The sequence below is a fragment of the Sceloporus occidentalis genome, unplaced genomic scaffold, assembly GCF_023333645.1.
Source record: "Sceloporus occidentalis isolate IW3139 unplaced genomic scaffold, rSceOcc1.0.p SCAF_15, whole genome shotgun sequence".
Lineage (NCBI taxonomy): Eukaryota > Metazoa > Chordata > Lepidosauria > Squamata > Phrynosomatidae > Sceloporus > Sceloporus occidentalis.
This window is the reverse complement of record NW_028316995.1, coordinates 4,282,544-4,426,722: the sequence shown is the minus strand read 5'-3', so window position 1 is coordinate 4,426,722 and position 144,179 is coordinate 4,282,544. Positions and strand designations below refer to the sequence as shown.

Genomic DNA, 144,179 nt, shown 5'->3' with positions numbered 1-144,179 from the left:
CCAGCCTTGTAGTGGATAACCACATGCTTTATATTCCATAAAAAGATGGACTGCCAGAGGATGGAGACTTTGAGAACAGGTGAGAAAATCACACGTGCACCAACATACATGATTAGAGAGTGCCCCAAATCAATAGACGATTGTGATGGCAAAACATTTACCGCAACCAGATGGCCCTTGGTTCACCACTGGGGTGCACTGCCACTTGTATGGTTTTGAACTGGATAAGTTGGTTTTACATGGCAGTACCCACTGCTCAGTGCAAACGTCCATGTACAGGTGAGCATGGGTGCAAGGGTCCCTTAGAAGAAATGATTAACCCCTTAATGACAAAGCCCGTACATGTCCAGGCTCAAAATGCCTTGTTTTCAATGGGTTTTGGGACCTCCCATTGTCCTTAAGAGGTTAATGAAATATTTTCTAGCCATCTAAACTGTAAAGAAATAAATAAGAAGGTGGTGGTGCCCGAGAATATTATTGCCTGGGTTGACAAATAGTCTAGGCTCTACCCAGATAAGGCGATCATTTTCAACTTAACCAGCCAATATCCCCACTACGTCAATTCCTACCTTAATCTCATCTTCTTTGAACTTTCCTTCATTTGTTCTTTTCACTAAAGCTCAGTCCACTTACTTTTCTAATTATACTATCGCAATCTCCCCAGGCATCTAATTATATGTCTGCACCTCCTATTTTCTTTCATTATTTTTGTATTTTCTGGTTTTAAATAACAATTGTTTAGACCTGCCAACCAGATTTGAATATAAATTCAGATTTTTCTTCAGGTAACTACATAAACGTCAATTGAAAGAAGCACGGAATTTGATGGCAGATAAAAACCATTCAGTATCCCTATTTTTCCTGCTGTAAATCTTATCCCACAATACCGCCAGCAAACATATGGGTAACAATTTAGTTTCCCTTGCAGATTTCTTCTTCTTTGAAAATCTAATGTCACCTAGCCATCTGCCAACATCTGCATATCTTGTAGTTTCATCCTCTGCACCATTATTATATTTTATCCAATATATATTTTATTGTTATCTTGTGCATTGCAGCCACCATTACATCGTGTTGGTGAAATTATGGTACTTTTTGCATTTACTAAAATTGTCATGGACAGTTTAGTAAACAATGAAGGTAAAAAATGCAGTATGTTACAAGTACAGATTATGTGTTCAACATTTGCCCAAGCTTTCAGACACCATCATTTTGCTAATACTAATATTACAAAGAATTGTGGTTGGTAATATTAATTTAATATTTCTTAAGACATAACACATAACAAAATAATTTTTGACAAAAATCTCCACCTTTGTATGCATGTCCCATACAGTTCCACCACAAAAAAAAAATATTTTGTAGGTACCTTTAAAAAAATGAATCACTTAACTTTAGGAGAAGCTGCAGTGCCACATCCCCTTCCTATTTTTCATGCCACTGTTGGCTGCTTGTAGTAAAGAACTCGCGTTGGACACCCTGGAGCTCTCACGAGGGCCAGCTGGAGTAGGTTGGTCGGTGAGTATAGTGAACATGCACTTTAGCAAGCAGGAGATGTGCTTGGCTGGACACATCTCCTGCAGTCTTCAGGGCTTGGTGGCTGGGATTTTGCACAAAACTTCCAAGCGTTTGGAAACGAGGCCAAACAGAAATGTATAGATGCCACTCAGCTATCATATGCATAGCAGCCCATATGATTGTAGGAGTCTCCCTTGAAATATTTCTTTAAGAGAGCTTCAGGGAAGTACAGTTGCAACAATCTTTTCAACCTACCAAGTCATTAGAAACAGAAAGTGGCTCATTGAGCGGAAACTAATTGGGTTCATTGCATTGTCACCAAGGACAAAGGTCACTCTAATGTCAGTTACGGAAAAATATCAATTAACTGCAGCACCTTTAACCAATATATCACCTTATCCAAAACAAATCACCCTTGAACCTGCACCAGATTCTGATTTATCACAGGTGAACGAGCATTAACCTTCTGACTTCCAAGGTACGTGTAGTGCATTGACCAGCAATGTTGCCAGAAATATGATTAAACATGAGTGCTTGTTGCACTAATATTTAATTTTAAAGCACTCCCTGTTTAAAGGTATCATACTGGGTTAAATATGGGTATTTTTTAGTGTAATCTACAGTATGCAGATCTTAGAAACATTAGAATAGCTTAACCCCTTAAGGACAATGGGCAGTCCCAAAACCCATTGAAAACAATGCATTTTGAGCCCGTACATGTACGGGCCTTGTCATTAAGGGGTTAAATTGAATTAATCAAAGTTTCAGGAGCAATCTGTGTTTTTGTTGAGACTACGTACAACCGCTATTACATTTTATGCTGGTTTGGATTTCCAAGTAATGGAGAAAAATTACTAGCACTCAGCCTATAAATGTGTTAAATAATTATGAGAGCTTAGTTCTGCATTTTGGCCAAGGCACGTTATATGAGAAAATAAAAAGAACTCTGCCCCTAGTTACAAAGACTATGGGTGTTCTACAAAAATACAAATGTGAAAAAAGGCTTTGGGAAAAGTACATAGGAAAAAACTGGTTAAACATTTAAAAATTCAACGGAATCATAAGCAAATATTCAAATAATGGATTGCGTATATAGAGGGTAGGAGCTGGAGGATCTTCCACTTCTCTTACTGGTATAAGCCATACAAATTCACTTGAAATCATCTTGCCCTTAAATGAAATGCACTCTCCATGCTGTTCAAATTTTGAAAGTTGTATTTCACAGTAGTAGGAATTTATCTATTCAGTAGTTTAGGATATTCTCATTTAAACAAGTAACGGTTAAGTCACCTTCTAGAGAATTATGTCAGAGCTTCTTGCATCTTTAAGGCATCTTTATTTTAGCTTTTATATTAGTTCAATTATGACAACTATACAGCCTGGAAAACAATATCTGTTGGAAAATTGGTCAATAATAATTGGTCAATAATCTGTAGTCTTTCTTTATGAAGATAAGTAGTTTTTCACCTTCAGTTCTGTTTGATAGATAGACAGTTAGCAGCATTTTCACCCTATCAACAGATATTGCTAATGGCCATTGTCCAGCTTTCTGATGACTCAAGGCTGACCTTACGAATAATTATGAAAAATACTGCAAAACCTTTTCATTTAACTGCCATCGAAGAACATGGTGCCCCGTGATACAGAAAAATGAAGACACCCATACTATAGGTCAATATATTCTATATGTTTATTTATATACCTGATTCTACAACAGCCTTTTTTTCACGTGCATTGCAAGAGCGGCAACCATGTGATAATTTCTGTCCTTGACTTTCATATACAAAATCCGCGAGGACACTGGAATAATGTACAAATTACACCACAGAGCAGGATTAGGATTCCACAGAGACACTGGCAGGATTCTAAATCAGTCCTTTCATGCTTGCATATTTAAAGCTAATTAACAGTTTAGATATGGTTTGTATACAGCGGGATCTAGGAAAGCCTCTCCCACTTTACCCCGAGTTTTCCTTTCTATTAACTCCATGTGGATAACTGTATAATTGCACTTGGGGGTATATCTGTAAGCATGTTGTCTACTTATGCAGAATTTCATTAAAGGCCAGCCTTGTATTTTCAAGCTGAGCCCTTAGTATACTTTTATGGTATTACAATGTATTAAGGTTGCCCTGGGACCACTGGCTATATCATTTAAAATGAACAATTGGAGTGTGTGATTTGTTCTGTTCTTTACCCATCCCTTACCAAATCCTACTATCTTCATCTGCAAAATATCTCTTGAATTGGAAACATTTCTTGCACACTACTAAAATAATAATTAAGTCCCTTGCGATCTCACATTTGGATTACTGCAATTCCTTACTAACTGGGCCCCCCTCTCCTTTTACCTTTCACCACTCCAATCCATTCTGATCACCTTTGCCAGACTAGTCTTCTTATCCAATCACTCTTCAACTTTTGGCCCACTCTCCCAATCCCCAAACTGTCTGCCCATGCCCTCCAGGATTAAATGTAAAAACTTCTGACACTGATCTACCAAGTCCTTAACATCACTATACTCCCTATATCTCTGAACTTATCCACAAGTACTCTGCTAAATGCCCACTTTGCTTTGCACACAACCTCTATCTCTATAGAATGCCATATCACTTCTTCCAATTTACGTCTTACGGAATTCACAAGTGCAGCAAGTATTCTTTGGAATTCCCTAACTGGTTATGTCTCCTCTACTTCTACTAACCTTAAACACTTACTGAAAACACCTCTATTTGGAGGAGCATAAAATCTGTCATTACCTTCATTGTGAAACAATAGCCTCTGACTCCCCATGTGACCAAATCCTTGCCAAGCAGTCCCGAACACTAAGTCTATCTTCGCATGCTGTCTTGTGTCTGTCCAGGCCTGTACTGTCCATCTGGCACACTGTGGAAATGCGGAGTAGACTGCTGCCCAACATTGCACCCGATCTATTTCTCTACAGGCAGATCAAGTTCTGCATTGTAGCGACACAAGTTGGATAAGCCCAGCTGCACTCTTTACGTCCTGTATTTTTTAGTTGTCTGCCATGCTCACGTCATTAAGGGACTGCTGTCTTTAAAGCACCAGCGTCTTCCGCTTGTCCCCATGTCTCCAGTCTTGACTCCTGGTACACTTCCGCCAAAGGGCACAACTGCTTCCCCTGATTGAGAGGGGCTGTCCCTGTGGCCCTGCTCTTTTATGGAAGTACCCTAAGAAGTTTCAGTATTGTAGACAGATTCACAGAGTCACGGGCTATCTGCAATATTCTGGGTTCTAAGGGTACTTCGCAAAAAAGCAGAGTCACGGGGACAGCCTCTCCCCCGGTCCTCCAATCGGGGCAACAAGTGTGCCCGGAAGCTCCACCATTTTGCATAAGTGTCAAGACTAAACACACTGGGACAAGTGGAAGACTATGGATAAGGTAAGGAGCCACTAGGAGTGAGAGAGAGGATGGGAGAGTGAATGATCGTGTGAGAGAGCCTAAATGAGTAAGAGAATGAGAAAATACTGTTTTAGCTTTCTAGTAATGTGTTAAAACCTTTTTCGTTAAATTAACATCAAATTTTAGGGGTCTGGTCTATAATGTGAGACGTGGTCTATATACGGTATATGGACAATACGGTATTATTAAATGCAATTTGTATATTGCTAATAGTAATTTCTCATGTTAATTTTGCATTCTTACCTCAATGTCATAATGCTACAGAATCTGGTGGTGCTCTGTACAATGTAATAATATTAATGATTTATTTCTAGATTGGTTTATGTTTCAAAGTAATGATAACATTTTAAGTTGAAAAAATAAAAAGAAAACAAGTTCCGCAGTTAAAAATATTATTTAACAAAATAATTCCCACCATCTCATGGGTTCCAGAGAGGTCAACTAAACGCCCCTTGTTTATGAGCCCAGTAATTAGACTCAAATTCACAAAAAATGTTGAAGGCGTGTAAACCTACAAACAAGATGTCGGTTCTGGAAAAGAGGGATGTTAAGCATGATTCTTTTGTTTCTATGGAAACAATACATAAAGCATTTATAATATGAAAAAAATGAAGCAAAACATCCCATTTAGTTTACAAGAACCATTGAATTTCTTGAATTATGGGTCACACTCCACTTTTGTCATATTTTTCCTTTAGTCATGTGTTATCTCCTCACCTTTGTACATAAAGGAAATATGTATTTAAGAACAGCAGTACAAAGGCTGGCCATGTACCTTTTAAACATGAGAAAAGTATAGAACGTATACCACATTGAAACTATTTCTGATTTCAGTGGCATTGATCTGGCCCCTCTGTGCACTTCCCCAAAAGGGTAGATCCACAGGGGAAGAGGATGTGCCCAAAGGCTCCATCTCTTTGCAGAAGTTCGCAGGGAGGCCATGTTCATAGTGAAGAGGATGAAGAAAGAAGACACAAGGAGTGGCGGACAAAGAAAGAAGGCAGAAAAACAAGAAGATGCAAGAGGAGAAGAGGGGCTGCTCGGTAAGGAGACAGGCACATGGAAATGATCCTTACTATGCCCTTAAAGGTGATTGCCGACTGACTCCCAGACTCGTGTCTAATCGGCCGAGACCTTAGTATGCTGCTGCTAATGGTCAGTATTGTTTCCTATGGGCTCTGGTGTCTCAACCTGTTCTTTGCAATATTTCTGTGGAAACCATTGCTGGAGCATTCTTATAAGATTCACAGAATAAAGTTGCTTGATCATTGGTGCTTGGTTGGGAAAGCACATATGTAGCAAAAGAACAATAGCCAGGTAGCACCTAAGCCATTTCATTGCCATGAACTCAAAGGAAATTTAAAAATCTTTAAAAAAAACCCACACCAAAATAATGCAAAATGTGTTGGCTAATTCAGTAAAAATTGTCTTTGCTGTTCCTTTACTGCAATAAATGCCCAGCCTTAGCTGGACTGCTGCTTCTCTCAGAGTCTTTTGCAGGAAGAATTGCTACTCACAAGTCCATGCAGCTAGTGAGGATGTTGAGAAGAGATTTATTATGCTCTTATGTTCTAGGCTTGGTGGCTCCTTGTAAATATCAATATATTCTTCGGTTCTTTACATTCTTTGACAGCAGATAGATCTGCAACTTTTTTTGTCAACCACAAAGAACTAAAAGAGAAGGCAAACTGTTTAAAATATCAGTGACTGCTTTGAATGACTTAACCTATGATGGGGTCTGAATGGCAAGCATTTGATCTAATCTACCAAAGAAGACAGGCATTGAGCTCAGAGTACAAGCCGAACATGGGGATATAATGGCCAATACACACAATGGCACAGTATTTAGCATGTTCCAAAAGAATTTGCATATATCTCCATACAAGGTGCATATAAAATATCCAGTGGGGGTCTCAAAACAGATTTCTGAATTTTGAAATCATTGAGGTCCATAACCCCCCCCCCCCACCCCACAGACCTCCCCCGGCACCACTCAAATAAATTATCAGTGCTGCTGATAAAGGTAGGGCAATGATTAGAAAATCCAAAATGATGAGTTGAAACAATGACATCATGAATGGCCATTCTGCTTTAGCTCAATATATGGGAAATATCAGTATCTGCTTGCTTTTGTAATAGTAATGTATTACATTGTTAATATTAAACTACAAATAATAGACATCATGGGTAACATTTTCATGTGACTTCAATGTGCTTTAAGTGCTTGCATATTGGCCTGTGGGAGTGTGCGCACAAATTGTGAGTGTGTACATTTACATATACTTTCTGAACATGACGGTATTTGTTGCAGTGCCTCAAAGCATCTTAATGATGTAAAAAGAGTTCGATTTGTACCGTTCTTGAGATCTACAGGGAACTCAGCAATAATGCCTGCTTGCGCTTCAAGAACTGTATTGCACATTCATGCCCAAGAAAAGCAAAGATGTCTATAATTCATTAACACAATCAATCCAAAAAGCAAGCAATTCTACAAAAAAAAAAAGCCTCTGCATTTTCAAAAGCTCTGCAAAATCAGCTGCTTAGAACATGTTTTTAAATACCTATTCAGCTGCTTGTTAATCTTATTTGTTGGAAGGTGAGAATAAAATAATGCTTAGGTATTAAACCAATTGCCAGTGAATCATTCATGTTTCTAAACAGACAATGCAAGCTTTAAAATATCCTCATTTTTCAAAAGAAAGAAAAAAATCAATAACAGCTACTGTTTCAAAAAATATGTAAAAACCCCATCATTCTTTCATTTGCGAGAAGTGTTATAAATGATACAAATAAAGTGCTACTCTTGGTGTATTTTAAATGTTATAATCATTCTTTCTGACCATCTAAGTGCAATTTTATTGAATCTGCAAGGATGGGAATGCTTCTAAATTTGCTGTGCAATTTCTCTGTTTGTATGAAGTAGGCTCATTAGATTAGAGTTGTTATCCGAGGTCTGCATTTACCTAGGGGAGTAATTAACTATAGTGCATATTCTGGCTTATACGCTACGCTCAGGAATTGATTATCAAAAGAAAATATCAGTCATTGCATATAATTCTTGAATACAAAATGGAGAGAAACACACTGTAGATCAAAACATTAAAATTATAGGTATGTTGTGGGCAAAGATGGGTTGATCTTAAAGTGTACTACTTCAAAAAACATAATTTTAATCAACAGATCACAAGACGGTGTATAAATCAAGGATCGCCTACAGGTAGCAGTTGTGGACTACTAGACTCATGATGCTCATTTAGCGACAGGTCAGCATCTTCTCCTTTAGGTAAAGGAAAAAGATGTGAGAGTTATTGTGCCGCACAGTTCTGTGTTTTAACAGGGCAACGTGTTGTCATGCATTGTGTATTGGCTATAAGACGCCAGTGGGCAGTCTAAGACTATAAAAATGTTATTATTGTTATTAGGGTAATGATAATACAATTGCGGATTACCCTGTGACACCAATTGACCATCAGTAGTCAGCATGGCCAGAAACATGTGTGACTGCGTTTTTTTTAACTAGCAAAGGGGTTTAAAAAAGCCAATGGCTAATTTGTAAATCAATTGTTGACCTTATTTGCATGCGCCTACCCAGAATCCCTTGTGGTTGTGGCAGCACCATGAGATTTCTGAGGGAAAACAAGCCTTCTGGCTTGTCTGGTGTCTGTAGATGAGTGTTTAATAATACTTCTACATACCCCTAAATTTTAGTGAAAGGGGTTTCTATCACCTTTACCCACCAAACCTTATGTAATGGTATTCTCTGCAAGTAAACTCAAGGAGAATACATCAAACCTTCTCCTTGCTTAATGTGGTTTGTTCCAAGATACTTAATATTGCTACATATTGATGTAGTTTTATGATAAAGATCTAACTCAAAGTCTATAAGTGTATGCTCTATAGATACTTGGGGTCATTGACTGCTTACACCTCCTACAGAAGCAGTCTTCCAAGAGTCATGACTTGTGTCCAGCTGAAGCTTACCTCAGGGGCAGTAAGACATTAGATAACCTGCAACATATTTACCTTGTCGCTGCCCTAGGCCTGACCCAGGGCCTCTCCATGGCTGCCACCCCCACTGCAAAAGCACCAGGATATGACATTATATATATATATTGGTGCTCCATGCCTTAAAGACATCAATGTCTCTTGTAATGCATCATATGGAGGCTTGGCACAAATTTAACAGCAGCACAGTAGAGGGACAGATCATCAAGATGGCAATCTGTCCGCTGGTTTTGTGGCAGGGGGACTACCGTCCCCATGGACCTGTCAGCCTAGGACAGACCTGCAGTCTTAATTACCATAAACCCTGGTAAGTTTCCTCAAATGACACGGGTTTGTAGTTTTTGACAATCACAAAATTGTTATTCAGACAATCAAATGTATACATAGAGACAAAAAGTAATCATCTTTTAATTTAAATAAAGAGTATATATGTGCAGGCCTGGGGGGCTGTAAATGTTAGAGCTACAAAACATAAAGCAATGTTAATTAGCTTTGCATATATGAGCAAATGCAGCATTGACTATTCATCCATCACTTTATTGGATGTTCTCTAATTCAGCAGTTAGGATGGTATTGAGTAGTAGGAGGTAGGTATTCTCCTAAATCAGAACATGATTTGCATTGTAGAGGTTTAACATGGTGACGTTTAATGCAATTTACTTGCTACAAATAATGTTTGAGGTACATTCACTTTCTGTTCTTAGTTTAGGACACGGACTGACCAAAATACAACTAAAAATAATTTGCCAGAAGAAAAGATGAGAAAGGATTATAATTTTATGAGATGAATCGAAACCAAAGGGTATGATTTATGACAGAGGTTACCATTAATGAAAAACTCCCAGTGTGCCTAAGTGCAAGTGCTGTAATGGAAGCATAATAATTATAATACAAAATAAACCGCAGCGATTACCTAATTATTTGGCAGTGGCCCAAGTGATATAATTACAGATGAAAGATGATCAGAGACAGCCATAATGTGTATTGTCTGAAAATGAAGGAATGCTCAGGATCACAACAAACTTGTGAATGTGTTACTTTGGTGCTTAACGTGAGCAGGTTTCCCCTACCAAGTAGAGCTGTGGTCCCATCAATTAAACTAGAGGAAAAGAGTATGCGCACAGACAAGGTCATCAACCCTAATTGTGGGTAGTTCTATTCAGTGACGGAACTACTGGGGTCGCAGGGGTCGCGACTGCGACCTGGCCCTGGAGTTCTGCCAGTCAGGGGGGCCCAAGGAGTGCCAAGCGGTCATTTTCAGCAACCCATTGGCACCCTTCTGTCTCCTCTGCTCCCTGCCGCCGCTGCCTGCCTCACCGCTGCCCCGGTGGGAGAGGGTATGTAGTGAGAAGGGGGTAGGAAGAGGGTATATAGTGAGAGGGGGTATAGGGAGAGGGTATATAGTGAGAATGGGGTGGTAGGGAGAGGGTAGATAGTGAGAATGGGGGAGAGGGGGTAGATAGCCTGAGAAGGGGGCGGAGAGGGGGTAGATGTGTGAGAAGGGGGTTGATTGGGTTGGGGGGGTGGGGGGCCCTTAACAGATTCTTGCACCGGGGCCCTGTGGCTTTTAGTTACGCTCCTGGTTCTATTGTTACTTAGTTATCAACCCATGTACTAAAATTGGGCAGTTCTGAGTTAACTTCTGGAATTATGTTAATGTTAGTATACTTTCAATCATCTTTGTCATTTCATTTTTTTATTCAAACCCTTATAGCTTATAGACTTCTATGGACTACCATATGATCCCGCAACATATACTAATTTGGCTAATGTATTGTTGGAAAAAATACTGTATAAAGATTTAATCATCTCTTTCCAGAAGACTTAAGTGGGACGTACAAGATTTCTTAAGTCATCTCCCAATTAAATTATGCTTTATGCGGGGCTATCTCGGCGGTTCTTGCAAGAGAGTCCCTTCTGGTTTAGCCCAATGTGATTGATACACAGTGATATCAGGGAATTGATATGTTCAACTATGTTCAAACTCCTGGTTTAATGATTTAACCCCTTTCTGGGACCCTCAATTCTGTTTCAGTGTTTTATATGTATTCTAAGCAACATAATACCTTTGACTAATTGCATTGCGAAAAAAATACATATTCTCACAAATCTTTTTAACAATATCTCTGTTTTAATAATCTCCACTCGTAGTTGTACCAATTCTACGGACTTTGATTAGTTATACAATTTGTACTCGGTTATTTAATTCACATTTTTAACCTTAGCCAGTCATCTCTAATGTAACTTTTTAATGAGAGATGGAATTACTAAATCATCAACATTAAAGGAATCTCATGCTACAATATTTTCTGCTTTATTATTGAGTTAATGATATTTAAAATATAATTATGTGCAATTCTGTGCATAGCGGAATTCTGTTTCATAACATAGGTAATTTAATTTGCACCCAAAATGGAAATACATGTTTTGGATCTGTTAAATGTTCAATAGTATTTTCAGCATTCAAACATGAATCCAGCATCAGTAGACAGGTGAAGCGACATCAAATGAGTTCTATGCTCCATAAAACCAGAATATTAAAGAAGGGTTTAACATCTGCCAAGCAACAAAATAAATCAAAAATGTAATAAAACAAGAAAAATTGCCTTTTCCAAGATTGTAAATCAATCCAGTTTATCTTTGTATTATTGGAAAAAGATACAACCGCTTGAGCCGTTTATTGGCTTTCCACCCAGAATGTTCTGATTACATAAAGGAGAAGGGCCATTGTTCTTCATATGACTTGCATGAGTCATGGAAATTGAAGAAAATAAATAGAAACATGGACATTTACCGCCAGTTTTTATACTTTTACAGTTTGCAATTCCCACTACAGCTGCCACATTTACATATAGACCTAAAAAAATAACCAACATTCTATTTTTTCTGATATATTTGCCATTCGTGTGCTATATTTGCCATATTTGTTTTTCCTTTCATCCATCTTTGCATAGGAACTAAAATTTGCACAGTTTCCCATATCTGTATTATTTGTAGTCACATTTCACAGAGCATTTGTGAATCTATAATTGCTTCATAGCAGTCATGGAAACATATACATGCTCATCAGGATTGGGGTTAAAAATTGGAATTGGCACTTTAAGGCCAGCGGCTGATATATAAAACCGCTGTGGCCGCCTGTTCTACACTTCCACTTTTTCAGAGTGAGGTCGCAGATGACTACACTCTAAAGTATGAGATCACAAGCAGCCAGCCTGCTACATCCTATAAATGATACAGAAAGCCTGTACTCTGTACTCAGTACATTCAACACAAAATACATTGATACCTTCCTGGTTTATAGGTGACATGGGTTTAGTAAATACCCCCAAGTTAAACATCGTTGATGGATTCCCATTTAAAGTTTGATCTGCTTGAAGAATGGTGAAGTATGTTTAACATCTGTTAAAAATATTTAACTAGTTTTATTTATTTTCATTGTACCCTAGGCTGGCGCTATATACAGTTAATGTGATGTAATATAATGAAGCGCATAACTATAAGCCAACAATAAGCCAACTGTCTGACACTAATACTAATGCACCATACTCCCTATCTTTTCCTATTCACTGGGTCTGAAGAGGTAACCCTTTTATAACATTTTTTATAAAATATTTTCTCCTTGTCTAATTTTGTTGTCTTTCTTTCCTCCTGGTCATAATTGTGATATGCATCAGTTATTTATTTCATATACAACTTTGGTCATTGCCAAGTTAATATATTATTGCAAACTCCATTCCTCTTAGTTGGGTGAGTTGCCCCATCCCTTCATAGCCATGTACTTTGTTTAATTACATACCCATTGAGCACAGATTAACATAAGGGTAGGGAATTTATTTTGTTGGTTATAATTATGCGTATCACAACCTGCTACCACGCATCCCAGAAGTCATGACATTTTACTGCAGTGAACTAAGCATTATTTGGAGTAAGAGTTCCCACATTTGTGTCTGATAAGGATGAGTTGCTAAAATCTTACACCAGTAATTACAGATAACAAAATTTTTTTGTTGCATTCATTTTATGTATGACAGAAATAAAGAATACCAAAGATCCAATGTGACACAACATTTTGTCATCCACTTTTAAGTTCAGTTGTATGTGAATAAGTCTGTACCGTATTGTAGAGTAGACATTCTGTCAAAACACTACTGGTTTTGTATTCTTCTTCACGAATATCAACTCTGCATTAAAACAAGGATTTCCTCAATATAGAATATTACTAGCTAAGCAGGAAAGAGCACATCTATTATAATACTTGCCACTTAGCATTGCATATGATTCATATAATTAGCATATCTCCATCCCTTCATTAATAGTACATATGCAAATAATCTGTCTAACCATATTTTTTAAGGCTGACTATGCAGTTTATGACACTATACATAAGACTTCACATCAAAAATAGACTATTTCAGACTGTGTTGATATGGAAATATGGGTGAATTATGTTCCTTACTTCCAGGATCAGAATGGGTAATAAAAACCAACCTTGGAAATAATTTAACAGTAGTCCCAAATGTCATAATGCCATTATTATGCGTAATATATTTGTATGGTTCTAGATACATACATTATGTTATGTTTTATTAGCCTCCTTAATAAATACACCACCACCTTCATAATTATAGATTTGTGCATTCCGATTCGTACAAATTGAAATTTTGGGGAAATTTGCCAATTTCGTCAACTCGTATGGATGCCTAAAAACTAGGAGGGAGCAGAGACCCCCACATTTTCATTGGCATTTCATTGGTTTTTTTTTCACTCTCACTCCCTCTTACTGGCACTCTCTGTCTTCTTTCTTTGTTTGTGTCTTGCCGTATCTTCTTTCTCTTACTGTTTCAGCATGAACCAGGCCTCCCGGTGCACTTCTACAAAAGGGAGGAGGCTCCAGGCACACCCTCTCCCCTGACTGGAGGAACAGGGGGAGGCTGTCTCTTTGGCGTCGCCCTTTTGCGGAAGTACACTGAGAGGCTAAAATAATGAAGACAATTCACAGAGAAAGAGAAGAGTTTCTGCACCTCTCTTTATCTGCGGCCTCTTGGTGCACTTCCGCAAAAGGGACAGCCTGTCCCCGTTCCTCCCTTCGGGAAGAGGTCGTTTACCTATTGCTTAAGTGCACCGGGAGGCCTGGTTCATGTTGAAACAGAAGGAAAAGGAAGATACGGCCTGGTTTCCAAAGAAGTGGACAAAGGAAAAAGATGTAGGGGGAAGCAGAACAAAGAAAGAAGACTGAATAACAAGAAGAGGCAACAGAAGAAGCAGAGCTGTGGGAAAGGAGACAGGGACACAGAAGCGGTTGGTGGAGAAGGTAGAGAGACATTGAGAAATAGTATGAACGAGAGTGTGTGTGAGTGTGAATGAGAGTGTGTGAGTGACAACAAATTTCATTTCCGAATCGAAAAAACCCTTCAAATGTATCTGGGCCTCACACTCTTCTTTTCCTTTCTTTGTATTTAATCACAAGGCACAATCTAAATGTCATGAAACCATTCATTGTTACTCATAGCTTATCTTCCATATGGTATTTTAAAAGGGTTTATGATTTCTCCACCTCATTTCCCAAATCTAGGATAAACATTTTAATTGATTTACTCTGAAATCTAATTCACACAGATACATAAATCAATAATCTAGTTTTTTCCATTGTGTGCATTGTGACTAACACTGTGAGTTCCTAAAAAAAGGGGAACTCCCACTATAGTGTTTTTTTTAATTATTATAATTATAAAAAAAATTGTGTAATAATGAAAACTATGGAACAATGAAAACTAGTAGCTCTGTAAATAGTACACATTCTTCATAACCAAGCAGGATCCTCAGACCCAAGGTCTATTTTAATAGATTAGCATTGACATAGCCATCTCAGTGTAGTGCTTGGGTAGGGAATGTGTCATTTAAATATCACATGACTACCTAAAATCTGCAGTACTAAACCACATATAATAACCATATAAATTACTATATTAAATGTTTAAAGATAAACACAGTATTTATTTTTTATTTTTTTTAGGAAAACAGATAACAGTGATGTAAGGACTAGATGGGTCAGGATACCAGAAAGCAGCGACGTCAAGGCAGGCAGAGTTAAGATACCAGAGTGCTAACCTAAGATTTTAGGAGCTGACCACCATCCCGCATCATCCAGGGAATTAGCAGGGTGCAATATAGGCTGCAGGGTGCCGAATGTGATGTCACCAGCATTATTTATAGGAGGAAGCAGCAGGTGCAGCTCCACTAGCAGCCAAAAGGGAAGCAAAGGATGCGACCACACGGTTTCTGGATGTCAGGTAAGTCCGGACAGTAGTGTAGAACAAAGGTAACAAATCCGCAAATATCAAAGAATTCCTCAATATTAAAGACAGACTGTGAAATTGCAGATTTTGTTTTTGTTACAAATATATTTATAACTATAATTATCTGCATCTTGCTGCAGCATCATACCTTATAATTTACTGCTCTATCAGGAATAAAGCTTGTAAACAATCTGTAGCTGCATATACTGTCTACTTTAAATGTACATAAAACGCAGCAAGTATCTTACAGAAACCAGCTTTTACAAAGAGATGGTAAGCAATGTGAAGGAACAGGTTTGAGGGGGCTGGTGGTGAGATGGGAGGATGAGAGGACCTCAGAAACTTTGTTCTGTGTTCTGTGGCAACCAATCACATATTTCTATGTAGAGTTAATTTTCAAACGTGCAGACATCGGGTCCTTACTGCTATACAGAGAAACAAAAAAAAATAACATTTGCCTTTTACTGATCTTAACTAACCAACGTACCAACCAGAGTTTTCAATGGACCAAGTGTGTCCTTCTTCTTAATATTATTCTCCTTCTTCTTATTGTTAATATTTTTATTATATCACTAAAGAAAAAAGAATGATGAACCAAATACCAAAATTTAGTTTAGCAGGTAACAACAGGTTAAATAATTGTAAATATCCCTTATGAAAAGACTGTAAGCAGTTTAGTAAGTTACTTGATTGCTTGACCCAAGTTGCATTCTATTTTGTATCTGTATTATGTTTTAAATATGTTAGCACGCTACTTATGTTTTAACGTCCTAGACATAACAGATATACTAATATAGGAAATATGATCTCATTGCCTCCAGACAGAGAAAGGGCACGTGTAATGTCTCTGCAAATGCACTGTGATCCAGTAAACCGAATGTTGTACACAATAAGTCAGCCTCTCTATTAGACTTCCTTGGTGTTTTTACAGCAGTAAGAGCTCCGTGCTGCCTCCAAGTGACTAAATGAACTGTTACCATAGAGCACAACGGGAAAAAGTGAAGATCAAGAGAAAAAGGTACTTACATTGTAAATGTGTTACACCAGTGACACAATCACCTACAACAGTTCAGAACATCATGGTGATGTTTTGAAGCCACCAGGTACTTTTTCCCTACGTTTGCAAAATAAAAACAATTTTATAGTGCATATAATAAAATTCTAAAGTTAAAAGAAGGAGAAAAAACTCTCTTTTTACTCTTTAGTGAAATAATACAGCCCTTAGTAATTAAGCACCAAATGAAACTTCAGCAGAGGTGGAGGACACATTGATTTGTTTAGATGTAATCATGTCATATAATCATAACATTATGTAAGAAACAAATTAGATTGGGTTAAATGATGGTCATGGGAAATGTATAATAAATCTCTATTAGTTACAGACAGAGTCTCTGTACAGATCCTCAGACTCATATACTGTCTATGCCAGCGATGATCACAGCCTAATGAACGGTTAGACAGTGACTTTAGAAAAATTAGCAAAAACATATTTAGAATTTAAAATGTTGATATCCCCACTATATCCTACGACATACAAGAGTGGGAACATGTGTTAAGCTCAAGGCTAGAGTGAAGGTGATGAGGCTGCCCAGCGGGCACATAATGACATCAGTATGGCCTACAGCTGGATCTGAGAGGCGGTTCGCTACGTTTTTTAGCTCACGCAGTGTGCGGACGAGCACCAAGTAACCCTACAGAAATAGCATAGGAACCTTCACTGGTTATACTAAACATAGGGCTCCTGACAAGAGAGTGTGAGTGAGTGTGAGCATGAGTGTGTATTAGTGTATGGTGTTAGAGTGTGTTAGAGATGTTAGACTGTGTGTAAGTATATAGTGTTAGTGTGTGTGGATGTTAGAACGAGTTTGTGTGTTTGTATGAATGTGTGTTACTCTGTAAACGTGTGTGTGTTAGTTAAGGGGTGGGGGGGCTGGGGGCCAAACAAATAACCCAGCATTCACCATTGAGGAATTAATTTAATTCAGTGTTTTGTAAATAAAGCACAAGAAAGTAGTTTTGAGACCAAAAGAGCAAGGAAGGAAGGTGAGAGGGGGAGGAAAAAACAGCATTCATTCATAAATGAGTTAGAGAACATGCCTCTCATATACCACTCAGATTCACATGTTGTGACACACTAAAACATATTGGCTGATTTTGAAGCATATATAGCATCAGTGGTGCTTTATAGGGAAAACCCCTAGCATATGGGTATGGTGGGAGACATAGAAGATTTTTGTTTACAATAGCAATTCATGGAAGAGTGGGACTCTGAGATGCCTTATGGTGCTTCATGAAAATGTACTTGTAAAAGAAAAACATTTTCTAATTTTTAATACAAACTCTTATTTGCCATCCAAGTGAAAATTAAAATGCAGTGTATGGTTAGTAAATAAAGAGAAATATCAGAGTTCTAGGAGTTGTGCTTTTCGAATTCCAGCAAGTTATGGGGAAGAACAGTAACACCAATCCATGAACTCCTTCCTCCAAGGCTTTATTGAGTTGCTGAGCAAACAAGCCTTTCAGAAGCATTATATATATATATATATATATATATATATATATATATATATATATATATATATATATATATATAATGAGACATGTTTACCAGGATCTGCCCAAACAGCAGTTCCCACCTGCATCCAGGCATTTGCTTGTGAACGAAACCTGATTTATTATTACTCTGTGCAGATCTTACTCAGGATCTCATGATCACACGTGTCACTTAAGTCTGATACCCCAGCAGAGTTTCTAGGAAATTCTTCATGGCAGCTGATGCTATAGCACAGCACACAGGACCAGGTACAGCCTACACCCAGGAGCCATGCACAGGGAGTGTTATGCTCAATACTTGCAAACATGCAGATGCATTTACTGAACGTGTCAATGCACCATACAGCACAGCTATAGACTGGGAACAAGAAGATGCACAGATGATCTGAAAAAAGTCAAAGGAAGAAACAGGGTGCTTGGACCGTTACTCCATGAGCATGTCTGAGTAAAGGGACTGGGAACAAAGGCTGCAGCTGCACAGTCTCCCTGTGTTCAGTGCTGAATGCTGACCTAACCAGAACTGGATGGGGTAGGACTCTGCTCTCCAAGGTGCTGAAAGGAGCCAAGGCTTCAAACTGCAAGGGAAACTATACTAAGCTGATTATGCAACAGCAACCAGATCAGCTCAAGGCTCCAGAATGCTTTCCACGATCTTGGAACACAAAGCAAACGCCTTATTTTATAGCTTTGTAATATTCCTGACTGCAGCAGAGTCTTCAATGAAGATCACCAAAGGCACCAGGTAAAAAAGGTACTTTTTACATTATCCCCTATGCAAGATATAACCTTCTTCTGATCTATGTGCTGCTGAAATAGATTTTTTTTTATTTTTTTTTTGGCAGAGAAAGGGTTCCTAACTGATTGTTGTACTGAATTATGATTTTTATTTATGCAGAACTCAAAGGGATTGTATTGTACCATATTTATTAAACTGCAGCCCCTGGAATAGATAGACACAGGGTAAAGCTGTCCCTTGGGTGTACGGTTTGCCTGCCTGTCAAATGTATGTATGTGTAGGGTCCTCATTCCAAATGTATATGGATGTTGAAGTTTGTTAACCATGTATATATGATTTTTCTTGTATTTTACTTGCAGAACATACAATATAAGGAAGTTTCCTGTTATTATTTTTATTACAAGATATAACAGGACATGAAAACTGATATAGAGGAGATACAGAGAAGTCCTGTTTTCTGTGATCCAAGGATGTTACATTCACCTGACATGTTTTTCATATCTTAAAATGTCACATTGTAAAAAGAACAGGACGTAGCGGATTATATTTTACAAAGATTTGCCTTAGCCATATGGAAATGCTTTAATTACTAAGCTGTGGATAAATAGTGCTTATCAGTTTATGTGAACTTTGCACAGCAAGGGAAATGTGTTATTTCCATGGATGGAATCATCAAGGGAAGCTGGATTCATAACCATGGATAAAACAGTTAAGCAATTTCCTTAATAACACCATTGGGGGAGAAAAACATACCTCTATGTGCTTATGCACCAAGTCAAGGTTTAAAAAATGTCATCCCAATTACATTATTTTTGATGGAACAAAGGAATTATAACCAGCCTTGATTTATCACTCAGAATGTCCAGTTCCTTCAATGAGATCTGGTCCAGAATATATGTACCCATTATTAAACTTGCATCTGTAATATAAAGAATGAAAGATATGCATCAGTTGTACTTTCCATATAGGCTTCAAAGACCAATTACCCCAACTTAGATGATCCTTTGTGTCTGCTGAAATGGAAGCTAGTGAGGAATGAACTGCAATGCTCTTCTGGAAGTCCTCTTATGAAGTGTGATCCAATGCCTTTCTATCCAATGAGGTGTTGGTTGCTGTCAACCTGCTCAGTGGTGCTGAAATTTGGATGATGTCTAGCAGGAGAACGAAAGGCTGCTGCTGCTTGTTACCATTTAATGAAGACAATGGTCGTTTTCTGCTATTAGCCATCTTCATTGTAGTTTACCTCATTGCTGGAGCTACTGTTTTTTCAACCATAGAGAGGCCCTCTGAAACACTGGCTCATAACCGTTGGAATAAGATACTAAGGAACTTTAGTGATTCATTCAATATCAGCATCCAAGAACTTCGATCCTTCCTAAAAGATTATGAAGCAGCAATGGCTGCAGGGATTAGGGTTGATGCCCTCAGACCAAGGTGGGACTTCACTGGAGCTTTCTACTTTGTAGGGACAGTTGTGTCAACTATAGGTAAGATATTATGAAACAGTCTTTTTCAAATGTTGTTCTCATGAGGTGGTATATATAGCATGTCATTGGATATGAAATACTAAGGGATTTCATTATGTATAGCCTAGAGGAGAGGGGAGATTTGATAGAAACATTTAAATACTTAAAGGGATGTAACACAGGAGAGAAGTTTCAAAGGAGAAATATTAGAATAAGAGGCCATAGTCTAAAACTGGAAGGTCGGCTGTTTAAATGTCATGTAATGATGTTTTATTTTATTATATTCAGAGGGTGGTAGATATATGGAACAGCCTCCCATCACAAGTGGTAAAGGCTAATAGAGTTGAAGAGTTTGAACATGTATGGGGTAGGCATATAATAAAAAGCAAGAACGAAGGGCTGCTTATGATCTGAGTTTCTACATTGGCAAAAATGGGCAGATTAGATGGGCCATATGATTCTCATCGGCCATCAAATTCAATGTTTCTATGATTTAAAAATATCAAGAATAATATTAACCTACACAGTAATTTTTTTAACTGTAAGTTGTTATGGCAACTAGATTGAGTATCTGGGTTTGATGGTTTCCTCAGTATGTTCCTGCCATGTTTCTAAAGCATTTAACTCAAATACTGCAGCGTAGCACAAGCTCCTGTATAGCGTAACATATTACATACTATGTGTATTGATCTGTTGGAGAAAATCCTGAAATTAAAGCATTCATCTTGATTTATATTTTTACATCATTATAGTTGAGGGGTGGTGAATTGTCCTTTATGTTACTATAATTTTACTGCAAAGGATTTGTAATGAGGTTTTAAATAAAAAAAGATTTTTACAGTAAAACTGACATAGAAATTGCTGTATATTCCTTGTTTGCATCAACAAATTGCATGCAATTTATCATATATTATTTTCCCCTAGCATTTTTCAACAGGGTCAAGTTGCAACATACACCAGGTCCCATGAGTAAATACCTTCTGCATCTCCTTAACTTCTGCCCCTACAAAAAATATGTCAAGTTTGAAGAATAAGTATTAAGTCAGTGTGCAGTTATAGATAGCCAGGGACGTAACGGAGGAAAACTATGAGTAAAAATGTAATTAAAAAAAAAATATATTAATAAAAAAAAATCCCTAGAATTGCAGTGGTGGCTAATTTTCATTGGTTTCTCGCATGGCTGACCATGTGCTATCAGCCTTGTTGTCTTCTGCCTTAAAGATTTTTGGCAGTCGTCTAAGATGACATGAAAAATAACACCTATTTGCTGCTGTTAAAAGGGATAAATTATATTAATTGCATCTAAAAACATCGTTACACCCAAACCCTTATGTGGGGTAAAATGCAAGGAGGGTGAAGTAGATTGACAGTACATAGTATCTTTATTAATGCATTTTTCAAGTCACCATGCATGCTTTATAACGGCTTTATTCAAAAGCACCGGATTTAACGTACTGTTGGACACAGAAAATCCATTATTTAATGTATATTCGATACCCTGAAATAATGTTTCATAATGTGGTCGTTTCTTTCATTGACTGCAACCAATAGAAGTGTTTTATATATAGTATATATAGCCCCAGTTTAACTATTAATTGTATATTATATGGTAAATATTCTACTGTATGGAAAGATAGTTTATTGTTGTTTATTTAAAGGAGGAAAAAAGATAGAACCAGAGGCCATAATCTAAAACTAGAGGATCGGACGTAATGTAAGGAAGTTATATACGTTAGCGAGCGGGTGGTGGGTAAGTGGAACAGCATCCCTGGTAGAGGCTAATACGGTATGGGACAGGCATATGGATGTTCCAAATCTAAGGCAAAACCAAGGACTGATTAAGGTTCACAGTGGGAAAACAGGCAGACTGGATGGGCCAAATGGTTCTAATCTGCCATCTATGTTTCTATGTTTACCTTTCTATGAATCAGGGGTATCAGGGGCTAAAAAGGGGGGTGAGATTAGTGTTACTTGTTCATATTGCAAAAGTTAGGAAAAGAGTAAAAAAAAGTATATGATTCTTAGTAAAAGCAGAACCGGGCATGATTAGACCTTTGTGTTGTCTTTTTATTTTAAATTTTGCTTTGTATTGAACCAATTTGGATTTTGATTTGAACTAATTTCACATTATTGAACTATTTCTAGGGTTTTTGTGTCAATTGTTGCTCACTGCTGAAAATGTGTACCTGGAAAAAAAGTAAAGGCAAACAAAGACATATGATATCTTGTTACGTTATTCACACTTCTCCTTTGCGAGTTGCGGTTATTTAAATTTCTCATTTTCAGTACTTTTCCTTTGTAATCATTTTCTCTGTGCAGCCGCCTTAGCACGATTAACCGAGAGTCTAGCCACAGGAGAAGTCTTCTTGCTCCCCTTGACACATTTTTTAAGTCTCTCTTGCAGTAATATAGTATTAGACAAAAAAAAAACCATTCATTATGCATAAAACATTTTGGTGGAGCAAATCAGCAAAAATGTGTCATGCAAACTAATGAGAGAAATCAGTGGATTTCTCCAGATTTATCATGTTGCACTTCGATATGTCCAGTTTTCCTTTGATGTTTATGACCAGTGATGTTAAATGAGGAATGGATCTTAAACCGGATTTTAATATTACTGGCTCTATCTTTATTAAGGAATAATTCTGTTGAAACACATTGCCATTTGTTGAAATTGCTAGCCGGCCTCTAAATACCAATGCAAGCTACTGAAATAATAGGCTGATAAACAAGAGATTTTTAGAGATTGTATTAATAATTTCTTGCTCTACACCTGGTCTCTCAAATGACAAGTCAATGACTTCACTTGTGCACATGTCATCATATATGAAGCTGTCTTTAAACGAAGGTGTGCTTCTTATAATGACTATTTAATTAATTTCATTCCAGATGTCTAGGGAAAATTAAGTTTAACATGGCACTAATCAATTCGCCATTGTCTTTGACATATTAAAAAGGAATATACCAAACAAGATCTAATTTCCAATCCAATTTGAGGTTCCAGCCATTGATCACTTGTGGAGCGTCGAACGCTGGTTATACTTGGGTGCATTTGTCAATGCAAAGGTGCTTTCCAAGAATAATTTTGGAATGACATTGCAAAAGGGAGAGGAATGACACTTCCAAAGGCACACGTTAGTTGTATAACTACAGTGTGTGTGCTTTTGGAAATATCATTCCTGGAGAGCAGGATCAGTCTGAATGTCCTTACGTGGTGCTTTTTACCACTCTTTTAATGGTATCTTTACAGTGAGTCTTGTAGGTTCCATTTTGCCCATGACCATAGCAGGTGTCATGTTCTATTTTAAAATAACCTGTATCTTCAGCTGTTTACACCATGAACATGCCATTGATAATCAAGGTGTGTTTATAGCTGGCCAAGTCGGCACAGGCTTGATCCCAACAAGCAAACACATATTTCATTTAGCTGGTTTGCAGCTCACTGTGCCAAGCTGGTTCTATAGCGAGGCACCAACTTGGGGCTATAGCGAGGCACCAACCTGGGGCTACAGCGAGGCACCAACCTGGGGCTACAGCGAGGCACCAACCTGGTTAATGCCACACCTGGACCACCAATCCCCAGCTGCTATTTTTTGAAAAAGGCAATTATTTATTGATTAATTTATTGCTTTTCATGGGGTGGCACATTTACACCCGGAACCTGCATGTCACAAGTGCTGCTGCATTGTGGTTCTGTTCACGTTGTGCTGAATGCTGCCATTTTCATTTCCCAGGGAAGATTTACTTTTTTTTCCCCTTTCTAAGCAGGAAATATTACAGGGAGCAGCAATGCTAAGTTTTTCCCAGGCATTTGCCTGCTGATGTCCTTCTTTTATTGAATCAAGTACTGTTTCTCTCAGCAACGACAATTATTTACCTTACCGGCAGCTGCAGGTAGTGCACTTATATGTTTGGGCTTGTGCAAGTTCACCTGCTCCCAGTGCAAGATTCATTATTGAACCCCGTCGGTATCAATCTGGCATTAGGCATGGTCCTTGATAAAGAAGATTGATTCCCTGTATCTTTGTATCTTTCTTTTATATCTATATGAAGATTGTTGGCAGATGTGTGGCACAATATGGCACATAAACCTGCTAAACCGGCTAACATGCCATAAAGCCAAACGTGATGAAACTAAGGTTCCCCCAAAAGGCTGAAGGGGTAAATTGGTAAACATGGGAACAATGCCTATCGAAAGAAACGGTGTGACTGTCCCTTTAAGGAAACTATGCCTTTACTGTTTATTACTTTTATTCCTATAATTCATTTCCTCATTGACAACCAATGCCTGCTTTGTTAACAGCATTTCCTTGATCACTCTGGCATTCCCTTTGTACTTAAGTCTTACAGTGTTTCTGGTACATGATATAAATAACTCAATACAAGTCAATAATTTACAGCAACAATTTGCTGCCCAAGTTACTTGAGAGCGCCCAGGATCTGTCTCTTTTACAACAAATATAGCTCATGCTGACACCTAACAATAAAAAAATCCAGAAGAGATTCTACTTCAAAGAAAATCTGACTTTTTATGGATCATACAGCCTATATGATATAAAAATTATACATAGTAAATGTTAAGTATGCATAAAAGATTTAAATCATTTTCATTACCCAGAACATACATACATTTTACATGGCTGGAATATTAAAAAAAACCTATTTTCTAACAATTACGGTAAATGCATGCTTCCCAAACTCACTATAATTCATATGAGGCCTAAGCTGGCCATCTGGCACACTGGGCAAATATTTGCTAGGCTGGTGGCACACAAGCTCCCCATACTCACCCGACCTGCACTGCTGCATGCTGGGTAAATATAAAAAATGTAATGTGGAGCCACTTATATCCAGATGGCTGTCAAACTTCGGCACTTTTGGTAGCTGCTGGCCTTAAAGTGCCAAAGACACCTAGTCATCCCCAGTCCGGCCCTGATATGAAGTACCAGGGAATAAAATTAAGTTTTTCATTTGGGGGCTTGATATATGTTCCTTCAAATCAGATAAAAGTATTTGATGTTAATACCCAAGTCATTACAGTGTTTTTAATGTAGGCTAAATCTGTTGTCTTATTATATATATTGGAACCCAGTGAACCATAGAGGTCAAGGATCATTTCTAAATATTAGCGTCTGGTTGCAAGACTGAGAGTGGTTAGCGACCCCCACTTGGAGTTAGGATAAGGGTCCAGAACTGACATTTGCGTGTACACAAGCTATGAAGGAAGGACATTACCGTCCACGCATCTGCCTTAACTACAACAAAATTAAAGATACTAATATCTGGGAAGGGTGGGGGATCTTAGGCCTAGAGTCCTTGCCCTTTCATTTATTAAGGACATATATATCTAGCTAAAGGTTAGTGGACCCACGGCATGGGATAGAAATTGAAGAGAAAATATCCAAGATTCTACCAACCGGAAAATATGTGTTTTTCAGAAATGTTTATGATGCCTGTGAATACATAAGAGCAAATGACATAAAGATCTTTGACTCTTGGTGAGATTTATATCTAGATCCACTCTTGAAAATGATTAAAATGATAAAAAAGAATGTGTTACATTTTATGTTTTGACCCTTTTATAGAAATCCTACTGGTTTTCATAACCTCTCGAAATACACTTCATCGCGCTCATTCTCTCCGGTGGTTTATATGGTCAGTATAGATACATTCTTTTATTGTAAATATGTTTCTTTCTCTAGGAATCCTTGACGCATATTGTCATCTGTTTGGACGATAACATTTGTGAATGACGGTTACAGACCAACAATGCTTATCCTCCGGATTTCTATTTCTATCAAACGTGGTGCTTAAATTGCAGACTTCATTTGACACACGCACATATATATATATATATAGACACTTGTTTAATCTAATGATGACAGAAACATGATAAAATCTGAGCATCATAGTGTGAAAGATCAATTCTGCGACTAATAAGTGAACTCATACTTTTCTACCATGTAGCCCAAGTGATCAATATAAAATATTCATTGTTACCTGGCATACTGTCTTCCGTTTTTAATGTTTACAAGCAGTATGCTAAGAAGATGTAAAGCGATGGTGGTGTAGCCCATGAGCGTTAAATAATAATGTGATTATTCCTATCGTCTAATGTCCCCAAGGGCCTCAACCTGCCAGACTTTTCACAAAATATCAAAACATGAAGCTAATGAATTAACTTTGCACTTCACTGAACTAGTATTAGTTGCAAGCTTTTTCTGCTCAATGCCTTTTCTAGTCTTCAGAGAAAAAAATAGGCAAGTTTAAATTAACTAAATAATCCTGTATTTCTTAACAGTATCTAACTAAAGGAACCCTATTGGAAATCCCAGTAGTGGATGTCCCTTTCCTTCAACTGTAGGGCAATAAAGGCTTTTCTTGAGGCCAGATTCTCAAGGTCACACAGTGATATATAATTGGTGTGTTTGCTACCAGTATATTATTGTTGATATCCCTGCTTGAATGCAGGACCGGTATTAAAGCTATTTGGGTAACACATTTGACGAGTCACTACATAGGGCTTTTAAAGAGTTAATATTTCAAGAGTCTCAGGGTCAGCTCATTCAGAAAGTTCCCATGTCTGATGATATCATATCTTGTTGGCCAGCAGCATGTGCAAGAGCATAACAATCATAGACACAGTGGTGGCACTGATAAGCTGTTTGTGGGCAAAGGTGCTACTCACAAGCTGTTTGGGGACAAAGCTGGCACTGTGGGAAATTTTCATACTAACATGTACCCACTAGGAAGAGGCAGGGAGACATGATAAAACATACAAAATATGTATGGTTAAATAAAAGCCAAAGAGAGAAGCAGTTTTAATAAACAGAGGAGCGCCAGAACTAGAGGCTTGATATAAAGTTAGATGGCGGATGGCTGATTGAATGGATGATTTTCAGTAAGAGCAGTCGACCTAATCTGTAGATGCCTTTAATAGATGAAAAATAGTTGGCTTCCTTCTGTGCTAACAAAGAAAAAACAACAAATTAATATGCAGAAATAATACCATCGTGAATTTATTTCAGCAAAATATAAGAAAATGCTATTTTTGTTCCAATTTTTTCTATTCGTTTTTTAAATCCTCCCATATTCATATTGCATTAGGTTGTCCTCTACAGCTGAATCTATTTTTAGCCCGTGGAACAAGCTTGTTTCCAGGAAAACCCTACTCTCTGTTTATACATGGTGAGATGACTGTCAAATGTTATACGTTTTAAGGTCGTTCAGAAGAAGATGCAGCATCATCTGTTAGATGTTTTTGGGCCTTAGTAAAAAAAAAAAAAAAAAAAGCATTTTTTTCGTTCATTAGGTAATGAGTCTAGGAAAAGAATCTTGTCGTTGAAATGATGTAACAAATACATGTAATTGTCAAGTAGGCAGAATAGTTGGACATTTACTTTAAAAGTGAAGGCATAATTGAACAGACATACTATTCCATTTAGCATGAAAACTCAGTTACAATGTTACATTTTTGAATTTCATATGATATCATTAATCTGCATGAAGGCACACAAACTTTTACTGTGTCTCAGTTCAGACGTTGTTTGGCCATTAAGAGTGACTTTTATTCTTTTAACAACTGTTATTATCAAGCTGGTTATATGTAATCTCTTTTGGTTGCAACATGTATATATATATATATATATATATATATATATAATGTTTCTCTGCAGCAAGCATAGAGTTTTTCTGAGAGCCCTTAGATAATAATTTTTACTTGTAAAAAGTGGCCCTATTTACTTAAAAAAAATTCAACAGGGTCAGTCACAACAGAATCCAACTAGAAGAACTTGCATAAGCCAACTTGCATAAGACGAGAATCTTGAGATAACCTAAAAAGAGAGCTTGCCCTCCAATGGACTACAACTGGGATTAATATTATTTATTTAGGTATAATAATTCCACCAAATGTTGATGATGTCTTAGAACGAAACTATTCTACGTTGCTTAAGGATCTACCTTACAACTGAGACAATTGTAAGCACAAGAGACCAAGAATATCAAGATACCTACTATATATAATAACAAAAACCAAGAGGGCATGGGTTTACCAAACTTGGCCAAATATCAACAAGCTAGTTTGCTGTCACGTGCACATATATTACAGACTGAATCATCTAAAAAAAAGAGATTGGTTATTGAACACAAAATTTGGGGGATTGACAATCAGAACTTGGGGTCAATCACAGAGACCTTATAAAGTTAATAGAGAATTTGAACTCTCAAATGCTATGACACATCATCTATAACTGGTCAAACGTTTAACTGAGAATTAAAACAAACAATAAATGTATAAAGTTCACTCCTTTAGAAGTAAGAGAGTGTAATATTATTATTTATTGTTTTATATAGCGCCATCAAATTCCGTAGCGCTGTACAATGGGTAGGCAGGACATAACAAGTAGTATGTAACATAACAAATTGACTTACAGAGACAACAGGTGAGGAGGGCCCGGCTCAATGAGCTTACAGTCTACATAGACATGAAATTACTTTCTAATATGATAGACATGAAAATATGGAAAATCTTTATCCATACACATTGATTGTAAAGAATGGGATTATAGTTGGTCACAAATTAATAAAATAGCACATTGTCTGACCATACAAGAACTCCACTATGCCATTTTGCATAGATGTCATTATACCCCCCCCCCCCCAAATTTGATCTGCCAGCTTCCCCTCTGTGCTGGAGGTGTAAAAATCTAATGCACATATTCTGTGAAAAAAAAATCAATCTGGGAAAAAAAGCGTTTGAGGTAATATCTGATTTGACGAGTTGTACAATGGCCTTTCAACCAGTAAAAGCTTTATTCCATTCAGAGTTCAGTAATCTTTTTCCTAATGACAGTGAGGATGAGATAAATTGCCCAAATTCTGCACATTCAACATATTTTTTATAATATCTGGAAAGAATCGTTACAGGAATTCCCTGATAGTACCTAAAATCGATTATCTATCATTTTTTTCTTCTGTCTATTACGGCCCTCCACACTATAAACTTATTTTATAATAAATGTATATAAGGCTACCTAAGAAAGTTATTATTTCTACAAATAATACTTTAATGCGGCAGCCTTAAGTAATATAATGAATTGTTAAATGCTTTTTTATGGTATGTATTTTTGTAATTAACATAATAAATACTTTATTTAATACTTCCCCTCATTTATTCATGTTTTAAATTTTTTTCTCCATCGCTATTTTCCTTCCTGTCTCAACATATATTTTTAAACCCCGTCCTTGTGTCTTTTTCTCCCCACAATTTTTACTTGTTTTATGTAGCATTTTCAATGACCTTTCATTTCTGTAACCCCTTTACCTCCCTTACTTATTTTTCCAATTTAGTTCTTATCCATGCAGGCAGATGAATCCAATCTGGTCTGCGGGTTGACATATCTGCTCAGAGTCTTTATCTGTAAGTCAGTGCTCTAAATACTAAGCAGACAGTGAGTAAAGATGTCATCTCAGTTTTCACCAAACTGCAAGTGCTTGCTAGTGGGCAAAAAATGTTTGCAGCAGCTAATTTGCGCAGGTTGGACCCAAGTCCAAATTCACTAAAGTGAACTCATATTTGCTGGTACAAAAAATAACTCAAATGGCAAATACTTGACTGCAGAAGAATCAAGAGTATGCAAGCTGAACAAATAAGCAATTTGCAGATTTCTTAACGCATGTTACAAATGTGAGGTGAAAGGGGGTTGTGAGGTATCTTGCGAGCCCGTATCAAACATAATTTAAAAAATAAATGAATATTAATTGAAATAGAAATGCGGGTCCACTGAACCATATATTAATGGATTGAAGTAAAAAAAAAGGGAAGCATAAATAAATACATTTAAAAAACTTATCTACCCCCACCTTTAAGTCCACCACAAAGGGGAGGATGAGGTCCATCCAAGCACCCTACTGATGCCAAGGTGGAGGACATTAAAAATCTCTGTCCATCCTCTTGACATTCAAAGCATTCAAACCTGTGGGGAAAACTATGAACACTAATCTTTCCAGGGCCTGTCCAGTGATGATCAAGTCATCAATCCGCATTTTCAGTCCAAAGAAAGAGACCATGCAAAAAAAAACCAAAAAAAACACCAACGCAACAGAAACAAATATCTGTTGCGAAAAAATGTAAAAGCGATCCATCTATGCAAGATTGTAGTGAATTGAAAAATGGCTACTGGTTGCCTAGGGCCATGTGTCCCAATACCTGTAGTCCCCAGTGTGTGAAAGATACATTGCACTCTCCATTGACTTGAACAGGCCCCACTGAAGTCTACGGACACCATTCAAGTCTATGGGTCCCTTGGAGGATACAATGTGTGTTGCCATCAGGAACCAATGGATTACTTTTGTAGGTTTCATGACTCATGGAACGTGCATGCCCTCACATAAAGCTCACAACATTTTGAGTCATAGCCACTTCAATGCTCTCATTCATATTTTAGTGAATACCTAGTGAGTTGTTTTGCTAGGTTTGGCATGCAACTTCAGTCCAGTCTGGTCCATGTAAGTTCTTAGTGAATAGACCCCAATGGCTGCATGCCAAAACATCACAAATCTTTTCAAACTGTGCTATGTGTAAAGATACTATTACCGTATTTGCTCGATTATAAGACGAGGTTTTTTTCAGAGCAAATGCTCTGAAAAATACCCCTCGTCTTCTAATCGGGGTCGTCTTCTAATCAGACCTCAAATAGAGTCTGATTAGGAGACTAAGATCCAGATCCCCCGCACCGCTGCAGGGGACCTGGATCCTCCTGTCTCACCCCCCCCCCCCATCATACACACACTTACCGGTGCTTCCTGCTGTATTGCCGGGGCAGCGGGTTGACGTCTACGCGATCCGCGTAGACAACGTCCGCTGCAGCCGGAAGGAGGTGTGGCTAGCAGCGGGGGTTGTCTGCGTCCGTCGCGCAAACCTTCCCCGACTGTCAGAGATCAGAGTTCCCCGCACCGGTGCGGGGAACTCTGATCTCTGACAGCCGGGGAAAGTATACGCGACGGACGGATACAAACCCCCGCTGCCAACTCCACCTCCTTCCGGCTGCAGCAGAAGGCGACGTCAACCCGCTGCCCCGGCTGGAAGCACCGGTAAGAGAGGGCTGAGAGGGGAGGGGAGGGGAGAGTGTGTGTGTGTGTGTGTGTTAGTTAAATGGGGGTATAGGGTGTGTGTGTGTGTGTGTGTGTGTGTGTTAAATGGGGGCATAGGGCATTTCTGGAGTGGCGTTAAGGGGGCATTTAATAGAGCACTCTGCCTCCTGAAATGCCTTATACACCTATATGCCACTCTGCCCCATAATATGCATTTTAACCCCCTAAATGCCAGAGTGGCATATAGGGGTATAAGGCATTTCTGGAGGCAGAGTGCTCTATACAATGCCTTTTAACTCCCTTAATGCCACTCTGCCTCCTGAAATGCCTTATACCTCCCTATATGCCACTCTGCCCCATAATATGCATTTTAACCCCCTAAATGCCAGAATGGGATATAGGGGTATAAGGCATTTCTGGAGGCAGAGTGGCATATAGGGGTATAAGGCATTTCTGGAGGCAGAGTGGCACATAGGGGGTCAAAAGGCATACCATGGGGCACAGTGGCATATAGAGGGTTAAAAGGCATATCATGGGCCACAGTGCCATATTGGAGTGGCAAGCCTGGGGGCAGATGTGCGTAACTGGGGGACAGGTTGGAAAATACAAGAAATAAAAACAAAAAAAATATTTTTCTCAATCATAGCTTTTATTAAAAAAAATAGTTTACATGAATTAACATTTACTGGTAAAACTTTTTTCCTTTAGGGTCGTCTTATATTCAGGCTTTTTCTTTTTTTCCTAAGTTAATATTCAGATTTTGGGGGGTCGTCTTATAATCAGGGTCGTCTTATAATCGAGCAAATACGGTACTTTTGGCAGCATGAAAAAAAATGTCTCAGAGAGCTACTTTTGCAATTGTTGCTTCTGTCTGTGCTTGTCAAAGTGAAAATTTAATACAGATAACTTCATCTATTCTTTATTAACATGATAAACAGAACACTGTTGTTGCCATCAGTCTACAAATTGCAAGCTGGGATATTGACTTTTACATAAAGTCTGTGATACGTTCATTTACAACATTGCAAAGTTAAATTATTGGTGACAGCAACAGCTCTCAAGGCTGATAACCTACAACATGGTCATCAGGATACAATTTTTGTTTGCAGTGATAAGTTACTGGGTGAAAGTTTTACGTCCGTTAACAATTGTTGTGAAGAAAAGTCATGCAGAAATAGAAATTGATTGCTAACATAAGAATAAAAAAAGGTTAAGATTTTACTTTGATAGTGAAGTTTGGTAAAATATAATTTGTTAAATGGGCAAAAACATGTTATTTATGCATTTGTTTATGTTTCTTTATTGTTAGTTTTTTTTTTTTACTAATCTCTATTGAGTACTTTATTTTATATTATCTGGAGTATTTCTAAGAGAAACCTGCCTGGGAGACGTAATGCAATAATAATAATAGAAAAACTCAATTTTGATTAATTTCATATTACCAACTCCATTACAGCTTGTTTAAATTACGGTAGTTGTCTTCAATATATTCTTAACAATTTATAACCAATTCCTCTTCTTAGATTAGCATCGCAGCAGGAAATCATTTTGTAAGGTGGCTGCTTCCTTTTTATCTATATAATGTTGGTATGCTAAATAAGTTGGGGTTTTCTTTGCTTTTTTTTAAAGGGTTTACGTCCTCTTTATAATAGTGTTGTTTTTGTATGTATCAGTGTTCATACCCAACTGATAGCTTAATCCCACATTTTATCTAGAGGAAAAGAAAACATTTTTGTCTGATTTTGTTACTCACATAATTTGATTTCATATGCAAAACATCTATTAAACATGCAATGTCCACCCAAAATATTCAAATTGAATTAAATCATCTAAGTGCAAATGTACCTGCATCCAAAAAAGTTATTTATAGCCATGAAAGTTCCTTTGCTGACTCTGGAGTATTGGCATCATTTTCCAGTTGATAGGAGTGGTGGCCTGCTTGTTAAACACAAAGGACACACTCCAATACACAAATGTGTACTCACCAAAGTTCCACTCCATCGATACTAGGCCTCTTTGGAGCTCTACCAGGATTGCTGTATAAGCAGGTGAGTCTGCCACAGACTTACAGTTTTGTTTACTTAGATTAGTGGATCATAGTGTTCGTAGAACTCTCTAGGTTTTTCCTGTAGTCTCCCGGTGAAGTGTTGCTTTCCTGGGTCTCTGGGTCACTTCTTTCTTTTACAAGCAGGTGGGTAGCATTTGCCCATTTTCTCTTCTACGCATGAGCATCTGGAGATAGCCTTGCCTTTATGTAAGGCTATCCCCTCACCATACAGGGCAAGCTCCATTTATACAGCCAACTAGCCCTGAACTTAAATTAAGGGGCTCCCAAATGCAATCTCTACCTAGTCTTAGACCTCTCTGTTTAAATATGCAATTTCTGTAGAACCTCATTTTATGGCACTGTAGACTCTGTCACCACTATATAAATATTTGTCCTTCTTCTTTCATCATAAACTATATGGACAAAAGTATTGGGACAAATGACCATTACACCAACAGGGGCTTTGATGAAATTGCATTCTAAATACATAGACATTAATATGTAGTTGTTCTCCCCTTTGCTTCCACTCTCCTGGGAAGGTTTCCACAAGACTTTGGAGTGTTTTTCTGGGACTGTTCACCCATTAAACTAGTAGAGCATTTATGAGGTCAGGCACTGATGTTGGAAGAGAAGGCCTGGCTCGCAATTTCCGTTCCAGTTCATCCTAAATGCTCTACTAGATAAATGGACAAAACCCTCCAAAATCTTGTTGAAAGCCTTCCCAGAAGAGTGTATCTCACTTTTACTTCATGTCATTTACGCTTATGCCCCTTACAAATCCCTTTTCAAGTAATTTTTATGAAAATACAAAACAAAAGTAAACGTAAATAAAATATCAAACATATATGAGAAGATCATCAAAAATGAAAGCAAATACAATATACAATGTTCAAGGTAACCTCACAAATCCCAGTTCATCTATAATAGCTTTAAAAGAAACTTTAGTAATCTGACATATGCGCTGTTTGTGCCCAATGTCTGTCTCTGATCACTTATAATTTTTTTAAGAATACGTACTTCAATTACAATATAATTCAGCTCTTTTCTGATTTTATGACACCATACATAGCAAAGCATTCATTTTTCCATTTATACTACAATGTGAATGCTTACAAATTGTCTCTGTATCATGTGAATATTTTATTTTATATATTTGCAGCATTTAGTTCTTTTATTTTTAATAAATAAACTCCATCCATTATTCCATATCCACTAGAAATACAGTCATCACTTGGAATCCCTTTTTATACATTTACTGTGAAACCCTTGAGGCAGTCACATGCTTCTCTGGGTATAATAAACAGATAATAATGATCAAGGGACGTGTAATTGATTTTCTTGCAGGAATTTGCTCAATAAGGACGATTACACCTCCACAAAAGGTTGTCAGGAATATTCTTGTACTGAAAGTAGGACACAAGGAAGCCGCCACTAATTCCCTCCCCATTTTATTATGTTCTAAATACCTCCGGTTATCAACTAAATGGCCAGATAAGAAAAAAACATTTAAACAGAAGCAAAACGATAATTATTAAGTTCTGTTCTAGAGGGGAAAAAATTATATTATTATAATTAAAATAATATAATAAAATTATTATTAATTTTAATTATTATTATTATTATATTTTTTAACATTGTTGTTTCAATTCACTTTTCTGGTTACGGTGTTAAGGGAAAAAAAATCAATTATCTTTTTTTTATTTTTTTTACAAAAGATAATTTAGGACAAAATAGAGTTTTGAGACAAAAAAATGTTCTCTTGCAGTAATATTTTTGTCCCAGTGGTTACACTACAGATGCAACATAACGTCTAGGATTAAAAAAATAATTTCTAAAGAGGTGTTAAGATTTAGGTGATTTTTTATTTCCAAAAATTAGCTTGTGATCTAATTCAGTGGCCATTTTGTTTATTTGCCAACGATTATGTCGCCCCCATGTCACGTACCAGACAGGCTTCTACACATTGGGGTCACTGTCGGCTCCCCCTGGTCCGGGCACAGCGGACAGCTGCATGATTTGTTCGGGACTCAGACCGGCCCTGGGTAGTAGGCACACTTTTGTATAATATGTGTTATCACAGCAGTGAACACTGTTAATACCATAGCGATCTGCACATAATACTTACACCGGTATTAATACTTCTCGAAAATGATCGCAAATAAACGCGGCTGATAATGCAAATAAGTACAGGCTGGTAAAAATGAGTATTATGGAACCAGTGATTATCTCAGCGCATACTACCTCACCTGCCGCTTCGCATGCATGAATTGCTTTTGTGTGTAACAAACAGAGGATAGAAAGGAAAGCTGAAAACAAGCATTACGCATCCAGCATGTCACATAAAAGGCCTGTGTGCTTTGCTTTATATGAGGAAATAAAACAGATGGTAAAACCTAGATACCCAAACGTCCTATTAAAGAAAGAATGAAAAAAGAAACCTGCCTAGTTCTAAGCTATCAAGAATAAATAATAACACCCTATACACCATCACTGGATTACATTAACTCCACTCACAGCAATTTACTCTTTCAACAAGCCATTTTAGACCTGAGTTTGAGTTACATCATGGCTCGAGTTATGGCTCACGTCATCTTACCTTCTTCAAATTATTCATATATTAGCATTTAAAGGGATGATTGAAATACCATAATTGCTCAATTATAAGATGACCCCCTAAAATTTTAATATTAATTTAGGGAAAAAAAGAAAAAGCCTGAATATAAGATGACCCCATAGGAAAAATGTTTTACTAGAAAATATTAATTCACATGTAAACTATTTTTCATGTTTAATAAAAACTATGATTGAGAATTTTTGGGGTTTTTTTATTTCCTTTTATTTGCCAACCTGCACCGCAGTTATGCACATCTGCCCCACAGCTTGCTACTCTGCCCCACTTAGAAATGCCTTTTAACCCCCTATATGCCACTCTGCCTCCCTGATATGCCTCATACCTGCCTAAATGCCACTCTGCCTCCATGGTCACGTCACACCACATCGGCGCTCGGTGATAGAAGCCCCAGAGGAAGTGCCGGCAGCAGCGGAGGTTACCAGAGAGGAGGATCCAGGTTCCCTGCAGCGCTGTGGGGGATCTGGATCTTAGTCTTATAGTCAGACCTCTATTTGAGGCCTGATTATAAGACAGCCTCGAATATAAGACGAGGGGTATTTTTCAGAGCATTTGCTCTGAAAAAACCTCGTCTTATAATCGAGCAAATACGGTATTTAAATATTTATCAATGTACAGGAGGGAAGTTTATTTCAAAGCTGGAGTAATTATAGAACAAGAGGTCATAATCTAAAAGGGTCGGAGTTTTAGATGGAGGAAGTTTTGCTATACTGAGAGGGTGGTGGGTAAATAGAAAAGCCTCCCAGCAAAAGTGGTAGAAGTTAATACAGTAAAGCAATTGAAACATACATGAAATAGGCATATGGCTATCCTGAATCGATGACAAGACCAAGGACTGTGCTTCAGGTTTGAGTCTTTACAGCAGGAAAAAACAGACAGTAGATGGGCTGCGTTATTATTATCTTTTATTTATATAGCGTCAACAACTTATGCAGTTCTTACAATACATATATTGTATGATATATAAGGGTATGACAAAACTAAAATTGAGTAAAGATAGTCCTGCTTAAATGCTTACAATCTAGATGGAATGTGGTGTACAAATGGTTCTTAACTGTCAAATTATCTTTCTTTGTTTTGATGCCAGCTCATATTCCCATTCCGTTATTACTGCACATCATTTGTATATATTCCATAAAATATACAGCTCTATCATGTCTGTTTCTGGGTAACCTACCCAACTACAGTCTGCAGTGTTGCTGATTCAGCACCTTAAATGCAGCAGGTAATTCCTCCGGCATTCCAGTTTCTTTTGGAGGCTGGAGAAAGCCAAAGATTATTGGTGATCTGAGCATGCACGGGTCTGATAACCTTCATCCTGTATACACATAAGCACCATAACGGATGTGCTGCCAAGACACATACTCTAGGATGGCTGGCTGGATTTTTTGCTCATTCTTCCCGTCCCCTGTGAAATCCTGCTTTCACATGCCCATCATGTGCCTTACAGTCTACTACACATGCTTTACAGAACAATTACTACAAGAAAATAATTAGATATTTTTTCAGAAAGTAACCTCATCTGCCCAATTGCTAAATTGGGACTTGGCTTGCATTGTTTCACCGTACATCATCCTAAACCTAACCTGATGTAAGGATAAGGACTGCTCTTCCCTTACTATAGCTCAGAGTACAGACTGTCTTAGTATTTACCAGTCAGAGGAATCTAAACCATATGTTAATTATGAACAGGAATGAAGATATAATTTACTTTCTAAATACCAACAATAAAAGTTTTATAGTCTGCATTAAGTGTCTTAGGTTGACTTTTGTATGTGTTCATTTGTGTAATTACTTTAATATGTATTCACTAAACCTTAAATAAAGTAATCACTTAACATTAGGGGAAGTTGCAGCTTCAGATCTGCAGTAGAACTTGGCCCAAGGAGGAGCTCCATTGCCCAACACTTGAAGAATCCAATCAGTGGCAGGAAAACACTTCTGTTGAAATAATTTTCTGCACATGTGCACTGGGAGTCTCATTAATCTCCCATACCAGGAGTCTCATTAATCTCCCATACCAGGAGTCTCATTAGTCTTCCATCCCACATAGCACTGAGCTGCTGGAGCGGACTGGCAGTGAGTATATCAGCTGAACACATCTCCTGCAGACCAAGTAGCAGGAGGAAGGGCTGAATGAATACAAGAGTATCCCGTTATGAACCCTCCATGCATTTGCAAGGGTGACACAGAAAATATAAAGGGATCATTCTGCTATGATGATTGGAGTGTCCCTTTAAGACCTTTTTTATTTTGGTGCATGGAACACCCAGAGCTACCTTGAATCGATAATTGCAGAATGGTTATTGAACAACATTCCTAAAATATTCTGCTGTAAAACTCCCTGTAGCGCCGTTGCTCGATTGGCTCATTAAATAGGGGATCATTGATCACCTTAGCTGGCCCATTAACACAGTCTCCATAGTTTACTTCCACCTGACACCACGCATCTCTAAAATACAGAAGCAGGAGAGTGGTGGTGCGGTGGGGGCAGCACTGAGAATTAATACAGCACCATTACCACTTCTTCTGAATTGAGATTCTCAAATCATAGCTAAAACCAGACCAATATCTTAAAGAAAAACTTGACATTAATCAGTTGTGGATAAAAACTGCCTATATATTATTTAAAAGGCTCATATGCTAGATTTTATTGATACCGTCTATGATGATACCTCTTCTGTTTGGAAGGTGACATATCCCAGCATGAGCTAAACTCCACTGTCATCATTGGCTTTCTAATTTTTTAATTATGGTGGAAACAGAAATGATGAGGCGGTACAGATGAATTCCCAAAGTGCCCAAATAATACTGAATACCAAAATGGATAGACAGACTGTTTTAGAAACATCTCAAAAACTGCCATATGATGTGTTAAGAACATTAAGGCAGCATAGATATAGTTTTACAAATACTATGTTGTATCAGATTTGAACTGCAAAAAGCCATCAATAATACATCAAATAATATTCTGCAGCTGGAAAGATACAATTCTCCAGTCGCTTGTAAATGATGTATTTAAGATATAATGTATTAAAATTTAAACATGAAATAAAAATTGTGCATTTTAAATAAAAAATTTTATTCTCCATTTCATTTGCCAATGTTTTATTTAAATGTAATTGCCCTATCAGTCATTGAGATTTCTGTTTCCTAATAGTATGGTATTTTAATCTAAAAGTAGAAATAATGTAGAAATGAACCCTTAAGCCACCGGCGTGGGATGTGTGTATATGTGTCTGCATATATGTATGTGTCTATATATGTATGTATGTATGTATGTGAGCATGGATGTGTAATTGTGTGTGTGTGTCAGCATGTATGGGCATGTGCTTGTGTGTGAGCATGAATGTGTAGGTCTTTGTGTGTGAGCATGTATGTGTAGGTGTTTGTGGGTGAGATGGAGTGTGTGTTAGAATGAATGTGTACATGTGTGTTAGTGAGTATGAGTGTAAGTGTATTTATTTATCTGTGCCAGAGTGTATGTTGGAAAGGGGGGCAAGGAGCAAAAAAGGCACAGACAAGTTGTTTGGGGACAATGATGGCACAGTCCAGCTGTGAAGTTTGGTGCCCCCAGAACAATTTTGGTGCAAGGGCCCTGTACTTATGCCCCTGCTTCTCAACAGTATGATTAAGATGTTGCAAAATCATTGGGCAGCTTATTTTTATCTTGATTTTCTTTATCTTGATTGCTGTCTGAGTAGTGGATTCATAACTTGGTTATTTTATCTGACATATATATCATACATATCATATATGTCTATTCTAGTCGTCATACCCCTTGAACATATGTATTTTATTGTATATAATATTCAGCTAACTTCATTTTAGTAGAGCAGTAATGCTACAAAAAACTGTTCTAGACTTTTCATTATTTCCAACCAGTATCTTACATTCTGCACTACTGATGTTGCAATGAATCATAATTAAAGCATGTTAAGCTCTTAGTTTCCTAAGGAACCTGTTTATATGCTATATATTTTCCAACTCTCGCCATTATACATATTTCTAAATGCTAATCAACAGATTAGGGATTAGAAATAGTAACATAAAAATTAGAAAGGGCTTGTTTTTCAATCCTTATATTGAAAAACATGTTATCAATTCTATATGTCTTCTTCCATGCTATATTTGTAAAAAACAAAGACTAAACATGAAATAAGCAATAGCAATGTAACATGATAAATACATCGGCCTCTACCTACATTTCCCAGATGTGTTTTCTGCCTACAGTTTTCTTTTCTAGGACTATAATAGCAAAAATCCTTGGAAGGCTGCCCAGCTACCATGAATGTGATCCTTTATCCAAGTAAAGTCTGGCAGCATTCATCCCAGGGACCAAGTCAGGCTGTGAGGCCCATTAATAAAGCAGCCCAAAACACATCTGCCAGAAGAAATACTTTGTGTTCACAATCCAGTCCAGACCAAAACATTTTTAGAGAAAGAGAATGTATAGAAAATAAATAGAAAGTATAGAAAAAGGTCCAGTCACTGAAATGCCACCTAAAGTCCTTCTTCCTCTAGACATCATGGTGGCTATAAGTAGAATTACTCTAGAAGTTTCAGTCAGTGGCCCCAGATGATTAATTTTCACCAGCCAAAGGCTGTTTTCGGGCTTCACCGGGAATTAATAGATGCTGTCTGCCAAATAGCTCCATTGTATGGGCTGAGATTACTTTCTAATTTACTTACTCTGTGAAGACACAGACACTACACTGCATACTACTAAAAAACAGGCCAAAGGAAGAGGTGCCCCACCATCACGCTTTTGTGAATCATGGACTGGTTAGGTCAAGATGTAGTCATAACATGTAGCTTATGTAGTCATGTAATGTGATTGAAGCAACAATTTAGTTCGGAGTTTTAATACATTGGCAGCTATACTGACCATGTACTGCAAAACATCATTCAAAGATTTAGGTGTATTCCAAAGCAGAATATAAAATTAACCTGTTGTGTAGTAGCAAGAGGAATTGCTTACTTACTGTGTCATGGATTCACTGAATTGAGATTTTGTCAAAGAACTTTTAATAAGAGCTAAGCTGGTTTTACATAATACATAGATAATATTTCCTGAATATAATCTAAATTATTTATCTATGAATTATATAGGATCACCTATCCATTCTTGCAGGAGAAGCTCAACTTGGTTAAGCCTGGCTTTTCCTCCTTGCCGCTCGCATATGGAGAAGAAAGTATAGAAGGTAAAGATCTCTGGGCAAGTTCTTGGGAAATTCCCAGTGATGTGTTATGCAATTAATATTTCCATTCTGAATTGAAAGTCCCAGAAACAAGTAGTATTCCCCCAAACCCCTTCAAGAGCTCCATGGTTTTAGTCAGTATGAGAGTCTATGAGTTTATCTTGATTGGTGTAAAGGTTACACACAGATAGGATAATTAACCTAACTGTTGCCCACTATAGTTCTGTCACAGCTGAATTGAAATCGACATATTCTAGATAGAATAACATTACACTATATAATTAAAGTTAATGGTAGGCTTTGATACTGAGTAAATTAGAATGCCTTCAAATTATAGTGACATCTCTGTGCAGCAGAAAATATAACATCTAAAAAGACCAACAAAATAATAACTGTACTCCAAAGATGGCATTTGTAATCCACCGAGTTGACATATGTTCGCTTTAATGATAAAGGGGTGATCTGGTTTGTGCGTGAACAGCAAGTGACATCACACGCCACAGAAGCACCACATGTGACATATAGAGATGATGAAGGATGAAAGCAAGTAAATAAGTTTATTAGTAAGTGTGTGGGGGGCCAATTAAAAATTGAACTGCCTGGCTTTACACTTTCTGTTTGGAATTAAGAGTTCATCTGAATCTTATTTTTGAACTTTGGACATGTGGCTTGAACTTCAGTTTATGCCGGAGCCCAGCTGAGGTTAGCTGCAACATCTAAACTAGTTGATATACTATACAGATGAGATGTGTTGACTATACTAAAGTTCAATATGCTACCTCATGAAGCAGATCACTTTCTCAGATTATAAATGCTGCTTGTCGTAGCCTTCTCTAGGGCCAGCAGATTCAGTAACATTATTATAAAACGGGAGAATGAACACACACATAAGACATTCTGACGCGGAAAGAGAAGATGGCTCTGCTCTTTCAAGGTTATAATCATACTCGGAAACTTTCCAGGGTGGGTTACCCAGAAATATCACTCATCTGGTGCTTTGTGCAGGACTACCCATGTGGGTGGCAGGGCTATTGGTGCGTAGTGTGTGTGTGTGTGGGGGGGGTAGCTGCAAATTTGGCGGGAGAGGAGGTGAGTTTTATGAGTTTAATTATAATCTTTTAGGTATCTTACAATTCTAAGTGTATGATGAAGCTTGTTTTCAGTGTTTGTATGAAACTTACCATCTTACTGTATCTATGCATTTACAGTTGATTGTAAATGGGAGAAAGTAGGAGGTGAACCTTTTTGTCCAGACGCAAACCGCTTATCATTGAAGATCCTAGACCTGCGATACATGTAGTAGGAATGCTTGTGAGAGATCTACCTTCTCATCATGTCTCCTTTTAGCAACCCCACTTCCAAAATAAATGTAGAGCTTGTAGGAGCAATAAACTTGAATAGTAATTAGGATTTCCTTTGTAGACCATTGCTTTATGTTTTTTTGTTGCGTTGAACTTTTGAGAAAACTCAATGTACTTTCAATGATGTTGTTTGATCTCTCCAGTGCCTCGCAAGGGAGCGGCGAGAGGCATCCACTGACCACGTAGGCATGCACTAATCAGGCCAATGCGCCATTAGCATAAGATCTCATCAAATATAAGCCAGAACAAGGATATGTCATTACAAATGTAGAGAGAGACAGACAGTTCCACTTGGCGGAGAAAACTCTACTCATCCCTGAAAATTTTATAAAATCTTCTACTGGCAGCATATCTGTTTTTTTAAAGGTTATTTATTAAAGTTTAAATAGTGTATTATTCAAAAAAACCAAGAATATTAAACATATTGTTGTTGACGAATTCTGGAAGCTACAGTTATTCTCATATCAGAAAATGAATACAGTAACATTGCATTAAGTGTTTGGTTCTGGTATTGTTTAAGTCGTACACGTGCGATTCCCTAAGATGCTAGGCATCCTATTTATATTAATATATGACTAAATTAAACAGCAGCTAATGCAACAACAAGTAAAGCACGTATAATCTTATCGACCTCTGTAAATTCTGCCAGCGGAATAATTAAGGCATGTGAAATAAGTCCAAGTTTTTGTGGAGCACGGGGAATAGGAGATGTGTACTGAGAGAGGGAAAAAATAACGTATCACATATTTGAGATAGTTGTTATTCTAACATTATTTTTTTTTCTGCTATAGCCTCTGGGCTTCTAGCCTTATTAGTGTTCTATATAAAGCTGAAATGCAGTTTTGTCATTGCATTTCAAAAAAGGAAATAATTCAAAGAAACTGGAAATTTAAGGTTGTGTAGCTAAGTCACTGTCTCCGAGGACCACTTACAAGACAAACATCATAATAAAAAAGTGTTTTCAATGACTTTATCCCCAGGGTCCAGAGGTTGCCTGGTTGCAATTTAATTACCTTATCCTTCTTTTGAATTTACTTCATAAAAAGCTGTCAGTTTTCATTTCCTAACTAGTAATAATTAGAAAACAATCTGCTCCTCTTTTCATCTGACCTCATTCTGCATCATAAGAAGCCAAAGCATCTTAGAATCTTTTTCTCTATTTTATGTGCAAAAGATCCATGCCTATAAATTACTCACATATAAAAAAAATGGTTGATATAGATACACTAAATGATCACAAGTATGTGGAGACACCTCCTAATTATTGAGTTCAGGCTTCAACAGCTCAGCCATGAAGCAGTAGACCACGCACATTCGCAGAACGAGCCTAGGGAATGTAGCATGTAAAAAAACTCTATTGTCCTTTGTAGCATCACTCACTACATAGTTCCAAACTGCCTCTGGAAGTTACATGTGTCGCGAACATAGTGAAATGGGTTTCCATGGCACGAGCTGCCATTAGTATGCACAATACCAAGAGTCGGCTAGAGTGGTGTAAAGCACACCACCACTAGACTCTGGATGGAATTGTCCCCTGGACTGAATGTTGCCAACCCTCCCCTGCACCTGGACAACTTGTTCAGCAGGGGAAGCGTGTTGCAGGGAGTAATGAATCATGCTTCATTATCTGAAAGTCTGATGAATGACTTTGATGGATGCCAGAGCAACACCACCTATGGCGTGGGGCTGATTTTTGGGATTTGGGCTAGGCCCCTTATTTCCAGTGAATTATGCCTCCACGTTTGTGGCACCAGTTTGACCTATCGTGTTGACCAGCATTACTGTGCCTACAAACCAAGATCCGTAAAGAGATGGTTTGATGTGTTTGATACAGAGGAAATCGAGTGGCCTGCACAGAGGTCTGTCCACAAATTCCCATAGACATGCCCTAAACTTTAGTTGGAAGTTTTCCCAGAAGAGTGGAGTCTGTTATAGTTGCATATGAGAGGGCCAACTCCATATTACTGCCATGGTTTTGTAGTAATTTACACCTAGTGTGTGCAGCCCATTCGAATGTCAGCTGTACCATCAACTTCTAGAACCAGCTGTATCAGTACAGATCACGAACTAGAAACAATTGTCCAGCCCATGTTGGAATTAGCTGGGAGGTCTCCCAGTCATTTATGGAGACACAAGTCTTTTACAGGTTTTAGGGCATTGCTACAAATATAACAATTGTAGATGTTTCTATGTTAACCTGAATGGGCTTTGAGTACAGTGAACTATTCATTATATTCAACAAACATACATAATAAAATAAAGAAAAAATAAATTGTTACATGGATAAATGATGTGCAGCCAGTGGTGAGTATCACTCAAGGCCATACCATCATGTTGACCAGGTTACTCTTAGAAACAGGTTAAATGGCATATTTGTATTTCCATTAGCTCAGTTCCCAACCTCGGGGTTTTGCCCCCTAAGATCACTGATGCCCTTCTTTCCGGTAGACAACAGGCTTTCCACTTTGTAACATTTCTTTTATTCTTCTGGTCACTGCTGGCAATCTCTTGGAATTGCCGGGTTTACTATGCGTAATGCTGTGTGCACATACATAGATACTGAGGGCATGTGTTGGTAATGTGATGGAAATCTGCCATCCATGCCATCAGTGAGAAGGTAGAATGTTTGACACAGACTCACTCTACAGAGAATGGGAAGGCTGTGGGACATCTATAATTAGATAAGGAATTAAAATGTTCAAAAAGTTACATGGCTTTTCCTTGAAAGTACTAATTACAGGTTGGTAATAGATATTTAACATCTTTGAGTGTTTTTAGAAACTTTTTGGATTAAATTATGTATCATTTTGATCTATGGCACTTTGATGTTCAATAATACTAATTTTCTTGTCATAGACGTAGCAGGATGATTTGCGTGGTAAGCACTGAAATTTAAAACCTATTGAAGCCTATTCATGTTATTTTGTCTCTTTGTCAGATATAACTTAAAAAGCCATGTAAAGTAACATAATTGTTGTTTTTCCTGTAGTAACATACAACATCTGCTCCAGGAATGTCTTGCCGTAAAGCTGGGATCATATGAAGTGGGTTGTGATCTTTTGGTAGAGGATCATCATGGATGAGCTTATGGTGAGGACTAGGATGTTAGGATGTGTTTTTTTGTAATTGAAATATATTTTTATCTTGAGTAGTATGAAGTATATTAAAATAGTAACTAGATTCCAGAACCATTAAGCAGAAAAGGGATTTTTAGTGAAACGTGCTTGCCTGTGAAAACATTTTTGCCCACTACCTAAAACTTTTTCTTGTAGCAGTTCTTCATATAGCCACCAGGATGTCTAGAGGACTTTAAAGGCACTTCAGTGATGACTGGATCTTTCTGCATTTTGTATGTGTTTTCTTTATGTTCCCTTTCTGTAAATGTATGGATCATACAGATGGAGCATTCTCTGCTTTTGGCTGGAGTTGTCCCCTGGACTGAATATTGCCAGCCTTTCCCTGTAACTTGTCCAGCTCTTGAACACCGAAGGCAGTCACTGAAAAAAAAGGACTGCGAAGTCCATGTAGTCTGCTGTAATACCTTAAAGGGAAATCTCACCAATTAAAAATACTTCTTCAAAGTATTTTTTTTTTAACAGAGCAAGAAATCAGCACGTACCCTGCAAACAACATTCAAAAAATACCTACCTCAGGCATAAATATTGGGGATTCCGTCACACTATATGGTTAGCTTAGCTCGCCGCTACTTGAATTTGAATGTTATTTGCTGGGCATGTGCTCATTTTTTATGCTCTTTAGTTTTGTGTTATGCTTAGGAAGAATTTTTCGCCTTCTTAACCTCATTTATTACTGGTTATCGAGCATAGTGGAATGTTATAAAAAGTGTTATCATCTCCTGGGATATGAACCCAGATTTTATTGCCTTTGGCTCTGCCTTCCAGACCAACTGGGATACTTGCTTTGAGCTCACATCAACGTCATTGACAAATGTGACCATTCTTGTGAAATAATTTCCACTAACTTTACCTTCTTCTTATTTAATCCTATATATATATATATATATATATATATATATATATCAATATATCATCCACCAGCTCCGTGATGTCGTCATGGAGGAGTGGAAGAGGACTCCAGTGGCAACCTGTGAAGCTCTGGTGAACTCCATGCCCAGGAGGGTTAAGGCAGTGCTGGAAAATAATGGTGGCCACACAAAATATTGACACTTTGGGCCCAATTTGGATATTTCCACTTAGGGGTGTACTCACTTTTGTTGCCATAGTTTAGACATTAATGGCTGTGTGTTGAGTTATATTTGAGGGGACAGTAAATTTACACTGTTATACAGGCTGTACACTCACTACTTTACATTGTAGCAGAGGGTCAATTCTTAAGTGTTGCCCATGAAAATATATAATAAAATATTTACAATAATGTGAGGGGTGTACTCACGTTTGTGAGATACTGTGTGTGTATATATACTAACTAGAGTGATTTGAGCAACATAAGTGGGGGTTGTTGTGATTCCAATGCTATCGCTTCCCATTACTGATCCGTGGCCAGATTAGTTTAAGCGCATCCTTGGACAAAAGAAAAACTATAGCAACACCAGCATGTATTGTCTTTCTGACAGGAGAATTATTGTTGTTGGTTCCCAGCAGAATTCATTACTTTCGGTTGTGTGGTTTATTGAGTGAGTGCCTACACGTAGACCAAGAAACAATAATGGTGCCGCTAAAGGTTGTGTCGTCACAAGTACAGATGAGTCATTCACTGCTTTTGTGTGGGGAATGAGTTTAGAATCTCCAATTGTTGTCACAGGAGCAAAATATGTATGTAGCCGGGATAACTGCACACAATCACTGGTGCTAATCCCAATGCTTAAAAAAGCCTGTGACATTTATAGAGCAATTAGTCAAGCGTCTGCCTACCATTGATCCGAAACTAAGGATATTATACATGTGGTCTCAGGGAATGGCATTGAAAATACGACACCTAAAAATTCCATTTGCACCTGTCAGCACGCGACACGTACCGCTCAGCAGCGTGCAGGATTTACATGATGGTGGTGGGCAGGGAATAAATTAGACATGGCATATTTTATGTTATACACAACATGAATTCATTAAATATTCTGGATTCTGCCTACTGCTGTGTCCCGCATGGAGTCTGGTTTAATCCATTCACTAAATTTAATGTAAACAAGGGTTTGCACTACACTACTGTTTTATGGGAAGGGATCAAACTAATAAAGTCTGAATATTTCGTTGTCATATAGCTGATATAGCGGAGCTGATCAATAGCTTATTAAAATAAATAATTATATTTAATATAGAAGGCTGCAGTTCCCCTTTATCACCTTAATTTGTTATGTTGTAGTAGTCTAGCTGATTATAAACGCTACTCCAGAAAAGGTAATAATCTCCTCCAGGTTTCTTGTTAAAATGATGCCCTCCGACCTGTACTAACATCCGAGGCAGCTGTCTTTCTTTATTGAGGCTGTAAATTGTACCGATACCTATTACATTGCTTCGGTTTATATGTCTGCAGCTCTCAGCTGCTAAAGAATAAAGTATTTCCTGAAATAAAATAGCCTGCAATGAAGACTTTCACCAGCAGATACTGAGCGTTTCATTCAAATAAGTTTAGGTAACATTGTTTCTGCTCCTTTTTTATTTTACAATGTATTTTGTAGGTCACAATTTTAAAGTGTATAAAGCAATTCTTATTGCAATACCACATAAAAAAGGAAAAGATATTATATTTCATATGACAATCAATAACTGTAACTTGGGCCTGATTTTTATTTTACTTAAATTACCTTTATTGCTAAATATTACATTTGCTCTTGATGGAGAATAATCAATATGCTTACTAAATGGTTGTGCTATCTGCCTGTGTCAGTGACTTCAAAATTAGACTATTTTTCCAGATACTATTTCGTCTTGTTTACTTTTTGTGTAAGCGGATCTAGAGAGGAGTTATATGTGGCAATCAAATGTTATGGGCCAAGAGCCATTCTAGGTGTGCATTTAAAGCATAGTAATCCATAGGCCTACGGTGACAATGTATCCTGGATCACCTGCCACAGTCCTGCATTTTGAGGCACCTTCATTCCGGGACAGTGTAGTGTCCCAGAATAAGCTCTGTCGGTGTGCCGCTCTACACACTGCAGTGCACACGAATGAATAAGCTTTTTATTGGACAGTGAGTGGATTTCTTCGTGACATCATTGGATGTTACATCAGCGGATATAATGGGAGAGTGAGTGACACAGTGTAGGAAGTGTCACTCACAACTCCTAGTCTAGTAGCACTGCCTATGGTTTTTTGAATAGCACTTAGCAGCTCAGCCTCTGGGTGGCAGGTAGCAGCTCAGCCTCTGGTTGGCGGGTAGCAGCTCAGCCTCTGGTTGGCGGGTAGCAGCTCAGCCTCTGGTTGGCGGGTAGCAGCACAGCCTCTGGTTGGTGGGTAGCAGCTCAGCCTCTGGTTGGCGGGTAGCAGCTCAGCCTCTGGTTGGCGGGTAGCAGCTCAGCCTCTGCTTGGCGGGTAGCAGCTCAGCCTCTGGTTGGCGGGTAGCAGCTCAGCCTCTGCTTGGCAGGTAGCAGCTCAGCCTCTGGTTGGCGGGTAGCAGCTCAGCCTCTGGTTGGCGGGTAGCAGCACAGGCTCTGGGTGGCGGGTAGCAGCTCAGCCTCTGCTTGGCGGGTAGCAGCTCAGCCTCTGCTTGGCGGGTAGCAGCTCAGCCTCTGCTTGGCAGGTAGCAGCTCAGCCTCTGGTTGGCGGGTAGCAGCACAGCCTCTGGTTGGCGGGTAGCAGCTCAGCCTCTGGTTGGCGGGTAGCAGCTCAGCCTCTGGTTGGCGGGTAGCAGCTCAGCCTCTGGTTGGCGGGTAGCAGCTCAGCCTCTGGTTGGCGGGTAGCAGCACAGCCTCTGGGTGGCGGGTAGCAGCTCAGCCTCTGCTTGGCAGGTAGCAGAACAGCCTCTGGTTGGCTTTACATGTTTGCTGCTGGCTGCTGCACTGAATCACCTCACACTGAGCCAGCACCTGGTTGTTGAAGCCAAAGTATTATTCCAGCAAGTATTCCCATATACCACTAAACTTAAAACAATACACAAATATCAAAGCGCTTGTCTTTGGAATTAAATTTTACCTTTTCTGCCTAATGACAGGTGAGACCTAATTTTGTGCAATCATAAGCTACCAGCTCCCGGAAAGTAACCCTCAACAGCATGTAATTTGGTGGACTTTAGTAATGACAATAGTCATTGGCCAGTCCGAAGCATAACTTTGATGCAGAAAGTAAGTGACTGGAGAAAGTAAGTGTCCCTGAATGGCAGGTAGGGAATATGGTCACCCTACATAAGGCATCTGATTAAATGCCCCATTGAATTAATAAATTAGCACTGGGCTTGGGGCATTAGTCATTGCCCTGTATACACAGTGACCAGTCCAGGCCTGAATGTGTCTACTAAATGTTCAGGTAGAATATCAAGGTTGAAAGTGATTGTTAGTGTAAAGCACTGTGTGTTCTATTAGTCTAGAAATACAATCCTAGATTTTGTATTTAGCACACAAGTTATTTTTATCCGCGTTGCACTGTGCTCCAATTGTTCACTCAGATAAAAGTGTTTCAGGGCCTACTCCAGTACAGTCCCAGAGATCAGTGGCGTCTCCAGGTTTCATATTTAGGGGGGGCACATGGGGGGCCAGGGACCAAAGTAGGGGGGCCAATTATAAAACGGTACATATACACTATATATATATATATATACACACACACACACGTTAGACGTGCATTTTTAACTACATAATATGCACTTATCTCTTTGAAGTAAAGACTGTGATTAAAATATGATTTCAAAATAACAGCTAAAGTGACAGTTATTTTTCATTCTTTAATATTAGCCCCTGCTGACAATATATATAAATATTAGACCCTGCTTCCGATATATATTAATATTAACCCCTGCTGCGGATATATATTAATATTAGCCCCTGCTGCGGATACATACTTATATTATACCCTGCTGCCGATATACATAGAAATTATACCCTGCTGCCAACATATATTAATATTAGCCCCTACTGCCGATATATAGTATTAGTCCCTGCAGCCAACATATATAAATATTAGCCCCTGCAGCCAATATTTATTGATAATAGGCCCTGCAGACAATATATATTAATATTAGCCCCTGCTGCTGATATATATAAACATTAGTCCCAGCTTCCGATATATATTAATATTAGCCCCTGCAGCCAATATATATTAATATTAGACCCTGCTGCCAATATATTTGCCACACTGACTGCAGATCAGGGGAAGACAGTGAGAGTCAGTGCAGTGTTCCCTCCTTCTGACTGCACCGTGACATTGAGAGGTCCTCCCCCTCATTCACTAAACCATAGCGCTCTTTTACTTACACCCTGTAGTTCAGGTATAGATCAAATAAACAACACATGGAAACAGCACATGCAACTGAATGAGATTAAAAAAAAACTTGTATTTGCAGGTATACATAAATAATGTATGGAAACATAGCATTGCAGGTATAAACCAACAGAACACACAAACCCAGCATTGCAGGTATATATCAACTGGAAATCACATGTACACTCAGCACTGAAGGTTTAGATCAAATAATCAACACATGGAAACAGCACTCCAGGTATTGATCAACTGAATAAGACATGCAAATCCTATATTTGCAGGTAAACATTAATAATGTATGGAAATATAGCCGATACAGATGAACAGAATGACACAAAACCCAGCTTTGCAGATATAAATCAATTGGAAATTACATATAAACTCTGCATTAAAGGTATAGATAAACCCCCCTAAATTACAGGCATAGATCACTGGTCACACACCCCAAAGCCAGCCCTGGTGTCCACGCTGCCCACATAGAACCTGACCAGCACCTAAGTTACACATTATGTCAACTTTGTCCCCAAACAGCTGAACGTACGCCGTTTTTGTCCCATAAAGACCTCTCCCTCCCAATCTATCCTATCTACCCCCTCTCCCTCCCAATCTATCCTATCTACCCCCTCTCCCTCCCAATCTATCCTATCTACCCCCTCTCCCTCCCAATCTATCCTATCTACCCCCTCTCCCTCCCAATCTATCCTATCTACCACATCTCCCTCCCTATCTACCACATCTGCCTCTCTATCTACCACATCTGCCTCCCAATCTATCCTATGTACCCCCCTCTCCCTCCCAATCTATCCTATGTACCCCCCTCTCCCTCCCATCTACCCCCCTCTCCCTCCCAATCAATCCTAACTATCCCCTCTCCCTCCCAATGTATCCCATCCACCCCCATCTCCCTCCCAATCTACCCCCTCTCCCTCCCAATCTATCCTTATCTACCCCTTCTCACTTCCTATCTACCTCTTCTCTCTAACCCCCTCCTAACTTTCTAACCCCCCCTTTGAAGTTCACTTACCTTGGGCTTGTCCAGCGGTGAGATCGCGAGGTCTCTGTATCCCTGGTTCTGCCGGCTTCACTGCTGGGCGCCGGATATGACGACATATACCGGCGCTCGGCTTGAAATGCCGGCACTGCGAACCAGGAAGAGGCCTCGCGGTCGCGGAGAAGAGTGAGAGGCGCCGAACGGTTGCTGAGAACTTATTCCTCAGCAACCGCTCGGCGCCTCTCACTCTCTCCTCCGGGTCTATTAAAAAAAAAAAAAAAAGACGGCGTTTCAATTGGGGGGGCACACCGGGGGGCACAGCATGATGTAGGGGGGCCATGGCCCCCTCTGGCCCCCCCTGCCGACGCCACTGCCAGAGATAAACATCAACAAATTGACAAGTCTGAACCTGTGAACAAATACAGACAGGGATTAATGCAAATACTCTGTTAGCTGGAGTCTAAAAAGAAAGCATGCTTGTATCTTGCAAACAGAAAGAGATAATATGCAGAGTTCACACACTGTTAAGCAAAACACTGATTTTATTCAAGTTAAGTGTACGATAGGATTAGTGCTGTCAGGGAGTCCTATCAAATAATACCCATGTTACAATTCTTAAAATGAAAACAATCAGTCATTGTCAAACAAATCCCAATAAATCCTGGATTGAACATACCTTTAAGGGACAGTTGTAACGTGCATAACGTAAACAGACTAGGGTACCTTTGACATTAATGCCTGTCTGGTTCCTTCATCCTTGAAGATGATCCTTGTCATTCGGTAGGAAACCATTCACATGCCCTGTGGATATAATGGTGCTACCTGTTTTAGAAGGCAGATAGCAGCTATGAGTACGCTAAATACCATTACATAAGTTATAGTGGGTGATGGAAAAACCCTTCTGGGTAGGCACATGCAAATAAGGTTAACTTGTATATTCATTTTATACAAGTTAACCTTATTTGCATGTGCCTACCCAGAATCCCTTGTGGTTGTGGCAGCACCATAAGATTTCTGAGGGTAAAATAAGCCTTCTGGCTTGTCTGGTGTCTGTAGATGAGTGTTTAATAATACTTCTACTACCCCTTAACTTTGAGTAGAAGGGTTTTCCATCACCTTTACCCACCATAACTTATGTAATGGTATTTCTTGGCTACCTCAGGCCTCAACTATCAAGCCAGTATCACAACCTCATGCTGACGAGTCCCATTAAGGTGAAAACAGCTGTTCATGAGTGGTGATCTGGCTACTGCATCTCTTCCTGAGTTTTGTCTAAAGGCTGTCTTGTACAGCGGGCAATTACTTTCAAGGGATCCATGTATAAAGTGGATATGGAGGCAAAGGTGATAGTTGTTAGCCTTATTTGCATGTGCCTACCCACAATCGCTTGTGGTTGGGGCAGCACCATGAGATCTCTGAGAGAAAAGCCATCTGGTGTCTGTGGATGAGTGCTTAAAAGTATGCAAAATATAAATAGATCAGTCTGAGCTGGAGCACAGCTAGCTTGAATGCCTCCTATTGTTTATAAACGTTGGTCCTCACAAGCATGCATATTTCCTTATGTCGCTGGGAAATCAGGCTCAGCTCATGAGTGGCTTAACACATCTAGCCCCAGGGTTGGCTGGACCACCTCCTTAGCTTGTGCCACTCTAGCAACCAGCTTCTCTATAAAACACCAGTGTCTTGAATCAAATGCTGCTTGTTTATTGAGATCAATAGTTAGCGGAATGCTATCAAGTATTACTAAAAGTCCTTGGTCACCAACAAAGTGCGGTAGCAAATGTGTAGAAGATCACAAAATAAACATTTCAAATTGTGACCCTTTTTAACCGGGAGACTGAGCTTGATATTGACCCTTGTGTATATCACCATTTCCCTCCAGGCTAAATTCCCCCAACAGTCCACTCTGCCTCCTTTGTGACACTGTCATGCACTCTATAGTCACAAGAAATACATTCAGAGCAATGACTTAAAATGGGTCCCTGTAGTGGTGGGGGAACTGAGCTGTCCTAGGCCTGATTAAGGGCAGCACTCCCAACAGCACCCTCCGCAACCACAATGATATAATGTCATATCTCTGTGCTCTCCCTATTAAGGAAGTTTATTGAATATATTTTTTGTTTCTTTTATAAAAATACTTTTACAAAGCAATTAGTCACTAGCACTCTTATTAATAATAAAAAGTACCCAATGTATATTTAATAACACTATTAGAATAAAACCATCCTCTCAAAAAAATTGAATGATGACACCACATCCCTGACAAAGCTCACCCTGACAGTAACCGTATTAGCAAATAAATACAAATTAATAGAAAAAACCAAAAATAAATAAATACCTGAAACAGTCTGCCTGTGCCACCTCTGCCCCTGAAGCAGTCTGTCTGTGTCACCTTTGCCCCTGAAACAGCCTGCCTGTGCCAACTCTGCCCCTGAAACAGCTTGTCTCTGGAAAAAAGCCTGTCTTTGCCAAGTCTGCCCCTGAAACAGCCTGTCTGTGCCAACCCTGCCCCTTTAGCAGCCTACACGTGCCACCTCTGCCCCCCCAAATCAGCATGCCTATGCCACTCCCCCCCAATTAGCCTGCCTTTGCCACCTCTGCCACCCCAATCAGCCTGCATGTGCCAGCTATGTCCCCCATAATCAGCCTGCCTGTACCATTTCACCCCCTAAACAGTAACTTACTACTAACTTCATTCAATCACCCACTAACATTCATTCACTCACTCACCCATTCACTCTCCTGCACCCACTTACCTCTCTTACTGATTTCCCTGGTCCGGGGGCTGCAGGCCTGCGTTAGGCAGCCATCAGGCCAACAGGCACCCCCTGATGAGTGGCACCCAGGGTGGACCGCCACACTTAGGCTACTGTTTATATAGCACCAGCAGATTCTATAGCGCTGTTACAATCAAATAAATACATTAAAATCACAAACAATAACAAACTGGTACAAAAAGAGAAGAGGACCTGCTCTTGTAAGCTTATAATCTAGTCAGTGGTTGAGGGGGAAGTCAAACAGTAGGAGTGAACAGCTTGGATGGGGATGATCTAAAAAGGTTGTTGATCATTCAGATAGCTTGATTACAATTGATTAGGATTGATTCTGTCTAATAAATAAAAATCAATACTTCTTTAAATAGAATTTATTACCTGCATATGAGTCTTAAAGTGGCTTAATTCATCTTTAAAAATGTCCCAAAATGCATCTGCAAAGTAAATTACAGTTCTTCCAGTGTCCATATGACAGTATTTTAAATCTAATTCGGGTGATCCACAGTCCAGTGAATACAGATGTACACTTATGCAAAGACATATAAATCGGCAGAGCAGCACTTGTTCCACGGAGCTCTTCCAAGTTCACGCAACAAACAATCCCATCTTCTGGGGGCGAAAATGTCCACATTATATCTTCGTCTATTCGTGTCCCACAGATGTGTTGCCAGTGAGTTTTGTTATTTCATTTCATATTATACTGGTTCATATGTTTTCTATGGAAAGTTCTGTGGCAGAAGGTTTGATATTATCATTGACAATGTGCCAATGGTAACCTACGTATAACCTGCTTTAAGACAGTGGTAAGCCCAGGACAGAGGGACAACTCTATTCTCTATCCTACATAATATGTATGTAGGTTGAGACAAGTGCCAGAGTAATGTTATATCATAAGACCCTTATGTCGCATATTGTATTGATGGAGTGAGACTACTGAATAGTGTTGTCGTTAGCTGCTGGATAGCATTGTACACGTGATGTTGTTGCTGTTGGATAGTGTTGCGTGTGGGTGGAGGAGAAGCTGCAGGAAAGTGCTGTGTGTGTGTGTGTGTGAGAGGGGGAATTATGAAAATAGGGAGAGAGGAAATGGAGAGAAGAAAGCAAGAGCAAAGAAGGAATCGGAGAGGAGACAGGAATAGAGACAAAGAGGGGAGGAGGGAGAGAGGAAAGAGGTGATACATAGTGAAAATGGAAATAAAGAAAGGGGGTAATATAGACAGACAAGAGAAGTAGACAGACACAAGACAGAAAGAAGAAAAACACACATATTCAGACTCAATCAATTACTCTTATCTTTTAGGCACCAGGCTCCACGCAAGTATGCAACCCTACTGACTGCCTTCCTCACGGCTACAGCAGTCTGCAAGACTTCTGCTGCTATGCCCCGCCACCATCCAAATTATCCATTATAGTACCAGGGGCTCACAAAGCTAGGGAGCGTGTGCCTAAAGATCAGTCTGGCACTGCTTGGGACCATCAGAGTTACCAGAATAGACTACTGTGGAGTCTAATACCTGAATGAAGAGTCAGGGACCGACAGTAAGATTCTAATGCTATCCTTACTTAGTGCTCATAGGAAATTACAAAAAATCATTCTATGTCTTCGATGGAGGCAGACATAAAGAGTAATGTGGGAAACATAAATCTGAATAAATTACAAGCATTGATGATAATAAAACCAATGGATTATTTTATATGTGTCAGTTCTTTTTTAGTGTAGCCTACTTAGATAAATTTGCTGCTAGTTAATTGGAATTGTAAGTCCAAAACAAAATGACGGGTCCTGAAGTAACAATTGTAATTAAGCATATGGACTTTTGGGGTGTTATTCCCTTCTGAGATTTTTCATGGTAATTTTTGGTTCATTTGTGTAATTTATACCAACAAAAATGTATCATCGCTTTTAGTGCTTAACTGCTTATTATGCCTAACACTTATTCTGAGCCAAGAATATTAACAAATTTGCTGGAGCAAAGTGACTGTGAATTCATTTTTTTATCTGAATAACGAGTTTGAATTAATGGACCATATTGCGATATTTTAACTGTGCTGTCTTTTTCTTTGGAAACCTCATCTTGAATTAACTGTTAAAACATGGCATCATTATCAGAGCTTTGATGCCAAAAATAAATCTTGAATTAAAGAGTGAAATATTCTTTTCGTCCTTTGAAAATAGATGTGTTTGTGGTATCTTGCAAAAATAATTTCTGCTGCTTAGTTTTAGATATAGTACAAGAGAAGAAAGATATTCATAATAGTTGCAAGCAGAATTTACTTTATCGTACTTAACTAATTATAGCGAGTTGGCTATGAAAAATACAATGTATTGTTTTCAATAAATTCATTGGTTTTGAAATTAGTTGTATTTAAAGCTGTGAGATTAAAATATATTATGAAAATTTCTACCAAATAACATAACAAGTATGGACGCATTTCTCTACCTCCTAAGAGAGAGAAAGAGAAGACTAGATAGAGTAATGCTAGGTAACCGGTTGGTGAGCCATTGCTGCTGATTGACCTGGTCCTGTACCTAAACCTGTGAAATCATCAAGATGTCTGTTGTATACTTAAATACAAGAATTCCGAACCAATGTAATTCTATGTTAAAACATTTAATTTTGTAATTAATTCTCTGCAACTGTCTCTGTCCCTGCAGGTTTTGGGATGACCACTCCAGCCACTGTCACCGGGAAAGTATTTCTCATCTTTTATGGCCTCTTTGGATGTGCTGGAACCATACTGTTTTTCAACCTTTTCTTGGAAAGGATAATATCACTTTTGGCTTTTATAATGAAATCTTGCCATGAAAGGCAACTGAGGAGAAATGGACTTCTGCCACCCACCGTTCGAAGAGGATCATCCGTGTCAGAGGTGGACAGTCTTGTTGGATGGAAGCCCTCGGTGTATCACGTTATGCTGATCCTGGGCATTTTTGCCATAACCCTTTCTTGTTGTGCATCAGCCATGTACACACCTGTAGAAGGATGGAACTACATTGATTCCTTATATTATTGCTTTGTCACTTTTAGCACCATTGGCTTTGGAGATTTGGTAAGCAGCCAAAATGCAGAGTACCAATATCAGGGATTATACAGGTTTGGAAATTTCATGTTTATATTTTTGGGAGTATGTTGCATTTACTCTCTTTTTAACGTCATATCGATTGTAATCAAGCAAGTTTTAAACTGGCTTTTAAAAAAATGTAGGTACAGATGCTGCTATAAGTGCCATAAATCAAATGCCCGTCTTGGGCGCCGCAATGCTATTACTCCAGGAGCTCGGTTCCGCAGGAATCCCCTGTCTGTTGACACAGAAAATTTTGACAGCGACACAGAGGGCAGGAGACTTTCTGGTGAGATGATCTCCATGAGAGACCTTACAGCATCAAATAAAGTATCTCTTGCCATTCTGCAGAAACAGTTATCTGAAACAGCCAATGGCTACCCTAGAACTGTGTGCATGACTACCAGGCAAAATGGATTCTCAGGAGGGGTCGGAGCACTAGCCATCATGAACAATAGGTTGGCAGAGACAAGTGATTCTAGGTAGAGTTTTTCCAACTTTCTCTAATATTTCCAGTTCCTTTTTTTTTCTTAAATAAAATTTGCAAAAATTATGATTTTTTTCCTTAAAATTTACATGCTCCAAAAAAACTACCCATCTTCTTCTCACTAACAACATTTTCCATTTCTCAAGTTCTACTCCGCTAACATTTATTCACTTATTGGGTGTAAAAAGAAGTCTTCGACAAATGAATACTTTAGTTTTTTAAATGTTTTATTTTCTTAATGCTTTACTTGATGGTCATTGAATATAATCGTGTTGAAACATGGAGATCCCTAGAAGCTGGATACGTAAAGGTTGCTTACCTTCCAGTATTTGCCATAAATTAATGACTAATTTTAGGGCTCTAGAGCAGGCATTCTCTTGAGCAGTCTGTAGCTATAACTCTTAATTATTGCGTCTTGAAAGCCTCTTCTAAAGCTGTCCCATAAGATATTTGAAGATATGTCTACATTGTCATACTGTCTTCAAAGAATTCATATATTTGTAGAAGTGGGAATGCCTTGTAATCTTAACTTTGCACATTTTTTTACATTTTCATCAAACCTCATTTGAAACATTGGTTAATAAAATCAATAGCAAATGAATGGTGTCATTTCAAGTCTGGGTCATAAGTAATGTTAGACACCTTGAGATGCCAGTGAAAAGTAATAAAATTTGGGTGACAATCAGAGATACAGCTTTTCAACAGCAGTCCTCCAGTTGCTATTTTTTCAGCTATTGTCTTTTTTTCAACCAGGTGCTAATGGTGAACACCTGGAGATATTTGTTAGAAGTTTTTATTATTATTTGCTTAACAACAAGATCCTATAAGCCATGAAGATAGGTAGCACTTTTACTGTTGAACTACTCTCGAGGCGCAGAAAGGCATAGGAAAGCTGACAGAAAGCTGTAGGATGGACAAGTAATAAATACGTATTATGTACACATAAGGTATGAGCATAAATATATAACTGGTAAAGAATGTAACAATATGGTCCTGCTTTTGTCAGTCTGAGGACCCAATGTAATTAAATATTTAAGGAGGTATGGAGATGTAGAAGGAGGCTTAATTTTAATCTAGCAACAATTCTAGTTACAAAAAGTTGAATTGAGCTTTTGAACATTGTCCCAAAAGTGTCAAGCAGTTTTAAAGTTCAATTTGACTGTTGTTGAGTTGGTTGCCGAATTTGTCGGTCAAGTTGGCTATGCGTGTTGATGGTGAGGTCTGTTATACAAACCTGTTAGTCATGTCAGCCATGGAATTGGCCACGTCATATCAATATAGATTCTGTTGCGTTGGTGCCTTTTTTCAACTAGACTGACAGCTCAATTTAAGTTGACGTTCTGCTAGCAGATGATCTGCACTACATAGCAATCTTGTGCAAGATGGCAGTGTCTACGTGTATTCTACATTACATTGCAAAGTAATCAGGTTAGTAGTTAAGTAAACTTTCAACAGCAGATAGGTTGGTTATTTTCAGACAATTCAGATGATCGTTGACAACTTGACCAGATTACCAACTGAATGCAACTCTGTTGATAGAACCCAAAAGGTGAGCAAACTGTCTGGAGCAGGATGAACTTGGATGCCTTCTCCTGTAGAGACAAGGTCTTCCTCAGAAAGTTATGGCTGCAAGTAGGTGGCTTTTTTGAGTAAGTTGAGTTATTTTATAGTGTATGTCATAGGTTTCTAAGGCATAAGCTTTTAGAATATGTGTTACGTATGCTATAGGAAAGAGGCCAGAAGAAGAATACTTGGAGTTAAGTGCAGGCATATGAGGGAACCATTAAGCCAATATGACATATGACATAACAAATGAGCTTGTGCCATGGGTCGGTAACCAATTGACCCCTTGATCATGCATCTAGGTAACCTAACCTTACCCCTCTGATCCATTCTATAAGAACCTTAAATACACATGTTACGGAGATTAAATTTGTTTGTATTTTAAATTTACACTTTTTCCAGTGAGACCAGCCTTATAGAATTTACTGTCCCACGGACAATCTGTTGTGAGTTTGTCATCGGTTTTATACCATTCATTTTTAATGTCTAAGCAGCAAGACTACATAGACTTTATAGAACATATATGGAAAAACTTTAAGTGGGTAAATTTTGCCTTGCAAAAATTCCAGTTTAGAGCAGGGGAGCAGTCTGATTCACTACAGAGAAGTTTCAACTGTAGTAAAAAAAAAAAGAGAGGGACTTCTCAATGGAGGTCATACACAAGTTACTATGCTATACGTTTTGTTGAATGACATATTCTCAGGCTCCATTGAATTTTTAATAGTAATTCTACCTCATATTTTAAGAGTTCCATGAGTAAAATATGGTTTATTAAATCACATTTGCCTTCAGAGTAAAAAAAAAGAAGATAGCCTTAAATGGTGTCCGTTTCTTTTCCTGATTGGAATTTGTTGACTGTGGCCTTTCAATTTATCGATGCATTATTTCGTGTTCAAAATAAATAGTGGGCAATTAAATAAGCAATTAGCAAAAGCACTATGAAAGCTGATCAATATGACAGGTCAATGGTACCGTCTTAAGTACCTTCAGTAAAATCCCTCTACTGTTTGTGAGCTGAAAGTAGTTTCCTTGCTGCAGGATGCTTCACAAAATAAAAGACAAATAAACCTGAAAATGAAGATGTACACAAGACCTAACCCCGGCATATCACACTCTATATATAAAACTGAATGTAAGCAGAGTCTGAGCAGACCATAAACAGGCTGGGCAGTACAAATGTAGGAGCATCGGTTCACACCAAATGTTTTCGACAAAACACTTTTCCTTACCAAAAAAAATGCCATTCAAAGTATAAAGCAGATGATACCCTACATTTTATATACAATACCTGTTTGATAGCATTACTGGAGATAAGGTTGTCTAATTTAAACCCTTTACTAACCAAAAACTAACCACCTAAAACTGTATACATCCTTAACTCACTAGAATGTATCCTTATCCCTCTCCAGTAGGTAACCATAGCACCAACCTCCTTTGTTTTCAACATATATCTTCATATGCTTTGCAGAATCAATATAGATTATGTGTGATCGTAAAAAATAGTTCTCTGACAGGGCAAGTTTATTAGGAATTCAGACATTAAAATCCAAATACCCTACAGAAAAGTAAAGACAAAACAAGCCTTTAATCTGAAAAATAAAAATAGTTGGATGTTCTAAAAAAATCATGATGTCAAACTTTTGTAGATACCATAAACACAATGTTAAACACAAAATTGGGTGGTTAGTGGAGTTAAGGGTTAATGCATCCATTGTTTGCGACAGAATGTGGGTGCTTCCAATAGTTTTGTAATTTCAAAGGAAACTTGTATGTCTTCACCTCTAATTTATAAAATGACAATCTCCCCATTACATTACATAATTAAAGATCATTTTTTTAAAAAAAAACAGGGATTCCCAGGACACTTTATTAACAGAGCGTTGACAATAACCCTGGGGTGGTATATGCCCTTTATATACCCCCTCCACTGCTAATGAGAGGGGTTGGGGTTTAAAATTAGTAAACATTACCCTTGGTGGGCATCTTTGCAAACCCACCCCCTGCCCATTAAGGGGGTGGGGAAACAAACTGCTTTTCGAGGGGCACGGACCCCATCATTACACCATTTGTGAACATGCTTTTTCCTTTTTACATACTTATTATGTCCTACAGGAGACTCTCAGGGTGAAAATAGTTACTGTTTTGTTCTGAACAGGGTCACTTAAATATATTAGTTTTTATACAGTGTATGGAAAAAAACAACGAAACCAGCTTGTGAATGTGGATCCAAAACGTTTAAACCTAGAACCAACAGGTAGTTATATAATCCTGCCTCTCTGTATATGACCCAGATACCCTACCTAATAGGCATCTATGGGAATTCTCTGGGTGAAGCAATACTTCAGGTCACTCCAAGTCAGTCACCTCTGTCTCTAGAGCAGCCGCACACACTCCCTGGCCAATTCACATCATACTCCCAACTTATTGAATGTTATTTGTGGCTGGTGACCTGGGGAAGCGGGGCTTCATTTGGAGACCCTGGGTCAAACCTGGAGAGTTCCCAGGAACATTTATGGGACGTAATGTATGTGCTAGAGACAAGTTATTCAGAGGAAGAAACTCAGGGTTGTCGTAGGGGTATATTCATAATAACCCCTCTGAGGTAAAAAGTTAAATTTTTTGAGCAGCCATTATTACAGGACAGATTGTGAATCCCAATGGACAATATTACGTTTTCCAGAGCTGTGCAGTTTGTGAGAAACTTGGCGACGTGTAAACACTGCAATGATCCTATACGTTGTTCGTGTCATTCTCCGCTGAAATCAATGGGAACTAAACTTGACTGTCTAAAGCTGTGAGATGATCGGCACATATTAAACCGGCTGAGAACTTTACCACTCATACGTTCTTAATGGTTTCCATAAGATGACCTTGAGTTTAACAGCCACTAAACTAAAGGGTTATGTGGGTGGGCACTATAGATACTGTAGTAGTGGGAATGTTATAATGTAGAATCATCATGACTGTTCCAAAACACATACAAATATGTATCCCTGTATGCACAATGTGCAAACTGTTACCACGAGCACAAAATACAAACTCTTTATGAAAATGGAAATGCAGTAGACACATACAGTTCACAGCGCCAAACACAGAGAAGCCAGCGGGTGCATAACAGGGGGAGCCAATGAAATAATGTAAGGTTCTGCTGAATTTCACACTTTTATAAACTAAATTCAGTAGAAATAGGATTCATAGTGCTTCCCAGAAATAGTTTTTTTAATCATGTAAAATAACAAATGCCTCATTGTCATATTGCCGAATTGCAGGGACTAATAGGTTTGTGTGCTGTTCTTATGCAATTAAGAATAACATTTGACACCTGACATATGAAATGCATGTCTATAAATAATTCCTCAGAAGTCATAGGAGAGAGAGCGGGTGCAATTTAAAAATGAAACACACACTCATTGTTGGGAAATCATTTTTAACGTATTTACAGGGTTAAAAAAAAATCTTTTGCGAGATACATAGTGAGAACCACAATGCATTAAGCCCTGTCGCTGCACGCCGCTGGAAGTGATGAAACAGATCATCAGGAACCGAGGCGCTGTAAGCTAGCAGAGCCAAAGCCGTAGGCAAGTGCATTTGTCATTGGCCAAGGATTGAGGCTCATTGTTTTTTAACAATAAGTACATTTCAGCATGTATTTAAAACATTAATAAAGAAAGAAAATACAAAATAATTCATGTAAAAATCATGCAATTTCCAGGATTTACATGGTCAAAATGGGTAGAGCTGGGAGTGTAGGTATTGGTGTTCCCTGGGAGTTACCGCAGAGGCCTCCTGATTTCACCCGCTTTCACTGTAACTCTTGTGGGATAAACACACCAGAGAAAGCCGATAGAAACGTTCAACCAGTGAGGTATCCTGGCCTAGGCCAACTAGGCTCAAGCGGAAAGATCAGGGAAGATGCCCATTGTGGAGGGGGGCAGCTAGGGGCTATAAATATATATTTGCTGCCAACACCCACTGGCTGATGTTATTAACAAAATAACGTAAACATTATTTAACATTACAAAATGTTCATAAAAGCATCTTAAAGAAAATATTGGCTAAAGATTTAAACTACAGTATGTCTACTAAATAACTATTATTTAAAGTGGGTGCTCTTACTGCTGTTTATATGCCTGAACATCCAGGTGGAGGGACCCTGGGGAAGTTAGTAATGGCATCAATCCTCCATTGATGCCGTTACTAACTTCCCCAGGGTCCCTCCACCCAACAGTGTATCCCTCCCTGCATTCTGATCAGGCCAGGCAGAGGAGGGCTGGCAAGAGGGGCATTGCCCCTAGGCTGTTCTGATTTAAACATTTTGAGACACTTCCTGAAGCTTTTCTGAGTATAAACTCTACATATAGCCACCAGGATTTGTAGCATTAGAATTTTTGTAACAACTTCCAAAAAATATATGTTTAGGCATGAGGGGTTTTGAATCCTGTGGCCATCCTGTAGTATTATCTACATCTGCATTGTTTCCCCTTAATTGGAATAGAATGTGACATCAGGGGTCATGACCGTACATCGGAACTATCTGGGTTTGTCTCCAGGTGAAGGGCAATTTCCCCAGGTCCTTAGGCCTCTTTCTTCCAATGGGGCATTTGACCGTGCACACTCCCCACTCACTTTCTCTACTATCCCCTGCCTATTTAAGACTATCTGGGGGTGGCTTCACCTCCATTGACAGCTAACCGCATCTAGAAGAAGTTCCCAGATATGATCAGGACATCACCTACAATATGCTACAGAGTTGATGTGACATGTCTGCGTATGCCATGCCTTATATTGGTTGGGACAGAAGGACATAATAATGAACGTCCAGCTATTAGGACTATTTGCCTGTACAATGTAATAAAGACCCAAGCGTACCAAATTTAAAAATATGTATGAAAGCAGAAAAAGAAGCAGAAAGGCCACAATATCTGATGTCAAATTCTGTTTACGTGAACATTTTTGGTTTACAACTGTGCACCTTATATGTCTCCAAAAGTGGATGATATTTTCATATTCTTCTTCATTTGCACAAGTTACATAACTAATGACCTGGGCATTTAAAAAAAATATTTATGAAAAAATATATATATTATTACTGTTTTTTTTCTCCATTTCAAATTAGGAGGTTGCACTTCTACTTTAACCCATTCTTTTCAAAATGGAGGTGGACGTATTCATTTGCAATGAAAAATGTATTTTTCTGTAAAACCTGATCTTGAGCTCTGCAGACAACATGATTATACAGAATTTGGTATTACAAAATAAACTATGCAAATAGAAAAGTGCATGTTATATTTTTATTACACTGTGTTGAGACAGTGTGCTCAATGCATTTTGCATGACTGCATCTCATTTGGATTTTTCACTTGCATTGATTGTTTAATCCCTTTGTCAAAAATAACCCTTTCCATATGTACAAACAATTGCATTCACCAAACTAGTAAGAAAATGCAAGAAAATTAACTTTATTTCTAATTAGGTACATTTCACCATTTTGCAACAAGCAATACAGTAGGTTTGAGAAAAGCACTATTTAAAGCAGTATCTAAAATTAACACGTGTATTTTTTAATAACTATTAACTAATAAAAAAATAAATCAAAGTTCATACTATCTGCACATAAAGGGAATTTTGTTATATATGGGGACATCAACACATATAGAACCTTTCTGTTTATTCCTATTTTTGAGCCATGAACCAGTTTTCCAAATATTGCATCAGATCTAGAAGCATGAAATTATAACCTGAGGTTAAGATTTATTGATATGAAATCCTTGTGCATTGGAGATTATATTGTATCGGGATATGCTCTATCTTCCCTGTTGTAATTCCAAATCCATCTGCAGATATCCCTGGTTAGTTGGCTCTATAGCTCATATTCTGACACCCAAGAGCTCTGTGGGATTGTGAAGCTATTTTTGTGTTATCAGAGCTACTTATCATGATGGTGGGCACAAAGATTTATTGAGGGATGGGGAGATAAGATATACAAATTCAAGTACATGGATGTATTTGCTTCAAATAGTAGGCAGCACCAAAAAACTAAGCAGAACACTGTAGCTTGTTGTAATAAGACAGCAATGAAGCCAACAATTTTTATATCTTTTTATGACCAATTTATTTTTCAATTTTTCCAATTTTAAATGCCATTATACCTGAAGAGCCTTAACGTCTTTCTAGTTAGAATACACGGACTTGTGCTGACACCACAGATCACAACTGGCTTATGAGTACAATGTAATTCTGCTTTCAAAAGCGGTCTTTTCTCCTGGCAACCAATTCTCACTTCCCAGCAGAATTACATTTAACATTTACCTGAACAGAATGAGATGCGGAGGGATTATACAAATAGCAACTAGGAATATTGGCATCTTTAATAATGGCATCCATGGAAATTCAGCTTTGTGTTGAATTGTTAAGATTGTTGATAAATCGTTTGTTAAGTACACGGATTTTCTTTACATCTTAATGCTGCACATATCATATGTTATTATAAGTGATCATGCATTTATATATTATAAGATATGCCATTAAGATTGCTGAATGTCACATCCACTCAATGTTCTTTGGTTAATACCATTGAAGAACTCTTCAATGATCACTCAAAGAATCCCATAATGATACGCATTCCGCCACGTCAGCTTTGTTCTATTGTTATTATTACTCTCATGTTATTCCCTCATGAACTTTTCAATAAAATCAGATATAATCATTTATTTTCTCTCGAAATGCTTTTATTCAATGTCGTCAGCTAAGACTAAACAAAGGGAAGTATTTGCATGTGTGTGGGAACCTTGTTAACATGATGGTGAAGAATGGAGCAGTTTGTCAACTTGGAATTAAAAAGCTATACTTTTTGTGGCAAATCATTTATAAATTTTCCTCACTTTTCCTGCCAATGCATAACCGCTTCCACCAACGAGGTACATGGTGTCCTGCTTCACAATACCTGGCCCTTCCATGCTCTGGCCTCCAGTTGGGCTGTACAACAGGCGTGTTAGTAATAGTAAGCTGGGTCTGGTGGGGTTTTTAATACCGCAGATGCAGCTTGTCATCCTTCTCAGAAGAGCAGTCCAGGTTGGGAAAAGTTAAAATATTATTATTATTATTATTTATTGTTTTACATAGCGCCATCAAATTCCGTAGCGCTGTACAATGGGAATAAAATATGGCCGCCATTAAGAAAAAACTCACTTTTAAAATAAGAAATTTCAAAACAAGAGGCCATAATCTTAAACTAGAGGCTTAGATGTGATGTAAGGGCATTTTACTTTACTGAGAAATAAAACTTACAGCCCCCCAGCAGAAGTGGTAGGGGCTAATACAGCAAGGAAATCTACACATGCATGGGATAGCCATTGGGATTGAATCTAAGCCAAGTACTGATTAAGGTCTGAGTTTTTACATCAGGAAAAATGGCCATACTAGATTCTTATCTGCCATCAGATGTTTCTATAATTACTGTGTCTAAAAGCAGGTATTCTGCCTTTCTCCACCACCTGAAACCACATGAATGTTCACACGCACTTTATTTCCTACAATGATTCTTGAATGCCAAACACATTCTCTGTGCCTGTTTTCAGATACAAAGCATGCATTCTATGCCTTGAATTTATTAGCCATTGCATTGTATATGTGTTGCATGGGAATATTTTGAAGCACATAATCATGAGACACCATCAAAAATGTACACATCTGAAACGTGCCATTTATCACTTCATCTGCCTGTTCAAAGTTTACATTTTAAAACGCACCATCAATAATTTGTTGCTTGTACAAATACTTCAGGTTATAATTTTAACCAGCAAGTCAGATCTGCCTTATTGCGAATTTTGGAAGAAAGTCATACTGAAAACTGTAATTTCATTTTTGGATAAAAAAAATAGTCTGTGTAATTTTGTCTCTTTTTGGTATTGAATGTTGTATTTTTTTTTTTTTAATTGCCATATGATGAAAGTTCATAACTTTTATTTAAGCATCTTCATAAAAGTCAATATGAAAGGTTGACTTGGGAACAAAAATACAATTAACTATTATTTATGATTTTTAGAGCATCGGCAGATTCCAAAGTGATAAATATTTCTACACTGTATAATCGGAAATTGAATATAACAAAGTCGTCTTTTGTGTTTATGAAATATGCATATTTTATTTCTATGTATTTTTCCCCTTTTAGCACTCATTTGCCATATTGCCATTAATGTTAATTTGGCAATATGAAAAAATAAATCTGTACTAAGCATGCTTGAATGAAAGAACGCCTTAAATTATATGTGAGATTAGGACCAGATTATATCATAGTAGGACAAATTGTTGTGTTAGCAAAATATAAAAAAAAAACATGATTTGATCTAAAAAACAATGAAAATTGTGCTGAAATTAAACCAAAATCGTATTTCTTTGTGCAACAGGTATTCAAGCAGCAAGAACCAGTGCTTTGGACTTCCAACCACACGAAACTGAATGCATTTTTTTACTTTTTTGACATTTTATTTATACTAATGATGTCATTAAATCAAACAAAAAAGTTGAAAAATATTCGCATTGATGCGGTCTTCAAGATAAGAACTAGTTTTCCATTTCCTACTGGCATGTAAAAGCACAATCTATCATTTTTAATACCTGCAATGGTCTTTTATACATTTTTAAAATATTGGGAAAAGGGAAAATATGTTTCATAATTGCATCTTAATTATGTTGACTAGGATTCGAAACACATCTATATGTAGACCATTTCATAGCGACGTAGTACTTTTTAGCCTTCTGTTCACAAAGTGCTTGATGGAATGAATATGCAACTTGGGAATGCTATCCTGACCTATTAAAGTTATGAATTCATGCATGGTTACAACATATTGCTGTAAAAGTGCTCTTTACTTTGCAAAAAAAGACTAAGGATAAAGTGATGTTTGTAAAAAAATAAATAAAAATTGTATTGTTTTTACTGAGTAGAGCTACCTACCAAACATTTGTCTTTGACATGAAGGACCAACAGGGCAACCTACTGGTATAAGGTTGGTAAAACTATCAATTGTATTATATTATAAAGGCATAGAATATTGTTTCACATGGATAAAATACATTAATTGTCACAGATACAGGGAATGTATTATATATATTTTTTTCTCCATTTGAAATCTCACCAAAGTTTTTTGCCATCTGGGAGGCTCCTGGGTATTCTAGAGAATCTTTGAGACTACCCGCAGGGTAGGTTTCTGGTTTTCTCTCGCAATGTGAAAGAATCAATAGTCCTGAACTTCAAATAGATACAAAATGTTCTAATAGAAGAGGAACTCATCATGGGAGATATCGTGAAGAGTTACAGAACATGAGTACCAAATTATATCTGGAAAAATCTGGAGAGTACTTGTATGAAACGTTTAGAATAAATGTAGAGAATAATAAAGGCCAACTATATATACATCATATAACAGTATTCTGGAACATACTATGGGGTCATGGTCCTTGGACCATTTATTCTAATGCAAGATATATAAATACTGTAAAAATGCTAATAAATGTTGAAACAGACACAATAAAAAATGAAGAGATTGGAAAATGCTAAAACTGAACAAAAGTGGTGTGTAAGATGAAAATATATTCTCTTGCTGTTCTGCCATCGGCATCATTCAAGGATGGCGGCTCTGTTTTGACAAAATATATTTGAAACCTGAGACAAACCTTATTGGTACTCGACCAAACATTCGGTCAATTTTAATTCATTTGACATGTGCATGCACATTTTTATATAGGAAATGTTTATATTATTTAAAACTGTCTGCAAAACTGCTGTCTTAAGAAAAGCACAGAATGAAAATAAGTGCACCAAATGATGATTATACAATCTACATAACAAATGAGTATTCAACTGAAAGCCGGAAACTCAGTTTGAATAATAAATCTCAGTTGTCTCACAGTACATAGTTGTTCATGTTCAATACACAGAAACAGTAGGTAGCGTTTGGTATAAGGACCGATGCAATAGCATATGCAAGAAGCAGCGCACTAAATGGTGAATAAAATACTCCATCTGTTTAAAAGAAAGCCATCCAAACACAACCAGTAGGACAGAACATTTTAAAAATACACATTCTACATGAATAGAGAGTCTCAAAACATAAGAAACAAGTAAAATAGGTTCTGTTATTGACATGGAGATCAATCTGTACATCTATACTAGTTCTGGGAAAACATGCATAGTGCATTTCGAGTATTACATTCACCAACTGAATGTTTTCAGTTTTTGTTTTTTTAATAAACTACTACTATAGAGAAGCATATGCTTTGCAATGTGATGTTCATTTTTTTTTTATTCATTAATCATCAATCATACTCTGTTAACGAACAATTGTTTGTATAGTGAGAGCCGTTTTATTTCCGTGTTTGTTTATTTTAAATAGGGCCTAGAACACCCAGGTTTTGCTAGTTTTCTTTAAGTTTATTATTTTTCCTTGATGCAAATGCTAGGGAATCCAACTATAATTACTGCCTGCCAGGAAAAAGGGGCTTTCTCTCTCCCTCCTTCACTTTTTCCTTTCATTCTTTCTTGTCTCTGTTCTCTTTGATCTCCTTTCTCTCTCATCCTCTTTATTTCTTATCTCTGACTTTTTAAACTTCTGTACACTTCCCCTATTTCTATTTTATATCCTTTATCTGTATCTTTCTCTTTGCCTCTCTCACCTCTACTTATTCTTGCATCCTTTTTCTTCTCTACTTTCTCTAGTATATCTCTTCTTGTACTTCCTTTATTTATTATTTCTTTCTCTTCTCATTTCTCTCCTGCCCTTCCATTTTTCTTTTTCGCTTCTCATTTCTACAACTTCTCCTTGGCCTCCCCTTCATTCTCTCTTCTCTCCTGTTTTCTATTCTCTAGTCTATCTTCTCTCATCTTTCTTGTTTCTCTTTTTATTCTGCCTCCAGTAAACATTTAGGAACCATGGTACATGTTTCATGAGATTTGCCAACCCCTGTTAAGACAGATAAAGATATGTCTTTCTATTACCATATGACCCCTTAACAGACAACGGTTGTGTAAAAAATGATTATACAAATGCATTTCTTCAGTATACATTGCTTATATTAATCAAATGTCATAAATAGATAATAGATAGCGGAGTGGGTGGATAGATAAATAGGCATTTTGACAGACTTCATCTAGATTAAATAATTTAACTGAATTGACTGAAACAAATACCTAATCCGACAGGTGTAAAATGTCGATTTATCAAAAAGACAATAGCAACACAATAGATTTTCAAAGTAATTAACGGATACGTAATTCTCAAGAACTGCTTCAGTAGTAAGCCGTAGGAGTAGATTCATCATGTGTGTCACTGGAGCAGATTCATCTAAAAAGGTCTAAACTAACTCTTCTTCTAAGAAGTCTATTCATCAAAGAAAGACAGTGCTTCACATGGGATACATTATCTGCTTTAATACATATCTCCAAGTGGGGTGGTGTTCTGAATCCTAACCAAACATTCTAATACCCTTTAAAAGTCAATATATCTGTATTTCCACCCATTTGTACATTTTTTTAGACTATTAGAACACTGTTTGGCCATCACAATATGTTAAGGGACTCTACCATTGCCCTAAAAAAACTATTTCAACAATTTATTTTGTGTTACCTAACATAGTAATAATCTCAGTTATGTTTAGAACGTTTGGAAATGGTTAACCAAATACCTTGCGTGGTCTTTCTTGAAACCCTGTATCTAAGCTGTACCTCTGAAAACACGAGACTCATTCTCGAAGGCTCTAGTGACAGATGATGCTTTTGAGAAGCAGTAGGTCTTTATGAATTTGTCAAGTCTGTCAGATAGGAGGCTGGTACTGTATTTTGCATTCCCTCGTGAATAGTATAGTACCCAACTAGAGTGTCTCATCAAATTCGTATATTTCTTGTCAAAGGTATACCTTGCAGGAAATAATATATAATTTCAAAAACAATACTGCTGACACACTCAGAATTTATAATGATGAAATGCTTCAATCCTTCACTCAAATCTGCCAACATATTTCCTGCAGTTCTAACATACAATATATATATATATATATATATATATATATATATATATATATATATATATTCACTATATATACATATACACTTTATGGACAAAAGTATTGGGACACTTCACCATTACTCCAGCAGGAACATCTCATTCTTAATACATAATATCTGCTGGGTGGCAACTAGCAACTAGCGGGATTATAGGAAAGTGTCAAATGCATATGTTGTGTGCAGAATCATCCGTGTATTTGTAAGAGGGACACCCGTAAACTTGAAGAGACCACCTAGCTATCATATGCATTAAAGTACATATGATGGCAGATGTGTCATCTTGTCACCGGGAGTGTTACCAGTAAATTGGTAGAATGATGAGAATTTGCAGTTTCTGAAGTGATGGCCATAGATGACACATAAAATACACATAAATTAAAGTGAAAATCCTGACAGAAAATATAAAAAAATGATTTATCCAAGATCAAAAACACATTTTCAGAGGGAACTATCTGCATTTCAGGGTGACATCAAAAGGTCCCAGTGACAAAATTACATTGTGATGTCTAAGGTCCAATTCCAAATTTAAAAAAAACAGCTATGTTGATTCTGAATTAAGAATGAACAGCATATTTAGATCAAATCGAAAGCAGGGTAACTGACGCAACATTCTATTATACTGTTTAATGAAAATATAACTGTTAGTCACGCACAGGCATGGACAGGGACGGTTCCTCATACCAACGCAAGTCACATTCTGAAATGTTCTCTGGAATGTTGCTGCACATACACAGAAAATTAAGAGAAATGATGACATAAGAAATGTAGTTTCTGCATTCTTTTAGAATATATCCATTCCACAACATTTGAAGGAATAATTACCCTGGTCTATAGCCGGCACCAAGCATCACACTTGCTCCGGGCAAAGTCCTTCTTCCTGTGGTCAGTTTCTTCTTGCCCCAGGAAGCAGAGCAGAGTTTGGCCATGTCTTCTTTCCTATGGTCTCCTTGCCTAGTCTCTGCTTTCTTCCCTCACCCACTGGGGCTGTTTGGGGCTAGCCACGCCATATTCACAAAGTCACTACCCCAATAGAGAGAGTGCTCCAGGTAGCCAACCTTGAGAAGTTCCCAGGTATGGCAAGCAGGTATATCACGGGCAGGATAGGCTTATTGACAAAGAAAGATAGTGGAAGACAACATAGACAGTGTGTTTGCCAAAAAGATGCCGGTGACATCCTTTGCAGGGTATCCAATCTGAAACCACAAGCATGTGCTGTAGAAATAGAATATCTTTTTTCCCCCAAATAAAATAAAAGGCCTCATAGTGAAAACCAATGCACTCTGGTCAGTATTGGTGGTGGTGCATGTAAAAAAAAAAAACTGTCGGGAAAAGCAGCTTATACGGAGTTAAAATTAGTGATATTCTTGGAAAATGTTTAATTGGCCACAACCAGCAAATTATGTGCTTGTGTTAGCACTCAGCGTTCAGAAAACATAACAGATCTTACAGAGGCAGAAGTGGTCAATATGTGCAGGAAATATTACACTGTTATACAGTAAAGTGTAAAAAATAAATGTTTAACATAAAAATGTGTTTGCAGTGATGTAAAATGCATTGCCTACATCCAACGATGCCTTTGCATCTCTTGGATGGCATTCTGAATACAGTATGAAGTAAAAAAGCAACAATAACATTTTGTCATGAGATCCCTTTATAATACCAGGGAAGAAAATCAATAAAACATCCTTAATTATCTTTGGAATTATCATAAAAAGTCACATAAAAGCAATGACCTTATTAATGGCATTAGAGAGGCAACAAATCACCCAGACTGTTTAGCCATTAAGATGGCACTAGAAGTATTGGACACATCTTGCATTTCTAAACATAAGTGTTTTAACAGCTCTTTGTGTTACTGTATAATTAGATGGAGTGCAGGCTTTGCCTTTCTCTATAAGTGTTTTTTTTCCCTTCGTATAATTAAAGGTCTGAATGTAATGAATGTAAGAGGTCGTCATTTGTTAAAGACAATCAGAAATTATAATCAAAACTGCAAGAAAAGATTATTCTTTCTACATGACAAAACAATAGCTCTAATTTCATGTACGCTCACATACATATGTAGTCAAAAGATGTTTTTCTTACCAAACCTTTAAAGCCATATATTAAGGCAGATACATTTGTCTTTTTTTTATATATACTTCTATAGACTAATGATGTATTGTACATCCGTGACACTGCACCACAAGGCTTACAAACACACATGATTGCCTATATCAGGTAAACATATACCCCTGGCATTGTTGTGGAAGATGCCTGTTACTCTGATACTACCAGTCAGTTAAAAAAATGTATTCACAAAATCCTGTGTTTTTCGTAGCTTGTTATTGATCAAACCTCCAATGGAAAATATTATTATTATTATTATTAAAAAGGGGTGGCCACACCCCTTTCCCCACCCATGTTTTGCCTACTCCTCACCCACTCCCCCTACTCTAAGCCCAGTTCCCTCTCATTATAAAGCCTCATAGGATAGCCCCACCCATTAATGAAGCCACTCCCACAGAAGAGAAAGAGCTCTGAGTAGCCCACCTTGGGACGTTTCCAGGCAGGGCTGCCTTCAGAGAAGCCCGGCCTCTTTGCTCTCTTGTGTTCCTAATTGGCTGAAAAGATTCTGAATACAGGGAGGAGCACAAGGCGAGATAGTGGGAGGAGCATAAGGCAGGCGATGTGAGGAGCATGTGCAACAAAAGCATAAGGTGCACTTATGGAAGTATCATAAGGTGGGGTGGTGGGTGGAGCAATGTGCGGGACAATGGTAGGCCATAAGGCAGGCTGATGGGAGCCCAGACTTTAAGTCTATACTGGACCCCATTTTTCCAGGTATACATATAATGCTTGTTGTTTCCCAGTTATGGGCCCTCAGAGGGGTTGCTTATTATTCACAAAACCAAATGACTTCTATGTAAACTTTTCCTGAAAATGTGTGCAAACTCTACAGTAATTTTATTTTTTTGTAAAGTATTCTGCCGGAAACATTAGGTTTTCAGAAGGAGTTAAAAGTAGACGGAACACCTTTCATAAAACTTTTCTCTCATTGACCATTTAAATGCCAATGCGTGTATATATATATATATTTATAATAAATAATAAAAAAAATAACAAATAAAAAAACTGTAATAGAGAAAGTGAAAAGAAAAAAATTTTTTTTACTGCAATTCTAACAATGTGAATGCCTAAGTTTCTCAGACAGAATGAACTTTCATTCAACCTTTCATGATGCATTGTAAAAGTGCAAGTTGGATGAAACCAGAGCACGAGATCTGCTTATACATAACAGCTTTGTATCTTGAATAAAGCAAATGTACACATTGTTACGGTGGAACAACTATTGGCACAAGTAGTTAATCACATGCGTTCATGATTGTGTGATATTTTGTGTAATATGCATTGAAGTTCTTACAAGTCCAAGAGCAGTCAGGTTAACACTGCCTGATCCTTCTGAACAAAGTGATCTGCAAAAATATTAATTAGCTTGTAAATAATATCCAACAGTGATAAGAAACATGCAGATTTAGAGCTTCATTCAATAATGCCATTGTAAATTGGCAGAAAGCATATGGAGTCTGCTAATGGATAACTACTTGGTCTTATCTTGATTTCACGCATGAGGAGAAATTCATTAGAATGCATCGTACGCTGATTTTTTAAAAGAATGAACACAATTATTAATGACCTGATTCTTTCTAAAAAAAAAAAAAAATAAAGATAGAAGCAGATGAGAGACGAGGCAAGATGCAGATGATTCAACATGACCTCCAAGGAGTGCTCAAAGAAGGTCTAACCTAACAACAGTGTTATCATTTTCTTTACTGCTCGAGATAAAAAATGCCTCCCCGCTTGACCTTTCCTCATTCATTAGTTCTGCGTGTTAACCCGACTAGTAGCTTAGCATGCCTAGGGCACTGGTAGCCAATCTTGGACCCAGCCACTAGGATAGAACGTATTGTGAGCTTGTAAGGTCGCAGGTTCAGTGCCGGGACACATGCATACGAAGCTCCATACTCCACTTTATCTCTGTATTCTAGCTAAATAAGTTCTTAGCCACTTCTCACAACTTGCAGGATAGCCTTGGCAGGGCATTCAGGACATGTCCTTGGCAGAGGACGCACGTCAAGTACAGAAATATATTTCCTATCCCATATTCCGTAGAAGCAGGATAAAAATTATAACAATGCTACAGACCCAAGGACATAAGAAAGACCTTCAAAGAGAGCTGGCAAGGAAGTGCCAAAATCAAAACCCAATCTTTTTATGAGATATATAGAGTTCTATTTTATTTAATTCCAGTAATCTTTATCGATCCGCCTGTCTTGTTTTTTGGCTACATGGATAGTTTAAAGAATCCCCTTTGACTCCCATTCCCTGCAGGATGGCAGATCGGGACTGGAGTGGCTGCCCCCTGTAGCCGGCTAAGAGAGAGGAAAGCTCGACACCGATGGCCGGGGACTAATCAGGTCCCTTGGCTCCTGTTAAAACCAAGAAACTATATCGCCAAAAGCATAATACTGATAATTTCTTGTAGCCATTCTAAATTCCACCTGCTGGTCAAAGACATTAAAAATAGCGAACCTACATTAACAAAGACTATTCTCCTACTGATTTCAAATGCGTCTCAGTATCCAAAAAATACTTTGTACAAATTAAACCTTTAAGAATAACAAATCAATACATATAATCGTCCTTAAAACCTCACTATAGGTCCTCTAAACATATTGATATGAAAACTTGTCCTGCACAAATATAATTAGAAATGTGCCCAACAGAGGCAAGGTTTAGAAATTACCAGTAAAAAAAGCACAAAACATTTTCTTCTTCCTAGCAAAATGGAAAGTATCCAAAGACCAAGTGTCACATGTGCAAACCCTTTCAAGCAATCATAGCCAATTAGTAGAATAAGGGAGCTGGAATGAGAGAGAAAACCATGTTCAAGTCACAATGTTGGCGTGACCTTGACGGGGAGCATGTAATCTGCTCCTGCAGCTTCACCTTAACCTTTACCAGCATGTCACTAGACATGCACTGCATTATTGCCCATGAGACCTTCACGTACAACGTGACCGAGGGAGTCCAGACACTGTGAAAATGGGAAAAAAAATATTACCTATAGTATACATATAGTTAACCCAATGAGAACCAGAAGGATGTGTTCTAAACCTCCACAAATTCCAAAAAAATGAGAGTTGCGTTCCTTGTCACAGTGTGTTAAATATAAATGAAAAATGCACTCACTGGCCACTTTATTAGGTACACCTTGCTAGTACCAGGTTGGACCCCCCTTTGCCTTCAGAACTGCCTTCATTGTTTGTGGCATACTTTCTACAAGGCACTGGAAACATTCAATTTGTACTAAGGGGCCTAAAGTGTGCCAAGAAAATGTTCCCCACACCATTACACCACCACCAGCCTGAACCGTTGATACGAGGCAGGATGGATACATGCTTTCATGTTGTTTACGCCAAAGTCTGCCATCTGAATATAGAACCTGCAATTGAGACTCATCAGAGCAGGCAACGTTCTTCCAGTTTTCCATTGTCCAATTTTAATGATCCTGTGCAAATTGTGGCCTCAGTTTCCTGTTCCTTAGCTGACGTGAGTGGGACCCGGTGTGGTCTTCTGCTTCTGTAGCCCATCTGCTTCAAGGTTCGACCAGATGATATTCTGCATACATTGGTTGTAACCAGCGGTTGCTTTTATGTCATCTCGGACCAGTCTGCCCATTCTCCTCGGACCTCTGACATCAACAAGGCATTTTCGTCCACACAACCGCCGCTCACTGGTTATTTTCTCTCTTTCGGACCATTCTCAGCAGTTTCTGAAATACTCAGACCAGCCCGTCTGGCACAAACAACCAACATGCCACGTTCAAAGTCACTTAAATCCCCTTTCTTCCCCCATTCTGATGCTCGGTTTGAACTTCAGCAAGTTGTCTTGACCACATCGACATGCCTAAATGCATTGAGTTGCTGCCATGTGATTGGCTAATTAGCTAATTGTGTTAACAAGCAATTGAACAGGTGTACCTAATAAAGTGGCCAATGAGTGTACATATTTCCATGAGAATAAAAAATGATAAGTAAAATTCTTGAAAATGTTATATATATATATATATATATATATATATACATTAAAATATTAACTATGTAAATAGTTATAAATAGAATTCTATATTATATAATACTTTTCACTATATCTTAATTAGATACTTAACAGTTTTTGGATAGAAATATATTAATTTTTAATAAATCCAGTTACTCACTGCTCACCAACCTCTCCATCAAGACAAAGATGACATTTAACGGTATCCCTGCTGTGAAGATCAGAGATTAGAATAATATGCTAGATTTACTGAATCAAATATTGCTTTATATGCACTAATCCTTTACAGTCAATATCAGCCTGGGACACTTACTAGCTAATAAATGTCAGCGTATTTAGTGCATAGAGGACTGAGGGGAGTGCATGCTTCCGGCAGCCATATCTGTATTTCTAATCTTTACGTAGTCCTAATCTCTTTCCTTTGGGAAGGAGTTAGAGAAGAGAGAACATTTATCATAAGAGAAAACGGTTACGTCTTATTGCCAATTTGAGTACAAATATAAAAAGAGGATGTGGCAACCCTCTCCAGTCCCAAATGTATTAATAGTGCTATTATTAATAAAAACATATTATTAACAGTAAGAATTAAAATGCTGATTACTGTAATTCTGGTGATACAGCCGTCTTATAAATGTGGAGGACTAATGACAATTATACAACTAATGAGTATAAAGAGTTTAAATGCCCATATTAAGAAGATAAAAATCCACCAACATAAAAAAAACTTTTTTGGCTTTTCAGTCAATGTTTTATAATCAATTTTATTATCAATAGGCCAGTTGGGAAGATGAGAGATCTCCCATGAAACCTGACCATTATATAGTATCTTAACAGCGCCTTCTATGCCAGCATTCCAGAATATGACATCATATCCCATGACTCCGTGTGATGAGAAAGTTCTCCGAATGGTACCAGAGAGTGACGCTGCCCTGGGTCAGGCATACGTGGAACAGAGACTGCAACATGGTTTGCCAATGTTTTCAGTACAAAGGGCAGGGCTCAGATTGCCAAAATCACCGTGTTAAAGGTATATACAGTATACTCCTACATAATTCACAATAAATTTTTTCCTGGGTAAATGTTTTTATTAAACATAATATTCAATTGTACATAAAGAATGATGTTATGTTTGATTGACCTGTTTTCCAAGCCATACCTGCTCTAAGGCTAACCATCTGTCAATATCACTAAGATAGAAAGGCTACACCTGTCTTGCATGGATCCCTCTGGTGTACATAGACACCGCGATAAGATAACAGAATCTTGGCATCACTCGACGCTGGCAGAGTCTGATGTTTTTGAGAAGCCTGCAGCTAACCATATGAAGATAACTGCACATATACTGTATCCCTTTATCATGCATACAATAAAATAGAAAGTCAAAAGAAACCAAAAATGTAATAATTATTTATGATAATGTTATTTTTACAGAGGACTCAAATGACAAAGTCTGGTATTCCAAATGCATTTTAAATATGAATTTTTGTATTTGTTGTTTTTTGTTTTTACATTTTGTTTTTCATAGAAGTCTTGCATTAATGAAAGAAAAAATAATTCTCCACCATTATTTTATTTTTTTAGGGAATTCTCAGTACTCCCGATTCTATATATTATTTTGTTTTTGGGTTTTCCAGGCAACTCTTACTTATTTAGACTGTAAGCCCAATGGGGGTAGGACCTGCTTTCCAGATATATTCATACATATTGTACCCTGATCAGATTTACTGTATGACTACTCTTCTTATCATAAGACTGTACTTACAAACCCTTTGTTATACTACAGCGGTTAACTTATAAATACAAAAAAAAACACCACCAGGGCCGCGCAGATGCTTATGCGGCCCGACGGCCGCCTAATGCGGGCCTGCAGCTTTCCACTCTGGCGTCCGCACACTGTGCGAGGAAACTCTCTTTTCTGACTCAGGGCGGGAAAAGAGAGTTTCCTCACACAGTGTGCGAGTCAGTGAGTTAACGTATAAGTGTTTAGGGGCAGATGCAAACTGTTTGAAGGGCGGAAGTGGCACAGTCAGGCTGTTTCAGGGTAGATGTGGCACAGGCAGGCTGCTTCAGGGGCAGAGGTGGCACAGTCAATCTGTTTGTGAGTCAGAGCCCTACCATATCAATGTCTGGCTTAGTATATAGTCATGGGGGTTATTATGCACTCCTGTCAATGTCTGGCCATTGTACAGTGATAGGAGTCACGCTGTACCACTATCCATGTCTGGCTCAGTATACAGTGATAGGAGTTATGCTGTACCATATCTGTTTAGTAAATGTTATTTATTTAATCTTAATTTATTTATAATTATAATTATTAATTTTTTTTCTTTTCAGATTTCTATTTTTCCAGTTGACATACAAGTTTACAAGTTTGTGAAATAAATATTCTTGCCAACATATTCATTTTTTGTAGGTGTCTTCACATTTTAAAATGGGGGGCACATACAAGATCTACCCCAGGTGCCAAAATACTCTTGGTATGCCCCTGTCTTATGGAAAGCCTTCTTAGAAAAGTGGAGGCTCCATGTAAATGCTCATGGTTTTGGAATGTGATGTCCAACAAGCTAATGTAGGTGTGGCAGTCATTTGTCCAGATACTTTTGGTCATAATGTGTACTTCACAAACTACTATGACAGGTCCACTTAGTTATATTGATGAAAGCTAGCTGGCGGTTCAAGAATGGGATGTCATATTCATATATTGGCAATCCTGCGCAAACAAAGTGAAGGTCCCACATTCTTCTTCATCATATAGATGAAAAACATGAAGTTCTTCATAACACTTGAATTTTGTCCCGTATGTATATGACATACAATACAAAAAAAATAATGTCTACTCTTATTTAAATATTGCATGTGTTTAAAATGCAGAGGGCATACACATTTAATATAGAATGTGATGCTGGACATCGTGGGGTAACAGAAACATTTAGGAATAACAGGCTTGGCAAAGACGTCCTTTCTGCCGCACCACGTACAGAGAAAGGTCAGCCGTTCTATCTCCGCACACCCTGCTTCATGGCGTAACACAGTCCATCTCTGTCACTGATTTAAGCAATATATGGAGAAAGTGTGGAATTACCCGATAGGCAGCATGGCCTCAAGGACCGTGTAGGCTCTATGACTCATACATAGTCAACAGTATTAAAAATCATCACAGTTTGACAAAGATGCATGAGGCAAGAATGCCCTTAATCCCAAGAACCCAAGCATGTAGGACTTTATATTTCTTATTTTCTGTTTCGGGTCCCTAGTCATTCGGACTGAATACATTTACCTTCAAAAATGTTCAGCCAATCTTAATATTAAAGCAGTGCTTGTGGTTGCTTATCTAAAGGCAAAGTTATTATATATCCAAGCCACTTGCACAGAGGTATAATAGAACGGTGTTTATAATAAATATTTCACAATGTTTTAACTCATGCAACTGGAACATCACATTCTCATATATATGAAATGTTGCTCCTACCTTCATAGAACGTCCCCATGGATTTCTGTCAGGTGTTTAATCTTTTAAAAATGAAAATGTTTCCGGCTGGTGAATCTAAAAACATTAAGACCCTGTATCTTCTTCCATGCCCCGCAGACATCCAAAGACATTGTGCTGAAAGTCCGTCTGAACTGGAAACTCCCTGAAAACTCTGTGAAAGAAAGCGAAAAATCCACAAAAAATAAAATAGAAAACACTGAAAAAGTTCACTTTACAATGCAATGCTGTTATAGTAGGAGGACAATGAAAAAAACTTTGTTGTCATGACAATATGACAATAAACTTCACACACTTAAGGGCCCTGCTCTTGTGAGCTTACAATCTATTAGGAGGTTGAGTGGGAGTGAGACAAAAAAGGTGAGGGACTGCTTACTATAGTGAGAGTCATGTGGAATAGTCAGTGGTGTCGGACGTGGGGAGGATTCATGGTTTCCTCATAATGCAGGTTAGGGGTATTAGGATAGGATGTTTCTGAATAGGTGGGTTTTTAAAGTAAGTGAAGGTTGCATGAAATTATTGAATAAGTGCATTCACAGGTACAGAACAGGTACATCATGGCTGAAAGTCTGGGTACATGAGAGGAAAGATTTTGGTGATAGCATAATAGACACGGTAACTGGCTGAAAATGTGTTTCTCTGGAACATTGTGCATGTTTCTCCAAACACAAAACACAATGGGGTGATATGCAGGACATGCAAAACCTCTTTAACCTTTACCTTTAAGTAATATATCCTCTTCTGTGAAACGGCTTTGAAAACATACGTAAGAACACACGAGATCCTTAAAAAACTAGGAATATGGTCTTTCTGGCTTAATATCATTCACATACACTGCAGATGCACAGAACGTTTACAGAGTTCATTCATTTACTCAGGTAGCTTGATGGCTTTGTTACTCAGCCAAAACATCATAAGTCGGGCCTTCTCCACCTGTACCAACACATGTTAACCTGTTAAATGTATTGTCTATTTTCACTGTCCTCTAGATTGTAAGCTTGCGAGCAGGGCTCTCTCCACCAAATGTATCGGTTTGTCTTAGTCTGTCAATTCTTGTCTTGTCATATCCCTTGAATTTATGTATTGTATTAAGCGCTGCGTAAACTGTTGGCGCTATATAAATAAAGGATAATAATAATAATAATTGTAACAGCGCTATGGAATCTGCTGGCGCTATGACTGAACCTTTCCATTAAGGGACATGATGATAGGGATGAAAAACGAAAGACATAAGGCTAACATTATGAGATATTCAAATTAAATGTCCTTATTATCCACAGAGCACTTCCTTCAGTTTCTGTTAAGAACTCTTTTGTGAAGTTATGATCATCCATTCGGATCCTTGGAAAACCGCATTTTGATTTTCAATAGACTGAGAGCACTTGATTCATTCAGAATATTCTCCATAATTAGCTTTCAGAATTCTTTGCACAGAACTGCCCGCCATGAGATAGCAGAACATCTAATATGCGTTTCCAATTAAGCACATAGAATATCGACTTCACTGATCAGAGGGAAACGTTTCATGAAAAATATTAATAACATTTAAATATACTAAGTGATTGTGACTAGGACTGCCGACAATGGACTGTGACTAGGACTGCCGAGCCCAGCGGACAGAACTAAAGATCTTTGCTCAAGAACAGTCGCTAGAAATGTAACCCTTTTAACACACTTTCAATGAACCAAATTAGCTTCGAAATCTTATATATATATATATATATATATATACCGTATTGGCTCGGATATAGGCCGCCCCGGTATATAGGCCGCACCCTAAAAGTTTGGTGCTTTTTTAAAGAAAAAGTTTTTTTCTTTAAAAAAGCACCAAAAAAACATGCTGCCACTCTGTCTCCCCCCCGAGACATGCTGCCACTTTTCTCCCCCCCCCCGGATATGCTGCCACTGTCCTCCTCCCCCCCCGAGATATGCTGCCACTCTGCCCCCCCCCCGATTTACCAGAGCAGTCTCCCGGGTGTCTTGCGGGGCCGGCGCCGGCGGGGGACATCTACGCAATACGTGTATACAACTTCCGGTGCCGGGACTCAGCGGATGTGCCTGCACCGGAAGTTGTATACGCGTATTGCGTAGATGTCCCCCGCCGGCCCTGCAAGACACCTGGGAGTCTGCTCTGGTAAGTCTTGGGGGCAGAGGTAAAACGCATCGTGCGGACGGTCACCGGCTGCGGCGATGCGGGTAAACAACCTCCGCTGCCTGTGACCGTCCGCAAGATTCGCTTAGACAACCTCCCGTGCCGGCACCCCCCCCGTGGAAAGTGCTGGCAGGGGAGGCTGTCTGAGCGTATCGGAGAGTAGGATGCAGGTCCCCTGCACCGCTGCGGGGGATCTGTATCCTAACCCCGCTGCACTGCATGTCCCGGCCGTCGGGTGCTAGACCCCGAATATAGGCCGCACTCCCACTTTAAAGACTTAAAGTGGGGGGGGGGGGAAGTGCGGCCTATATTCGAGCCAATACGGTATATATATATATATATATATATACAGTATATGGTTAACCTAATTTGGCTCAATGAAAGTAAGTGAATGCATATATTATATATATATATATATATATATATATATATATATATGTGCGTGTGTTCTTCTACATTCCTGTATGAGTTATATTTCCCATTGTTTTGAAAATCTGGGACACTCTGCCTTGTTATGTACCGTTCCTATGTTTATAATCTCCCGTGTAAAGCATTTAATGCCGTAAGGTTTTTTTTTTTGGTAATGTTTATATATTCATCCAGTTTCACAAGCACCTGCCCAGTAGGCATTTGGAGGATAATGAGATCAGTAAACAGCACCAATTTAAGTTAATGTAGCTGAACAAAGAAATGTACACCCTCTTAATTAACTATTGATTGGCTGAGCCATATACTGCGGCAGATGACAACTCTCCGAGAGCCCAGCAGATGACAGGCACTGGATACGGCAATCATTTAGAGTAGCGCCTTTAATTAGGACATCATTACAGAGGAATCAGGGTTCACCTGGGTCTGCGATGGCACAGAACGCTTAGGAAAAAACTGATAGATGTGACAAATGTGTCTAAATCAAACATTTTATGGCAACCTCTGGGATGGCATCTACTTTTACTGTCAGAGAGAATAAAAGACAGAAGGGCAAAGAAGGGCTGTGCTATGCCGAGGGCAATAGTAAGAGCCACACCAGAACCGGAACTGGTTCGAGCGACTCATCCGGAAGCGGGCGCTCATATAGCGGGTGAGAAGGGCCAGTGGCTGAGTTGTATTTTCCGTAGGGTGAATAAGGATCTGGCTCAGCTCTGTTAGCACCACGCTTGGATTGACCATCTCTAGGCCGTGCCTTATTCAGGTTGTTGTTAAGGGTTGTGTTTTGTGTTGCATGTAATGCTGGTATTTCATATTATATTTGTATTTAAAAATATAATATTCAGATACCACAGGGGGAGAGGAAAAAGCAGAACGCCCCCCAGTTGTTGTATCACTAATGCGTTATATACATTGCTAAATATTTTGATTTAATGTTACAGAAAACCCTAATCCCCAGCTTCAGAGGTCCACTTCAGCCCAACTTTCTCGTTTAAATCATATTGGACATACGAAGTGACACTTAAATTTTAATCATTGGGAGCTAAGCTCCCATTAAGTAAAAAATGAACCCCAATATTCATTAAAAGCAATCTAGAAGCGCGTTGTTGCAGCCCTTGATGAATAATGCCTATGTTCACACAAAAATTACTAATAACAGAAACTGGAACTTGGCAAGTGGAATCTCAATATCAATTTAGAAACATCTTGATTGAGCAGAGACACAATCTATCATTAAATGCGCTGTCACACCGGTCATCAGAAAGAATTTGTATTCATTTATAACTGAATGTGAATGCTGCCATCACACTAGGCACCTAACCAAGCATGCAAAGTGCCCGTGACAAGGCTTTTAGGAGGGATTGGCACTTCTATGGGCTTACTTGAAACGTGTGGCACAGAGCCTGTTGCTGCCTAATTCTAGCAACTATCCTAGTATGACCAGATATCCCCTCGTATATGTCTCAAATTAATGGAGTCATCTGATCGCCCCGATACAACCAGCCTGGAACAGAAGCAAGCATCAAAAGGTTTTTTTTTTGTTTTTTTTTTTAAATGTGGGTCTGAGTCGGCTAATTAATAAAATTTGTGGTTTTAGCAAAATCAGTTCTTGACCTACAACTTATCCTCAGCCAACATCTGACTTACCATTTCCAAAGAGCCACCAGGTAAAGGCAATCAGCCCCACACAAACACAAATGAATAGCCACGCTGAACTTTCTGCTCTGAGAACGTCTCTTCACATTATACCCGGATAAACGGCCATAAATTATGGATATTCAAATATGCATTTTAGAACCAAAGCCTGTAATCATTAGATTGAGAAGGATGAATTTGGTCTATAAACATTCGCATTTAATTTAGAGATGGTCAATGCCTTGCGGAACGAGGTTTAATTTGATCTTGCATTCTCCAGTGCAGCTTGTGCAATAATATTTCCAACACAGACTTTTAAAACGTTTAATTGGGTTTTAATCATCTTTATTTAATCTATTCTGATCATTTTTAACGATACAGGTTCTCCTCGGCGATTAATTTATCGTAAGTTGAATATATTGTAAGTCGAATTCACATATCGCTACATGTACTGTACCTATAGCACCCTTGAGTAATGTACTGAACGCCCCTCGCTGGCGCAGATGAGACATTGTAAAGACGAGGAGTGTCTGTACATAACGGTTAATGTCCATCAAATCTAGCATTTCCAGGAGCATTGCTTGTTGCAAAAACTAATACATGAAAAGAAAATCAATGTACCAGGCTCAATATTTGGTGGTTTATTCACTACAATGGGGCTACCCCAGTGAGCTGAGCTGGCCGGGTATAACACATAATTAAATAACAAATCTCAAGTCACGACACTGACTGACCTATGCATTATATGCATGACCCACTCATCTACACTACTGTTCAAAAATGTGGGGTCACTTAGCTGTTTTCATGGAAAACAAGGACATTTTTTTAATGATCAATTAGCCTTTTAAACAAACTTGGATCAGCAAACACAACATGTCATTGGAACACAGGAGAGATGGGAATGATAAAAGCCCTCTGTACCCCTATGAAGAGATTCCATTAAAAATCATCCATTTCCAGCTACAATAATCATTTACAACATTAACACCGTCTGTGCTGGATTACTGATCCATTTCATGTTATTTTTGGGTTTTTTTCCCAAACACAAGGAAATTTCTACGTTCAAACTTTTGAACAATTGTGTGTCATTGTCATTGGTTTTATTAAGGACGATCCACCAAAAATTCCCCAGCGCCACGCCAATGGGACTCAGAAGGTCTATCACATAACCCTACACTCTTCCATCAATGAGATTCTCAGTTCCCTGCTGCCCATAAGGGACACAGTGGTTTTGACAACTGGCCAGTTAACCATCTACTGTGCATTATGAAGGGCCAACCATACGTCAATGTTATCTTAAGTCAAAAGCCACATAACGGTGGTTACACATTATCATCACGCTAAAAACATAGGGAAACATAGAAGGATGTAACTCCATCATGGCTGAAAAAGAGGTTCTAGGGCTCAGGATCGTCCTAGAATGGAAAATTTATATTAAAGTAACCATTTATACCTGGCTTCAGAGCTGCTCTAAACTTCAGAATGTTCTAGTTCAGTTTCTTCTCATTTAATGCAAAGCAAATGCTTTCATATTTGTGTATTTTCAGAGAAAAGCATTTAATATATTTACTGGCGGTAAGCATAATAAACAGCTTTTAAAGCTTTTTTTCAGCAAAAAAAAAATAAATAAGGGGCTTTCATGCAAACTACACAGACAGGTCTAATTTTCGTTGCTCAAGATCTGACTCTCTTTTATGTCTCCATAACCCCTTATCAAAAAGGAACAGCACAGCCTGATCCTGCGCTCTCTTATTGGTAGTAAATGTGAAAAAAGAATAGAATATACGATCAGTAGCTGCAAAGTGCTTACGCACTCTATAGTCAATAAATCTGACACCGTGAAGGATCTATATTTTTAATTAAATTCTGCTACCCCAATGTAGGATTTGTCACCTAGGCATTCATTCTAAGAACAGTGATTCACTTATTCAGCAAATTATTGCATATTGTCTCTGCAGTCATGTCTGCTTCGGAGAGTGTGTGTATGTATATATCTATATATAGATATAATCATAGTTTAAAAGCAAATCCATGTTGCATTATACTTTGGTCAAACATGCTGGACTGACTCTTGTTAAGTTTGGCTATCAATTCCTGGTGTTATATTGGTTTTAGTTGTGCTTTTTCCCACTTTCTTCCGCATACCTCCATAAAGAGACACTCCAGTGTCACACACAGGCTCCTGAACAAAGAACGTATAATTAAGGTACTTTACTATGTATTCAATAAAGCTGTAAAAAGAATCAAATTACTTCTCTTCAGGAAAAGCTTCAGCATCAGGGCACCACTCATCAAAATCAATCGACGTGCCGGAAAAAAAGCGCATTACTCCCTCTCGGAACGCTGGCCGTGTGCGTCCTAGAGCGGACTAGCAGTAAATATAAATCTATTTAACTTGGTGGGAGATGCGATGGGGCAAATTCATATGGAGGGATTGTGCAGAAACCCATTTCATGCATTTGCAAGGGCAGCACCAAAAATGTAAAGCTATCTTAAACACTATTACATATGATACTATAGTGTGTAGAATGGAAATGACAGTAAGAGTTATGACATTTTTGGACATCTATGTCCGTTGAGGCTTAGATTTTTAGGGTATACCTTCATTTTTGCATCTAAGAGCTGCCCATATTTTTAAAAATGGATGCAAACCAGCACCGGGTGAAACCCGTTTGAAAAGCTTTAACCATTAACAGCACTCAGCTTTAGGCAACTGATTATCGGTAACAATACGGTCCTGGAAAACAGATCATTAAAACTATCAGACAACGGGGACATTTAGCTACTAAATAACAGAAGCACATTTTCAGAGTTTTAATACAAAAAACGTATTCTTTGTACAGTATATGCTGGTGGTGGTGGTGGTGGGGGGGGTATATTTTAATATATTCTACAGTAAAACAAAGGAACAAACAATAAGAAATAGAGCTCATTCTTCCAAGCCCAGCTTTCACTCTGGCTTAAACTCTGCACGCTGCCTTTGTTCGAGAAATAACCTCAATGACAAAACTATTATTCTTCGATACGATGTCGGCCTTAAACCGTTTCAGGGTGGACTTCAGCTCTTCTTCGGACATGTCCGTAAGCGGCAACGCTTTCACTTTGGAAAGAAAGTCTTGAATTATTTTTTCACCTTCCTGCAATAGAACAAAAGAAACAAAATATAATCTGTCTCGATTTAACAGAATGGTAAAGTGAACACTGGAATATTGATCATAAATACAAGTGCTACAATTGCAATAAACTATGCGGCATGTAGATAGCCTTTCTATAGGACACTAGCTTTGGTTAATTATTGGTTTAGATGGATGCAGAATGATAAATGCCTGTATCGTGAAAAGACACCAAACACTGCAAGATAAAATGAATTCAGGTCATCATGGTGTGATATCCGAAGCAAAACATATTTCAAAACTTAACATTTCAGAAGATACATTGATCCTTTGCAGAATTAATGCATGTTATGTCTTCTTAAGTACTTATGCATCTGGATAGTCAGATTGAATAATAAGAAAAAAAATGTCAATTTAACTGAGGATAATAACTATTTCACGCATGATTTTCTTTTGAGAATATAAAATAGAGGGATAGATCTTCCCCAGCTAGACTCACTTGGTTAAAAAAAAAACAAAAAAAAAAAACAACACTCTTTCCAAGTTAAAACATAAGGACTTCACAGTGATGGAATATTTAGCCTGGCAGGAATATCAGAACACGCTACAGGCTGACAGACTGTACCGTTACTGACAAAGATTAGCATTAGTCACAAATCCTTGTCTGTGCCGCAAGAGAACAAGCACTTCCTGGGATAACCAAGAGATTTGCATTTCAACCAAGGTTTTACTTCTCCAGACATTTCCCACTCCTACCGCCTCATGTTCTTTACTCTGTCTGTCCACGCCATGGGTTATGGATAATTGCAAACATGGCAGAAAACATCTCTCAGACATAGTCATGTTTTTTCTATTGATTTAGCCATGATTTAGCCGTCCCTACTCCAATACCGAAGCCTACAGTTTAGCGGTACTGAAAAATGCATGGCGCCCACACACATACACGCACCGCATACAAGCAAAAACATGGACGGCGACAGGTATCAGCCGGCTGCCAATAAGTGACCAAGCAGAGCTTTATGGTTACTAAACATCACGACTGGCACTAATACAATATGTATAACTATGTAGGGACAGCAGAGTCTACAATGCCATTTGCCATCCAGCTGAACGATCCTGTTTCTGTACTTGTGGGATGTAATTAACTGAAACATAGAATTTGACAGCAAATAAGAACCATCTGGCCCAACTAGTCTACCCATGTAAAGACTCAGACCTTAATCAGTCCTTAGTCTTGTAAGTTTCAGGACAGCCATAATCCTACGCCATGCATGCGTAAATATCCCTTACCCTGTTAAATTTATCTGCCGCCATCTCAGTAAAGTAAAACTCCCTTACATTACATAAAACATACAAACCTCCTTTTCGATGCATCGTCTCTTGTTGCAGGGCTCGTCGCCTTCGTCTGAATACCCAATATACTGAAATTCCTCTAATTCCAACGCCTTCGCTTTGGCGTTTTCAATGACATGCTTAGGAAAGTTTGCAAGCTCTGCCACATGTATTCCAAAGCTCTGGTCGCAGACACCTGTATACGTTAAAAGAGAAAATGCTGTTACTGATAATTCTCCAATATCTCCTCGACCATTAAATTTAACTTTTTACAGGTCCAGCTCAGCCCTTCTTACTGGAGAAATCTGCTGATCCTAACATAATGAATAGTGAAGTTGGGGAGCTGAAACCACGGCTCTCCTGCCATCTCTCCGTTAAACAGATCCCTTCGACGCAAAGCAACATGAACAAGTTCCATATTGATTTCCTCTGAATCAGATCTCAGAAGGCTTCAAGATCCAGAGAACCTTCACCCTGAACAAGGGACTCCTCTTTTACCTGTCCTTATTAGCAACTCCACCTTAATTAAAAGTGTTGTCATGTTTAAAGGTCCATTTCAGTCACTTATAATTAGCATCAATACGGCACCTAACTGGAAAACATCACTGCACATTATATATTATATATATACAGATATATATATATACATATAAATATTTAATACTCAAAACAAGGTCAAATAGCCCATCTTCCATAACACACAGCAAACAGAATTCTGCCCAGGGGGTTTTATTCCAAATGTAATTTGTACTCTGTTAGGGCTTTTTATTTCTTTTATACCTGTAATGGCATCATGTTTTGTACTTTTTGCTTACAAGAGTCAATGATTCAGCACCAGCTCTCCGTCTTTTAAAATATAAAGTAGATAACAGGGAGGAATGGATTGCTCTAATTAATGAAAGCCCCAACCACTGATCTACTGAGCTTAGCCTGGGACTCTCCGCTCAGTCATAATCATTAACTGGTCAGGCAGTCTCTAAGTGCCGGCTGTAAAACCAGACTACATTTTATTACCGCCTGTACCACGGAGTGTGCGGTAACCTTCTGCCATTTCATTAGTTGCTAGAGATGAATCAATATAACTGCTCAAGGTAGAGTCGACTAACTTTCTCCACTGGCAAGTCTAGGACAGCAAAACAAATATTTCCAGAAGCACCACCGTCATATTTTTAATTAGCTGGCGTTTAACTTGCCCGTAGCCACCTCTGCCGTGAGAAGCAGCGCCCCGTTGTTTACTAACTCAAAAAGATTCCCGATAAAGGCAAATCGCCCGCACCAGCCCAAAGAGGTAACCCGATGCGTGCCGCGGACCGTCCTCATGTTTAATCACAGTTATTGGAGCAGATGCTAATGAGATTCAATCTGCTTGTTACAGACCTTCAGGTTCAGAGACCTGTGTCTAAGATCACATGATTTCTAGTTTTAATTTCATTAAAAATTTAAAGTGGATCTTGTATATAAAATCAGGAAAAAAAACGATCCATTTATCACCACCCTTCAAGGAAAATGTAGTTGTTTCTTTTTTTCTTTAATTTGGCTAAAATTAAAATAATTTCAGCCAAGAAGAGGACTATCTGGGACTATCATACCAGAAAAGCTCATCATAGACATATGATTTTGAGCCACTCCCCAACTCACAAAGTAATTACCCTCCCTCAAAAAAAGAGCCAAAATCCAGCACTTTAATGAAAGATGCGTTTCATTTGTAAGCTTTGATGAGGATAATAAATGTAAATCAGAAAATCTATGGCCAGGGTGACAACATCAACAGCAGCACTGAGCAAGTTTAATGACTAAAAAGCTAATGCACAACAGTGTATAGAAAACACACGGCAATGAAAATGTAAAAACGCATGAGACGGCAGTACAAGGGCCTTTTATGGTAGAGAAAAACAGAAGAATCATTGTAATAGAGCAGGGGCGTCCACTGTGCCGCCCTCCAGCTGCTGCAGGACTACATCTCCCATACTCCCCAGCCAGCCCCTTAGCTGAAAGAGCATTAGGGGAGATGTAGCCCTGCAGCAGCTGGAGGGCCGCACGTTGGACAATACTGTAACGCATGTATAACCTGCTTTAAGACTGGTTGAGAACATTAGATGTGTAAAACTTGCATTGGACAGTTTTTAAAACTCTGATAACAGAGATCGATCCAATGGCCTGATAATGAACGTCCAGTTCCTTTTTAAATATCCTTCTTTATCGTGAAACACTTGCAGGCTTTCTTTATCTCTATGCATATCCCACCTTACCTTCCTTAATGCGGTACAGCATGGTAAGGGTTTCATCTGTTGTAAGAGCTGTGACGTGCAAGTTATTGACGGTTGGAACTTGGTCTGCCAGGGCAGTTAATTCGTGGAAGTGCGTGGCAAACATACAGAATGCCCCTATTTTTGTGGAGATATATTCCGATATTGCCCATGCAAGTCCAAAGCCATCATATGTGGATGTTCCTCTCCCCAATTCATCAATTATAATCAGAGAGTTTTCAGAGGCCGACCTGCAAAAATAACATTACGCTGAGGGATTTAAATGTACGAGCAATCAAAAAGTAAATGCCACAGAATCAGACTTCACCCTGAATTCCTCACATACTTGTCCATAAAGCACGGTTTCGGTAGCCCGGCTTGTTCCATGGCTACTGCCCACTCAACTCGAAGATTCCAAGCAACCCAAACTGTCCATTGTCCACCCACCTGCCATGATGATTTCATGTCAGCAAACATTGACATGTACTTAACCCACCAATAATGGCTGGCCCAACTAGGCCTAGGGTGGTAGGTCACCCAGTTGGGCAATCAGGCTCCCTGGTACGTTGTTTCTCAATGGGTTTGTGAGGGAGATGAGACATCTCTCCTGTAGTTGGCCAGTTACACCACAGAGGTTGGTGTCAAGGCAAAATAACCTTACCCATTGCTGTGCAAGCTGGCGCACGAGCAGGAGAAGATTTAGGGCTTCAATGATTATTTTAAGGATACACATAATCAGTACCAATAAGCCGGTCTTTGTACGATTAGACGAGGTAGAGTCACCACCTGCCTCCTAAAGAAAACAAAATACTTTTGCATGGAATAGACAGACTGAAGCAGGTAATACCAGGGAGCAAAATAAATATGGGGTGAGCTTAGCCATTTTTCCAATAAACTTCTGCCAAATTTGGAATAGCGTTAATGGTATATACATAGATATTTTATAAATATGTAATGTGCGTGTTCATATACATATTCTAACCACATTCCTTTTTTATGTGTTTGTGTATATAGTGACTGAGCATTGTATTCCACATACATAATGAAAAACAACTTTCTGAAATAAAGAAAAAGAGTATAATAAAAATATAGAAATTAATAGCCTTTAGGTTAAAGACTGAAAAGAAAGCTTATGTTGTTTTCAAATCTTTGTGAGGTCCGCCTTGCGCTGCACCAAGAGATCATTTGCTGTATTTGTTGAAGCCCATCGCTGCATTCTCTGTTATAAAGAAATCTATTTTCCTATATGCTTCTTAATTAAGTTGTGCCGGCAATCTAATGATAGGAAAGGTCTGTTATCTACCTACGTGTTTCATTGGAATGCGTTTCTTGGGGATAATTTGGATTTATGAATAGTTTTATCTCACGTTCTGGAGCATTACACATTTCAACATCCGTCCAATGCTCTAAGCAATTCGCTGCAACTATTCTTCCCACACTGACTAATTCGGAGATTGGTTATAGTACGTTTTTAATTGGGATGTGATATCTTAAAAAGATATATTATTTGGGTACCACAGCTTTAGTATATCAGTGGTTAATAACAATACGTTATACAATCTGATCTGATCTTTTAACTAGGCTTCCCAGCAGTGGAACCCCCAGCCTATGGACCCCCAGACTAAGCCTTTGAACCACTGGCAGGAATCAAGGTTATATCATAGATCGCTTCCAGATCTACATCACTATATCTAAAGGCATTATAGTACATTACTGATTATAAGTACCTGAGAATAGATGCCGTCTCGAGCATCTCAGCCATGAATGTAGACACTCCCTTCATTTGGCTATCTCCAGCTCCAACTCGTGCAAGGATGCAGTCCACGATGCTAATCTCTGCAGAGTCACATGGTACAAAGCAGCCAATCTGAGCCATTAGTACGATCACACCGGTCTGCCGGATATAGGTGGATTTTCCTCCCATGTTAGGACCTGGCAATATGAACGTGACTAAATCATTAGTATTTAAAGTTACCAGTTCAAAGAAAATACCAAAACCATATCCGGGGAGCGGTTCTTTCACCAGAGCGCTGTTTCGTTAACACTTGTGATGAATTAATATGGGTTTGCTGACATTTTCCGATCGCTACACACAGTGAAGATCTCAATTACTATCATTGCGTAAACTGGATTTCCTCGCACTGCGGATGACACGTGTAATCAATTAAACACGTGTGCTGAAACAGTCCAAGTAAAACGCGTCGTGACAAAACTTAATATATGGCTGCAATAAATTTGAGAAATGTTGGAGCGTTACCGGTGATGATATGAAACATCTGCTTCTCTTTTTCAAATATGATATCGTTGGGAATGAACGCAACATCGTCTTGCACTTCAATACATGGGTGCCTGGCAGATTTCAGCACGATCCGTCCCTGTCCTTTCTCCAAGATGACCGGGCGAACATACGGTACCGGTGCTCCATTAGAAACATAAGCAAAGCTCACAACTGCGTCCAACTGGGCAATTACATCGTTCAGAGTCTGAATTGGATCCACATAGCCTGAAAAAGATGCAGAACAAGTTCATGTCAGAGAAATGTACACGTATGGTATATGTCGCTACCTTCAACCTGTCCATAAAATATATATATCCATACACAAGGAAAGGATAAAGTTCCATAAAAACTTCCAGGTTCCATGACGATCTGGTAACGGAGATTTCCATACTCTATTAGCGAGATGGAGAGAAAAAGAAGACGTGAAGTTGAGATGATCTGTTTTGTAAGATTTGCCTATAATATGTAATATCCTACGAGGTATTTAACAGAAAGTACAGTAAATTTATGACATTTCTTATATAAAAGAGGTAAACCACTGATGTTATATTTTGGCACTTTGATACAATACAAAATATCTGAATCGTGCGACTAGCGCTGCTTTCTCCATGAATGCAAAATGTGTATTTTGGAGATCTCACCTAGAGTATCGTGTAACGTTCTGGAGACCCCATTTCCAGAAAGAGATTTCCATTTTGGAGAGAGTTCAGCGGAGGGCGACTAAAATGGTGAACGGTTTCCAGGATTAAAATTATAAGGAAACACTAAGGGATCTCAATAGGTATCTCAACATTTAAATACTCAAAGCACACAGAAGTTTATTACTTCAAGGTAGGAGAAATGTTAGAACAGGAGGTCGTAAACTGGAGAGTCAGAAGTTCTACTTTAATGAGAGGAACACCAACTATAGTGAAACTCCCTCCCAAGAGAAGTGGTAGAGGCTACAGTGAGAGAATTTAATCCTGCATGGGACGGACATAAAGCTATCCTGAAGATAAGACCAAGGATTGATTAAGGTTTAAGTCTTTACAGCAGGAAAAAAAGGGGCAGACTAGGTGGGCAGAAAAGTTCTCATTTGCCATCAAAAATCTATGTTTCTTGTGCATCGACACACGGCGTCATTGAGAAATGTCCCAATAAATCATGTGAGCTGTATTCAAACAAAGTTACAAACAGGGTCTTCTTACACCGTTACTTGGAGCAGCGAAACATCCACGTAGCTGTGATAAAGCAATACGCGTGGTCCTTGTGTGGCTCTTTTATTTAGGCAATAAATGAACATAAATGGTCACACAAACACTGCTCCCCTCCCTCTCCCGTATACGTTAAAATCTTTCACAGCCCCAGAAAAGCAGCCACGGTCTTGCATCGTCTTACTGCTACTCAGCTGGAACCGGATCATTAGAAAGACACAACCCTACGACTCAATCGCTCTGCACGCTTCCAACAGAGAAAACGCAGACGATTTCCTGGCAATTTCTAACAGGGGAAAAGAATTTGATGGCACAAAAGCTTATGGCAATTTAGCCTTATTTAACGCACGCTGCGCTTCTTTTTATTATTAAAACTGGAAGAATGACTGACAGTGATATTTATGGTAATACTAACTTAATTAGCCTGGACAAGTACAATAAATACATGTATACCAGTCCATGGGGGGGTTTTACTTGTCAGTCATTATTAACAAAATAATTCTAGCTAGTATTTTCTTAAAATTCCTGCAGATTTGCGTTGATACGTGCGCACACGTTATGTTACAGGCCGTCGGGTACATACCCTGCGTTGCATTCTCTGTGTTGGTATATTGGTTTAACAGTTAAGACTTTTAAAACCCCCGTGGATATCCCCATAAGCTCATGACTACACGTTATACGTATAGAAGTATTTTTCAGTGATGGAACACTTTAAATTGCACTTCTATAAAATAAACACGGCCGTCATCACAGGAGGTGTGAGGTATGTACATTAAACAGCGCCCAGACATCTGAATTTAAAACAATCTTATGACAATCATGTTGATTCTTATAGATTACTTGTCTTTCTGTGTATCGGGCCTGATGGACAGCTGTTACTGATGTACCACATTACTACATATGCCACAGTACTAGCCGTGTAAATATCAGCAAAACCTATAGATAAATACAACTGAAAGACTAAAAGAAACCAAGCCATAGCTGGAGTTCCAACAACACTGCAGGACTGCTGGTGGCCGTCTTGAGACGTGAAAGGATACTGAGAACCTGTACTGATGCAAGACCCCAAGGACCACCAATAGGCCACATAGCCAACTACATAAATACGTAAGAAAACCTACTTTACTCTACCTTTATTAAAAGGTTTTTTTTTTCTCTTGACACCCTTCTAAACTTTTTTCTGTCTGTAATTTCATTATACCTATCTATTATACAAATAACAGAAGAACATTAAACAGTTGTTCAGATCACAAATAAATCACTAAATATATCATATATACAATCAATTTCTGAAAATAGTTGCTTCTTCTTACTAATTCTAATCTGTATTGTTGACATCACATTTCAAAATGTATTTTGCTTGAATAAATCTATAATGCTGACGAGCATATTACATTTACACTATGCCCAGTTCTCCCGATCCAAGGTCAGTCAGCAAAGGGAGTTTGTGTGCCTAGAGACAGATGCATTTGGGGCTGACACGCAAATTATTTACTCTCAGTAAACAGAGACAAAAGGAGAAAAACTGTCGTTTCATCTACTCAAAAATAAAATTCTGTCCTTACCAGAAGAGATGTTAATGATCTCCTTAACAATGGCATTCTGGGCCTCTTCATATTCTTCCCTGTTTCTTATGTACTCTTCATTGAAGGAACTCAACTTGCTGTGTTTAAAATCACAATATTGTTAGTTCTTTCATATTCTACAGGCATTCCGTTTCACAGACAACCAACTCAACAGCAAACCAACAAAAGATACAATCGCGCCTTTATATTTTACCCAAGGAAACCACGTCCAGCTAAATTCCAAAATTGTAGTCCAAAAAGTTTATATAAAAGTTTATTTTTATGAGCAAGTGCTAAAATTAGTGCTGTATCTTCCCAAATTGGTAATGGGAGCAGACTGACCAGATACCAAAATGAAAAGAAAAAATGTGCACCACCCAAATGTGGCATTTTAGCCCCCAAACAACCTGACAAGCCTAAGCATGGGCAGTATCAATGTACTCAGAAGATGTTGCTGAACACATATTGGGGTGTTTGACAGTGACATATACCAAGAGCTATACATTTTTACCTAAAGTACAAGGTGTGTTAAAAAATTACTACCACAAACTTTGACAAAGGCTGGTGGTAGAATTTGTGCGTGGAAATAGTTAAAATACCACATACCTTTGTCTAGTTTTCAAAATATATGGTTTGATGGGGTAAATTAAAATGGCCAGCTGGCCCAAACATGTCCCAAATAGGACGTGGGGCAGAAGGACCAGATGTAAAAATACCAAGTTGAAAAACTGAATTGCAATTGTCCCAAATGTAGCGTATAAGCCTCCAAATAACCTTGCGTAAGTCACAAGGCATACAAAGAAAACAGCCCAGTCCTTAAGGGGTTAAAATAACAGGTTCAGCTTTTGCATAAAATATTGTTAGACCTTATCCTAGAAATCATCACCATATGTGAAGTTGCGCCAACCTGCTTCCCCTTGTAAATTAAAAGAATTTCACTAGGTAGGTTTTAATTAAAAAAAAAAAAAAAATGAAAAAACAAAATGAATTCCAAGCTGGTAATTAAGTTATGTTCACGTGTGCGTGCAAGGATTTCAAAGAATAATTGATTTATTAGACAGAAGCTATTAAATGATACTGGCGTTAAGTAGCATTTTCTCATGTGCTGTGATAACTTGCAACACTAATGCTGTCTGAAGAATTACTTTGTTAAATTAACACAAGCATAAAAAACAGCTTAAAGAAGCAAATGCACAAAGAATTAATAACTAACACTATTATAGATTTGCTTCAACACGAAAAACAAATCACATAGTTTGAGGATGTCTTAGACATCTAATGATGTCATACTTTATATTCACAAATACTGCACAAAAAATGAATACAAATTTGCATTTTAGGACGACCCACACTGTTATTACCTTTTTATGGGCCTGATATTTATTATGTGACCTTCTAACTCACTGGTAAACTGGTGTCACCTTTAACCAGAAATTTGTATAAAGTGCTTTATGCCGCAAGCAGTATACACAAACCACAACCGTGCTACTCCCGGCTCACTAGTGTATTTATTGTGTTACTCCACACCTCACCCAATATACTGTATTGTCCCAAATTACAGTCCGAACCCTTTTAGTTTGGTGCCTTTTTATTTGAAAGAAAATATAATTTTTTCAACAGAAAGTTAAACAGGGAAAGGAATGAACAGAATGAAAGTAGACATGGTTGGCCCTCCTGAATAGTTAAACCCTGATTATGGGCTGCAGCCCTGATAAAGATGTTAATTAGAAGGGGGGGTAGGGCGTATAATCGGGACAATATGGCATACAACTTGGCAGCAAACCCAGGTAGTGACCACAGAACTTATTCTTCACCTGTCAGAACACTACAGAACCTTATGGGACTTTAGAGTCAACCGTAAAGATGATGTAGAGTTCATGTCTTTAAAATGGATGCGTTGTGACATTATTATGGATGTGACACACACACACACACACACACACACACCATACAGACATTCTCTAACATGACAGATCCACTCTAAAGTATCAGTGCATGGACACCATTGCACTTTACCGCATGGAAATTGGTCCACGCATTCTTAAGACATCTGTTGCTTTATCCTCCTCCGGTGTATTCTAGTAGAGCCAGAGATTTGCGTTGGTACTCTTACGGCACATGCACTGTAGCGGATGCCAGTTCATGAAAGCTACTGAAACCAATGAGGTTATTAAATATCACAAACCTACCTGAAAATGATTCGACAAAATAAATGGACAATTAAATTTTGCTTGGATCATGAAAACTCCTCTAGTCTTTGACATCCGGTACAACAAAAAGTAGACAAGAACAACTAGGGAAAGCCGTGAATATAATTATGCCGCCCTCCCCCCAGGGAACAATGACATTTATTTAATTTTAATAAATTAGCTATTGCTGTCATCAGCCCTTTTTGATTAGTGCACGGTTAACATGACACCCCTCCTCATTTTTGTTCCGTGGACATATTGTACAAACAGCTATAGAGATAAAACTGAAAAGCTCAGTGGCGTATTGAGCACCTGGCACATTAACAACGCAAGAACAGGTGGCCGGCACCTCTACTGAATAGTAACAGTATCCACTATTCAGACGTGTTTGGAATTAAATTACCTCCTGAAAGATTAATTAATCAACCGTTTACACGTTGTATGCTTAGCTGCTTTGCTTTGTTAAACTACAAATAAACATTACATAAGCGTACAAAGGTCTACATCCATCCAGTTGGATACGTGAAAACCATTGGTAATACTATGCTTCAGCCCCCAATCTAAATGCCAATTCAAACAATGAAAATTGGGCACCGTTTACACCCATTTCAGTTAAAAAAACAAACAAAAAAAAGAAAACCCCTTATTTCTAAAGTAACCTTTGCTGCTTTCAAGTGGAAATCATAAAAAATAAGGTTGTGCATCTGCAGAGAGCTGGCCATTAGAAAGTAAATGCCAACTACCAATGAGACTGTGTATACAGCATATGACAGCAATATTGGAAATACAAAAAAGTGCATTTAAAAAAAAAATAAATAATAAAATAAAAAGTACCAACACTGTCTGCACAAAGAAATGGGAAGAAATCATTCCCGAGTCTTTAGAGCGCAACTTAATAATCTATAAAAGAACATGGGTGTCTGGGGACACAGAGACACAAGTCACCTCTAAATATTAGGCAGAATTATTGTTCTGGTTGTGCTTGTAAAACAAGACATGGTTTTCAATTCAGACAGCACTTAAAAATAGTTTATTCTGACTGCTCTTGTGTCTCTTGCTCCATTAAGGGGCCGATAAATTCTGAAGACTTCAATGCTTGATTCTGCCGATACATTTCCAGTAGATAAAAAGAACGATATTGTAAGAGCATGAAAATAAACCAGTTCAATAAAACTTCCCCAAACTTTCCTTAAAGAATCAGAGGGTTGTTGGAGGAATTCATACAAAATACATTTTTGAGTAGATTTATAACCGTTACTCTTTATCTCGCTTTAAAAGGATTTTGCATTAAATTTGTGGTCTTGTCAGTTCTGCTATAGATAAAAAAAGCTTAAAGTTACAATTAATAATTACAGAAAATATGCTGCGTGACATCTTATGGTCCTGGAGAGATGGATGCAACATGTAAACCTTATTGCCTGCCTCTGCATATCTTTACATGCCATGCTTGAGGCAGCCCTTGAAAGATTGAGCTTGTAATTCATGAGCATATACAAGGACATCATTTATCTCTTAAACAATATGCTGCTAAACTAAAATTCATACGCTCATTACTACCTTACAGACTTCATTCTGCAAAGCCTGACAGGTCCCTTACTACAAATTTGTGGTGGAACTGGGCCGTCGTTTAACTACTCTATAGGTTAGCCCATATGTATTAAAACACTTGCTTCAATATTGGTTTATTACCATTACCGGAGAAATTGCAGAAATTACCAAGAGAAATGGCAGGATATATTCAGATTGCTGGACATACCATAACTAAAGAATTCGATATTTTGTTTCATATGAAAAATCCTCCCACCCCCCCTCCGCACAGTTTTACCTGTTTGTAAATCTCACACCATTTTTCTGAATGTCAATGGTAGTAAACTTCTTGTTGTTACGTAGAGCTTTCTCTTCCTTGCAAGTAACTCGGAAATAATGACCAAGTTGGGCATTGGATTCCAGTTTTATGCTTTTACCTGCATCCAGACCTGTTTATAAAAATACAGAAAAACGATTGCTTGAGACAGAGACGTTTAACAAATTATCTACATGCCACATTTAGGCAGCCCTTGTAATTCAAACGCATATACAGAACTTATCTTTCAGATGATGTGCTACCGAACTACAAGTCATACTCTCAGTACTTGCTTACAGAGTTCATTCATTCCCTTACTATGGAGCAAACGTTCTGCACTCTCCCCGTGACTCACCTACAAGCATCCAGAGAGGAGCCGGAGACAGAAACTGATCAGCTAATATAAGATATCCTGTTATATCTTTAGAGAGACTGCACTGAAACTGGAAGAGTTAACTCAAGATATCTATATATAATATCTTTGATACTTAATATCTCATTTAATACCCTTTTACGTATGAATGAACTAAATAAACCATAACCTAGTTAGGAAAAAATAATTCTTACAAATGAACACAAACCTGTCAATACTGTGGAATATTAGGGTGTGGGAGAGCAAGGCTCAAGGAGGTTAAAGGTGCTTTGCATTTTGAGTTGGAGGCTTGGGAGATGCTATGTTTTCGGGAGAACATTCCTTTACATTATCCTGTACCAGATATAGGATAAGACAAAGGGTATAGAGGTCACAGCTGAACAGATGAACCTATTTGTAAGGAACCAGACTATTAATGTAGGCAGAGTAAAGAGTGTCGAAACCCATCCGTATATTATGTTGGTTCAAAAGAAACAATTTCCATTGGAGAAGGTCCGAATTGAGGCATTTTTTATGACATTATTTAAAGTCACTTAACAATAACAATGACTACATCGGGTGAAACGGCACCTTTAACACTTTTGTTACTAAATGCAGCATTAGAAACATCATCCCTAGTACACAGGAACTTCACAGCTTTCAATTAATGGATCAGAAGTTGTACTCTTACTATGATATACATCTGTAGATGAGGGGGCAGAGAAGAAACATGCTTTCACGCCATCTTCACATCATGCACACGGTACTACCTGTAGTTGCTTGCTAAATTATAGATAAAACTCCAATTTCGATTTAAAGCTTAAAGACTATTCTTGTGTCTTCAGCACACTGCTATGACGTGCATGCACGTTGGTGGCCGGAGAGCCCACGAATTAGTGCGTATCCGCCATGTATGATGTACGCAATGTAAACTATTATTTTATACATCATACATAGCAGACATCAGTCACACACACGTGAAATAAAACAGATTTTCTTTGGGTTATATTGCTTAGTGACACACAATGCAAACAGTGTAATTATAGGTTAAGTGAAATAAAAGACATGAAGGCAGGATTATGGCCCCGGGGGAGTTTGGCGCAACTGTGTCAAGGTCATTAACGAGAAGATCACAAAACTGATATGACACGAAGAAGCATACAAGCTCTTTTACCAGATGCAATTTAAAAACTACACATTTCTTCAGAAGTGTTACATTAAAGAAAGAGAGGATACGAAACACCCACCAAGTTCTCTGGCTGCACTGTTCAACGTCGACTGCATGTTCTTTTCCAGCTCATCCATCTTTTCTCTTAGCTCTGTCAGGTTAGGATCAAAAGAAGCCTTTACAAGGAATTCATGATTTTCCACCTTAAAAAAAAAAACCACAACTCATCAAGAATGTTCCAGCTCCTGTTAAAGAGATCCTCTGAGTTTATAAAGAAATATTTAGACACATCAAAGAGATTAAAGAGAAGAGTATTTCGTATTACTCTAAGGACGTAAAAAGGTACCATATGAGGTTATTTACTAAATCATGAGCTGTGCTGAGATGTAAGCATTTTAACCCATTGAGACTTTGCAATATGAACATCCACCTCCAACAAGCCTCTCCAGCAAAAAGTGCTGAGCTGGCCATAATTCAGGGTTAGGTAGCATCCCAAATCGGCCCCCCATCAACTAAACATACAGCCCACGCTCAGTCTCGCCTGCAGGAGAAGCTCACCAAGGTGGCCTGCATCATGTTAGCATAAATCTGTGAGCTAAATAGGCTAAACACACCAAAACTGATGGTTTAGTGAATAAAGACCCTAGGATCTGTTCCAGTGAAATCACCACCAGCTTGGAGAAATTGGAAGCGCCCTCAACCAAAGACAAATCAACTCTCCTGACTCCTCTCAAATCCTCCTCTAGCTCCAGAGACCACCATGCAAATACGTACAAATATTTTACTTGTATATAAAAATACATGGATACAAACCCACATGATAAAGTAGTACTTATGCCCTTTTTTTTTTTTTTACAAAAATAAAACGAGACTATTAATCATCTCCAGAAATAGCAAAGCCAACAAACATCTGCAGTCCTTAGGGGTAAAACTGCAGAGGAAAGCCGAGATGCCTTGAATCTCCAAGGACAGCAGAACTGCCAAACATTATTAAAATATGTATATTACTACTAATTCCAAGCGAAGCCTTCATTTTCTGACGGAAATAAAACTGAACGGCAATCTTGTTTATTCTAGAATTAATGTTCATGCGAGTGTCCTATACCTAAATAGATTTTCTTCCATCGTATTTTAAACTTAAAAAAAAAAAAAAAAAAAAAAAAAAAAAGAGATTTTAGTCAATTCTGCATCACTTCGTTTGGCACCAAACACCAAGACAAACAGCCCTGGTTTGAATCCATAATTATCTATTTTACATTACACTTTATACAGCACCAGCAGATTCCTTAGCGCTGGATCTATTTAATGTATGCCAGAAATATGTCTCTCTCTTCCGGGGTAAACACATTAAAATGTATTTTTCATACATTCAGCATTAACATTTAATTAAACTTTACAATGGGCTCGGAAAAAAATATATAGAATTTTGCACTGCAGTTTTAGAACAAGTGCTGGGTTGGTATTTTATTTCAGAGTAAGCTTGTATCCTTTTCTTCAATTTAATGCATATATTCAAGAAACAGACTATATAAATCTGGACGGCACTGTTTTAATGAATACTGAGTTCTGGATGTTTATAATGAAACAGAAGTAATCATTACTAACTGCCTTACTAATAGCGTGTAATGTATTATAAAACACAAGGTAAAAAATTTATTAATATGCCATTAATTATTACTCGTGTTTTTAAACAGATTGATTCCACACAGTTAATACAAATCAAACATCAGTCATTAGGAGGAAACATTACAAATAAATAGGTAATATCAAAACCAGATTCCTTATAAAACTCAACATTAAAAAAATAATATTATAATTATAATTTAGTTTTTTTAATTTAAATCTCTCTCTCTATGTCTACTCATAGCGAAAGCTTTGTAATCCCACTCCTGCCCAAAATTCACTCTTATAAACCGTATAACCTGATTTTGCCATGATTATATTTTCTACACTTTGGATTAATTCTAGTCTGCTGTGATTTTTTTTTAAAGGGGTGGAAAAAGAAAGAATGGTTTTATAAAGAGTTTTCTATAATTACAGCTACTAAAGCTATATTGCAGTTGTTCTCAGTGCAGACTTGACTGATAAAAGATAACTAACTGTCTTAGCCATTATGGGCGCACATGGCTTTTCGTAACTAGAATCAGGGGCAGATAAAGATCAGATGGGACACTGGGGCTTCAATGCTAAAGGAACCCTCCGTAGAAATAAGCATACATTTATTCATACACACAGCGTATATTCTCACTAGGATTACATATTTGTTTTGTTTTTATTTAGCCATAGTCACAGCTATATGTTGCATTGCCAGCCAGGAAATATTTTTAAGGTGACAGAAGGGCGGCTTAAACTGATAAACGCTAACAATGTCAACACAGACAAGTGATGGAAGCAGCAATACTGCTACTGATCTTGTGTTGCTCCACTGATACACACAAAGGCACAACACACAAATGAAGACAGACAAAGATATGCTTAAGAAGAAACAAATACATGCATTCATACAGATACACACAGTTCTATCAGGAGAGTTTGGTCTTTAACTCCACACTATGAAGACCCAATACGGGCAGGTCTCTCCAGTAAAAAATTGGATTTAAATATGTATATAGGGCAGCTAAGATCTTCAGGCAGGAGAAGCTGTAGTTTGATCTTCATAACACATATTGAAGTCAAGGTGCTAAAACATCTCTCCTACCAACTGTTTTAGCGAATAAACCCCGCTGATTTCAATAAACACGTTACGCAAGCTGCTACCTGCAGGGTAAAGTTGTGTAAAAACAAAAAGTACACCCTCTTTGAATTCTATGGTTTAACATATCAGTACATAACACTCACCTGTTCCTTATCAGGTCTAAAATTATGATAATGGTGAACACCACATGACATATTACACATGGTCATTATTTATTCAACAAAAATAAAGCCAACATGGAGAAGCCATGTGTGGAAAAACTAAGTACACTCCTTACTGCTGCCATAGGAATTAAGATGCCAAGTAGTCACCCCTTATTATGTCTTAGACTTTATTGGTGAGAGGGGATAGGAGAAGCGTACTTTGGTATTTTCGTTTCATTTTTGAGCTGACCGTTTCCCACTTTAGAGATGAGATGAGTTAAATGTTAAGTTCTATATTCCTTTTTGCTTAACTGCATTATAAGATTACAGACAACGGCTAGTTTGAACAGGACATTTTTGTACGCAGCAAAAAAGTAAAAGCTTTTCAGAGTGTCCGAAAACCACGTAATCATATAGTTAATTGTTTAAAATATATAAAATACATTTGAAGCCTATTTGACACAGTGTATGCTTTGTTCATTCCCTGATCCTTTCCCAAAATTCTTTATTACCAACTAAGCAGTACATACTATAAATTACCAATCTTGATAGTTCAGTGCACAAAAACCTCATTAAATAGAATGTCTTCTGCATGAGTTACACCAGATTGTACGAAATCAGAATATGCCTGATGTTCTAGTGCAATATTTTTCCTAGATCTGCTTTTAAAGATAAGAAAACAAAAGATACTACATTTTAATGAATGAATACAATTCTGGCAGTTTAATTTGCAGCAGACCAAGTTCTTTAAAACTCTGCTCTGCTAGGAAATAGACATACAGTACGATGAGTAATCACTCCATCATCACAAGGAACTCCACGTCCATTCACTGCTCCATCCGGCCACAGCAGGACATTTATGACAGTGCCCCATTTGGGACTTCTAATCTTGGAAATGTACCTTGCTCTTATGATTTAAAGGTCAAAACTTATTAAAGGCAGGCAATGTCAATATAAAATTACACACAATCCTATATCTTTTATTGAACATAAAATGATATAAGTGATAGAAAATGTGAACATAATTACAAAAAAATCACCTGTCGCTGGAAAAAAAATGACAATATGTAACGTTATAAGCCAAAAGGGATACTTATGCTGGCAAACGAAAGGGTGAATCGTTCTTTTAACAAATTTCCCACTTATTGGCATAAAGCTAAATGATAAATATAGCTGCTGCGTGTCCATATGGCCATGATCTTCTCTGCAAAGCACACCATGGGAAAACTCAACCTGGGCACCACAGCTGGTGGTAACTTTTACATACACATAAAGCAAGTGTCACTTGGTCTTGAATAGAGAGCTCTCATGGTGCCACAATGTACAGGGCGTGAAGCCGGGACTCCAAGGGTTACGTATACTAGTTGACATTTTCTCACAGACATTCTATCGTTTTAAGTAATTCTGACTTCACGGCGGAGCAGTCAAGCAGACCTGTTCTCTTTGTGCTCATTACTTGCGTTATGAGGGCGTCTCAGAGGTTACCCATTTATGACTGGTAAATCATTGTAATTGGACTGTAACAGACTCTGGGTTTATTGCACTTAATGTCAGTCTAAGTGCTGTGCTAGCAAAACATATTCATCCCAGAAGCATTAGTAGATATTGTTACATTTGTAATAAATCTGAATGCACGGTAAACACACAGTCGAGAACATTGGTTCTCAAATGAATTTTTTATACCACTCTAAGCTTATCTCTGCCAGTGTCAGGAAGCACCTCCACTCCAACTCCACGGACTGCGCACCTACCTAAAATTGATAGGACCCAGGAGAGCGATGGTCTGAAGGACACTCCGATTTGGTGCCTTCTTGAACCAGTTTTGTGTGAACTATACTTTTATTGGGTTCCTTGGCAGGTCTTAGCCCCTGGAATGATTGCTGCCAGGTCTCCCCTGAAGGGCTCCGAGATCATAGATCAGGCTTGCTTCTATACTCATTCCTGTAGCCACAATTGTCAGGGTGGCCACACTTTGGAAATGCTGGTCTACAATTCAGATATTCCAATAAATGATTCTGCAGTGTACATTCAAAGCAGCAATTATACATCCATCAGTAGGGTCTTGTTTTAAGTCTACATAGTCCCACAAAAAAGTAAAGTAGAAACTGCATAAACATAGGCAATCCAAGCACAGCTATGTAGATGTGTGCTCATTAATGTATGCCAGCGTAAAAAAACACTCAATAGTCCATGAGGTGAACTGCAAACATGTGCCATGATAGCTGGGCAAATATTAGGTAGATGAGAATCATACTAAAGATCTGAGCAGTAAATAAAATACAGCACCCGTGCTGCTAAACATTAGGAGCGATGGATTTAAAATCGTTATCCAATACCAGTGTAGGTTAGCTGGTGGTGCTCCATACATTAGTGTCAACATCGGTACATTGTAATCCGACATGAACTAACTTCACTCTAGCTCTTATTTAAAAATGCTGCTATTTCTGGTTCTTACAGTAATCACTAAATAATGTAGACAAAGAAAAAAATCCCTTAAAAACAGGTATTTCACAGGTGAAGGTAAAAGTAGCCTGAATACATTCAGTCTAGAATCTCACGAGTATATTCAAGCACAACATGCTTAAGCTAAAAGCAGACAAAATTGGACTCCATGCATATGGTAGACTTATGAACAGAGATGTTAAAAAGTTCCAATGATTCACTCAAGCCTTCAGCTGTTACTCTAGGGTTCTTTTTTAGCTCATTGAGCATTCTGCCTTGTGCTCTTAGAGTCATCTTGTCTTTGCACCCAAGTCTGGTTCCGGACATGTCGGACAGTTGTATGTCATATCAGACATGTCATTATTTATAAAGTGGATTTTAACTAATTCTAATTTATGGTACCCCTGATTCCCAAATGAAAATGCTGTCAAGTTCACAGATCTGCAGATATTTCAGTTGATCAGTGTAAATCCGTGGTATCAGGACGAGCACACGTCAGGGCTGTCCACTAGTGAATATCCAGTAGTCTTGGTGACGTCCCACACCGCTGGGTTTACAGCTTTTACCTCCCCCATGACAAACAGCTGAACGTTGTGGCCAGTTTATTTATTTATTTATTTTTTTATAACCCACTCTTTCCTAATTGGCCAGAATTTCAGTATGAAACCAGCTCAAAATTCTAAAAAAAAATAAATCATGTTTAAGAATTACATACAAGATAAATGATTATGGGCAAAACTGTAGGTAATTCGTGAGCATTTGGTACTCTGCCAATTGGAACAGCACAACAACCATAGCTGTCCCCTGTGCGGATTATACTACTGGCTTTCTTTAACCCCTTAAGGACCGGGCTCATTTTTCCTTTTGTACCCCTGTGGGACCGAGGCTGTTTTGACACTTTTGTGGTGCTTGTGTTCAGCTGTAAATTTCTCCTCACCCATTTAGTGTACCCACATAAGTTATATATTGTTTTTTTCAGGACAAGATGGGCTTTCTTCGGATACCATTATTTTGATCGTATCATCTTATTTACTATAAAAAAAATAAAAAAAAAAACATGGTGAAAAATTGGAAAAAAACATTTTATGACTTTTATTTGAAAAATCTTTTACTCACCTAGAAAAGCAAGTAAAAAAACTAGCTAAATAGATTCTACTACTTGTCCTGAGTTTAGAAATACCCAATGTTTTTATGTTTTTTTGCTGGTTTTTGTAAGTTATAGGGCAATAAGTACAAGCAGCGTTTTATGATTTCCAAATATTTTTCAACAAATCTGGTCAGTCTGCCTCCATCTCCTCTTTGGAACATCTTTGAAGCCGGTTAACTCAATTTAACCCATTCAAACCATATATTTTTGAAAACTAGACACCCCAGGGTATTCCAAATGCTGTTATTTTAACCCTTTCCATGCACCAATTATACAACTACACTTTGTCAAACTTTGTAATAGTATTTTTTTTTTATTTTTTTCCCCACACAAATTGTACTTTAGTTATAGATATACAGGTTCTGGTATATGTCACTGTCTAACAACACCCCAATGTGTGTTCAGGAACATCTCCTGAGTACAGCGATACCCCACATGCATGGGTTTGTCAGATTGTTTGGCTGGTAAAAGGCTACATTTGGGGCATGCGTAATTCAGGTGGTCATTTGGTCATTCTGCCTCCATCTCCTCTTTGGAATATCTTTGAAGCCGGTTAACTCAATTTAACCCATTCAAACCATATATTTTTGAAAACTAGACACCCCAGGGTATTCCAAATGCTGTTATTTTAATCCCTTCCATGCACCAATTATACAACTACACTTTGTCAAACTTTGCAATTTTTTGGGGTTTTTCCCCCCCCCACAAATTGTACTTTAGTTATAGATATACAGGTTCTGGTATATGTCACTGTCAAACAACACCCCAATGTGTGTTCAGGAACATCTCCTGAGTGCAGTGATACCCGACATGCATGGGTTTGTCGTGTTGTTTGAGATTTAAAATGCCACATTTGGGAAGTGCGCTTTTTTTCTCCATTTTGGAAAGTCTGTACCTATGCCCTATCTTTGAGCTCGGCCACTCCAATTTACCCCATCAGCCATTTTTTTTTTATATTAGACACCCCTTGGGTATTTGAAGTGCTTTTATTTTAACTCTTTGTTGAGATATTTGAGAAATTTTAGCACTTGCTCAAAATAATAAACTTTATTTTTGTATTTTATTTTTTTAATACTTTTTTTTTTTTTTTTTTTTTACACATTTTGCTGGTACTGGATGGTTCATCTAGTGACATCACTGCATAATTATTTTTAAATGTTAGCACATTTTTTTTTTTTTTTATATTTTACTAATCACATTGTGATTAGAAAGCTGGGCTCCATTGACTTGCATGGTTGAATGCAGTACCTGTATTCAACCTGCAAGTGGAGCCAGAGTTCTCTAGAGGGTCTGGAGACCATCTAGCAAACTTTTAAAACTTGATGATGGCGAAGAAGCTGATGGCGAAGAACATCACAGCCCACCCAGAGGTAAGTGTTTGGTGTCGCTGGATGCCTCCTGATCGAGGCATTCCAGCGACACCATTTAAGTTTAGGAGGCGATCGTTGATCGCCTCCTAAACGCTTTTAAAACGGGCGTCCGCCACCATACAATGTATGGCGGCTGTTGACGCCCCGGGGAGGGGCCGATGCCGATTTCGGCCTTGCTGAATGCCTCGACATCGAGGCATTACAGTAACGCCGTTTAAGCGAAGAAAGTGATCGTTTATCACTTTCTAAGCTTATTTAATTTTTCGACGGTTCAGGACCGTCAAAGGTCACTCAGTGACCGTTATGTCATGACGGTCCTGAAGCGGCAAAGGTCATTAAGGGGTTAAAGGAATTTCACCGTTCGGATATTTCCTGAATATTTAAAATGCTGGATGCAAATGGCTGCTAAACAAAGTAAAAATTTTACATCAGAGGAATATTAATTTGCAAATATATATCACGCAAATGAAGCCTTATTAACAGAAACTGATCATTTCCATTTCTTTTACAGGGTGAACTGGTGAAACTCAATATATAACACATTTAATCCTGGCTGGATAAGGCATTAGAAAGATATTTGTGTATAAAAAAAAATCACTTCTATGGTTCCAAGCTACCACTTCATTAGCGGTTTTCTATAGCAATGGTGGCAGCGCGTAATGTTAGGAAAAATGGATATAGCTGTATTATTAGCCCAAGAGAAGATTAATATGTTACCCCCCCCACTCTACTTTCTCTCTATGGTCAAATTTAAGACCCCCCAATCATTAGTCCACCATTCCATCCAAATAAGAGACCTCCAAGATTACAAAATATGATGTATTCCATTTTCTTAATGTTGGCCCAATAAAATGCATCAACTTCAACAAGAATGATGATAAAGACCCAAAATATATGGCCCACACAACGTGTAGAATACGCGATATGCCTTTTAAGTAGATATTTAATGAACAGAATCAATAGACAGAAGACAATATTAGTCCCAAGCCCTTTTTGAGCCCCAGAATACAGAATACGTATGGCGTAAGACAATCACGAATGCGGATGGGGTTCGTGTTATAGCTTTTTTTCAAGCTGTTCAGGGATGTAAGATCTCCAGTTTGCATTCGATTTTGAGTTTCGGATCAGTTGCTCCCCGTTTGGTGCTTTCATCGCCACCAATTCTCAGTGGAGACTGTGTGTTTTTGAGGCTGTGATCGCATCACATATAATTTGGAATCTTACACGTAGTGCAGCTCGTGTAATGACCAAACCAAACGACAGAGCATTAGAGAGGGCACGGAGGAGGTATTGTTTCCAGTCGGTGGCTAAAAGCCCAGTAAATATCAGATCAGTCACGCAAATAAGCACTCTGTATCCACACGCAATCCTTGCATTTGTCCTCTAATGCTCACAATTTGATTAAACAATCATTTTAAGACCTAAATTATAGGACTTGTGAACATTCTATGAAAACAAAGACTATTCAGCAACGTGAGTTACAAATTGAATGTTGAAAATGAGAGTAAAAATAGCCTGTTATTATGATCCGTGAGATTAAATGGTGTGAGAAGAAGTAACGAAGTGTAACAGCTTGTTAGCTAAACGTAATACTGTGTAACTCCAAGAAGAAGTCAGGGAAAGGCTAAATTATAGCGTGCAGACTCATACATGGTGCTACAAGAATGAACCCAGAGCTATACAGCACTCCTGGAACACAAATGGTGCGGGAGTGTGTGTAATATATATATATATATATATATATATATATATAGTGTAAAGGTTGTAGCTGTATTAGTCCAGTGGTGTCGGTATAAAATGATTCCAAAATTTTGTTAGTCCAATTAAAAAGGTGTTATAAAATATAATAAAAATATATTTTTATTATATCTTTTCATGTGAAAACACTGATGAAATGACACTCTGCTACAATGTAAAGTAGTGAGTGTACAGCCTGTATAACAGTGGAAATTTGCTGTCCCCTCAAAATAACTCAACACACAGCCATTAACGTCTAATACCTTGGCAACAAAAGTGGAAAAAAGTGTCAATATTTTGTGTGGCCACCATTATTTTCCAGTACTGCCTTAACCCTCTTGGGCATGTAGATCACCAGAGCTTTATATATGTATATATAATATATTTTTTTTCTAGAATAGGTGTCTGATTAAAGGTCTAACCATAATCGATAGCCTTTCCACAGAACTGATTAAGTACTTTCACACATGTATCTCTTTATCTCCATAATATGTATATCTTAGGAGTGCATTTGCAGAACACTTTAAGAGATCACGTCCACGCACGGAACACAATATGTATTTCTACATGCAAACAGGTGTATGTATTTTTAGTAACGTCTCCTAACCTAACGATCCTGGCTTCTGCCAAAAAAGAAGGGTCTAGGCCCCTGCAACAAAGTCAGTACGTATATGCAAGTCCTAATGGGCTTCTTGACACAAGTTGTAAGTACGTATAGGAACATCCTAATAGGGCTTATAGTAAGATAATAGGGTTAATAAGGCAATAAAATAGTGCAATGCTAGCCCATAAGAATCAGAGCCTTTATGAAAAGTTGATAACTTTTATTGGGTCAACACAGCCTCCTCCGGAGTAAGCGGGAAAGACCGCTAATCGGCTCAGCAGTCCCTCTATATGTGGAAAAGGGTAACCTACACTTTCTTGGGGCTAAATTGTGGCAACATCTACAGCTGATGGACAGGTTCACGAGGTTAACATTCAAAGAATTCAAATGATGCCCTGATACCCGGGAGCGCGGTAACTTTAATTGAGACAAAATCTATGATGCAAGCGACTTTCCAGAAAACAGAGATACAAACTGATGTATAATACCGACACCATATTCTTGTGATTACATTTACAGAGGAACTTTTAAAGTTCCGTATAGAAACGCTTCAATTAATAACTGCAGTTAAAGAGAAGCATAGGGACTCTTCAAACCCTTATATGGGGAAACAATTTCTAGATATTACATTTAAACCATTTTTTTGGGGGGGGTATAATGAACATAAGACACATTGATGCCTACAGTTCCTTAGTAATTTCACACACCTGATCCATGTCCAAGGTTGTTTCAATCATTTCTTGAAATTTGGAAAAATCGGTCACCAGATCAGAGAGGGGAGTCACGAACACCGCCAGCAGCAGCATCTGATGGGAGCCTAAAAAAGAAAAAAACAAAAAAAAAAACGGTATCATAGCATAAGCAAAACCATTAGATTTAATCAGGGTGTGATTTAGGTTTAAATAATCAGATTATCTATCATTATATTGTGCCTCTCTCTCTAGCCACATCGGGCCTGGTATTAGACTGTTCAAAGCGTTCTGTAGCTGGGAAAACATATCCCCAACATAGCCCATAACTACACCCTGTATGATGCATAATACAGTGTGTGTAAGCACGCACTCCCCGATTTAACTATACATTATACAGCGTTTGCCAAGATCTTCATGCAACTGAAGCTCGCTGGGGTTGGACGGTCTTAAATTCAAATTATGCCAAGGAGTTCAAACGTAATTCCTGCCGACTCGGCATTTATTGATTAAAACCAAAAGTGGTACATAAAAAATATCTGCAGCTTTGCACCAAGCTATAAGCTACAGACCAATAAATCTCTCTCTAGCTTGCAAGCAGGGACCTCTCTACCTAATATATCGGCTTGTCTTATTCTGTTAATTCTTGTTTTGGTTATACCCTTTCAATATATGTTCTGCATGTATGTATGTATGTATGTATGTATGTATGTATGTATAGCACATTGTTGGTGCTATATAAGAAAAAAAATTATAAAAATCATTTGTAGAGACTGGATTGTGCTATTGAAGTAGAGCAATGGAAATTTCTATAAAATAACAAAAAAAATGTGGTTTGTTGGTATTTATAAGATTTTAATTTTATTTTTGATTGTCCCAATCCTTTCTTCCCCTCATTCTTTATTTCTGAGACAATGGCTTTGGCAACAGTGGATATGGAAAAGGGCAAGTATTACACTACTCTAATTTGGAAGCCGATATAAGAAGCCCGGCCCGGCCAACAGCTGATGAATAACTAAGCCAGGAGAGACTTCAGAGCTGTGGTCAGTCTCTTCTCCTTCCTTCAGCATCTCTTAAAGAGCATTAGTTATTTTTTTTAGCAATTTTGATTTGAGTTTTAGACATAGACCACCCATCTAACAGACGCCAACATACAAACAGTCAAGCAGTGCTATATAATTCTATAGTAAACTATTCAAGTTGGTATTTATGGAGAAAATTCATAACTGAAATGGATAATGTAAGGGATTGAGAAGGCAAATCTGACCAGTGGATTAAAAACTTCAATATGTATAATCGTGAAACTGAAAAGTTCCAATATTAATGTCAAGGTCGGACAACGCACTGCAAGTGGAAAATTATTTTGATGAAATAAAATCGGAGCATTGGAGGACTCGGATAGGTCAATGAGAGAAGAGAAACGCCGCATTAGGCTTGGATTCATGCCGCTTCTAACAACTCAGTTTATTGGTAATGGCACGAAGGACCGAGCACATGCCACTTATGTCATTTGAACAGACGATGGACGACCTGTTCCGCAGCTTTCAACAGATGAAACTCTCCTTAATGGAACACATTATGTCTGAAATTGTGTAATAAAGTTAAGGAGAACATTTTCAAATAGTCACAGGAGAAAGCAAAAATATCAACAGAATGTTACGGCTTGTCTAGAGAAGAACTATGCCGACATAAAACTTTATGTTAAAACTTATGAGTGTTTGGATGTAGCCGAACTTTATAAAATTGAGTATTCTCTTTGTGTAGGGTTTTCGTATCTGTAAAAAAGAAAATTAAGATGTCTAAAATTTTAGATTTGCTAGTGGTAACGGGCGGTCAGACACTGTACCTGCGGGTCCCGGTAATCCCGCAAGGCTGAGAGAGAGTGACATGAGACAGAGATCTAAACCTTAGGGGGCCTGTGTGTAAACCCATGAGGACACTGCCAAAGGTTCTTCCCAGAATGAATCCTTTAAGTGTGTCAATTACATTCTTTTCCTGGTTCATCATTTTTCATGGAATGCTTGATTTTCCAATCCCACCAAAGCAGGCGCTGATAGGATGTTGGCAGAGAAACGTATCTCATGGGTTCCCGTGTTGTTTTTATTTGATCGGACTGTTCAAAGGGAAGACAGACAGATCCGCCGGGTTTATTTGCTTAACATTCTAAAGATCTCAACAGAGAACTTCAGCGGGATTTCAAAGTTTACGGCATATTGGAGACAATTTAGCTTGGCATCCAGCACGTTACTGTATGCACTCTAATTGCTGGAGTTAGAAAATGAGCCTTCTCTGTGATTTAAGTGCCCTAAATGCCGCTACATAAAGATGAAGGCTCAGTCACGCTTCCATGGAAATCCATGAGTAGCAGCCAATCTCACGTATGTGTCAGATTAATACCATTTTTCTAGCGTACATGCAATTGGCTGCTACCCCACCGATTACAACAGGAGTTCATGTTCTTTTACTAGAATGGGAGAGCTGCCGAGAATGTGCCAGATGTATTTCTTCTGTTTTACGATTCCTGGTTAAAGCAGAGGTAGCCAGACGAGGACCTAAATGAGAGAAGCCTCGTTTTCTAAATCCAATAACCAAAGAATGGCAGGACAAACCTGAATGCAACGCATGGGCGTCTAGACTATATTTCTCTAAGGTTTTGTCCTAGTGTGACAGTGCTTTTAAAGCAGTGCATGGATAAAACCCATCATCATCAGAGGAACAAACCGCTATAACTAAATATGGACTCCGATCTTATTCACATTTCCCTCCCCCAGTTCTCAGGATCCCCGGTGAAGACTGCATCTGAATCCCACCGCTAGGACAAGGGATGACCTAGAAATTGTCAGTTTTTAACGGGAGTTCAGTTTAATAGATTATGCAAAGACTGGAAATAATGAAATTATATTTATGATAGGTTTTTACCAAGTAGGTGCCCCTGCTGGCTGAGCCGCGTTCTTTCGTTTTTTTGCCCAAGGATTCTGAACCGCTACACAACTAGGAGACAATCACGGGAAAAGTGACGGACGTAAACAGGCTGATCGACAAGGAAAGAGATGGCGTGTCCAGATACATCAATGTATCCCCGCTGAGATGTTTTAACTATAACGCCCAGCTTGCAGTGGAAATAGCATGAATTAAATTCATCCCAGTGTGCGTAGTTTCCTAGAGCCCAGGCCATGTTTATTTCATGGTACTTTCTATAAAAATCGGTGGAATACCAGCTCCGGAATTCTATTTTTTTTTCATTAGGAAAAAAAAAAAGTGAGAATCTGCTTCTTTTAGTTAAAACCCCAACAGATTAAAGAGGAAGTAATGGAGTGTAGCAAACCCCGCTACAATAGTAGTTGCTGCCTTCTGGGTACCGTGCCTCAGGTCATCAACTAGATCAAACAAACAAAAAATATCCCCCCAAAAAGGGCTTAAGAAATATTACTTTTAAGAACAGTGAGAGACAAATGAAAAACTGTTTAACCCTTTATAGTCAATTACAAAAGTAAAAATAGTTAATTCTTCCATAAGACAAAAAATAAAAGAAATCAAAAAACCTCAATAGAGCAGAGGTCACCGACGCGTTTCATCCATGTTGCTGGACTTTTTAATCTATGACAAAAATGACTGAGGAAGGTCTTATGATTTATATTACCGTTACAGGGTAACTCACAGCTTCCACGAGCTTTCCAAAGATCAACTGTTTATCATGAATACAACAGGGTTCCAGACAATCCATCTTTTGATCCAGACTCCTATAAAAGGTGAACTCTTCGTTCATTGCCTTTTAGGAGCAGGACCTGTTCTTTGAGCAGAATTTGTATTACAATCACTGTTTTTAGGAGAATTACTCAAGGTCAATCAAAAGATCCCTGTAACCCCCCACTAAACAAGCTGATCGTAACTTACAATTATAATATCCATTATACTGAAAGCTCTGAAATCAGGACTGAGCTCGGATTTAAGTACCTACCGTCGTATTTCTCTAGAGCTTCGGTAACACCGGGCAGGTGGTTAACCGCCTGATAAAGTCTGTAGCAATCCTGGAGGTTCGCAGTCTGTCTCTGGAACTTCTTTGCCAAGCGACTGAGATCCGGGAAACGTCGAAGCAGATCTTCCTGAAGACACTGCCTGAGTTCTGCATCCGTCACAAACGCTTCCACCAAGTCTAACCTGCAACAAACGTACAAATGTCAGCATGTTCCAAAAAAACGGAACTCGGAGGTAGTTATACCAACTTCTTTCATATACTAACAACTCGCATGAAGCCGAACCAAAGAAAAGAAAACAGTTTTGGATGAAGAACGGACTTAAGATTTGTCATAAAAGTTGACAAGGGTTTCAGTCCAACCACAGCTTAAGTTTATGAAGAATAGCGCTTTATGTGCCTGCAAAAACCGGTTACAAAGTAATGTGAACCTGCCTATAATATATCCTAACGCAGCGTGCGGATTTTAGATTTGTGATCTTGCTGAAGATATTCAAAAAAAAGTCAGAAATCACTTAGATATTTCCTTGTTTTCCATGAAAACAGCTAGCTGTTACATCACTACAAAAGGGGTTTCTAACGATCAATTCGTCTTTTTTTTTTTTTTTCTCAATTCTCCGTTTATTGCACGTATGGTAACATAGACATGGTATAAAGTACCGAGTACAGAGGTAAAACAGCGGAGCAGTTTACAAATACAGCATAGGCGGATACTGCACACGGATAGAAATGGCCAGGAAAACATGAGACATTGAGAACACTAGTGGAACAAATCAGGTACGTAAAAGAGTAAAGCCACCCCCAAAGGGGGAGGACAGAATGAGACCGATAAGCCATTCGGAACCCAATAATACAGTACCATAAAATGTGTAAGACAAAAGGAAACCAAAACAGAATAAAACAAGTCTGTCCCAGGGTCCAGCAGGTAGCTCCACTACTAAATCACGTTAACCAAAGGCACGAACATACAAAAACGGACATAAAGAGACGCGGGAAGGAACCGTCTCTAGGACTAACACCCAGAAGGAGAGTAGTAGCGAACCCCTAGAGGGACACAGGGAAAGGACGATGTTCCAGGGACGCGATGAACGACCTCCAGTGAAACCACTTAAGTTCAACTTTATGACCCGCCCCCCTAGCTGACCATATGAGAACTTCCATCTGGTATGTGAATTCGACCTGGTTAACCCAGGCCATAAAAGAGGGAGGGGAGGCTGATTTCCAGTGGCGGGGGAGGACCGCGTTGGCCGCGTTAATCAGATGAAACGTCAAGGATCGCTTGTAGCTAGAAAAAGAAGTCTGCGTGTGATGGAGCAGAATGGCCTCAGGAGAAGCCTGGAAATCGGGATTGGCGACATCACGGATCACCGTCGTGACGGAATCCCAAAAGGATCTGATATCTGGGCAGGACCACCAAATATGCAACAGGGAGCCGGGATGAGCACCGCACCTCCAGCAGGTTGGGGGAACCTGAGGGGCGAATCTGTGAATGTCTAGGGGAACCCTGTACCATCTCGTAAGTATCTTAAAAGACGTCTTCTGCATTCGACTAGACGTGTGCCCATTAACTAACCAGTTAGGGGCGCACATAAAACATACAAATGTGTAAAAGTGTAGTATTACTTTAGACATACAACGTATTCTTTATACTGTTAATATATTTAATTAAACACGTATAAGAAAACTGGCATGAGACGCTGGGAATATAACCCCAGATATAACACGTATTTCTATGTACATCACACACTCAACATGAATCTTTTACGCTTCTGTTGCTTTTTTCCTGGAACCTGACCCGATTTAAGTGCGAGAATCGCCTGTAAAAATGATTAAACTCAAAGCAATAAACTATAAGATGACAAGCGTAACACACCGCGCACGACGACAACTTACACGTTATCACAAACCAAAAGCCGGGGATTTGACTCAAGGACTAAAGACGCTCGACTCAATACCGAAACGAAGATGTAAAGTGTTTATTTCTACGAAAAAGGCCACGACGGCAGTAAAAAATTACTAACTGCAAACAACGAGCCCGTGCCATTTATTTTCATGTTGAGGCTCCGGAGAAGGCTGCATTGCAGAGACGCCGGATGCAGAACACCGCAGCCAAGAGCCAGGACGGATTCCAGGGATCGGAAAAACACTTATCCCTGTGAATAAACCAGCAAGACGGCACTCGAGGGGTTACTAATAAACCGGATTCACTCCCTATAATGACCATTGTTTAAATTGGTTTTAAATAGGGTACAGTGAGGTTAGGATCTAAGGCTTATGGAGAGGAAAAATAAGCTATTTTGCACTTGTTACCGATAATTATTATTATAAGGGAACGACAATTATAATAAATGTAAAAAAAATGTTAAGTGTCATTCCGAATCACAGCGATAGCGTAGACAAGGAATATTCCACGAGCTACTATGGCAACTGCACCACGTTGCATAAGAGATGCTGTTTATACATTAAAATAAATGTGTCGCCAGGAATCCATCATCCTTACAGCGTTTTAACAGAGGAAAGCAAGAATTCAGCGCATACCCAGCGAAAAGCTTTAAAAAAAACAACATAAAACACCCATAAATATTGGGGATTCCGTCACGTTACATGGCCATATCTAACGTTACACAACTATACCGTTTACAGGATCAGTGGGACCGCACCGCATTTTAACCCAAAGGAGACTTGAGCTTTTTCGGCTGTGTGCTGCTCTATTTTGGTATATTTTTTTGTATATTTTTTTGTGCTAAGCATATTATCGTGTCCGCATCTTCATGGGAAACCGTGCTGATAGGTAATATTTCCATTCTAACTCCACAAACACAGAGCAGGGTTTTTAACACTTAAAGAGATAGTCAAGCCATTGTATGCACTTTATGGGATACAATAACTGAAAAGTCCCTTTGAATTAAAGTTGTATCCCTTTTGCAAATGCATGGGGGGTTCTGCAGACGCCCCTTCCCCCTGCCGCCAGCTACTTGCTTGATTTACTCTTCTGCAGTAAGCTCCAGCGCTTTAAACACACCAAGGGGTTAATGTAAATACCAAATTCCAAAAGTATATGTGACGTTTTAAAGGGCTGGTATTCCATTTTTCTCCCAATATCAGAGAAAAAACGATTTGACTTGAGGAACATTCATATTGTTAACCATGTCTACGCTGGGGGGTAGCATCAAGGTATTGCCAAAACTGGACTCTCTCTCAAGGACCGTTCCCCACCATGCAGCGTAATTCTATGAGCGTTTCATTAATTGCAGTGCCGTTATTTTACTATATGGCACAAAAAAGGTTTGGGGAATCTGATTTCAGTAACATTTACTGTATAGCCAACTGTAGCTCCTGGTTTTGATTTCAGAAGTCAATACGGATCAATCGCCAGTCACAGGAATCCCTGTAGGACTTTATACTAAGATCAAAACACCCACGGAAAGGCTAGAGCCACCATATCCTAATCATTTATTTTTCTTTAACCCCTTCGTGACAAAGGCTGATTTTACTTTTTGTACCCTTCGTGACAGTGGCCGTTTTAACATTTCTGCGCTGCTCGTGTTTAGCTGTAATTTTCTTCTTTCCCGTTTACTGAACCCACACACATTAGATAGTTTTTTTCAGGACAAGAAGGGCTTTCTTTAGATGACATTGTTTTGATTGTATCATATTATTTACTACTAAAAAAAGTATAAAATATGGTGAAAAATTTAGAAAAAAATGACTGTTTCTAAATTTTAGTTGAAAAATCTTTTACTCATCTATAAAAGGTAATGAAAAAACCTGCTAAATGGATTCTACTATTTGTCCTGAGTTTAGAAATACCCAATGTTTTTATGTTTTTTTGCTTTTTTCTACCCATTATGGGGCAATAAGTACAGGTAGCGTTTTGCTATTTCAAAGCCATTTTTTCCAAATCTGGTAATTCTTCCCCTCATGTGCCATTTCGGGTATCTTTGAACCCGGCCAATGCAATTTACCCCATCAAATCATATATTTTTGAAAACTAGACAGCCCAGGGTATTCCAAATGCTAGTATTTTAACTCTTTCCATGCACCATATCTACCACCAGTCTTTGTCAAACTTTGTGGTAGTCATTTTTTTGCATTTGTTTTGTCACACACATTTTACTTCAGGTATGAATTAAAAGGTTCTCGTTTATGTCACTATCACAAAACACCCCAATATGTGTTCAGCAATATCTCCTGAGTACAGTGACACCTCACATGAATGATTTTGCCTGGCTGTTTGGGGGCAAAAGGGCCACATTTGGGGCATGCGCATTTTTCAATGTTGAACTTTGGCATTTGGGGATCCACTGCCCATGCCCCATTTGGTACATCTTTGAGCCGGGCCATTTCAGTGTGCCCAATAAACCCATATATTTTTGAAAACTAGACACCCCAGGGTATTTCAAATGCTAGTATTTTAACTCTTTCCATGCACCATATCTACCACCAGTCTTTGTCAAACTTTGTGGTAGTCATTTTTTTGCATTTGGTTTTCCACACACATTTTACTTCAGGTATGAATTAAAAAGTTCTCGTATATGTCACTATCACAAAACACCCCAATATGTGTTCAGCAACATCTCCTGAGTACAGCGATACCTCACATGAAGGATTTTGCCTGGCCGTTTGGGGGCAAAAGGGCCACATTTGGGGCATGCGCATTTTTCAATGTTGAACTTTGGCATTTGGGGATCCACTGCCCATGCCCTATTTGGTACATCTTTGAGCCGGGCCATTTCAGTGTGCCCAACAAAACCATATATTTTTCAAAACTAGACACCACAGGGTATTTTAAATGCTGGTATTTTAACTCTTTGCATGCACACATTTTACCACCAGCATGTTTTCAAAGTTTGCAGTAGTATTTTTGTGTGTGTATTTTTCCCACACACACCTACTTTATGTATGAATTTACAGCTCCTGGTATATGCCGCTGTCACACGACACCCCATAATGTGTTCAGCAACATCTCCTGAGTGCAGTGATATCCCACATGCATGGGTGTGTCATTTTTGTGGGAACTAAAAGGCCACATTTGGTACGTGTGCATTTTTCTAATTGGAAATTAGGTGTGTGGCCATCCTTCCCCCGGTGTTAATTGGGACGTTGTTGAACCTGGCCAATTCAATTTACCCCATCAAATCATACCTTTTTTAAAAGTAGACACCCCACGGGCATTTAATATGCCAGTATTTTAACTCTTTCCATGCGAGAATTGTTTTAAGCTAATATGCTAATTTTAGGACTTGCTCACAAAAATATATTTTTTATATATATATATTTTTTTGTCTTTTTAAAAAAAAAATTTTAACATTTTTTTTCAACTTGGAGGTTCCCCTGATAGTGACATCAGTGGGAAATGATCTTTACATTTTACTAGTTTTTTTACTATTTTTTTTCTAATTATTATAAATTTTATTTTATTTTTTAATTTATTTTTACTAATCACACTGATTAGAAAGCTGGCTTCCATTGACTTGCATGGTGAATGCAGTACCTGTATTCAACCTGCAAGTGGAGCCAAAGTTCTCTAGATGGTCTGGACCGTCTAGCGAACTTTTAAAATTTGTTTGTTCCTGTTACAGGGCAGCGGCCATCTTGCTTGATGGCGAAGATCATCGGCAGCTGCGGCTGTGACCGCTCTCCGGAGCGGTCACAGCCCATCGAAAGGTAAGTGTTTGGTGTCGCTGGATGCCTCCTGATCGAGGCATTCCAGCGACACCATTTAAGTTTAGGAGGCGATCGTCGATCGCCTCCTAAACGCTTTTAATACGGGCGTCCGCCGCCATACAAAGTATGGCGGATGTTGACGCCCCGTGGAGGGGCCAGAGATGGCCCCTTCGTTCCGATAGCGGCGTTGCTGAATGCCTCGAGGTCGAGGCATTCAGCAACGTTTTTTGGGTGCAGAAAGCGAAAACAGATCGCTTTCTGCACCCGTTTAAAGACGTGCCGGTCCTGGCACGTCAATTGTCGTAAAGCACATGCTTTTCCGTGTCGTGCCAGGACCGGCAATTGTCGTTAAGGGGTTAAACACCTAGGAACTTACATGTTAACCCCCTACATCCCATATTCCTTTAGCTCACGTTTCCTAGTCCCTCCCTGCAATATTTATACTAGTGTGGCGGGTCCATCCCTAACGGCACTTTTACCTCTCACCCTAACTCCCTTTAGATTGTTAGCTCATTTGATCAGGACCCTTCTGTAAGTCAAACCTTTATGTTATATACTACTCGTTATGTCCTGTCTACCCATTGCACAGCACTACGGAATATGATGGCGCTATATAAAATAGTAATTTTTTCACTTAACCATCTGTCGCCATCTGGTGGCTGGAGGCTGCATATGTCGGGTACATCTGCTGTTCAGAATTACGGGGTCCGCGGTTGGATCATATGGTCGTCAGTGACATCATGAATTTAAGGCTATCTTTTGGTTGTACGAAACAGACGAGACCACCACATCTTAGATTTCAAAAGCTTCAGGCATCTCCTCTGACTCTGAGGCTACGATTACATGCTCTCCAATAGGCAATATGAGCAAAGCAGGCATGCGAAATTAATATAATTAATAATTGGTTTATAAAGCACCATCATATCTGCTGGCGCCGTACAAATACACATCTGCACGTCACACGGATATGATTTCTGTTTGTATTTCAGTGCAGCGCCTCTTTGGGAAAAGCAAAATTCCAAGCTCATAATTACCAAGGTGTTTGCTGGGATCACTTATTACGACGAACATAAGGAGACATTACTGCAAACGGCATCGAAGAGTCGCTGGCTTCAATTATTCAGACATTGCTTTGCTTGGTGATACGGCTGCAACACACAAACGCTTCCTTCGGAAAAACCAAAAACCTAGCAATTTCAGTGTCGCACAGACACCTAAAACACTACGACCAACCATAATTACCAAGGCTTTCAGTTCTTACGAGTCGAGCGGCAAACATCTGGATAGCAAACAGCCCCCCGTCCGCGGAGACTCTCGGTTAATGCCCCGTATCCTCTAAAACGCTGTCAAATCCTTTGGCCTGCTCTAAACAGCATTTAGAAGCAATAATGGGCATTTTCCAGAAGAAAAGTCTGTTTCACTACTCTGCTAGCACTTCGTTGGGTGATAAGATCAACCCCTTGATGTAATCACCAGTAACAAACTTTGAACAGCATGTAAACCATGATGGGATCCTTTCTGTGCTCTTAATGGGCTTCCTACACCGTTCTTTTGACGGAAGGTGTGTTTGACGGGACTGTTACGACGTTTGTTTGGACAGGTATGATACTGAGCCATGGACTGAAAGCTACCTGCATTCCCCTTCTTGCCATGGCACGGACAATATGCTATTGGCTCGTTGACCCCAACTTAAAATGTCTTGGGGCAAGGATATAAATACCCCCATTACCTGTATGCGTTCTTAACACATTACTTCAGCAAAGCATTTCATTTTAGACGTGATTCATAGAGCAAAATGTAGATCAGCACAGCCGCCATCTACAATACTTTCATAATCCTACCCATCTCACATACGCGCATTTGGAAGCATTTTTACATATATAACTTTCATACAAAAACAGAATAAATTACGGAATATAAATCCGTCCTACGCCACAGGCCTGAACCCCAGGCCCATATCACTAGAACACATGTTCTTTAGTATCTCACATATCACATATGTCATATGATTATATTAGGAATGAAGTTACACTAAGTAGAAATATTTAAAATATAAGTATTTTATCACCTCCCTTCTCTCCTCCAAACATAACGAGATCCCTTAATCTTTCCCGATACTTTCTAGCCTGCATTTCGTTCTCAGATTAGTAGCCCTCTCCTGTCCTCTTGTGGATGTAGATGGAATTGCGCCTCAATTCACAAAGCTAGCCGGAGCTCATCCCAGGATCCTTGCGTCTGATGGCAACATGTGATAATATTGGGAGCCAGCTTTAATTTCATGAACGCCAGCCTCCACCCGCTGCCCCCACCAGACACCAGGGAGTCAGAAGCAGTGGTAAGTCGGGGGGGGGGAGGTTATATGGAGGCAGAGTGCCCTTTGATATGCCTTTTAACCCGCTATATGCCACTCTGCCTCCAGAAATGCCTTTTAACCCCCTATATGACACCAGAGTGGCAAGCAGGTTGGCAAATAAAAGGAAATAAAAACAAAAATAAATATTTTTCTTAATCATAGCTTTTATTAAATATGAAAACAGTTGACATGAATTAATAAAGAAATAAAAGTTTCTTACAAGAATATCGTGAAGAATAATGTGATCACTGTTTTGTTCCACTGAATAAAATGGAACTTTTTAATCTAAAAAATGTTTGCAGTAGTAAATGTTTTGATTCCATTATGTGTAATATATTTAATTTATTAGGGCTTTTTAACACTTTTGCTTTCTGGCATTTTAATACAAATAATGTGATAAAAAGAATGTTTTATAGTTATTTGTATGGCAAATGGTGTGACTCGGGTATGTATAAGGGGTGCGTGTGGGTATAAGAGCTCGACCGCGAGATACAATATATGGGGCTGCTCTCCAAATGTTTCCAGGGCTGCTTTTCAGTCCCAGTCCGGCCCTGGGAAGAACACATCAGAAGCGATGCATTTTCATAAATATAACGAAAGAACAAAATCTAGGTTACAAAAAAAATAAAAAATTTGCTGCAATCCATGTAACTGATTTAGTTTTAGGTAGAAAGGGAATCAGATCTCCGGTAAAAAGTTACACGCAGGGTTCCTGTCCTGAAATCCTCTCCTGCCTCCACCTAAATCGTAACATTTACAGTCTTATACATCAACTAAACCTACCAAGAGAAGCTGATTCCGCGTGTTATCCGTGGTGACACGCGTGTTACTCTCTCTCCTGTACACTGGAGGGAAGTCTCGCTCCATCAGAATATTACCGGCACGTGAATGGAAGCCGCTATGTCGGTCCTGGGAAACACACTAAGAACACGCAGTACATTTTCATGACCTTACTTGTTAAATTATGCATGATACAGGGCCAACTTCATTAACTAGCCTTTTAAAGTTAAACTTGGATCCGCAAACACAACGTGCCGTTGGAACACAGGAGTGATGGGAGTGATAAAGGGCCTCTGTGCGCCTATGAAGAGATTCTATTAACCCCTTAAGGACCAGAATGTTGTTTTTACCTTCTGTACCCTTTGGGACCAAGGCTGTTTTAACACTTTTGCGGCGCTCGTGTTTAGATGTAATTTTCTCCTCTCCCATTTAGCGAACTCACACAAGTTATATATTGTTTTTTCATGGCAAGAAGGGCTTTCTTCAGATACCATTTTTTGATCATATTATCTAATTTCCTATAAAAAAATAAAAATAAAATATGATGAAAAAAGAAAAAAAGAAAAAAAAAAACATTTTCGGACTTTTACCTGAAAAATCTTTTACTCATCCAAAAAAGCTAATGAAAAAAACTGCTAAATAGATTCTACTATTTGTCCTGAGATTTTATGGTTTTTTTTTTGCTTTTTTCTGCAAGTTATTGGGCAATAAGTACAAGTAGCGTTTCGCTATTTTAAAACCATTTTTTTCCCCCCAAAGCTGATCTTTCTGCCCCATGTTCTATTTCGGGTATCTTTGAAGTTGGACAATGCAATTTACCCCATCAAACCATATGTTTTTAAAAACTAGACACCTCAAGGTATTTCAAATGCTGGTATTTTTACCTTTTACATGCACTAATTCTAAAATTGTGCTTCATGTATGGATTTACAGCTCCTGGTATACGTCCCTTTAAAACAAGACCCCAATATGCGTTCAGCGACATCCTCCGAGTACAGTGATACCCCCCATGTATGGGTCTGTCTAGTGTTTATGGTTAAAAGGCCACATTTGGGCCTTTGAGCCCGGCCACTCCAATTTACACCCCCATCAAACGCTCTTTTTTTTTTTTTTTTAAATGGACACCCCTTGGGTAATCGAAATGCTTTTACTTTAACTCTTTCCATGTTAAGATTTTTGGGAAGATTCAGCGCTAATTGTAGCACTTGCTCATAATAAACTTATTTTATTCTTTTTGGACTTTTTTTTTTTTTTTTTTTACATTTTACTGGAACTGGATGGTTCCTCTGATGCATAATTAATTTTAAATGTTACCACTTCCTATTTTGTTTTTTTAATATTTTACTGGGCTCCATTGACTTGCATGGATGAATGCAGTACCTGTATTCAACCTGCAACTGTTACAGAGTTCTCTAGAGGAACTTTTTTTTATTTTTTTTGGACGTGCTGCCATCTTGCGATTGGCAAAATCATTCACAGTGGCAGTTGTGACTGCTCTCCGGAGTAGTCACAGCGCGTCCTGGGGTGAGTGTTCGGTGTTGCTGAATTACTCAACATCCACGCATTACAGCAACACCGTTTAAGCGAAGAAAGTGATTGTAGATCACTTTCTAAGCTTGTTTAATGAAATGACGAGCCAGGCACGCCATTGGTCGTTAAGTGATCCTTTTTTGCGTGACGTGCCAGACCCGTCAATAGACGTTAAGGGGTTAAAAGTCAGCCGTTTTCAGCTACAATAGTCATTTACAACATTAACGCCGTCTGTATGAAATTTGCTTTTCTTTTAAAAACATGTGACTCCAAACTTTTGAACGGTAGCGTATGTATACTACCTTATATACTGTACCATACAACCCTGCGGGGAACAATCCCTTAACTTTAACAGCACACCACCAGCCTCCGTGTTCATGTTTCACCCCACTTTCGGCTGCTCGAAGCAGCCAGAGGCAGGAAAGCGCTCCTATCGAAATCTATGACAGCACTTTCTGCATGAGCCAGCGCTGCATACGATACGGTCCCTTTAAGTTTTTGTTTTTTGGGGTTTTTTTTAGCACTCCCAGGCTATACCCAACGCAGATTGTATTGAGCCAGATCAAAACAAAGTATCCGATTCCGATTTCTTACTATAACGTAAAATATTAAAATAAAACATGTTCCTGAGATCCACCTTCCCGCAGTGACACATGTAGGTTTAATTTGTGTATTTTTTAAACCTGTGACATGACCCAGGGATACCTGAAGAAGTAGCTGCATGATTTCTGAAACGAGATACAGAGGCCCCGACTGGGGCATCCAAAATCGGCGGCCCGTTTGCGGCCCTCGAGGCGCGCGGTTGCGCAGTCGCTGCGGTAAAGCGAGTCCACGTGTTATTGCTTTTCGAATAATGGATGTTGGATATTCTTTGCTGCCTACGCAGTGAAACTGCCTCACCCACACGTTTCATACGGATTGCGAAATCAGAAACCTGTTGGAACCGGCTGCATGCTAATAGGTTTAAATGCCCTCGAGGCAGAACACGGAACACGAGGCACGCAAAGTGCACAATAGCGCAGTAAGGCAGCCGTGCTCAGAGAACACCAACACGCTGGGTTACACGGGCTCCAGTAAATTTTTTGTTTATTTTAAATAATTTAATAAACTGGGTGTTAAAAACAGCATAATAAAAAATCCTTGAGGAAAAAAAGCATTTCTTGTTTTTATTTCCCAACCTGCCCCCAGTTATGCGCATTTGAGCCCAGGCTTGCCACATGCCCCCAGATATGCCACTCTGCCCCCCACTTAGCTTGGTGGCTGGTAGGGGCAGCTGGTGAGCGTCTGTGTGATGCACATAGACAAACCTCTGCTTCTGGCCGGCACCTTCACTGGAGCTTCTATGACTGAGCACCGGAAGGTCGTGTGATGCCAGTGCTCCATCATAGAAGCCCCAGTGGAAGGGCCGATGTCCGCGTGCATCGCACAGACGCCCACCGGCCGCCAGAGAGAACGATCCGGGCCCCCTGCAGGGCTGCGGCTGATCCTCCTTTCTGGCATCCGGCGAACGTTGCGTAATGTGTGCAGACAACGAGGGGCATTTGTTCTGAAAAAACCCTCATCTTATATTTGATAAAATAGATTCATCTAATCGATAACGAAAATCGTTGCCAAAGAATTTCACAATCGATTTTATCGATTAGTTGTTGCAGTCCTAGTAACACTCACAGGATTATCTACGGCATTCTCACGTTAGAAAAGGCTATTTACGATGTAATTCTATTTTCCGTGCTCTGGGTGGCGTTCGGGTGAATACTTGGCTTTGCGATGCATTACATAGTAACCGTGAAAGCCTCAGTTACTATTTCCATACACCGATAAAAATATAGAATTTAATTTAATAAGGACGCAAACTTGAATCAGTCCTTGGCCTTGTCTTAGATTAAGGATAGAGACATGCCTATCCCATACGCCAGGGGTGTCCAAGTTTTTTCTGCAGTGGGCCACTTCATCAGAATTGTATCCGTGCGAGGGCCGCACTCATTTTTCACTGTGAAAAAATATGGCCTTTAATAAGATATGCAGATTAAAAAAAAGTAAAATGACACAAAACCTTTACTCTTCCTCTCACTGATTTCTGGGCCTAGAAAGTTTTGTGACTACAAATTCAGGATTCTGGATAAGTAAAAATGAAATAGTTCTATTTATTTTAGGGATGCAGCTAAATGAAAATTCTGGACCAAAACCGAAAATTCAGGGTTCACTTAGCCGAAACTGAAAGTGACCCCCCACACACTTTTATTAAAAGTAAGTTGCACACCAAAATTGTACAAAAAAAATATATATTATGATTGTTAACAGCAATCTCAGGCATACCCAGATTCCAGCATGTACTGGTTGGCTGGGCATTGTACCGGTAATTTTTGTCCAATTTTAGTGTGTAACCACACTTTTATTAAAAGTAACACACCACAACTGGACAAAAAAAATCAACAATATGACTTGGCATGATAGGAGTGTGATTGCTAACAGCAAACACACTCTTTTCATACCCAGGCAACCAGTAAATGCTGGAACCGAGGCATAATGGGACTGTGATTGCTGTTAGCAGATTGCCGTTAGCAATCACACTCCTATCATGCCAAGTCAGCCAGTACATGCTGGTACAGGGTGGCTGTAAGTGCAGACCCCATACTGCTGGCAGCATCAATACACAAGGGGGGCAGCTAGCCAGGTTTCAGCATGTACTGGCTGACTTGGCATGATAGGAGTGTGATTGCCAACAGCAATCACAGTCCCATCATGCCTAGGTTCCAGCACTTACACATCCATGCTATATCACACACACTCATTCATTCATTCACACATTAATTCATTCACAGGCATACTCATTCAAACAACCTCCCCCACTCCCTTACCTACTACAGCTCTCGATGCCGCTCACAGACTTCAGCAGGGGGCGCGGCCTCCCTCGTTCTCCCCACAGAGGCATGACTGGAGCAGAGAATAGACCCTCCCACAAGTAAGCAGAAGGGCTTGTGATCCTGGCTGCCGATCTCAAGCGGGCCGCACCTCGAGGTCACGCGGGCCGCATGTTGGACGCCCCTGCCATACACGCTTAAATTCCTTTACTAGATGGACCACTTCTGCTGGGAGGCGGTTCTATTTATGTACCACCCTCATTAAAACAGATTTTTTTTTTATAGATGCATAGAATATAATATCAATCCAAATGTAATTTAAAGAGGTTTTATAATCAAGCATGATCATATTACATGGCTGCAATCTTGCATGTAAGCACACAAAACACTACAAGACATAAGGGATGATGGGAGTTTAGTCCCGCAGAAGTTACTCCCTGTTGGCTGGGCTCCCTTTGTATTTACAGAGCCTCATAATCAGACTCGTACAGGTACATGTCTGCTTAGCAGTGATTTGAAATAGTATTTTTTGTTACATTTCTCGTGACAATCTTAGGATTTGACAAATAAATTCAAAGTCCACAAGGGGGCGCCCACATCTCCACCAGATACCTTCCACAGCGCCTGGGGGGGAGTTGGCATTGATAACTATTTAGTTAGATATTTCTGGATATAAAGTTACAAGCAAACAACTGGAAAGTAAATAGAAAAAATATGTTTGACAGAATATTTGCTGCCGAATGTTTCCCTCAGACACCCAGAGGAGTAAACGCACAGCCCTGGGTCATCAAATGATCCCCTGCCATATAAGATAAACAGCCAGCCACACATCATGATACTGAGACATACACCGATCAGCCGTAACATTATGTCCACCTGCCTAATATTGTGTAGGTCCCCTTTTTCCGCCAAAACAGCCCTGCCCCGTCGAGGCATGGACTCCACTAGATCTCTGAAGGTGTGCTGTGGTATCCGGCACCAAGACGTTAGCAGCAGATCCTTTAAGTCCTGTAAGCTGCGAGATGGGGCCTCCATGTATGCATCCTGGTGCCATGTGTTCTCCAGGTAAGCAAGGCACACGCACCCGGCCATCCACGTGATGTAAAAGAAATTGTGATTCATCAGACCAGGCCAGCCGCTTCCATGGCTCCGTGGTCCAGTTCTTATGCTCACATGCCCATTGTAGGCAGACAGCCCACAAGAGCTGCAGTTTGGGAGATGCTCTGACCCGGTCTTCTCGCCATCACAATTTAGCTCTTGTCAAAGCCGCTCAGATCCTTAAGCTGCCCATTTTTGTTGCTTCTAACGCATTACCTCGAGGACCAAAGGTTCACTTGCTGCCTAATATATCCCACCCACTGACAGGTGCCATGATACCAAGATTATCAGCGTTATTCACTTCATCATCAGTGGTCATAATGTTACGGCTGATTCCGTGTATGTGTTTTCGTTTTTGTTGGCAAACCATAAAAATTGTTTCAGACACATTAAGAGCCGGCAGCAGCCCATGGCAGGGCCAGCATTATCTAATCAGACTGTACTTCACCATTACAAAGCCTGCCTCAAGCAATCAATAAGCAGCAACTTAACAAATAGGTACAGATACAATAATGGGAACGATTCTACAGGTTCTGTCCGCCCTTCCCATAGTATACACACGTTAGGGGGGTTTTTAATACCGGTCCGATGCTCACGGTGTAACATGAACTTACTGCACGGAACATGTAGGATTTGGGAAAAGTGACAGATCCACATTAAGTCTGCAGGGGAGTTGCAGTTTCACCTCACCGACTTCACGCTGCATTCAAGGACCAATTCTGGTCTCTCCTTTAAGGACTGAGCTGGTTCTGCATCATTTATAGTTAAAACTGAATTGGCCCTTAAGAAATAAGTCCGTGTATGCATCATACAGAACCAGCTAACCTCTTCTCGAAGAAGCAGCTCTCTGGGATCGGCCCTTCATAATGTATAGAGAAATCCAGGAGTTCAGAAGGCAACCTTTCTGTAAAACGCCTGCTTTAGTAAACAAGCCCTTAAGAAAACAAATAGCAAAGCAAGCGCACAAATTGTTACACCTGTCTCCAGAAGCCAATCCAGAATTGCAAGTTCTCTGGGGCACTGCGGTCACTATGGTAAGAATGAGATAAAAGTTAAGGTACTCCATAAACTTATACCGCCTGCCACAAAGGTCACGCTGCCAGAGGCTTTGTGGCCATTTAGCAGACCAGACCCTGCACCTACAGCATCAGAACCGCTGGATGGTTCTCAAAATAACAAGTGGGCTTGAATTCTGCATCCTGACAGTGAACCTAGCCCATGGAAATGGTATGAAAAACTGGGTGAGAATAACTAGTGAATAAAAAAAACCCCTCCCCCCGCTCACAGACAATTGAAAAAGAGACTAATATGCTTCCAATTGTCTGACTATGGAATGTACAGAAGGATACTGCTTTAAAAACTAGACACATTCTGTCAAACAAGCAGAATTTGACATGATAAAGCTATACGACATATGGGAATCGTTCTGACATTCACAACACTACTATTTCTAATCCTGTATTAGAAGTGAAATTCAGCAGAGAGAGTGGAACCGCACCTTTAACAGCCTTGTTATATTTCATATAAAACAAGGAAAATATGTACCTTTCCTCAATCTTGTTCTTGTCCATGAGAGGCTGTTTGATCCACTGATTTACCAGCCTTTGTCCTTGGGGGGTTTTGCACTTATTTAACAGTCCGGCTAAAGACTGCGTCCCACTGGTATCCTCTGCGGACCCCTATAAAAGTAAATAATGAGTTAATTAATTGCGACTGATCCACTTGAACACATTTCCTAGACCAAGTTACATGTGGCCAAATGCTGCTCAGGGACAGGAAACCCCCCCCACCACCACGGTAAGCCTAGTGTAGTGATTAGCCAGACAGACATACACAGAGAGACGCGCAGACACACTATTATATACGCGCATACGCAATAAAATTGCATAAGGGTTTTGTAATGATCAATTGTCCTTTTAAAATTAAACCTGGATCAGCAGACAACATGCCATTGGAAAACAGTGGTGGGAGTGATGATGGGCCTCTACACACCTATGAAGATACTCAAATCCCTTTCAGAAATTAGGAAGTTTGTGACCCCAAACTTTTGAACGGTAAGTGTGTGTGAGCACATGTAAATATTTCAATGGCAGATAAGGCTTTCCATCCCCAGGCATCTCTCTCGTAACTAGATGGTAATTATGATGTCATGGAGACATCTTTAAAGGTCCATATTTTTTTTTTTTACTATTTAAAAAAATATTTTTATTCATTTTTTGAAGGAGATGAAACTTCGTTTTCCCCTCCTTTCACTTTGAGTCACAAACTATGGCTCCGTAGCGGACTGCAGTACTGGTGATCAGCCTGCAGTGGGGTCATCAGAGGTCACAGCAGGGTTTGGATAGATTTTTGTTCAGGCATTCTGTTAATTAAGAGTAACCGGCGCTCGTGCAAAGCCTCATTAAACCTAATCTCATTAAACAGGGGAGATCTCATGTACTGCCAGGCAAATGTATCTGCTGGTGCCAAAACCACAGGATGTATAAGTCATATGGTCATTAAGGGGTTAAACACCCCCAAACAGGGTCGGGGCAGACTACATATCACCAGCACCCTAATTCTTTACATTTCTCAGAAGGCAATGCCGTTGAGACATGTCTTGCGATGGCTGGGTACAGCACCGTGCCCACACAAGTCTGAATAAAGCTACCCGAAACGGTGAGAGATAACATAATGGGGAGGAATAATCATGTAGATCCTGATGAAAGAAAATGATGATACCTTTCCCAAACATGTGTGTGATTATACATTATATATATATATATATATATTTGTGTGTGCGTTTGTGATGTTTATAATAAGTAAACATTGCTTACTTTATTATTAAAACAATTATTGTATAAAGAGATATTTAGGAAACGTGACGGATCAGCTTTAGGTTTGCAGGAGAACGGCCCCGTCACATTTACAGGCGAGAAGCACCTTAGTCAAATCGTTATCTGGCAGGCTTATCAGGTTTCAATACGCATGTATTCACATGTATGGAAAGAGAGACAATATTCGGCAGGCACACGTATTATAGATGTTACGGTTTAGTTCGGGGGGGGGGGTTTATGGTCACTGGGTAGTTTTACCGGATCGCTGAAACTGCTGAAAGAACAATATTTTGCTCCTGCAAAGCACAATGATGGTGACAGACTCTTCCCGCTCCCATCGCTTCTAATATCAATTATTAATACAGCAACACAAACGGTTCCGCTGGCCCAGCACACGAGTTGTAGTATTTACTAATGCATTGGATCCCGCTCAACAGCTAACATACTCCAAAACCAAAATCTGCACATAACCTTTAGACGTAAAACCAAACGCAACTGCGTTTCTTAATACAATGTGCCACAAAAAGTAGAACCAGCGTCCGTGCCGTGAGAAGCACATCCTATGTATAAATTTTTGTGATTTTATGCAAAAAAAATTAAAATATGAATGTGGTGCTGTGGCTTATGGGCATGGATAACAGACACATTTACATATAAACATATATAATATAATCAATACGAGAATATATTTTGTGTTCATAGTGCCAACAGATTCCACAGGGTTGTACAATCTACTTACTCATAAGAATAACATATAAACAAAGACATAAGGTGTGGCGGTCCCTGCTCCCTGGAGCTTATGCTAAAAACAAATCACACAGTATAAAATACTAACACTAAACACACAAAGACACACTAGGTGTGAACGTTCAGCCGGTACACCTGCGGACATCATTTCAGACCAGTATATGAGAGCAAACAGCAAAAAAAGATACAAAACAATGGAGAACTGGTGGTACGATGCTGGTAATTTTCTGACATTTTGGGGTCTGCATGCACTACAAACACTTATCATACAAAGCTGGCACCACGACTGCATACAAGTGACAGTAAAAGAGCTCACTTAGCCCCAATACACCTTTACATCGTCACTTATGCCCCACGATCGGCGCATTAAATACAATGGTTAGGACATTAGACTATTATACACCGAAAGAATGTCTCCTGTGCTCACCTGGAAAAGGTTTAATGCACCAACAGCGGCGTTATCCAGCTTCATGTACTGACTGAGGTCAAAGCTGGCCAACTGGAATTGTCCAAAATTAGACTCATCAGACAACAGCTCTAGATACTTCACGACTGCAGACAGCGAGGACATGGCGACCTGGAAGCGTAGAAAAAGACGGTGGATACGATACTGTTTATCTAGAGAAGAACACATTAAACGACGCAACGGACGAAGAGCGCCGGCAAACGTCTCGTACAGATGAGACGGTTACGTCTGTACCTGTTTTTCCATCTCGGGTAACGCAGCGCTGGTGACCTGCTCTCCCTTTTTCGATTTCAGCAAGCGGTTCAGATCCTGCACACTGTCTTTCGTGGTAAATTCAGCTTTTTTTCTGTCGGTAATCAGAACGCCTCCTCTCCGAACAATCTGTGGCGACACAAGAAAAGATGCACGTAATAAACAAAAGTTAGAATTAAAAAAAATAGAGAATTAACTCATTTCTTAATTACGAACTGTTTCGACAACTGCATCGCATCACAACAGGATTCCAACTGCATATCATGGAACCGTGTGCCAGTGACTCTTGACATGATGTATAAGCATGTGAGCAGACAGGCTCAGCCACACGCGGATTTAAAGGGACACCCCAATGTATATGATTTACCTGCCGCACTTTGGCCATGTCTCCAGCCACCTCTCCTCCGGGCATCACACATTCCTTTGGCCCGATCTGAACCAGCAAAGCTTCCAGGTTGGAGAACTGGTCGTTATCCGGGAATTCGCACACGCCGAGCTTTCTCAGAGTCGAGTCCACATAACCGACGCCGACCAATCTCTGTCCATCAACAACGACCAATTTGATGCCCACAACCCCGACGGCTGTAGACATATTATTATTTCCAAATAGAATCTCTTCGAACTGCGTGAGGTTTCCTGGCGATGCCTATTCAGGAGAAAGAGTGAATGAATGAAAGAAAGAATGAAAAGGTAATAAAGACCACAGATTACCAACCTTCCAATGTACATCTTTCTACGAGTAATTCGGAAATGTAACAGACGTATTAAAAAAATAATAACTATACCTTGAAAGCCAAGTGCCACTCATTAGATGATTTGCTTCCAGATTTATTTTTATACACTTCTACTCGATACTGACGGACAAGAAGCAGATCCTTCACAACAGATTCAAAGTTCATTTTACTGAGAACGACCGATTCCAGTTTTTTGTTTCCTTAAAAACAGAAAAAGAAAATCAGTTTGTAAGTAATGCCCCTTGTACAGCATAACATTGGGCCCTCCTGGTGGCCCTTTGATGGTGGCGCCAAGGAGTTCTGTAATTAGTACGCAGGATGTTTGTGATCATGTGACCGGTTTCCAATGCATCTGTGCAACAGATTACCCAATAACACATTGTGAGGGGGGGTCCGACGCATTTTACAGGGGCCCGAGCAATCTGCCCATCTATTATTTGATGACACCAATAACTAAATCCCGCTACGATCGTAGGTAATCCCCACCGAAGTTATTTGAATATTAGAACAACACAGCAGTATAAGGTTATGAATATCAATCCTATATTGACTAGTCTCGGGTTCACGACACGCATTGTGTTTATTTTATTGTGTATTTTATTCTCTATTTTCCGTCTGCGGACAAAGAAAAGAAATAATCTAGCGTGCAAACTACTTTCAAAAATCTGAACGTGAAAAGGATTTGGGGAGGGGGCAACATGGGATGTAAAATGTAGAGCAGCTGCCCTGGAAGGATTGGTATAAGATTATTAGATGGATCTGGGCAAGATCTCAGTGCTATGGCGCTGCTAGAATATGTAAGCCGGGGACCGCTGAGACCTAGCAGCGAAAGACGATATTATTTTACTAAGCTACATAATATCAAGCATCCCTGCAGCAGCCCCCCATCCTTTTCATCAGCCTTTGGGCTACCTAATAAATCTCTTAGGCACTATAGCAACATCCTGATTGACAGTGAGATTTGTGTCACTCAAATTATGGAGGGGCCACATGCTGTCTGATAGCCTGCGCTTCATTAGGGCTTTTGTGTCTTCTGGTACTCCAGATGCAGCAGAGTACAACCCATGTGATTCTCTGATAAGCTGCTGACTGCCTGAGTATGTTGGGAGTCGCAGTCCACATCACACAGAGCCAGACTAAGACTTTCTTGGCCCAGATTAATTATAAATAAGCTACTAGCGGTCTGTGAGCCGGGTGTATCCCCCACCTGATCCCAAGTACTTGATGACCCCATTGGTCTTGAAAACCTCTTTGGCCGCAAAGAGCGCATCGCTGCCGTGCACTGTGTAGTAATCGCTCCGGTCAAACACTCGCACTGTCGTCTCCGGCTTTTCGGGCATAGAGTAGTAGAAGTGGATGAAGCCGCTCTCGGCCCCGCTGTCCATAGACAGCTTTTCCTTAGGTTGCACGGCCATGCTGGAATCTCCCGCCAACACAGTGGGGCTGAACGGTGACAGTAAGAATGGGAGGAGCCGCGTCGAGCGGGCAATGACGCCATAGCCGCGCGACCTCGTAGAGCGGCTCGGTGCGCCATGTAAGAAAAGGGCAATGTGTATTCACAGTTAAACGAAACGTATAAGCTACGTGCAAAATTGTGCAAAAAGAATTGCCCATTATATATATATGTATATATTGGTGTAACTATCCTATACAGTGCCATGGACGCTGCCTAGCATAGTGTGATCCAAGAATACATATTACATAACCTGCGGCATATTCCTCTCGAATATAATCAAAAATATAATTCAGCTCACCTTCATATATGGCGTTTTCATTGGGTTAGAGACGTTTATAATAAATACCGTAATTAATCGCGAAATAGATTACAACATATAGTAATAGTATCAAAACTGCTTTATATGGAAGAATAAAACAAAAGCTGTTTATATATTGATAAGGTAAATATTGTTAGAGCCGATTTGGTAAGGATAATGACTTTATTGGCTGAGGCAGACTAGATTGCAAGCTTTCAAGACTGTCTAGGTCTCTTCTTAAGGCATATTATGCAGTTGAAGCAGAACTTGCTCATAGGTTTGCACGGTAACATACAGACAGTCACGGCGAGATTGTGAATGGAGAATACATTTGTGTAGTGATGTTTAACAGAAATGCCAATGTATGTCTATTCGGCACGAGTAGTCTCTTTTGGCGGTGTAGACTGCCGCAGACAATGTGTCTTTGTATTAAAATGATTTCGTGGATAGCGTGTATATATTGTTCATCATGATTTTGGGCCTGAATTAAGGCTATCAAATTTTAGTATGACTTTGTATGGCCATATCTTACTTTCTGGGTCTGGTAATTCCTCATTAATATAGTGATCCTTTGATATTTGAATTGGCAGAGGCACCCATTCTTGAGTGCGTCAACATTCAAGTTTTTATTAACATGAATGCAATTTTTACATAGCAACTAGTGGTGCATAACTTTCACCTTCTAACATCTGACCAAACATATGGGAATCTCAGACCAACCCTCCTCAGCCGCAGTCATACCTTCCACCCCCGCCAAATACCACTGATCTATTCATCTACACCAGGGGTTCTCAAACTGCGGCCCTCCAGCTGCTGCAGGACTACATCTCCCATAATGCTCCTTCAGCTAGCTGAGGAGTATGGGAGATGTAGTCCTGCAGCAGCTGGAGGGCCGCAGTTTGAGAACCCCTGATCTACACAGTCAATTTCTATCCCCAAAATGTCATCACTGGACATGGGCCCTCCATCTTCTCCTCTGCTAGGGGCACACAAAACTTTTTTTAAAAAGATCATTTAAAGTTTGCAACAAAACTTGACAAAGCTGCGGGTCCAACACACAGAAAGTAATCAAAGTCATGCGCTAGGAATAAACACCTGCTAGTTCTTCTATCACCCGCTCCGAGAATGTACTAAACGTTTCAAAATAGCTACACGCAACCCTTTGGCAGATACCTATTAATGTAAACCACTCGTCCCAATAATAACCCAGCAAATGAAAACTCTTGGGGTGCACAAGTAACTATTTAGGATCTGCTTTTACCATTGAAGCCCCAGGGCCTGCCAACCAAGCCTGCCTGATCAAATGAAGTGTATGAAAATGCATAGTTCCCAATAAATCCCATCATTCACGGACCTGCACTTCGTGTGTGATAAGTGAAGAACAGAAGAGAGAATGGAAATATTTCAGCTTCTCATCTATGTGTAGTGTTATTTTGAATGACTATGCTGTTTTGAATAGAACCTCAAGTTGTGGGATCAGAACAAATGTGATTGTATGTAATGGCCTGGCTAAAGATTTTAGAATGTGTGTGTTCTGGGTGAAAGCTATTGAGATAGCTGTACCTGTGTGTTTTGACATCGATTGTTGTATATGGGAAGCTGATGTGGGCCCAGCGATAGGCAAGTTGTGATTTTATTGCAGAGTTAAAGTTGTTGTAGTTTTTTGTGTAATCATATGTGTTCTTCACTAGCTATAAAGTGACGGTAGATTAGGGGTTTTACAAGTAACGAAGATTTGCTTCAGCAACCGTGGATGTTGAATATGGGAATACAAATGCTAAAATGTGACACCTTTAGTTCAGGACTAAATAATTTCACAGTATCCTGTTATTTTTATGCATAGGCACATAGTCTGCAGCAGTCTACAATACAAAAAGACTACGAACATACATACATTTGAATTTCCCTTTAACATCACTACACAAATGTAATCTCTACTCAGTCTCTATCTTGCTGTGATGGTCTATGTTACTGTATAAACGTATGAGCAATTTCAGCTTTAAAAAGGTATACTTTGTCACCTTGACAGTTTTAAATGCTTGCAATCTATTATAGTTGAGTTACCCAATAGAATTATTCACTTTACTAAATGTGCTCTCTTTCTATGGCTAACACTACATAACTAGGAGTTAAAGATTCTGTCTCTGCCTGTTAAAGCCCAGGAGGCAGTCCTTCAAGCCATGGTCCCGCAGAGGTTTTCCCCACAGGGTGAAATTTAGACTTGGGCACCAGGGGGCTCTTCGTGTTCGTCTTCGTGCTCGTCTTCGGGGAAAAAAAAATCTTCGTATTCCGCGAATATTCGCCCGTTCCTGTCTTCTCTTCGGGCGAATATTCGCGGACATTCTTCGTGCTCGTTTAATCTTCGTTTTCCTCCTGGTTGCCTAGCAGGGGTTAATACGGGGTTAATAACACATCACAGCAGCAGCAGCTGCCGTGAAGGTACGTGTGTGCAGCTCTATTGGTCGTTTCGGCAGGGGGCTGGTCTGGCATCAACGAGTGAATTGCAGAACTGCAGAATGCACTTCATTCGTTGATGGCAGGCGAGCCCCCTGCCGAAACGACCAATAGAGTTGCACACACATACCGAGGTGTACTGTCCATAGATGTTTAATAAAAGAATAGGGAATATTTTACATTTTTAAATTGATTTTGGACCACTTTACATGCCTAACATTTGCTACCTATTTACAATGGCATACTTTGCAACAACCCAACTTACTTATTGGACAGGACTGGAAAATAGCAGGACTGTCCACCAAAATCTTGGGTGTGTTGGCAGGTATGCTGATGGAAAAATGTTGGACAAGAACTAAAAAATAGCTTAGGGTTAATGTACGGTTATGTTTAAGATTAGTAGCAGTGCACTGGTTTGGTTAAAGATGTATTATGTCTAAATAATAATAATTTAATTTTAATGTTTTTTTTTAAAAAAAAATAGGGGTTTATTTAAATGTATTTTAAAGTTAGATTTATTATTTAGTACTTGATTATATTTATTAAATGTTTATAGTAGCGTTACCTACCGAGCTATAACTACCTATGTGTATTTGCATTTTGCATACCTAGTTTAGCTAAATTAGATGGGACAGGACTGGAAAAAAGCAGGACTGTCCCTGAAAAAGTTGGGTCTGTTGGCAGGTATGTGGATGGAAAAATGTTATAGGGTGAAGTGTGAGTTATAGTGTTAATGTAATGCTATTAGTGAGTGAAGGCCAGGGCAAATAACAAGGAAAAGGTCCTTGTGTTTTGTGCATTGTAAGTGTGTGTGTATGTGTGTTATGTGTGATGTCACTGTGTGTTATATGTGTTATATGTGTTATTGTGTGTGTTATGTTTGGTTGGTTGTGTATCAGAAGGAAAATAATGAAATGGAAAAGGAAATGGGAAAGGCAAATGAGTGGGCAACTGGCGACCCGCTCACCTGTTTCACCCCAGGGCAAAGCACCCAAACACTGTCAGTCTTAGACGTTTGGCAGCAGACTTCCAGAGCTCAGACACAAGGCCCTAGCGTAAGCTGGCCACTCCGGCGGAGGTAGCAGGCGTTGCCACACCGCAAACAGAGGCAGCCAGGGGGGAGAAACTGCCCTTACCATTAGGGACATTTGATTCATGACACTAGCCAGGAAGCGAACTGGCATCGAAGAGACACTGGCACCACCACCACCAGCAGCAGCAGCAGAATTGGGAAAGGCGAATGAGTGGGCAATTGGCGACCCACTCACCTGTTTCACCCCAGAGCAAAGCATCCAAAAACTGTCAGTCCTTGGCGTTTGGGAGCGGACTTCCAGAACTCAGACACAAGGCCCTAGCGTAAGCTGGCTACACCGGCGGAGGTAGCAGGCGTTGCCACACCGCAACAAGTGCAACCAGGGGGGAGAAACTACCCTTACCATCAGGGACATTCGAGGCATGACACTAGCCAGGAAGCGAACTGGCATTGAAGAGAGACACTGGCACCACCACCAGCAGCAGCAGAATTGGGAAAGGCGAATGAGTGGGCAATTGACGACCCGCTCACCTGTTTCACCCCAGGGCAAAGCATCCAAGCACTGTCAGTCCTTGGCGTTTGGGAGCAGACCTACAGAACTCAGACACAAGGCCCTAGCGTAAGCTGGCTACACCGGCGGAGGTAGCAGGCGTTGCCACACCGCAGCAAGTGCAACCAGGGGGGAGAAACTACCCTTACCATCAGGGACATTCGAGGCATGACACTAGCCAGGAAGCGAACTGGCATTGAAGAGAGACACTGGCACCACCACCAGCAGCAGCAGAATTGGGAAAGGCGAATGAGTGGGCAATTGACGACCCGCTCACCTGTTTCACCCCAGGGCAAAGCATCCAAGCACTGTCAGTCCTTGGCGTTTGGGAGCAGACCTACAGAACTCAGACACAAGGCCCTAGCATAAGCTAGCTACACCGGCGGAGGTAGCAGGCGTTGCCACACCGCAGCAAGTGCAACCAGGGGGGAGAAACTACCCTTTCCATTAGGGACATCTGAGGCATGATTTCAGCCAGGAAGCGAACTGGCAAAAGATACTGGCACCACCACCAGCAGCAGCGTTGGAAACGGAAAAAGGTGAATGAGTGGGCAATTGACGACCCACTCACCTGTTTCACCCCAGGGCAAAGCATCCAAAGACTGTCAGTCCTAGGCGTTTGGGAGCGGACTTACAGAGCTCAGACACTAGGCCCTAGCGTAAATTGGCTACACCAGCGGAGGTAGCAGGCATTGCCACACCGCAGCAAGTGCAACCAGGGGGAGAAACTACCTTAAACATTAGAGAGAAAAAATTTAACTTTCCAAGCTAAGAGCTGGGTAACCCAATTTGGGCAGATTGAATTTAAGAAAGGCAATCTGCTCCATCAGATGAGGTGCCATGCGTGAGCGCTGTGGACTCAGTATGTTTCCAGTCATAGAAAACACGCGCTCACTTTGAACAGTGGTTGGCGGACATGATAGAAGCTGCTGCGCAACCCATGAGAGTGCAGGCCACACACTCTTCTTTTCATCCCAGTAGCTAAGAGGATCAACATTAGGAGCAGAAGGAACTTCACAGAGGTAAAGTTTGACCATTTCAGCAGCACTACTCTCCTTTCTGCTGCTAGCTCTGTCAGATGGTCCAACTATACTGCCAAGTGCCTCTTCCCAAAACGCAGCTGCTCCACTCAGCTGTGTTGTGCTGCTTGTGGCACTGCTGCTGATGCTGCTGCTAGGGGTAGCAGACCACATCATCTCTTCCTCCTCCTGCACCTCACCCTCCTCGGACAGCATTCCCATTTTACGCTGCCAGTCACGCACCTTGTTGACCAATTGCTCCCGGTAGCTACTGAGAACATTGAATTTCAAAGCTAGCTTTCCCTTAATTCTTGGATCACAAAGGCACGCTAGCATCATTTCGGGACTCTCTTCCATTCACTTGCGAAGGTGTACTTTTAGCAGATCCTTCAGCTTCCTGACTATGGCTGCTACGTCAGGATGTAGAGTGCCACCTTGAACAGCCTCACGGTTTCCAAGGAACACATCCATCTTGCTGCCTAGATGGGAGAACACTGGGATTACCTGGGCCAGACTGGCAGTGTT

The 144,179-nt window shown here is 39.1% G+C and overlaps 2 protein-coding genes across 2 annotated transcripts; one reads left to right on the top strand and one right to left on the bottom strand.

The window, feature by feature from the left end:
* The first annotated feature begins 19,679 nt into the window (after positions 1–19,679).
* LOC149303166 (potassium channel subfamily K member 12-like) lies at positions 19,680–58,037 on the top strand. The gene is made up of 2 exons (XM_089481645.1): positions 19,680–20,022; positions 57,145–58,037. Exons 1-2 carry the CDS (start codon positions 19,680–19,682, stop codon positions 58,035–58,037), a joined length of 1,236 nt encoding a protein of 411 aa, XP_089337771.1.
* A 31,871-nt stretch (positions 58,038–89,908) lies between these two features.
* LOC149303165 (DNA mismatch repair protein Msh2-like) lies at positions 89,909–138,259 on the bottom strand. The gene is made up of 16 exons (XM_089481472.1): positions 138,052–138,259; positions 137,655–137,656; positions 136,896–136,985; positions 136,478–136,756; positions 136,093–136,239; positions 135,820–135,969; positions 133,375–133,508; positions 117,526–117,725; positions 113,586–113,695; positions 102,820–102,943; positions 101,203–101,353; positions 97,189–97,286; positions 94,410–94,655; positions 93,880–94,084; positions 92,156–92,403; positions 89,909–90,102 (listed from the first exon to the last, which is right to left on the bottom strand). Exons 1-16 carry the CDS (start codon positions 138,257–138,259, stop codon positions 89,909–89,911), a joined length of 2,586 nt encoding a protein of 861 aa, XP_089337598.1.
* Between the last annotated feature and the right edge of the window lie 5,920 nt (positions 138,260–144,179).

Excerpts from the sequence above, each read along its gene's own strand:
- LOC149303166 (XM_089481645.1), top strand. The coding sequence starts at position 19,680 with ATGATGTCTAGCAGGAGAACGAAAGGCTGCTGCTGCTTGTTACCATTT. Across the intron at positions 20,023-57,144 it reads GACAGTTGTGTCAACTATAG|GTTTTGGGATGACCACTCCA; the intron begins GTAAGATATTAT and ends CTGTCCCTGCAG.
- LOC149303165 (XM_089481472.1), bottom strand. The coding sequence starts at position 138,259 with ATGGCCGTGCAACCTAAGGAAAAGCTGTCTATGGACAGCGGGGCCGAG. Across the intron at positions 101,354-102,819 it reads CAGTGCAGCCAGAGAACTTG|GTCTGGATGCAGGTAAAAGC; the intron begins GTGGGTGTTTCG and ends TTTTATAAACAG. Across the intron at positions 94,656-97,188 it reads GATCATTAACATCTCTTCTG|GCTATGTGGATCCAATTCAG; the intron begins GTAAGGACAGAA and ends CATCTTTTTCAG.